Source organism: Castor canadensis, chromosome 11, assembly GCF_047511655.1.
Source record: "Castor canadensis chromosome 11, mCasCan1.hap1v2, whole genome shotgun sequence".
In the NCBI taxonomy this organism is placed as follows: Eukaryota; Metazoa; Chordata; class Mammalia; order Rodentia; family Castoridae; genus Castor; species Castor canadensis.
In genome coordinates this window covers 47,385,283-47,515,581 of record NC_133396.1, presented here as the reverse complement: position 1 = coordinate 47,515,581, position 130,299 = coordinate 47,385,283, and the positions used below count along the sequence as shown (strand labels likewise).

General features: G+C 42.9%; 3 protein-coding genes and 1 non-coding gene across 7 annotated transcripts; 3 read left to right on the top strand and 1 right to left on the bottom strand.

Annotated features, from left to right (window-relative positions):
- Nucleotides 1-1,306: 1,306 nt before the first annotated feature.
- Ccdc92b (coiled-coil domain containing 92B) lies at nucleotides 1,307-19,007 on the top strand. Of its 2 annotated transcripts, XM_074046618.1 has the most exons (4): nucleotides 1,307-1,514; nucleotides 11,397-11,549; nucleotides 15,778-15,825; nucleotides 18,283-19,007. In XM_074046618.1, the coding sequence occupies exons 2-4, from the start codon at nucleotides 11,420-11,422 to the stop codon at nucleotides 18,858-18,860; spliced, it is 756 nt and encodes a 251-aa protein (XP_073902719.1). In that variant the 5' UTR covers nucleotides 1,307-1,514; nucleotides 11,397-11,419; the 3' UTR covers nucleotides 18,861-19,007. The 2 variants fall into 2 exon arrangements, with proteins under 2 accessions (XP_073902719.1, XP_073902720.1); XM_074046619.1 differs by lacking the exons at nucleotides 1,307-1,514; nucleotides 11,397-11,549 and adding an exon at nucleotides 15,258-15,394.
- A 7,943-nt stretch (nucleotides 19,008-26,950) lies between these two features.
- Cluh (clustered mitochondria homolog) lies at nucleotides 26,951-47,697 on the top strand. Of its 2 annotated transcripts, none has more exons than XM_020186360.2 (26): nucleotides 26,951-27,167; nucleotides 33,882-34,081; nucleotides 34,896-35,067; nucleotides 36,290-36,433; nucleotides 36,619-36,743; nucleotides 36,838-36,992; nucleotides 37,094-37,219; nucleotides 37,516-37,663; nucleotides 37,810-37,902; nucleotides 38,785-39,479; nucleotides 40,505-40,725; nucleotides 40,905-41,006; nucleotides 41,199-41,299; nucleotides 41,962-42,114; nucleotides 42,207-42,269; nucleotides 42,376-42,620; nucleotides 42,925-43,009; nucleotides 43,197-43,350; nucleotides 43,431-43,570; nucleotides 44,297-44,377; nucleotides 44,455-44,580; nucleotides 44,663-44,784; nucleotides 45,026-45,119; nucleotides 45,205-45,339; nucleotides 45,421-45,494; nucleotides 46,250-47,697. In XM_020186360.2, exons 1-26 carry the CDS (start codon nucleotides 27,068-27,070, stop codon nucleotides 46,434-46,436), a joined length of 4,041 nt encoding a protein of 1,346 aa, XP_020041949.1. In that variant the 5' UTR covers nucleotides 26,951-27,067; the 3' UTR covers nucleotides 46,437-47,697. The 2 variants fall into 2 exon arrangements, with proteins under 2 accessions (XP_020041949.1, XP_020041945.1); XM_020186356.2 differs by having other exon boundaries at nucleotides 40,902-41,006.
- Nucleotides 47,698-51,494: 3,797 nt separating this feature from the next.
- Nucleotides 51,495-118,186, bottom strand: Pafah1b1 (platelet activating factor acetylhydrolase 1b regulatory subunit 1). Of its 2 annotated transcripts, none has more exons than XM_020186346.2 (11): nucleotides 117,802-118,186; nucleotides 84,169-84,389; nucleotides 71,927-72,011; nucleotides 71,638-71,712; nucleotides 70,565-70,771; nucleotides 62,924-63,092; nucleotides 61,033-61,135; nucleotides 59,755-59,983; nucleotides 58,069-58,170; nucleotides 56,791-56,947; nucleotides 51,495-55,365 (listed from the first exon to the last, which is right to left on the bottom strand). In XM_020186346.2, the coding sequence occupies exons 2-11, from the start codon at nucleotides 84,198-84,200 to the stop codon at nucleotides 55,292-55,294; spliced, it is 1,233 nt and encodes a 410-aa protein (XP_020041935.1). In that variant the 5' UTR covers nucleotides 84,201-84,389; nucleotides 117,802-118,186; the 3' UTR covers nucleotides 51,495-55,291. The 2 variants fall into 2 exon arrangements, with proteins under 2 accessions (XP_020041935.1, XP_020041926.1); XM_020186337.2 differs by having other exon boundaries at nucleotides 117,815-118,186.
- LOC141414437 (small nucleolar RNA SNORA3/SNORA45 family) lies at nucleotides 112,726-112,858 on the top strand. The gene has a single exon (XR_012439465.1). It is a non-coding gene; the product is annotated as a small nucleolar RNA SNORA3/SNORA45 family (small nucleolar RNA).
- Nucleotides 118,187-130,299: the final 12,113 nt, after the last annotated feature.

The window sequence follows — 130,299 nt, the reverse complement described above, 5'->3', positions numbered from 1 at the left end:
CAAGTCACCAAAGACAGTCATTCCTTCAACTGTGAGGCTTAGAATCTGCCAGGAGCAGCTAAAGCTTTTATTCATTGGCACCCAAGTCCAGTTAAGCCTTAAAGATTTGCCCAGAAGCTAGGCATAGTGGTGTGCACCTGTAATCCCAGAACTTAGGAGACTGAGACAGGAGGATAGAGAGTTTCTAGAAAGAAAGGAAAGAAGGAAGGAAGGAAGGAAGGGTAAAGTTTTCTCTGGAAATTTGGTTCAGGAGGAAAGATTAGGGAAGAAGTATTTGGCTGGCTTCAGGATGGAAAAAGCTAGGCCTGAATCTAGCTTTAGTCTGAATCTCTTTGGCCCCTTCCTCCCGTGTCTAAGGCAGGGATGGAAGAATTTCCCAGGGGAAGCTCTGAGCCACCTGCCACTGCCACTCATAATGCACCTGGTCCTTTGCCATCAGCCATCAAGAGCACAAATGTCTAATGAGCACTCAGCCCTGTCATAAGCACTTTATAGGTTCTCATTCATTTAATCCTCACAACGACCCAAAGATCTTATGAACTACGTAGACCACTAACATTCCCATTTTATAGGCAAGGAGACCAAGGCCTGGGGAGGAGGAAGATTATTGGCGCAGCCAGAATAACAAGCAAGCAGTAGAACTCCAGAAGCCTCCTTAAACGGATCAACATCAGTGCCTTGTACTTGTTACAGACTTTAGAGTTTTATAAAAGATCTTGCATTGGCTGTTCGGACCCTCATATAGGGGGAAATGGAGTATCTTATCAACTGGGGCCCAGAGAGGTGATGTGACTCACCCAAGGTCACACAGCTTGTGAGAGGTCTGGCGCGGCTTTGCTGCCGGCTAGACAAGGTGCAGATTTTCAGGTCCCCGGGCAGCTTGCCCCCACCCCAGCCCTTCCCTAGGAGGCTGCGGGCCCTGCTTCTGGCTGCGCGGGGTCGACCGAGGGGCGGAGCAGTTCGCGGCCTGTGGGCCTGGGCGCTGTCCGCGGTGCTGATCTGTCGCCGCGCCCTCACTTGCCAAGTCCGCCAGCGGGATTCCAGGGTTCCCTTTCCAGCTCCCAGCCAAAGGCAACTCCGAGAGTTCGGCTGCCCGCCGGGGTCCTTAAGTCTGGCTCCCGGGGCTCCCTGGGTTCCCCCCCTCCCCCCGCCCGCGCGCCGCCAGCCTCCCTTCCCCCCCGCCCCGCCCACGGCCCCTCCCCGCCGGTCCCAGGTCCCTCCCTTCCCCCCTTATCTCTCCCGCCCCCCGCCCCCCTCCCGTTCGTTCGCCAGTTCCGGTCACGTTGCTGGGTGTTTACGCCCGGAGCCCGCCCCAGACCCCCCGCTCGGCGCCCCGGAGCCCCCCGTAGCTCCGGCCCCACCGCCCCGCAGCCTCGCAGCCACTGATGGCGTCGCAGCCGGGGCGGGCGCTGCGGAACCCCGGGCGCAGCTAGCGCGGCGGGGGGAAGAGCGCCTCCCCAACACCCATTCCGGCCCCGGGCCCCGCCGGCCGGTCGCTCCCTGAGGTCCCGAAGGTGAGGAGGCCGGTCGGTGGGCTTGGAGGGTGGGCGCTGGCCGGCGGCCCCGGGTGGGGAGCTGCGCGGCCGAGCTCCAGCTCCCCCAGGAGGGCTGGCATGGAGCTGGGCACCGCAGCGCGCGGGAGGCGGACAGGACCGCGGGCTGCGAGCAGAAGTTGTCCTCCGTCGCTCGGACCCGGGTCCTTCCTGGTGCTGGCGGGGAATCCAGAGAGACCGAGGTCCAGCCCTGCCACCTCCCACCACATGCGCCTTTTTTTCTGCCTGTCTTTCCTTCCCTGTCCTCCTTAGTCGCCACATCCCCCCGCCCCTGCCTTCTCTGGGAGTCATATTCGAGGCACAAACAGAGCAGAACATCAAGATTGAAAGGCGGGGGCGGGGGGGCTTCAGTGGAAGGGTTGCCAGAGTTGAAGGGTATGGGGGAGGAGGGGCAGGGAGTGGAAAGGTCCACAAGGTCCCTAGGGACCTTGGCTTTACCGCTGGCTAAGTGGTCCACCTTGCAGACAGAGTCCCAGACATTTGTCAAAGGCCAAATTCTTGTTCCAGACTCAAGTCCCAGGAGAAACAAGGACTTGATGGGGATAGGCAAGGTAATTATTTTTTAATACATGTCCTGGTGATTCCCGTGAAGACTCAATTCTGTTTCACTGTAGTTCGTGTGCTTGTTCCTTGCAAGGGAGTCCCAGAAACAGAGCTCTACCCACAGGAAGCTTATGTGCACAAGGAAGCCAGGTGCACACAACACACACACCATGCAGATTCTAACAAATTTCCTGGGAAACACAGACGCAGGAGAGAGTCGTTCCAGCTTGGTGGGGAATCAGGAAAGGATTCCTGGGAAAGGAAGCAGTGGAGCAAGGCCTAGAAGGAGGAATCCGTTTCAGGAAGCAAAAATTCAGTAGGATAAAATGAGGGGATATCTATGGCTAGATAGAGTTTGTCATGAGAGCAGCAGTAAGTAAAATCCAAAAAACATCAGCATGCAAGTGTGGACTGTTCGCATTGTGAGGGACCTTAAATTCTGGAGTCAGCTTTAGTGTGTATGTTAAACAAGTTACTTTATTTCTCTGAAACTCTGTTTCTTCAACTATGGAGTGGATGTACTAACAGGACCTTAGGTGTAGCGTTCAGCGTTGTGGTCCAGATCAATGAGTTCATATGTTTAAAATGCTAAGAACAGCGCCAAGACTGTATTAGGATTAGGATTAGTGTTGGCATTATTGCTGTGCATTGATGCCATGTCCCAGAAAGACTTCTTGAGTTCCTGCTCTCCTCCCACCCCAGGCATCTGAGTCAGGCAGTGAAGAGGAATAATGACTAAGAAAAATAAAGAACATATTGATTCATTTATTTACTCATGAATTGCCATGCCTGACCTAGCCAGTATACCTGCCCTGGATATAAGAATGACAAAAAATAAGTTTAACATTCTCCTTGAAACATAAAATGTAGGTTTTGAGTATTCAGCATAGTACAGAGATATATGTTGACTCAATAAATATTTTCAGTTCCAGAGAGAAAAGAAACACTAAGAATGACATTGAAACTGGGACAAGAGAACCTGTCAGGGAGTTAAGGTGGCACACAATAAAAAGTCTGTGTAAGCAGAAGCAAGAATCACAGGTGCTGGTCCGCTGCCAGCCACCTGGCCTGCCTGAGGGAGAGATAGATGGGGCAGAAGAAGCCAGGGCAATATGGAGCAGACCAAAGGGTGGAGAAGATAAGATTTAAATATCTAAGGAAAATTGGACTCTAAAAGTGGTCTTTAGCAAAGCATGGTGGTACATTCCTGTACTCCCAGCACTCAGGAGGCTAAGGCAAGAAGATTGCCAGTTTGGGGCCAGCTTAAGCTACAGAGCAAGACCCTGTCTCAAAAGAAGGTTTTCAGAGGTTGGGAATGTAACTCAGTGGTAGAGCACTTGCCAAATATGTCTAACGTGTAAGATTCTGGGTTCAATCCCTAGCACTGCAATAATAATAATAATAATAAGTGACTTTTGGTTAGCAGAAGCCTTTTCTCCAATGAATTCACATATACAAGCTCATCACAGAAAAGAAGATTAAAAAGCAAATCCTCAAGCCCTGCCCTTTGGCCCCAATCCTTTTGGCAGCATCTGAGGTCCCCTGTGCAGAATTCTGGACCGCGTAGAGCAAAATATGAAAACCACTGACTGAGATGACTCTGGAAGCCCTCTGAGCCCAGGGTACCATGATTCTATGTTTACTTTTGTTCTTTCCACCCAGAGAGCTGCAAGAACTGAAGAGGAGAAAGAACTAAATTTCCCATACACAAAGTCAGTTGTAGGCAGAAAGCTGGGTAGGAAAAGGGGGACCCAGAAACTCCAGAGACAAGCAGGGTCTGGGTTATTGTCAGGAGTCTCAGAATGTCAGAAGGTTCCTGAGCCTGCCATGTTGCTGATGGTTATGGTCTTGAGCACTAAAGGCATCTTCCATCAGCTTTCTCCAATGGGAGAAATATTTGTAACTTTCAGACACATGAGAGATGTGTCAAAAGTACTTAGAATTAACTTTGTAAATTGTGAACCCTAAGCCTAGTGTAATAGCACACACTGAGGCAGGAAGATCGTGAGTTTGAGGTCAGCCTGGGCTACATAGTGAGACCCTGTCTCAACATAACAAAAACAAAACTGGGAACCCTGTGTCACAGGTCCTTTTTTATTCTTGGTGATTTTTCAAGCTAGAAAATAAACATGGAATACCAGGAGGGAAGCAGAAGCAAGGTGGGCCCTGAGGTGGTCAGGACAGTGCAGAGAGGTGAGAGAACCTCTTCACCTTGAACTTGTGAGACTGGACATCTAGAGCTGGGTTTGGGGAGAAGATGGAGCTGACAGCCCTAACCCTTCAGCTGCTGCCACTGGCCTGAACCACGTCCAGGGCACAAGTTTCTGAAACCCAGTGGTTCCAGGCATGCATTTCTATTGTGCAAACCTGACATTTTCTTGGCTCAGGCCTTATAACGAGCTTGTGACTCCTCATCTACCTAGAGAGATTTGTGCTGTCCTTAGTTCTTCCTTCCCCAATCCATCTCCCACCCTCAGACAAACTACACAATAATGTCTAAGAAAGACTATTTGCCAAGATCGTTTATGACCCAAATTTCTGCCCTGAGAAGAGGAGCCTGCCTCGTTCAAAGCAAATGCTCAAGTCCTTCTGGGAAAGGACAGAAACAGCTGGTTGGCTCAGCCTCCTCTGTGGCCAAGGTCCAGGCTTCAAGCTCCAGGGCTGTGTGGGAAGGGCTTTCACCCATCATAATCATTTGCATTCCAGCAGCTGAGAACAGATATTTTCTCTCTTCATCCTAACAGGCCCACACACCTTCATCCTCCAGGTATGCACACAGCACACACACAGATGAGAGACAAGTAAGAAACACAAATAAAGCTCGGCATGGTGGCACACAGTCGTAATCTCAGAACTTGGGAGGCTGAGGCAGAACGATTGTGAGTTTGAGGCCAGCCTGGTCTGCATAGCAAGACCCTGTCTCAAAAATATCAAGGGCTGGGGAGGTAGCTCAGTGGTAGAGCACTTGCCTAGCATTTGAGCATCTCTGGGTTACTAGCACCTCAGACATACTCACATACACATGTGCACTCCCTGAGGCACTCACAAAGGCACAGTCACACATATTCCGACACAGATGTATAACTGCACAGATGTACAGCTCACCTGTTCTCCTGAGTTACACCCCAGTATAGTGGATGGTCTGCCTGACATCTATTTTTCCTTGTTTAAGTTTTCTCAGGCATGTCAAACCTAATGTGTCCATCTTGATTTTACCTTCTCTGTAAATCTGCCTGTCATCAATCTAGCCATTCCCACAAATCCATTCACTCATGCATTCTGAAAATATTCACCAAGTACCTCCTATTAGCTAGATACTGTACTAGGGACTGAGGAACCAGAGGAAACAAAACCAAAGTCATCTTCTGTTGCTAACAGTCTGGCAGGAAAACAGACAGTAAACAAAACTCAGTGCACTTATGGTGAGAAGCTCATGGAGAAAAATAACGCAGAGCAAGGGAGTATATTGTGATCCAAGAAAGGCCCTAAGGAGGTAGCATTTGAACAGTCTGAATGAAGGAACAGAAAGGGCCATGAGGCCACCCTGGTGAAGGGCATTCCTGGCAGAGGGGAACACATACAGAGTCCCCCAGGTACATGTGCTTGGTACATTCAGGAACAGTTAGGAGGCCAGAGTGGCTGGGGTGGAGCTAGCAGTGGGAGAGCAAGAGATGAGGCAAAAAAGAACGAGGGGCGGACATGTAGAGTCTGATCAGAACATTGGGTTTGGGTCTACATGTGATGCAAGAGTCTTCAGTTGAAGACAGGGAGACGCGATCAGGTCTATTATTTGCTAAAGAACTCTGGCTCCTACATGGACAACAAGGCAGGAGAGTGGAAGTCCAAAGCCCAGCAGCAAGCTACTGCAGTGGTATACCAGAGGGAGGTTGTGACTTGGACTGGGAGGGATAGTGAAAAGTAATTGGATTTGGGACACTTTCTTGAAGGCAGAGCAAACAAGATTTGCAGATTGGCTATGGAAAATAAAGAGAGATGACCCCCAAGTGTTTGGTCCCAGCAACTTAGTGGGCAATAGCAAAGCTGTCCATCAAGATGGCTAACAGTGGGCAAGAGCAGGTTTGTAGAAGGGAGTGCAAAAGTTCAGTTTCAGGCTTGTAAGTTTGAGGAACCTAATGTACATCCAAATGGAGAGTTAGGTAATGAGTGTAGCAGTCAGGGAAGAGTTACTTTAGAGACCAGCAGCATATAAATAGTATTTATAGCCCTAGAATTGGACGAGGTCACCTAGAGAGTAATTATAAAGAGGTCCAATATGAAGATGAAGCAATAGGGAAGGCTCTAGCCAATGTATATTCATTCTTTAGCTGCTCCAAGCAGAAGACTGGGGAATATCCTGGACATTACCCCCCCCACCATCGTGACTCAATTCACTCCATCTCCAAGACCTGCCAATCCCACCTACAGAATACACCTGGAACATCATTCCATCTTCACTTCCACTGTCTGGTCCAGGCCACCATCATCTTACCCTGGCCACTTCTATACTTTCCCTATTGACTTCTTTGTATCCACTCTACTGACTCTAATTTGCGCCTCCCACAGCAGAAAGAGTGATCTTTTAAAAATGCAAATCATATCCTGTCATTCCCCTGCTTTAAAATCCTTTAATAACTTCCAAAATCATTGAGTAATTTTTTGAAGGTGCTGGGGATCAAATCCAGGATTTTGTGCATGCTAGGCCAGTGCTCTACCACTGATCTACAACCCCAACCCAAAGTCACTTAATATTGATCTAAAAGTCTTTTTTTTTTTTTTTTTTGCAGTATTGGGGTTTGAACTCAGGGTCTACACATTGAGCCACTCCACCAGTCCTTCAGTCCTTTTCTGTGAAGAGTTTTTTCCAAGATAGTATCTTGAGAACTATTTCCCCGGGCTGGCTTTGAACCTCGATTGTCTTGATCTCTGCCTCCTGAGTAGCCAGAATCATAGGCGTGAGCCACCTTTGCCTGGATGATCCAAAATTCTTTTTTTTTTTTCTCAAAATTCTTAACATGATTTACAAAACCCTGTGTGATCCTCCCTTTCTTCCCTTGCTAACCTCCCTTACTGTGACCCCTTACTGTGACCCTTCCCCAGTACTTTGTACTTCAGCCCTCACTAGCTGTGACCACATCCCAGTTCCTCACACAGACCATGTGAAGCACTTAGCACAAAGACTGACACGCAGCAGTATTTGATAAATGTACACTATTGTTATTATCACTTAATTCTTTCCTACCTCTGGGCCTTCACAGATTGTTGTTCCCTGTTGAAGATGCCCTTCTTTTTTTTTTTTTTGATGGTACTGAGGTCTGAACTCAGGACCTCGTGTTTGCTAGGCAGGCACTCGGCCACTTGAACCACCCCTCCATCCCTGAAAATGCTCTTCTTTAACTCCTACCCCTTAAGTCTGTGCTAGTTTCTGGGTTTTTGTTTGTTTGTTTGTTTTTGGAGACAGGGTCTTGCCATGTAGACCAGGCTGGTTGGTACTCACTATATGGCCCAGGCTGTCCTCAAACTATTGATTCTCCTGCCTCAGCCTCCAAGTACTGGAATTACTCACAACCACCACACCTGGATCTGTGCTAGTTTTTATGGCTGTATAACAAATGATCACAAAGTTTATTGATTTAAAAAAAAAAAACAAATTTAGGGCTGGAGTGTAGCTCAATGATACAGTGTCTATCTAGCATGTGCAAGGCCATGGGTTTGATCTCCAGCACTACAAAAAAAAAGAGGGAAGGGAGGTAGGAAAATTATCTCAAAGTTTCTAAAGGTCAAGAGTCTGGCACATTTTTGTTGGGACCTCCACTCAAGAGTTGGCTTGAAGAGCTCAGCTGATTATGCAAGGCCTACTCAGATAATCTTCCTTTTGATTAATTCAAAATCAACTGATTGGTGCCAGGTGCCAGTGGCTCACACTTGTAATCCTAGCTACTTAGGAGGCAGAGATAAGAATGATCGTGGTTCGAAGCCAGCTCAGGTAAATAGTAGCTTAGTGACAAAGTGTTTGCCTAGCACGCACAAGGCCCTAGATTCAATCACCAAGTGGAGGTTCTGGAAAAAAAAAAAAGGAAAATTTTAAGATGGCTGTAGGTGTGTATGTCTATAATCCCAGTACTTGAGAGGCTGAGAAAAGAAGATGGTAAGTTAAAGGCTGGCCTGGGCTACATAACAAGATCTTGTCTCAAAAACAAAACAAAACCCTTTACTTTTGTATATATAACCCAACTGAAGTGAAACCCATCATATACATTGTCCCACTCCCACTCAAGAGGAAAAGGTAAGATAGGAGGTTATGTATGCCTGAGGCTGGGAAACTTGGGGACCATCTTGGATTCTGCCTGCCATAAGATCTCAACCTGTCTGAACATGGTGATACATGCCTATAATTCCAGCACTTGGGAAGTAGAGGCCGGAGGATCTCCAGTATGAGGTCAGCCTGGGTTACATAACAAGACTCTGTCTCAGAAAAAAAAAAAAATCAACCTAAAAGTCACTTACTTAAAGAGACTTTCCATAACCCCAAGTCTAAAATAGGTCCCATGGGATGGGGATGTGGTAGAGCATTTGCCTAGTATGTACAAAGCCCTGAGTTCAGTCCCCAGCACCACAAAAAAAATAAACCAAGTAAAATAGGTCCCACTTCATATTCTTCCACGTTATCCTGAGGGTTTCTCATGGCACTTACTTGTTTTAATACATTATTTGTTTCTTTCCTCTTTACCCCATGAACTCCATGAGAGCAGGGACCCCAATATGTTCATCACTGTGTCCCCCATGCCCAGCCAAGTGCTTGGCCACAGTACATCAATGAATGGATGAATGAATGAAAAAAAACAGGCAAATAAAGACAAGAATTAACCTACTTAAACATTAATAAAGGAGGATGAAGGGATGTAGCATTGATTAAGCCACATTGAATACTATGTACTTCACATTACCTATCATTTAATCTTCATGCCATCCTAGGACTGTTACTGTTCTTAGCCCCATTTAACAAAGAGAGGGGATAAAAGTTGTGGAGAGGTTAACTTTCATGTTCAAAGTCACACAGCAGGAAACTAAAAGAGCTAGGAATCAAACCCAGGGCTACTCCCAGGGTAAATACTGGAAACCTTTGGATTTGAAAGATGTGGTTGCCTACTGGGCATGGTGGCACACATCTGTAATTCCAGCTACTCAGGAAGCTGAAGCTTCCTTCACTTGAGCTCTCAAGTTTTAGACCAGCCAGGGCAAGATAGTAAGACCCTGTCACAAAAACAAAAGACTTGGTTGGAGAACCACTACTTAACTGAGCATGTGAACTGGCCCACCAGCTGAGTCTCTGCCCTTTGTGAATGGGGGATGGTAATACCTACACAGAAGGAGGGTGTTATGTATAAAGTTCCTTGAACATAACAGATGGTCAGTAAATGTCTAGTGATCCCGGCAGGCCAAAGGGCCATCCCCTGCTGAAATAAAAGTCCTGGTTGGTTGGATTAGTTGGGTCAGGGGAGTACTAAGGAAAGGGTCCTAGAGAGGAGCCTATGAAGGCGAGGTTCTCAAGCAGACCTGCTTGCTGTAACCCAAAAAATAAAAATCTCATGTGGAAGCCAGTGTGGAGGGGTCTATTATCTGAGCAGAGCTGTCTGTCTTACTGGCCTCCCTCACTGTTCAAGGAGTCCTGGGGCAGGTAGAGGCAGGTCCTTCAAAAGCTTAAGGCATGATAGTTCACACCTGTAGTTCCAGCTAGTCCCATTCAGGAGGATCACTTGATCTCAGGAGTTCAAGACTAGACTGGGCAACAGGAAAAAAAGAAAAAGAAGAAAGAAAGAGAGAGAGAAGAAAGAGAGAGAGAGAGTCACTAGGAAGATGGCAGGGCCATAGGGAGTGCTGGAAAGCCCTACCATCATTAGGATTCTGTGGTGTATATCACTTGTCCATCGTGGTGGCTTATGGTTCCACTACAGATTCATTGCATGAATCTCCCTAACACCTTCTCCCATTCCTTTTTGTTTGTTTGTTTTTGTTTTGCTTGAGACAGGGTCTTGATATTTAGCTCAGGCTGGCCTGGAACTCACTGTGTAACCCAGGCTGGCCTTGAACTTGTGATCCTTCTGCTGGGATTACAGGTGTGCCCCACCACACTCATCTCACTTTCCTTTTTTAAAAGGGACCTTGCCAGGCACTGGTGAGTGCTCATGCTTGCAATCCTAGCTTCTCAGGAGGCCGAGATCAGGAGGATCATGGTTCAAAGCCATCCCCAGGCAAACAGTTTTAGAGACCCTATCTCAAAAACACACAACACAACAAAGGGCTGGCAAAGTGGCTCAAGTGGTAGAACGCCTGCTTACCAACCATGAGACCCTGAGTTCAAGCCCCAGTACCACCAAAAAAAATAAATAATAAAAGAGATCTCCAGTTCTTGCCTTCAGCAGAGAGTCAGTGTAATTAAAGCATTCATTGGCCCTTCTCCATGATTTGAAGAAGCTAAGAGCCTTAAAGTCAGGGGAGTGCAGTTGAACTGGCGAGGGCTATGCTCAAAACAACTCACCTGTTGATGGTCACCCTGGAGCTGGGATGGTTGAAGGACTGAGGAGCTGGAAGAGACTAAGGGTTCATCCTCCCTCCCAACACCTTCATTCTATCCATGGGAAAACTGAGAGCCCAGAGAGGGAGAGGGCTAGCCCCAAGTCACACAGCTAATGAAGAGGCAGGCAACGCCCCAAGTCATCTGTCTCTCTAGGCAGCACTCTAGTACTTGAGTCACACCCAGTCATCCCAGTTACCTGTCTCTCTTTGCTGACTTTGCTGCTCCATTTGTTTTCCTTTCTGAGATGAAGAGGCTGAAGTTACATGGGAGCATGAGTGTAAAGCCAGTTCTCCCTGGACCTCTGCTTCTCTGTCTATTAAATGGGAATAATTATTCTGCCTGCCTGCACACCCACTTGCTTATGAAGCTTGAGTAAGTGACTAGAGGGGAAATGAAGTGGTGGTAGAGTTGTCTACCTGGTGGCCAAGGACCCAGAGTGGAGGAGACATGCCAGATGTGGCGGGACATGTCTATAATCTCAACATTCCCAAGGCTGAGGCAGGAAGATGGTAAGTTCGAGGCTAGCCTGGGCTACACAGTGAGAACTTGTCTCAAAAACAAACAAATGGGCTGGGGATATAACTTATTGGTAGAGCACTTGCCTAGAATCACAAGACCCTGGGTTTGATCCCTGGCACAACAAACAAAACAATGATGAAGGATCTGAGAGTGGGGCAGGGCAGGTGGGCTCCAAAGATGTAGGTTCACATTGTGGTCCTCCCCAGGTGGGGCCCAGGCCTGGGTTGCCATGGACACCATGTCCCTGGAGCATCAGATTCAGAGTGTGCAACGCCACATCAGCTTCCTGAAAAAGGAGCAGATGGCCCTGCTTCGAGACCTGCACCTAGAAATTCTGAGGCTGCAGAAACGCTGCTCAGGTGAGGCCAGGAGAGATGGCTGGGTTGGGGGTCACTGTCTCTGATGGGGAGCTCACTGTGAGCCCCTTCAAGCCTTACATCAATCCTGTCATCTTTTTTTCTGAATGAGGAAACTGAAACTTGAGGTGGTGGGGTCAGAGTTTGGGGGCTGAGGGTTCTAGTGAGATAGTGGGTGAGGGAGTCCAGGAGTCCATTCTTGGGGATACCTGTCCCTTTTGAGTCACTGCCCATGGAGCATCTTCCAGCCCTCAAAAAGCCCTGAGTTCAGGTGGGGAGGTACACATATCAACAAATGATAAGATATAGCAGAATCTGGGCGTGGTGGTACACATCTGTAATCCCAGCACTTGGGAGGCTGAGGCAAGAGGATCATGAGTTCCAGGCCAGCTGGACTACATAGTGAAACCTTATCTTAAATTTTTTTTAAAGATTCAGCAAAGGGTTAGGGGTGTTGCTCAGTGGTAGGTCAATTGCTTGTCTAGAGGCTGGAGGCGTGGCTCAAGTGGTAGAGGGCCTGTTTTGCAAGTGCAAAGCCCTAAGTTCTAACCACAGCTCGTCCAAAAAAAAAAAAATTGCTTGCCTAGCATGTACAAGGCCCTGGGTTCCATTCTCAGCAGTGCAAAAAAAAAAAAAAATTAAAAAAGAAAGCTACAGCAGAAAATAAAGAAGACTGACAAAGTCATGTGCAGGGTCATGTTCAGCTTGAGAAGCAGGTGATTGGAGGACACAGAGGCTCCTTGGGAGGGAACTCTTCACCTCCCTGAAGGCTGAGTAATGTGGAATGTGCAGACACACTGAAATATAACAGGGGAAGGGGAAGGAAGAAAACATTCCAAATGAAGGGAACAGTATAGCAAAGGCCAGAAGGTGGGAAACCAAGCTCTCACAAAAAATTCTTTGACTGGGTAAAGTTGTGTATAGAGTGGTGAGAGATCCAGTTGAAGCCAGATTGTGAACGCCATGACAAATACCCAGATAGTTAAGGAGTTTGGCCTGTCTTCCTGGAGAGTAGGAGCCACTGGAAGGGGTTTTGAGCAGTAGAGTGTTGCTCAATCAGCATTATCAATCTGACAGTTGTAGGGAAGATGAATTGTGAGAGGTGAAGGTCAGGAGGCCTGTGACAGAGCTGATAAAATGGTCCAGGGGAGAAATGGAGGTGGGTGAAATGGGGAGGGAGGCAGGTCAAAGGCAAGAACCTGGCAACTGACTGGATTTGTGACCAGGACAGAGGGAAGCAAAGGATGAATGGAAATTCCAGGCCAGGCCCCATTTTTGAAACTGCGGCCTCATCTGCCTGAGCCTCTCAGAGGCTTGGGATGGCCCAGAGTGCTCATATGGCTGAATCTCCAAGTGCAGGCTTTAGAACCAGTAGTTCATAGAATACCTCAGCTGAGAGAACCCTATTTATTGTACAAGTGGGTAAACTGAGGCCCAGAGAGAGTCACACAATATGTTAGTGACAGAGTCAGGATTAGAATGCAGAGTTCCAGGCTCCCAGTCTTAAGTATCTTTGCAGGTTTCTAGACATTCTCTATCTCCATGATGCCTGGACGTCTGCCCCATTCCAGTCCTTGCTCATGGGAGGCTCTCCACTCTCCAGAGGGAAACAAGCCCACAAGGCCTGAGCAACCCACCTGGTTTCTCACAGTTGTGGCACAAGATGCCAGTAGTCCTGACTCTCAGCCACCATGGCCTCCTCTCCATCCATACATAGGTCCAGCTGCCAAATTCCAAGCCAGGCTCCCAGCAATTTTGCTCCAAAGACCAGATGGTACCAGAGGCCAGCCCAGGAGGCAGGGATGGCCCACAAGGACCCACCCCTCCCTGATGCCACTTTTTCATTACAGTAGCAACATTAGAGGAAAATAGGGAACCCTATAAACTTACATCAGTTCCTCCCTCCAATTTCTTCTTGTTTTGTCCTAATTATGAAGACCTGATTCCCTCCACTCTGGAGAAAGGCCAGATCGCAAGAAAGTGTAACAGGCAGGACCAGAGGGCCCTCTGCCCCACTACCCTTCTAGACCAGACTCTTGATTATTGATTAAGGAGATTAAAAATTAACTCTGTTCTAGTCTGGAACTGCCACTGTGGGGCTGAAATGATTAGATAAGGCCCTCCCTCTGGGGGGAGGTGCTGAGAAGAAGGAATAAGAACAAAGGAAAAAATTGGAGAAAGAGCTGGGTGCTGGTGGCTCATGCCTGTAACTGTACCTACTCAGGAGGGTAGCAGTTTGAAGGCAGCCCGAAGAAATAGTTTGTGAGGCCTATCTCGGGGTTAAAAAAAAAAAAAGGTCACAAAAAAGGGTTGGTGGAGTGGCTCAAGGTGTAGGCTCAAGCCCCAGTATCGTTAAAAAAAGGAGAAAGGACCCATAGAGGCCAGGAGGGTATGGGAGAGAAAAGGGGCTTGTGGCAGAGCCAGCAGGAAAAGCTGCCTGGAAAGCCAGCTGAGAACGGCTAAGGACTCAGAACAAGTTGCTTGAGAGATGGGGAATGTGTTCTGAGCTGGTGGGGCAGCCTGGACAATAACAAGCCCTGCTTTTATGTCCTCAGCACTAACCCAGCACTAGGTCAAACCCTCTATTTTTTTCTCATTTCATTCCAGCAACAGCCCCTTGTAAGGGAGGGGCTGTTTTGTTCCCATTTTCCACATGAAAAAATTGAGGCTCAGAGAGGTGCTTTTACTGGTCTAAGGTTACACAGTGCCATCCGACTTCACAGCATGCTTATCTAACTCATAGGGACTCTGGCCAGAAGACAGGCAGGCACATTCACTAGATGGAGGAGTGGAGCCTAACTGGGATTCTGTCTTCCCATCTCCAAGACGCATGGTTAAGGACTGAAGAGCAACCAGCCCTCAGGGACTTAGTGGCAGAGCCAAGGTCTCTTGGGCTAAGCTCCTGAAACTAGTCCACGATCCCTTGAGCTATATCGCAAGGTCTTGGAGGAGGGCCTACATTGGTTTCAGAAAGACCCAGGGGTGGAGGCATCAGAGTCCTCACAGAACTCCTGGGAAGAGGTTCAGGCTCCGGTCACAGCAAAGGCCCGGGCACCCTGAGCTCTCCATCTCCTAGCAACAAGCGGCCTCCCCAGAGAAGGACAAAGCAAAGCCCCCAGTCTCTAGAAGAGCCCTGTGAGGGCAGAGGAAGAGCAAGCCAAGGGACCAGAAGCCTGTCTCTGAAGGTGCTATAGGGCAGTGGTCCCAGAGATGTGCTACCTTCCCAGCCCCCAGTTCACGCCCTCTTCTGCATCTCTACAGGTACGCTGAGGTGCTCCTGAGTATGCCACTATGGCTTCTGGCTCTCTTCTGCCCTTTTCCCAGTTCTCTCCAACCTCTGGCAAGGATTTAAACTCAGGGCTTCTGGCATGTAGTCTACCACTGAGCAACAGCATACTTCTAGCCCCCTTTTTCCAGTTCTTGAGCTCTGGTGGAGTTGGGAGATGGGAGGTGGGGCTGGAAAATGAGCATTTGGGGCACCAGAGAATTGGGACTGGGACAGGCAGGGAAAACTGGTGGCTGGGCTGCCAGCACCCAGGAGGAACCTGCTTCTACATCAGTGCCCTTCTGCAGCTCTTCCTAGGCTTTGGTGGCAGTCCAGCTTCCTCAACACCAAGCCAAAATAGGATGCAGCTCCCATCACTAGGAGGTGCTGTCTTTCTTAAGTCTCTCTCTCTGCCTTTGGAATGTAGTGGAAGTGGTTGGGGAAGCAGTGCCCATCTTCAGACAATATCATAGGCACAGCAGTACTGGCCATGAAAATAGTGAAAGGCATATATTTACTACCTATCTCCAGTGACCCCAGGAAGCTCCAGATACTCCAGCATCCATCAACTAAACACTAATGAGTGAGTCAAAGCCCTGTGTAGAACCACTCTGCTTGCTTGGCACATCACCCATAGGGAGGGGCAGATAGTCCCCCAGCCCCCAAACAAGACTCTGCCCAACAAGGAGTGATTAATCCCCAAACTGAGGCACAAAGTGTGTGCTGGAAAGATCTCTGACCTCAGGATCAAGCCTGACAGGCTCCCATGGTGCCCTGGGCAAGTCTCTTCCCTTTGCTGGGCCATAGTAACATAGGTGTAGCGGATGGGTTCGAGGGGTGGGCTTAGATGGTTTTAAGGATCTTTATTGCCACTTACTGAGCTGTCATTCCCTGATATCTAGCTTGCTTTCTGTTCATACGTATGCACACACATTTATAATTGCTTTTTCTTTTCTTTCCCTCTAGAACTGACCCATGATCTAGAGATGAGAGAGGCCCAATCTCACCAGCAAGGTAAAAGAAGGACTACCAGTGGAGAAATGCCATGGGGCCCAACAAGTTGAGTTATGGGTCCATAAGACCCATGCCTTTTCCCTCCCCAGCCTACACTTGGGGACAGCCACTCCTGTGCTTGAGGAGCAGAGTGCAGGATATCAGTCCCACTGGCCAATTCAGCTGGGTGACAATGCACAATTGAACAACCTACACCACTACACATAGTACCTGTATCCATGTTTGTCCAAAGTAACAGAGGAAAGGAAAGCCGAAAGGAGATGGCACTGTGGCTTAACTTCCACCTGGTCTGCCTCCCCAGTCCTTCCCATCGATGGCACAAGTGATCCCATGGTCACAGTCCACAAGATGGGACTTCACAAGACGCTGAATGTCAAGATGCCACACCATGGCATCAGGGCATGTCCTTGGCTTCAGGGCATTTAGCCTAGATAAAGAGAAGAGAGACATACACATAGCAAATCTTTCATTTTATAAAAGCACAACTTAGTGCCATCGCCACAATTCTACTAAAACATTTCTTCATACCATATGACTTCATATATTGGGGTGAGGTGGGGAGATGGTACACAATAGGTATAAAGTTTCAGTTTTGCAAGATGACATGTTCTAGAGGGCTAGAGGTGTGGCTCAAGCAGGAGAACACCTGCTTTGCAACAGCAAAGCCCTGAGTTCAAACCCCAGTCCTGCACACACACACCCCCAAAAAAGTGCTGGAGATCTGTGAAAAGGTGTACTCCTGAGTAGTCTCAGCTCTTTGAGAAGCTAAGGCAGGAGAATCACCTGAGTCCAGGAGTTTGAGGCTAGTATGGGCAACATAGGAAGATCCCATCTTAGAAAAAAAAAGTTCTGGAAATGAATTACACCAAACCGTCCACCTGAAAATGGTTAAAATGGTAAATTATATCTTGCTTTCTTTTAAAAAAATTTTTTTAATTAATGCAGCAGGGGAAAGATTGCCTTGTTGAGATCTTAATCATCAGACTGTAGGACCTCTGAGAACTGGGACTCGGTGTTACCCATTGTCTGTGAAGTGTAAGGCACAGGTTATCTAAAAATAGATCACAAAAATAGTTTCCAGTGGTCAGGAGAATTTTTAAGAACAGGCTCCCTGTCATATTGATGTGTGCCTTATAGATCAAGAGCTACATGGTGAAGAGTTGGCAACTGGGACTACTGGAAATGTAAGCTAAAATGTTAAGAGCCCTACAAATTGCTTCATGTATATAAATATCAGCTAGGGATCATCTAAACAGGTCTTGAACTTATTCTGCCCACTTCCTTAGATGGCAACCATGAACAGCCTCTTGGTGCAGAGAGGAAGGGGGCAAATAATGCCAGACACTAGATGAGCATAGGTCTGTGACCATAGTATCCTTCCTCTGAAGAGATTTTGGGGTTACCAGGTCTCAAACCACTGCCCCAAAGAAAAGGAAAAACCTCTCTCACTGGACCTGAGAACTCTTTCTTCATCCTTCTATCACTTGGTGCTTTTCATATCCCTGGAAGAGACATGTCCTAAAAAGGACATGTCTTTTGCCTCTTTCAGCTACCTGGATCTCCTCACTCACTCACATGTACCCAATCCCAGAGTACAGATGGATCTTCATGGTCTGGGAGGCAGGGGTCCTCAACTCTGAGCATGAGGACCACCTAGGAAGATCTAAGAGTACCCATTCCTAGAGGCGCCCATCCAAATAATCTTTGGTACAGCCCAGGAAACAGTATTTTTTTAAAAACTCTCTGGTTCCAATGTACATCCAGGATTGAAACCTACAAAGGCAAAGGCAAACAGTGAACCAGTAAACAAAAAAATTGACAAAATGTGCTAAATGCTCTGTGAAGGAAACAAAGACATTGACTCCCCCTTCCTGGCACACCCAAAACTCTTCCAGTCCCTTGCTCTTGCCATGTCTTCCTGCCACGGGGCTTTTGCACAAGCTGCTCTCCCATCTGAAGCACCTGTCTCTAGGGGAGGGGAGAAGCTGTTCATCTTCCAGATCCTAGAACAAGCTGCTGCTGCCTGGAAGCCTTCCCTGATCTGTTGACATCCTTCTATGGCAGTGAGAACACTGATTTGCTCCTTCCTGGCAAGTCACAGTGGCAACCTCACATTTAATTTGTGATTATTTACTACACTTCTGAGTGCTTTTTGGGGACCGTTTCATTATGCACAATATACACAAAACCTAACAATGAATATAGACGGGTCAATAAATGACTTGTAGATGAATAAACGGTCAAGGAGGGTTTTGAACTTAAGCTGAAACAGCAAGAACTAGGGGTAGGGTAGGTGCCAGGCCCCTGAAGAAGACAAGGCAAGGCCGCTGGCTAATGCGTGCGCGGCGTCGGGGAAGTTGGGGGGAGCAGGGCTGTGCTGTATTGACCGTTGAGCGGTTCAGGTTCTGCTCCAGGCCAGGCGAGCATCGTCACCTCTTCTCTATTCTCCCTTCCCAGAGGAGGCTTCCCGGGAGCTGGAGAGCAAGTGCCGCGCGTTGGAGTCGCAGCTGGAGGCGCGGGCAGCGGCCAACGCCGAGCTGCGGCGGGAGGTGGCGCAGCGCGAGGCGCTGGTGTCGGCGCTGCGCTGCAGCCTGCGCGCCGAGGAGCGCCGCTTCCTGGAGGAGCTGCGACGCCGCAGCCACCGCGCCACCGTGCTGGGCACCGAGCTGCAGAAGCACACCGAGGCGGCCGCCTACCTCTCCAGCCAGCTGCACGCCGCGCGCCAGAGACTGCAGGCCCCGCGCGCAGGCCCTGGCGCCACCGCCGAACCCCGACCCCGCCGGCGCGCACAGCGGGCCCGCCGGCCGCCCGAGGCCACCGCCAAGGGCCCCAGCCGGGACTGGGCCGCCTGGGACCGCGCGGCCTGCGCCCTGGACGACGTTGATCCCATGCCCGACCCCGCGCTCTTCCTCTACGCTCGGAGGCCCCCGCGGCCCAACGCCCGCGGCCCGCACCAGCCGCCACCCCAGGAGCCCCCGGACCAAGGCGGCCCGCAGCCCGGGCCCTGCCGGAGCCCGCCCGGGAACGCCAAGTAGGCACTGGGCTGGCGGGGAGCAGTGGGGAAGCCCGGCCGGGCCGGGCCTGGCTTGGCCTGGGATGCCCCCTCGAGTCGCCCCCAGCCTTTTGTATTTCCAGACGTTTCCGAAGCTTCGAGCTCTCCAGTCCCTCGAGGGAGCTCGGCTGCTGGGCTGAGCGACCGACCGCACCTTTTTCGTGGAGAAGGACTCTAGCAGGAGTAATCCAATTTGGTCCCCACCCTGCCTCGGGGAGGGAAGGGAGGATGTCACACCCTGCCCCTAGAAAGTTGACAATCCTTTTTTTTTTTTTTTAGGAGGGGGTGGGCTGGCCTACTGGAAAGGAGGAGTGGCACTTGGGCATCCCTAGGCCTTCCAGCTCCCCTTCCCTGCCTTCCCCAGTCCTGCCTAGCTTCTTCCTCCCAGGAGAGGCTAGAGGCTGGTCCTTTTACTTAGAAGGCGCTGTCCTCTTCTCCTCATTCGTTGATAGGTCCTTGCAGGTGAGCACCGAACACTTGAGTAGCAGTCCAGTTCTCTCAGAGCCCCTGATGGGAATGCGGCCTGATAGTTGAACTTCTGACGGGCAGAATGCATACATCCTCAGAGAGCGTTATGGAGTTGGTTTGGTGGCAGGTGCTGGCCTAGAACGTCTCCAGTACAGTTCTGCCCGGGTCAGCCAGGCAGGGATGCAGGGGTAGGAGCTGTGCTAGGGGAGAGGATGGGGTGGGAGAAGCAGGCTGCCTCTCAGGCGTGTGTGAGGTCAGAGGCGCCTTTCCCCATCAGAGGCTGCCCTGGACTTTTCCTCTTTCCTGTTACTGGTGCTGATGTTGCCCAGCTTTCTAAGCAGCTGGCTGCACGGTAGGAAAGAGGGTGTGACTCCTTGGAAGTGACAACTGTTGGTAGGTGTTTGGGTTTGTTGGGGTGGAGGGAGAGGAGGTGGGAGACCAGTTAGTCCCCAGCCTAGCTCTCCTCCAGGGATGCCCCTAAGCCTGTGGGAAGCTGACAGTGGTGGGGTGCTCTGTCTTGGTAAGGGGTGGCAAAATAGGAAATGGAATGCCCTCTCCTGACTCCTTTTCTGCCCATCTCCCCTCACTACCAGAGGCAGGAAATAAGTTCCAACTTACTTGCCCTCTACCCCCAACCCAGCCTAGAAACATGACCCCCAGACTCCCAATGCTGTCCGTCCTGGGTTTTGGCCCTGCAATGAGTACTAAGTGCCTGTGAGGGCTCCCAGGAGCTGCAGAGGAAGGACGCCATTCCCACATCCTGACACTAGGTTTCTGCACATTCTGTGTTGTCACCCTGGGGTCTGGGAGGTGAGCAGAATCAATCTCTATAGAGATACTGCACCCAGGAAGAAAAGGGGAACTCACTTACTGTGTTAGAGGGAGTGGGAATTTAACAAGAAACATGCCAGTGAGCAGGCTCCCACTGGATTAGACAATCCAGCCCACCCCTGCAGGATTGCTGAGGCCACTGAGCCTGGTCTGGGCTGTGCAGCTTCTGGGAGTCAGATGGCAGAGGTGCAGGCCTGGAGTCCTTGCTCTACCTGCCCTCACTTCTACCCCATCAGTCCAGTGGCTGTCCCTGTACCACCATCTCCCCTAGAGTGTGCATGGCTCACTCTGCTCTATTCTGCCACCCTTCCTATCAGAACCTGTGTGATGGCCTCATTCCCCTCTCTCAGAGGTGTCCAGAGGATGTGGGAAAGAGGGGAAAGGTCTTTTCCCACACAGCCTTCATCTCCCACAACCATACTTTTGGGGCAAACAGGGTGACTTTGTTATGTTGATTCTTCTATAGAGATGGTGAAGTTTTTTATCTGCCTGTCCCCACAACCACCCGTCCACTAAAAGCCATAGCTATGCCCACCTAGCCTCCCTCCAAGCTCTATAGCAATAGCCCTCTTCCCCTTCCCTTCTGGGTACACAAGGTATCCAGCGTGGGCCCCACAACACCCCAACCCCAGGGATCCTCATAACCTGCTTGCCTCTCCCTAGCTGACCCCATCAGTACCTCCCAAATTCTGTCCCTCTTCCAGCAACCAGAGATAATGATACTTAATTGTTTGTGGGGTGCTTAGAGATCCCTCAGATGAAAGGTTCTGAGTGCCAGGGTGGCTGACTTGCAGCTGAGGTGTTGGGGTGGCTGAAGTGTTAGGAAAGGAAGTAAGGCAGTGTGTGTGGGGGGTTATTGGACAGGCTGAGGCAGACACAGGTTTCCAGTTTCAACAGAAATGAACTTTCCCCTATCCTGTCCTGGATATAATGGAAGAGACTACCTTCTCCCACCTCCCCTTCCTGGGCCTGGCTCAAGGGACCCACTAGGCTAAAGAAAAACCTCCCAGCCCCAGCCCTGTAATGTCTGGGTGACTGAGAAGGGATGGTTTTTCCCTTTTCTCTGCTGCATGCATTCCCACTAGAGGGAGGGAGAATGTTGACATGGACATTCAGGGACCCTAGGTGAGGTTGCCACCACAGCACAAATGTGGATTGACCCAGAAGGGAGAGGTACAGGTGGGGGCCCCTCCTGTGTTCTGGAAGCCAGGCTGCCAGGACCAAGTAAACAGTGAGGTGCAAGGCTCTGTACCTTTGTTCCTGATTCCTTCCAGGGTAACTTGCACTGTGGGGGACTAGTTCAGAGTCAAAATGGGGCAGCCCTTTCCCCATACAAGCAGCAGGATAGAGGCCTTCCTTGTGGAAGGGAAGAAGGCCAGAGGGTATGGAGCAGCATCTTTTCACTTTGGGAGCCCAGGGGCCCCTAAAGCCCTCTCTCACTGATGTGCCAGCCTTGAATGGGGAACATGCAGGGCTCCAAATTCTCTGTTGGCTGCGCTTTTTAATCCAATGCTTTTCAGAGTGTGTTCATTCACCCACAGAAATAGAGCCCTGTGCTTTAGGGGTGACTGTCATATGCCTTATTCTTAATAAAATGTTTTAAAACCATGTAAGTCAGCTCCCTTCCTGCTGGCACAGTGCCGCACTCTGCCTCTGTTCCCAAAGGTGTGGGGAGAAGATAGGGGGAAGACAAAGTGGTTGGGGAATCAGTGGGTAAACTGAGCCTGGATCCCCTCTGTTGTTATTCCTCAGATAGGACATAAGGTGCTCTTGGCTGAGGTGCCCTGGCTGTCAACCTAACCCTACTCCCCCATGGGCCCCCAGTCCAAATGAATGAACAAGATCTTAAATCAGTGGCTCTTCCACAGGCTGGGGAGGCCCATGCATGGGATTATTCATTGTTCTGGCTTAGAAGGAATCCTGAAGTTCTGGCATCTTTGGCAGTGCTGGATAAACATCTGCCCAAGATTCTTGACTCCTATGTACAATTTGAGGAAAAGGGAAAACAAGGGGAAGAGAAAAGGAATTGGTCTTAGGGGTCCACTCCACGGCCACCTGGGGATGCATGACTGAGTCTAGCTCAGAGTCACAGTGTAGCAGGGTGGAGATGGGAAATGTCAGCACCAGATAAGTCTCAAAGATCATCTATGTAACCTCCTCATTTCAGATGGGGAAACTGAGGGCTATGGCCTCTTCCTTGCTATCATCCTGTCTTCTGTTACCTCTGCCCACACAGAGGTGGAGCATCTTCTCTCTCCTGGGTTCCCAGAGTCAGACCTCAGAGGTGGGGTACTTTGTCCTTCAGTACAGGGGCTGTGGGTTCCTGCCCCACCTCTTCAACCCCCCGGGGACTTCAAAAGGAGGGGGAAGTGAGCATGGCCAGTTAAGTAGGTGTATCCATCATAACAATAATTAGAGATGTGGGAGGCTTTAAGCAGACTTAATTATGCAGGCTACGTCTCAGCCTAGATAAACCTCCATCAGCACTTACGTAGAATCTTTGTGGGACTCCAGCCCCACCCCCTCCCAAATGGGGAAACTGAGGTGCCCAGGCAGCCCTGAGAATGGGGTTATACAACTCAAACCTGCAAGGGACAGAGGAAGGAGTCAATAAAGACAAGTGGGGATTCCAAGGCTGCTGGGACTGGTTAGTCATCAGGCCCATGGACAAACGGGTTGCTAGTACCTCTGCTGACCAATAGGCACTGGAGGACAAACCATGAGGAGGACAGGGAGAGGCAACTCTACTGGGCACTCACATGGTTTCAGGCTGGTGGAACTGAGCCAGGTATTATGAAAATGATCTGAAGCTCCGGATACAAAGGTCAAGGCTGCGATACACAAAGGGAATATCTGCAAGTAAAGCCCACATTTTATAAATAAGTCTGGAGATCAAAGGTGGCACTCTGAGCCACCAGCAAAGTTCCCCCTCGAAAGGATTGCTTGGCACTCCCTACACCTGTATCATCCACTCAGCCAACAAGTAGGCCTTAGCACTTACCCTGCATCAGGCTCTGGGAAGATGCTGGAGATACCTAGATCAGTCAGGTATGGTCCTTGTCTTCAAGAAGTACTCTGGAAGCCTGGTTTGGTGGCACATGGCTAGGATCCCAGCACAAAGCAGAGACAGGAGGATCTAGAGTTCAAAGCCAGCCTGGATTACATAGCAGGATCCTATCTTTAAAAAAAAAAAAAATTTCCCTTGGTCTAGTGGCTAGACTTCTCACCCAAGAACCAGACATCCCATTTTGGCCAAGACAATCTCAATTTATGCCTGTTATCCCAGTATCGTTGTTAATAGTATCCACATTCACTCTTAAAAGTGTCCTGTTATGAGGGCTTGAGGTGTGGTTCAAGTGGTAGAGTGCCTGCCTGGAAAGCTCACGGCCCAGAATTTAAAACCCCATCATCACTGCCCCCCCCAAAAAAGTGTCCTGGTTTGAATGATAATTTATATTCCTGTACATAGCACATGTTATAGGCAATAACGGAAATAGTTGAGGGGAAATAGTTGTGGGTAAAATAACAGTAGTAGCTACTGTAAAAAACTGCAAAGAGGATCTAGAGGCATGGCTCAAGTGGTAGAGCACCTGCCTAGCAAGCTCAAAAGCCCTGACTTCAAGCCCTAGTACAGCAAAAAACAAAAACTGCAATGGAGACTGGAAGTGTAGCTCAGCTGTAGAGCACTTGCCTAGCATGCACAAGATCCTGGGCTCAATCCCAACACTGCACAAAGAAAAAAAACACACCAGGTGTGGGAAAAAAAAAAAAAAGCCAGGTGTGGTGGTACATTCCTATAGAATGCCAGTACTCGGGAGATGGAGGCAGGAGGATCTTGAGTTTGAGGCCAGCTTGAGGTACATAAGCAAGACCTTGTCTCAAAAAAAAACGGGATGAAATAAAGACATTTATGGAAGGGTGAACACAAGAATTAGTGTATTTGGATATAGCCGGGCACTGGTGGCTCATGCCTGAAATCTTAGCTACTCCGGAGGTAGAGATCAAGAGGATTGAAGTTTAAGGCCAACCCAGGGAAATAGTTTGTGAGACCAATCTTGAAAATATCCAACACATAAAAGGGCTGGCCTAGTAATAGAGCACCTGCCTGGCAAGTATGAAGTCCTGAGTTCAAACCCCAGTACCACCAAAAAAAAAAAGAATTAGTTTCTTTGGACTGGTGGTGTGGCTTAAGTGGTAGAGTAGCCGCTTAGCAAATGGAAGCCCATGAGTTCAAGCCCCACTACTGCCAAAAAAATTAGTGTGCTTAATATGTAATCAGAAGTCAGACCACCAGACGCTAGGGAAGGTGGTCAGAGAATGATGCTTTTTGTATGTCTGTTTCCTCATCCCCAGACTTGCTGTTCCACACCCCAATAGTGTCTTAAAACTGAGCTGTTATGAGCAGTATTACCACGAAAGGTGGTGGTGGGGGGGGAGTCCTCAACTTCAACTATACTGTACTAGGTACAATTCTCCAAAATCCTGGAGTTTCATGAAAACAAACTAAGTGCCCATAATCAGGATTATGGTAAAACCATACAAAAGCATATTATTACCCAGCACAAAATGGAATGAGAAAGCTCTTTGTGTACTGATATGGAGCAATCTCCAAAATATACTGCTAGTTTCAAAAAAATCAGGGTAGAGAATAAGGGTAAGTATGCAATACATTTACCTAATAAAATGGAAAAGAGTATAGAAAAGAAAGAACATGTTTATATACATATACATATGCATATTCTTAGCATATTTTTATATGCTAAAAATATCTTTAAAAGGGTATAGAACTGGTAACCTTGGTTGGTTGGCTGGGAGCCAGTGAGAGACTTCACTGTATATCCTTTTTACTTTTGGATTTTAAGCCATGTGAATTTATTTAAAATTCTAAATAAAATAAAAATATTTAAGTAAATGAGTCAATTTCCAGAGTCTTCTGTATCTGTATGAGTCTTTAAAATCCTTCTCAAATTTCACTAAAATGCTTCTCAATCTTCACAACTCAATTTTGAGTAGCCTCTTCAGAAGCTCTTCCTGACTGCCTCAGAACAGCTTTGTTGAAGACCCTTTATTCTGCAGCCTTGGACATGGCACTGCCAGGTACATATCACTTTATTTACCAGACTGAAGCTGCTTCTTGCAGGACCAGAGTCTGGCTCTCCTTTGGTCTTCCTTCTCTGGTCTTTCTGCAGCGCCGAGCACTTGTAATCTGTTTTTGAAAGACTGAATGGATCACAAGTGTGAGTGTTTTACACTTTCCAAAGTGCTTTGATGGCCTCCCAACAGCTAGGTGAGGCTAGATAGATGGGCATTTTTACCTGATAAAGGAAGCACCTTTGGGCTAGGAGTATAACTCACTGGTAGAGTGCTTGCCTAGCATGCATGGGGAGGCCCTGGGTTCAATCCCAAAAGCAAAACAAAACACCTGAAATTCAACAGAGTGATGATCCACTGGTTTGCTCAAGTTCATTCACAAAAAGAGACAAGGTAGAGTTTGCTATGTACAGAGTTCCAGTCCAGTTCAGTGTTGGACTCATGCCTCACCTTGCAAGTCTGCCTTCTACGTTCATCCAGTAGTGAGGTCTTGCTCTTATTTCCAATCCTTCTTGTGCAATAGGCCTTACCCTTCTCTCCCTCAGCTCCCCCAACACAACAGCCAGAGGGATCATTGATTCAGATGAATCTCAATCAATTCTTACCATCCTTCCTCCTGCTTAAAGCCTTCCTCCTTTCACTGGCACCTCTTCTCCGGCCTGCACTCCAGGGCAAAGTCTTCTTTCCTCTGAAATTTGTACAAGGGCCTAGGTAGCTCCCCCTCCCCCTCTCTGCAGTTTTGGACTCTCAATTTCCATTAGATCCTTAAATCTTTCACAAGGGCTTCCTGAACCTGTGCAGGGAAGGCTCAGCTCCACTCTGAGCCTAGACAACTTTAACTCTCTAGCAAGACCTGCTCCAAATGTCACCTCTGAGACTAGGGCTTAGCGTGCCTCAGGTCCTGAATTCAATCCTCAGCACCACACACACCTGAATCACTCTGACGTCACTCCTCAGTCCCCCACCAAGTCTACCTCAACTGAAAAGAACTACTGTAAAGTGTTGAGGCTGTGGAATCATACTGACCCGGCTCTTATCTTGCTCTCTATGTGATCTTGGCCTCAGCTTCCTCTACTATAAAATAATATTTGCCTGAAAGTGAGAACCAATCTAGTGGGGGTGTGCGAGGACTCTTAATAGGGGAGGAACCCGTGGTGGCTCAGGACAAAATTTTGTGTACGTTTTTAACACTTCATCCTCTCCCACCTCTGGTGACCATGCTCTAGGCTGCCCTGAGTCCTCTCCTCAATAACCCAGGTGTACTCCACTCCCATCTCTGGTGGGAAAGGGGGAGAGGAGAGCGGTGAGGGTCACGCTAACACCGCAGGTTAGAGACCGTGCAGTGGTTTCGCAGACCTGCGATAGGAAGCAGAGGGTCATTGGGGGAGGGGAGAGTTAGCAATGGCAGTCCTAGACAAGTCTCCACCCAAGGTCACGGCGCCCGTCCAACAGGCAGCAAACTGCCTGGACTTCTCCCTGAAGCCCCGCCCCTTGGGGGGGGTGGGATCCGAAGCTCCTCTCTCTAGCGTCAAGGTCCTTTGCCTTTAAGGCGTTTAGGAAAGTCACTGCATTAGTGGATGGGCGCCGAAGAGCGGCGTATTTTGTCCCTTGCGGGCCTCCGTGGGCCAGCCCAGGCGCTAGGGCGGGGCAGAGGAGCGGCGGCGGGGTCAAAGGGTACAGCGCACACCACGTGGGCCGGTGACTCCGTCCTTCCCGCAGCGGCCGCGGCGCGCAGGGCACTTGGGTTAGTGGCGCGGCGGGCGGCGCGGACAGTGGAGCCGGACGCCCGCTCCCGCCACCATGGTCATCAAGACGGACGAGTTGCCGGCGGCCGCCCCGGCCGACAGCGCCCGGGAGCACGGCTCGCAGGCCGGTAGCAAGGGGCGACCAGGCGCGGCCGGTGAGCGGGCCGGGGCCAGGGGCAGCCGGGCGGAGTAGCTGGACTGGGCCGAGCGGGCGGGTTCGGATCTCTGCAGGGACCGCCGCCTTCCCACCGCGCCGGGATCTGTTGCACCACATTAGGCCCTCCGCTGGACCGCCCCGCTCTGAAGGTCACCTTCACTGTCGCCCCCGGCTGCGGCCCGGGCTTCGCACATGGGGTCCAAGAAGGGCAGCGGCGGCGGACACACGCGCGTCAGATCGTGGGGACACGTGCGCGCACACGCGGTTTCAGGGTGCGCCGCTGCCGCCGCAGATGGATGAATCGGCGGCCCCACCCCCTCGGTCCCCCTCCCCCCCGCCCGGGGTATGGGAAGCCCTCTCGGTTTGGGGTCACAGACACATTCGGCCCAACCTCCATAAAGTTCCCCTCCTCGTCAGGATTCCAGCCATTCCCTATGCATCAGGGCTGCAGTCCTGCGAGTGAGGCTCAGTTTGACGCTTCCCAGGCTTGGTCTGTGGGAAGAGCACGAGTTGGGGAGGAGGATGTGTTGCGAAGGAGGCTTCTCTGGTTCATTCTCAGAGATGAAACAATCTCAGGCCTTCAGGCCGTGATCTTTGCCCTTGTTTAAGTGTGGACCTGGGGGTCTGCCTGTGTAGGGGAGCAAAGCCAAGCTCCTTGGCAGCAGGGAGGTGTTTGTGCCAGAACTTGATCATTAACCTGCCTTATTGCGAAAAGTGGGTCAGACTAGAGTGTTGCTGTTTTTAAGGCAAAGGTCATTAGCGTGGAGTGGAACTCCTAGGTTCTCCCTCATGGGGGCTGTGTATCGCGGCTTTGGGAGTGTCCGAGGCTTGTCTAGGGGCGGGGCCTGGTTCTCTTCCATTTCACTCTGGCCCCTTCTGTTATTTTCATCATGTCTCAGATTCGAGCCTTGAGTCTGGAAGCTCTTTCCCCAGTTGTCAATTCCCCACATCTTCCTCAGAGCCAGAGTGCTCCTGGTGGCAGTGGGAATGGAGATCTACCGGTATCTCCTGCTCACCTCACCTGTCCTCAGTAGGTACTTGTGGTCATCATCACCTCCTTTCTCAGCTTCAGTGAGCAAGCTGGGGCTGGCTGGAGTTGGGATGGAGAAAACACTGGCAAGGCTCTCTGTTTCCTGTCATAGTGGATTTACCTGAGGTGGGGGACAGGTACTCTGGCAGGTTTGTTGATTGCCCAGACAAGGCCAGGGTTTGTTCAGAACAAGAAATGCTATAAACTCCAGCCTACCAGGTTCCCTGATGTGGTTCTGAATCAGTGGGCAGGCTAGATAAGAGGAAGTCGAGGCTAGCAGGTTTCCCTTCCAGCAAAGAGACCTGGAGAGATGAAGTGACTTGGCCAAGGTCACAGCAGTTTAGTTCTTGAGAAAAACATTTGGATTTTTAGTTCATGGTCAGCATGCCAAGGCTACCCTAGCCTGACCCAGAGGGAGCTGGGACAGGCATGTTGGTCTGCATCATGTACTGAAAACCAAAGGGCTAAGGAGGGGAGAGTGTTGGAGGATTTCTGTGAAAGCCTGTGTGAAGCTTAGGCATAGCTGTGTGTTGAGGGGTCTTTGGGGAGGGTGGAGGGGGAGCTGGGTGAGTGGAAGGGCAGAGCTGTTCATTTTGGGTAAAGTGGGGGTAGTCTAATGGGTAGGACCTTGGCTCCCGTGTCTCCAGAAGCTAGTATAGCTAACTGGAACTAGCTGGGCAGCCTGGGTCTGTTAAAACGAGGAGGGAGCCTTAATGGAGACCCCCAGCAGGCTCTTACTTGATCTTCAGTACCTTGAGGAAGAGGTGATCTTGGCCTTTGGAGCAAGCAAGGGTCGTTTACCTTCTTAGGAATAAAGCAGCTTTTAGGGATTAAGAGAACAGGCAGGTTTTTCAAGTTCACAGTGATATTTCGTGTTTCTTCTGCTTAGGGGAGGACTCCTGGAGTTGAGGCCCAGAGAGGGAGGAGAAGGGGACTGGCAGATTGGGGAGGAGTTTCAGGGGCTTACCTTCTACCTAACAGGATCCTGAAGCTCTTCTCTTCAATACTGGGTAGACTACATGAGGATCTCTGAAGTAGCTTCAGACCTTGAATACCTGCTGGGTGGGACAGGAACAAGGCAAACAAAGGTGCTGGCTTTTCCAGGATCTACCATAGGCTACCTTCTTGCCTCTACCCCTTGCTTTGAAGCCTTGTACTTCTGAGATGGAGCATGTGTCTTTTGAGGCCCTACTTCCTGCTGCAGTTTAACCTGCTGAGGCTTTTGCTGGGTGTGGCCTGGCCCTGGCACCTTCTCCTGAGTGAGACCAGATCCGGCTGGAGAGAGACACAGAGGCTACTTGGAATAGCCTAAGACTCTTTCCTAACTCTCATCTGCAGCCAGTGGCTTCCTTGTCTTTTCACTCTGATTTGTCCCATTAAAACTTAGTTGTGGGGGGGTGTTGGGGGTGATCTGGCATGTGCCCTAATCACCCATCCCATTCAGCAGTGAACCACTTTCTCTTTTCCTTTTTATAAATCCCAAGTTCTTAGCAATGCCCTCCTGGGATATGGGAGGAGGGGAGCTGGCTCAGGAATATAGAGGCCTGGGGAATTCCATATCTAGAGATAGATTGCCTGCTGGACTGAATCTTGAGGTATCCAGGAGGAAGGGTGTGCTGCAGTCTGATCCCCTAGGAAGTGTGGCTTGTGCTCAGTGAGAGTAGCACTCAGAGCATGGCTTGGATGTCTGACATCCCTGATTTTTTTTTTTTTTTCCTTAGCTTGTCTTTGCTGACTCTTGCCTCTGTGACCTTGGACAGCTTGGTAACTAGTCTTGTGGAGCCTCATTTTCCTTGAGTGAGATGGCCTGATCAATCTGATTTAGGGCACTGCTGTGGGCTGGGTCTGGAGTTAGTGCTGGCTCTATGGGAACTAGAACAGAGAGAGTGTCAACATTCTTGGGTTATTGCCAGGCTGCTCTGCCTCCTTCAGAGGGTTAGGGTGTGTTTGGAGAGGGGTAGGAGGAGAGGCTCTCTGTTTGAGTCCTTCTTGCTATCTGGTCATTGGAAGGCCCAGAACCCTTCATAGGGCTTGAGAGTCTGTTCAGTGGTCTCTGGACTTAGAGGGAAGGGGACCTGGAGTGAGAGCCTAGCTCCCTGCCCCCACACTGGTTAGTATGGATGCCAGAGTAGTCCTGACTGGGCCCTGGCAACAAGTCAGAGGCTCTGGGAAGGCGTCCTGGCGAGGCTGGGCATGCTTCTTCTCCACAGCCCAACAGCCTTCGGCCTCTTGCTGCCATCTCTGTTTTCCCCAAGGGAGTCATTTGGTTTTCTCCTAGCAGCGCATGGGCTGTTGGGAGAGGAAGATGGAGCCTGCCAGCTTCTTGGTGGAGCTCTGAGGCCTGGAGCATGGGTGTAGTTGTCCTCTGGGAGGCTGGGGGCCCATCTTCCTCTCACTGGAACCAGTGACTCTCAGAAAGGGGCTAGCTGCCAGGTCACCTGCAGGGGGCAGCAGGAGCCAGAGGCCCCAGCCATCCCCTTGACCCAGGAGACAGGCTGGGTTCTCAGTGTCTGACTGGTGGACAGCAGGCAGCCACTTCATGGCCTGGGCCTGGGTCTGTGCCAGCTGTTGCCAGCAGCTAGCTGAAGTGGTCCTGCCCACCCCCGCCTCCAGGATTGGAGATGAGGAGAGAACCCCCTTGCTGGGTCCTATCTCTGCTTGCCAGACCCCCAGGCCTTCAATCTTGAATGGTCCAGGTACACCACATACTGGGTTCTGCTCCCCAAATAGCCTCACCATCAGTGACTCCTTTCCTGAGGGGCTTAAAGAGGCAGGCCTGAGTGCTGATTGCAGCTCCCCCCAGGGTTTTGGAGCCGCTGGGGCCTTCTGGTCCATGGCTGTCCTTCTGGCCGACCTTGAGCAGGATGAGAGGCAGAGGCAGGGGGAGTGTGCTCTTCCCAGAGCTGCCCTAGCAGGCCTGGCCCCACTGAAACCCGAAGCCAGCTGGAGCTCCAGCCCTGGGCCGACCAGCTGCATTAAGGCAAAGGTAGCAGAAGAGGCTGGAACAAGGGACACAGACAGTGCTAGCCCTGGGCTGGAGAGCTGGTTGCCTCACTGCCATGGAAGTCCTAAGACGTCAGAACCAACAAGAGCACAGCCACTGAGTGCTCCAGGTGGGCTGTGGGGCTATGTGAATCTGCTGGCCTGCAGGGAGATCACTTGGCCCTAACCCAGTGGTGGGAAGACCTTCAGTGGAAAGAGGGTGGGGAGGTCTGGCATTCCTGGGGGAGAGGAAGCCCCTAGGAACCAACCATGGGTCCCTTGAAATGTAACCAGGGAATAGGTACCATTCCCTCTGCCCCCAGGTGCAGATATCTGTGCTGGGTGGGGAAGTCGGGGGAGCTGTGACCAGCTTGCTTTGTCTTCTCTCCTGCTTTGTGGCCTTCCTATTCCAGACACCCTAAGGAGTACCAGCTGCCTCTCTGGTTCCAGGTCTGACTCTTATGTTCTGGCACCTCAGAATCAAAATTCCTGACCTGTGTTGGGTGGGGGTCTTTCTTGTTTCTTCCTTCTTTCTGGGAGGAGGGACTTACCAGCCAGCAAGCCTTTCTCAGGGACCCAGTTGGGGGGAAGCTCCTCCTGCCTGCTGTCCTTCATGCTCCCTCTTGGAAAGCTGACTAACTACTGTCCTCTTATCTCTGCCCAGTCATTAGAGCAAGGCAAGTTTTTACTTTAGGGGTGGAGCTGCTCCTTTCTAGGGACTGCCCTGCCTAGTGCTCCTGGATTACTGAAAGGGACAGACTTCATACATCCTGTGGTTCTTGGAAGTTGTACTCTAGGTTTGGAAAGGATATGGTGGGGACAGAAGGGCCAGGACAGACACTATTTTTGGAGGCCCATAGTAGCCAAGATTGAGAATAGTGTAGTGGTGTGGGTATGTGGGTTGTAGGAATCTGGAATTCACTCTGACTTGGTAACCATGGGCCAGTCTCTAAACCTTACTGGGCCTCAGACACCCTTGTTTGGAATAAGAGAATGGGGACTATCTCTGAACTCCTGGAGGTCCTATTTATTACTAAGTTAAGGGGTACAGGGAAGGGAGAGTGGCTTCTCCTCAAGTCCCCTAGTGTGCCTTGGAAAGGAGGGCCAGCTTCCTTTTCTAAGGCCTTTGCTCCACATTCTGGTGTATCTGAACAGACACTACACAGCTTTGGGACAGTGTTTCCCATCCCTACGCCTGATGTCTGGGTAGGGAAGGAAACTGGGGGTCTGGACTAGATGGGCTGGCATCTGGTACAGAGCAAAGTGAGCCGTCCTGTCTGAAAGGGGATTCAGCCCTGTTCAGAGCTGAGACTGTAGAGTTCAAGCCAAGGGGGTCAGTAGGGGCCAAGGTCACCATTTGCCAGATGGGTACCCAGTTAGGCCTATGTATATCTGGAGGGTTTCTAAGAGGAGATTCTTGGCTCTTTAGAGCCAGGAAGGCTTCTCCTTTGTTCTCCTCAGTGCCTAGAGAGAAATGGGAAGTTTTGTAACTTGCTCCCTTCTCTCACAGCATTTGAATTGGGTGCTAGTCACGAATACTAGACTTGGCTATGGGTTTGCAGAAATTAATTCATTAATTCAGTGTCTTTTCTTTGAGACAGGGCAAGACAAGAGTTGGAAGATAGAGCTTCTGGTGTGAATAGCCACTCAGAATGCAGCAGAATGACTGCTCTTCTGTCTTCTAGGAATGATGGGGTAGTAATTTAGGCAGTTTTTGAGAAGAGGGTTTATTCACTTAGACCTTCAAGGATGAGTTGGAGTTGCCCATTGGAATGGTATATCAGGGGCAATGGAATGCTCTTCTGGAGGCTATGGGATGATAATCCATCAGCGGTAATGGAATGGTTCAGCCAGGGTGATGGAATGGACTGGTAGAGGCAGTAGAAGGGTGGCATAGAGGGGAGGGAGCCTGTAGAACTGAGGCTTACTTTAGGTAGGTGTCCAAGAGTGCTGACCTAAACTTATCCAGAGGAATGATTAGGAAGGGTTCCAAGTGTTGTTCTTGAAGTTGGGGAAATAGCTGTACCAGAATTATGATTGTAGGGACTGGAGCCCAGGGGTCAGGTTGGAGATTTAGATTAGGTGACTGGATAGGTGGTAGGGGGACTTTGCAGAACCTGGGCTGGTTTATGGGGGACAATGAATTCCATCCTGGGAAGATGAACTTTTCGTTATGTCTAAGAGTGCCTGGGTGGCAGTTGTCTGCTTTGAAAAGCTTGAGCAAGGCCAGGATTGACCATGTAAACTTCCAGGAAAAGGGTATTTGAAGCTGTAGGAGAAGGTGAGGTGAGGAAGGGGATAGACTGAAGCATAACCCACAGCCCGAGGACCAGAGGAAGAGAATGGAACTGGGGTGGGGAGACAACAAGAGTGACGTTAGTCAGGAAAGAGGGTGAAGAAATGAGTAGTGATGTGATTGCTGCTAGAACCTAGATGGTCAGGTCTGGAGACCTGTGGCTCAGCCCTAAGTGTGGCATTGTCATTCTGGAGAGAGTGGTTTTAACAGTATGCTTAGGAGAAATCCAGTCTGGTGGGCCAAGGAGCAACAATAGCAAGGGTGAAGGTAGGTGTACAGGGGTGAGGTGGTATGTTGTCTAGGATTAGGGCCAAGCCTAGTATTGGGAAGGCATGCAGACCCCATTTTATAAGACACACACCCTGCTAGACCCCTCTAATTTAGCTTCTTTCTTGTCTTCCCAGAGCCTCCCTCTGTCATGCTGTTGAATGGGGACTACCCAGAGAACATGAAGAAGGAGGAGGTGATTGAGCCACCCAGGGAAAATGGGCTGGATGAGGGTGAGCCAGGAGATGAGACCACGGGACAGGAAGTCATTGTCATTCAAGACACGGGCTTCTCTGTGAAGATCCTGGCCCCTGGCATTGAGCCCTTCTCCCTTCAGGTAAGGTGGAGGAAGAGGTGCTGGGAGTGGGCCTGAGTCTACTAAGGGGGACCAGGCTGGAAAGCTAAGCCAAGTCCTTGCTCATCTTGGCCCTGCATTATAGCAGGAAGCTGAGGATGCTGGGCCTAGCCACCATGGTGGGCGAGGAAATCAATTCCAGGTTCAGGTCATTGCCCATTTGCTAGAGGACAGCCACAAGCAGGGACTGCCAACCCTGTGTGAGGAGATGAGTGGTGGTGGCTGGGTGGTGTTGGTCCCAACACTTGCCAATGTCTTGTTCTGTGCCCTCAGGTGAGCCCCCCCCTCTCTCTGGACCATGGTTTTACCTTCTGCCTTAGGAGTGGGTGGTATTGGGTACTGGTCTCTAAGAGCAGAGTTAATACAGTGGTCTTGCAGAGTAACTCTGAGGAACCAGGCCAGGCCCACTTAACATTCTCTGTAACAACAGGCTCAGACCCTAGAGCACCTTCTGGAAGGTGAAAGTCATTTGCCCTGGGGACCTTAGCATTGCTTTCCCTGTTTTTCCATCTTCACAGCACTGGTTAGGGTTTGCTCTTAGTCTATAGGAATAGTTTAGGCTTGGGGCAGGGGCACATGTGCCTGCACGCGCACACACACGCACACACACACACACACACACACACACACACAGTTGCAGATAGACATGGCATGTATGGACAGGGCCTGGAATTTAAAAGCCAGAAAGTAGGAAACTAGGTATTGTGGGCATTTATTCTAGGGATCCAGGTACTTTGGCCAGGACATACCTTGGGCCAAGCTCTTACCAGGATGGTTGGGACCTTCTCTGTGGCAGGTGTCCCCCCAAGAGATGGTGCAGGAGATCCACCAGGTGCTCATGGACCGTGAAGACACGTGTCACCGTACCTGCTTCTCACTACACCTGGATGGGAACATGCTAGACCACTTTTCAGAGCTCCGCAGTGTTGAGGGGCTCCAGGAGGGCTCAGTGCTCCGTGTGGTGGAAGGTTGGTCTGGAAATTGACAGCCTGCCAGGGGAGGGCCCTGGAGGCAGGTCAGTTAGCACTCCACCCCAATGCTTGTATCCCTGTGTCACAGCTAAACATGTGGAGATGGGATTGGAGCATGGGTCTGCTGCTCAGGCTGTCACATCCTCTCCCTCCACTGCATGACCCACCAGAATCTACATTCTAAAAATCCAGTCATTCCCAAGCCAGGCTTGGAATCAGCTTTATCTAATTTAATTACATGTTGAATCTCTTAAGGAAACTTAAAAGTTACAGCTCTTGTGTAGGGAAGTCAGGCCAGTGCAGAGCCATTCACTCTGGTGTGGTGAGACTAGTTTGGTTATAAAAGAAGTTCCCATGAATGCTCAGAGGTTCCCAGGGCCTGTTAGGTTGTTAACAGCAAAGGTGGGAAAAGTCTAACTCATCTGTGCCCATAGTTAATTGATCACAGAACCTCTCCCTGACCTCACAAAACATTATGAAGTTGGGGGTATGTGGAAGTCACGTCCTTAGCCCTCAATGAGGGCTGCTCCAGGAGAATAAGACTGACACTGTGGAGGGTCCAGAGGACCTGACACCAGTTCTGGGCTCCCCTGGGACTGTGTGAACTTTGAGAGGTATTTGCAGAAAGTTCTTTGCAAACCAGGATCCCAACCCATTAGCAAACAGGTAGGGCTGTGTGTGTGTGTGTGTGTGTGTGTGTGTGTGTGCGTGCTGTGTATGTTTTGGTGGTGCTGGGGGTTTGAACTCAGGGCTTCACACTTGCAAAGCAGGTGGTCTACCGCTTGAGCCACACCTCCAGTCTATTTTGCTCTGATTGTTTTAGAGACAGGGTCTCACTTTTTGCCCCTGTTAACATTGAACTGAGATCCTCCTGATCTCAGCCTCCCAAGTAGCTTGGATTACAGACATGAGCCACTGGTTTCCAGCTTGCGTGTTTTGAAACCAGAACTCCAGTTTATTTGTTTCAAATTCTACATATAGAATTTGAAAATGGGAGCCTAAAGTTGAAAACTTAAACTACCCCAGGGACTAGAGATAAAAGCTCAGTGGTAGAGCACTTGCCTATTACGCAGGAGCCCTGGGTTTTATCCCCAGCAATGCAAAAAGAAAAAAAAAAAGCAAAAACCTCGCCCATGATAGCACCCTGCAAACTATCCTCTGAGCTGGGTGGGTTGTCGTTAGTTGGGCCCTGGTAATGCTCTGCTCCTCTCCCTGACAGAGCCATACACAGTACGTGAGGCCCGCATCCATGTGCGCCATGTTAGAGACCTGCTCAAGAGCCTGGACCCATCTGATGCCTTCAATGGGGTTGACTGCAATTCCTTGTCCTTCCTGAGTGTCTTCACCGATGGCGACCTGGGAGGTGCGGGAGGCATTGTGGTTAGGGGTGGACAGAGGGGCAGGGAATAAAGAGGCCAGGGACTGGTGAAGAGGCTGGAAGCCAGGTCTTCCCTTCTGAGGGATTGGCCTTGAGGTGCCCAGACCAGGGTTACATTAAGTTAGGGAGGCAGCTGGCCCCGGGCCGATCACCAGCCTTGGGTCCCTCAGACAGTGGGAAGCGGAAGAAGGGCTTGGAGATGGACCCCATCGACTGCACACCACCTGAGTACATCCTGCCAGGGAGCCGGGAGCGGCCACTATGTCCTCTGCAGCCCCAGAACCGGGACTGGAAGGTGGGACTCACAAGGGGGAGTGAGGAAGAGGGTCCTTGGTGGGCGGGAGGGGTCCCAAGAGATCTGGCCCCCTCATGCTTGGCGGTTCCTGCAGCCCCTGCAGTGTCTAAAAGTACTCACCATGAGCGGCTGGAACCCACCCCCTGGGAATCGCAAGATGCACGGGGACCTCATGTATCTGTTTGTGATCACAGCCGAGGACCGGCAAGTCAGCATCACTGCTTCCACGAGGGGCTTCTACCTGAACCAGTGAGTCCCTGCTGGATCCACATGTGCCCCTGTTGTGTCCCCCATTCCAGGTTTGAGAGCTAATGCTCGGGTACTTCCTCAGTGATAATCTCTCCCTGCAGGTCCACAGCCTACCACTTCAACCCCAAGCCTGCCAGCCCCCGCTTCCTCAGCCATTCCCTAGTAGAACTGCTCAACCAGATCAGCCCAACCTTCAAAAAAAACTTTGCTGTGCTGCAGAAGAAAAGGTAACACCTTTGTGCCATTCTTGCCCTACCCTGCCTCCCATCCCACTGTCTGTACATGAATCCAGGAGTGAACACCAGCACCTCTGCCTGCAGAAGTGGTACCCCCAGGTCCTGAGAGTCCCCATGTGAAGGGGTGGCACCTGGGAGAGGTGTCCATCCACTTCTGTCTGACTCCAGGGCAGCATTTCAGGGCTGAGAGATTGTAAAGCAGTGGGGGCCTCGGAAAAGGAACCCACAGCTGTGCTTTGAGCTTGGTGGGCTGCCCCATCTCCCTTTCCCTCAACTGCCTGCCACAGGGTCCAGCGCCACCCGTTCGAGAGGATCGCCACCCCATTCCAGGTGTACAGCTGGACAGCTCCCCAGGCAGAGCATGCCATGGACTGTGTGCGTGCAGAGGATGCCTACACGTCGAGGCTGGGCTACGAGGAGCACATTCCTGGACAGGTGCTGCCTCCCTGCCCTTTTGGCTCCCCTACTCCAGGCTGCTTCTATGCACCTCCCACAGAGCTCCCATCTGCTGGTCTGTCTATGGGGAGGGGGGTGAAGAGACTGCCCAGGCAGGCTGAGCCTGCACCTGCCTTCCTCTGCAGACCCGGGACTGGAATGAGGAGCTTCAAACGACAAGGGAGCTGCCCCGCAAGAACCTGCCTGAGCGGCTGCTTCGAGAAAGAGCCATATTTAAGGTACCCACAGCCCCTGTGACTGACAGCCTCAGGCCTACCCACCACCTGCTGGTTGGTCTTATGATCCGGAGGAATGTGATAGAAGCTGAGATGATCCAGCCCTGTCAGCTGCTCTAGAGACTAACCAGGGTACCTGTGGAACATCCTAGCTTCCAGCCTCTCAGCAGCCCCTTTTTCTGGTCTCTTTGAGACTTTAAAAACATAGGAAGGAGAAGGACCCACCTCACATTGGGCTGAGTGGCAAGGGTCATCTAGGGCCCCAACCTTCACTGACTGCATGGGGCCCTCTCCTGGGCACATGCTGTGCCATCATGACCCTGTTCAGGTGGTTAGCACATTTGCGTAGCACTTTGAACTTGCTTGGATTTAATAGGTACTATTACTAAGCTAGAAATGAGGAAAAATAGTTACCAGAGCAAAAGCTATGATTTCTAGGGTTCTAATTTGGCCAGGGGCTGTGCCAAGTGCTGTGTAGGTATTACCTCCTGAGTAAAGAATCCCTTGTAAAGGTCCACACAATACATTACATTTTTTGTCAGTGGTTTGTGGATGTGGATACTGGGTCAGTGGTTACCTGCCTCAGTTCACCTGGCACGTAACTGGTGGATCCCAAACCTGTTCCAGTTCTCACGTTCCTTGTTAATCACTAAGCTCTGCCTTCTAAACAGAAGAGTTAAGTGTAGTTTTTTTTGTTTGTTTTTTATGGTGTCCTCATTTTTTGTAAATATGAGGCAACTGAGGCTATGGTCCTTTGGCTTCCAGGATAGGCCGTGCTGCCTCAACCATCTAGGTGAGCAGGGCCAGACTAGGGTGTACCTTGAGGCTCTTTTGAGGCCTCTCTCATCTTGCCAACCTCACCCTTCTCCCCCACCCCCCCACCAGGTGCATAGCGACTTCACAGCCGCAGCCACACGGGGTGCCATGGCAGTCATTGATGGAAACGTGATGGCCATCAACCCCAGTGAGGAGACCAAGATGCAGATGTTCATCTGGAACAACATCTTCTTTAGCCTGGGCTTTGATGTCCGTGACCACTACAAGGACTTTGGTGGGGATGTAGCAGCCTATGTTGCACCCACTAATGACCTGAATGGTGTTCGCACCTACAATGCAGTGGACGTGGAGGGGCTGTACACACTGGGCACAGTGGTGGTAGACTACCGTGGCTACCGGGTCACAGCTCAGTCCATCATCCCTGGCATCCTGGAGCGGGACCAGGAACAGAGTGTCATCTATGGCTCCATTGACTTTGGTAAGACAGTAGTATCACACCCTCGGTACTTGGAGCTGCTGGAGCGCACCAGCCGTCCCCTCAAGATCCTGCGGCACCGGGTGCTCAATGACCGAGATGAGGAGGTGGAGCTCTGCTCCTCGGTGGAGTGCAAGGGCATCATCGGCAACGATGGGCGCCATTATATCCTTGACCTGCTGCGCACCTTCCCACCTGATCTCAACTTCCTGCCTGTGGCTGGTGAGGAGCTGCCAGAGGAGTGCAGCCGTGCTGGCTTCCCCCGTGCCCACCGTCACAAGCTGTGTTGCCTGCGCCAGGAGCTGGTAGATGCCTTTGTGGAGCACAGGTGAGGAACTGCCTGGAAGCCTAGGGCTGTCAGGACCCTGTATGTTCTGAGACTGATCTTAGAAGGGAGAAGCTTTGGAGAGCTAAAGCCTGGCTGTGGTTATGCTCCCTAGAACCTATAGCCCACCCGGCCCATTCCCACCTCAGGTGCCCTAATGTGGAATCCAGGGGCTTAGTGTTGGTTGCATAGTAACAGGGAACTCAGAAGCAGTTCTGTCCTCTTCAGGAGCACATAGAAATGTCACTACCAGGGTTAGGAGGTGGTGCTTAGGAGTCAGCCATACATTCCACCCCAGAACAAACTCTTTTCTCAAGATGCCAGTGGTATCGCTGTGTCCTTCAGAGCCTTGGCCTGGAGCCCATGGCCCACCCACACAGACCCCAGCCTGTCTGGGGAGAGCTTTGTTTGTTTTGTTTTTTTGAGATAGGGTTTTGGTGTGTAGCCAAAGACTCAGGATCCTCCTTCCTAGATCTCCCAAGTGCTAAGATTATAGGTGTGCAGATCTCCCAAGTGCTAAGATTACAGGTGTGCTTGAGCTTGCTTTTTGGGGTTTTTGTTTGTTTTTGCAGTACTGGGGTTTGAACTCGGGGCCTTAAAGCTTGCTGGTTCTACCACATGAGCCACTCCACCAGCCCTTTTTTGTGTTGGGTTATTTCAAGATAGGGTCTTGAGAACTCTTTGCCTGGGGTGGCTTCAAGCATCAGTCCTCCTGATCTCTGCCTTTCAAATAGCTAGATTACAGGTGTGAGCCACCAGTGTCCAGCTTGAGCTTGACTTTTGTATGACTACTGCCATCTGGTATTGCTGCTGGTCTGCCACAGACATGCATGCAGTTGTATGTGCACACTGGGCAGGACGTGTTCCTGTGCCTTCAGGATGTCCAACTTCAACATTGCCTAACTCTAACAGGCCAGGAACCTGGGCCCTGGCTCTGGTTCTTGTAGCCAGCAAGAGGCTACCAGGCCAGCAGAGTTTCCAAATGCCTCTTTCCTACCTCTTGCTCTTTCCCTTCTGCTGTGCTGTAGGTACCTGCTTTTCATGAAGCTGGCTGCCCTGCAGCTGATGCAGCAGAAGGCCAGCAAGGTGGAGAACCCCACCTCCTTGGAAAATGGTGACCTTCCCTCCTCGGAATCTAAGCATGAAGACCCTCTGGGATCTGAGGCAGGAAATGAGGAGGGCAGTAGTACAAGTGGCCTGGCCAAGGTGAAGGAGCTGGCAGAGACCATCGCTTCAGACGACAGTACAGGTGGGGCTGCTGTGCATGTCGGGGGAGAGCCTGAACCTGCCTTGGAATCTGGTCTTTTGCCAGGTGTGGGTCATGACTGAGCCCCTGAGAGAGGCAGGCAGACATCCCGGCAGAGAGTGAGGGGGCCAGAGGCTCAGGACAGTACAGCCCCACTTCCCATTATGCTATCTCCACAGCAGACCCCCGGAGCCGGGAGGTGATCCATAATGCGTGCAAGGCTGTGGGCTCCATCAGCAGCACGGCCTTTGACATTCGCTTCAACCCTGACATATTCTCACCAGGCAAGCAGTTAGGGTGGGGAGTGTGAGAGCCCTGAAAGCAGGGGCAGAGCATCATGGGGTAGGGTTGGGGCCCTGGGTGCTGGTAGATCCACCTGCCCATCTGAGCCCTGTCCTCTTCCTTCCCTGCCCCCTAGCATCTGTCTTGCCTCTCCTGTGCCCTACCTAGCTGAAATCTCCCCACTCTTCTTCTAGGGGTTCGCTTCCCTGAGTCCTGCCAGGACGAAGTTCAGGATCAGAAGCAGCTGCTAAAAGACGCAGCTGCCTTCTTGCTCTCTTGCCAGATTCCTGGCTTGGTGAGGGAGGGGCTGAATGGGTGGGTGGGGGCCATCAGAAGGGGCTGTTGGAGGCCCTGGTGCCTATGAGTCTGGACATATGTGGAACTTTTGTGAGGCAACTGCTTTAGTGCCTCCTGTCCTACCCATAGGCAGGGCCAAGTGATTGTCCCCATTTTACAGAGGGGGACCTGCCCACAAAGGTTCAAGGGAGGCGTTGGGCACAAGCTCTGCCCCACTGAGCCTGGGGGTCTGGTCCTCTGAGTTCCATACAGCGGGAAACCTGGAGGTTCCCATCCTCCTCATCCCACAGGCTTTGGACTTGGGCCCTTCTGATGACATGCTGGCTTCCTCTTAGGTGGCACACTTGTCTCAGATTGTTGAGCCTCCAAGCCTAGGGTCATGGGTATAGGTAAAGCTGTGGCCCCTACATGGTCACCTGTGTTCCTTCCTATGTGATCAGAGAACAACCTGTGCCACCTGCAGGCTCTTAGTTCTTTACCCATGGGCTAGGCTGTGCTTGTGTGGAAAGCAAGGAAGGTTCATGGCCTTGCTACCACCTTATGTCCTCCTTTCTTCCTGTCTGGGAGCTGAGGCCCCAGGACAGTGAGAGTTACCTGGGGAGACCTAGGGGGGTAGAGGCAGAAGGTCCAGGCTGGGCCTTGACCTACTGCAGCCCACAGGTGAAGGACTGTACAGACCATGCAGTGCTGCCCATGGACGGGGCCACACTGGCCGAGGTGATGCGCCAGCGTGGCATCAACATGCGCTACCTAGGCAAGGTGCTGGACCTGGTTCTGCGGAGCCCAGCCCGTGACCAGCTGGACCACATCTATGTGAGTGGGATTTGGGTGTACCATGATGAGATGAATGACTGGGGTGGAGACTTGGGGCCTGACTGAGACTTCCCCCTTTGAATCCTTCTCAGAAAATCGGCATTGGAGAGCTCATCACACGCTCTGCCAAGCATATCTTCAAGACGTACTTACAGGTGCCCCCTGCCCTGGCTTGACTGGGCCTCCCTGGGTGGTATGGGGTTTTGGGGAAAGAGTCCTGGGGTCCACCCTTCGTGACTTCAGTCAAAATGTCCCTTGCAGGGAGTTGAGCTCTCAGGCCTCTCAGCTGCCATCAGCCACTTTCTAAATTGCTTCCTGAGCTCCTACCCCAACCCTGTGGCCCACCTGCCTGCTGATGAGCTGGTCTCCAAGAAGAGGAACAAGAGGAGGAAAAACCGGCCCCCAGGGGCTGCAGATAACACCGCCTGGGCTGTCATGACCCCCCAGGAGCTCTGGAAGAACATTTGCCAGGAGGCCAAGAATTACTTCGACTTTAACCTTGAGTGGTGCGGGCACAGAGTCCTAGGGGAACAGGGCACCATGGGTGTGGAGCCCCAGGGGTGGCGGGTTGGGTAGGTGAGGCAGCACTGCTGGCTTTCAGGTGGCATCTAGGGCCTGTGGTCACAGGCAGTGAGGAGAGAAGGGAAGGAGGATTGACTATGAAGGTCTGCTGGCAGGGGACTCAGGACTGGGAGCTGTTTGGTCTGAGCACTGGGAGGACTGGGGGCTCCTAGAGTCAGATGGAGAAGCTGCTGTTCAGAGGGGCAGGCATGGGTGTGGGGTTGCTCAGGGTTCCTGCTCCTCCTCCAGTGATGCCGTGGACCAGGCTGTGGAGACCTATGGCCTGCAGAAGATAACGCTGCTGCGGGAGATCTCCCTCAAAACTGGAATCCAGGTGGGTGTGGGTTGCGGTGTCTTTGTTGTGCCCTTGCTCAGTGGGCCTCTCTTAGCCAGGGTCAGAGCCATAAAAGAGGTGGCTTTCTTAGGGTGGCAGTCTCTGGACACAGGTAGGGTGGGAGGTGCTGGCCCTCTGAGCCTGAGCCTGAGGCTGAGGCTGCTTACCATATTGGCCCTGTTCATAGATCCTGCTGAAGGAGTACAGCTTCGACAGCCGCCACAAGCCAGCCTTCACCGAGGAGGATGTGCTCAACATCTTCCCCGTAGTCAAACACGTCAACCCCAAGGCTTCGGATGCCTTCCACTTCTTCCAGAGTGGGCAGGCCAAAGTACAGCAGGGTGCGTGACCAGGCAGGCTAGGGGAGATGGTGGGCATCCTTCGCCTAGCTCTGACCTTGCTGTCTGGGACTGCCCTATAGGTTTCCTGAAGGAGGGCTGTGAACTTATTAACGAGGCCCTGAACCTGTTCAACAATGTGTATGGAGCCATGCATGTGGAGATCTGCGCCTGCCTGCGCCTCCTGGCCCGACTCCACTATATCATGGGCGACTACGCTGAGGTGGGTGAGCAGGAGCGCCCCACTGTGTCACAGAGGCCTTTGGGCCTAATGTGGGCAAGTGAGGGGCTTGGAACTGCATTGTCTCCCCTGCATTGACAGATGGAGTCCAGGCCTGTGGGACTCTGTCAGAGGGGAGAAGGTGGAGTCCAGGAAGCCCGGGGTCACAGTTCCACTCCGCACTCACTGTCCTTGGGAGAGGTTGTGCTCTGATAAGGTGGACAAGTGGAAATGACGCAGGGCCTCCCCTTTCAGGGACAGTGGCAAGGGTAATTCTGAGACCCTGTCAGCAAGAAGTGTTGTACAGTACTTAGCTTCTTCCAGTGCCAAGCAGTGTTTCTGTTGTCCTTGAACATTCTGTGGCCCTGTGTTCAGGCTGCCTTGCTGGTACCTGGGCTTTAAGAGGCTATTTCTGGGGTTATTATGCTTTCTTATCCTTATACCCCTTAGAGGCTTTTATCCTTTTGTGTAGGCATGAGCTTTTTAAGTGCAATTTAGATTGTATGTGTATATTTGCATAGATTTTGTTAGGAAGTTTGTAGAAGAGTTTAGTGGGGTATAGGAAACCCCTCCCACCCCCGCTTGGTCACAGGAGCTGGTCGTGACCACCTGTCTACTGCTTTTGTGAAGAAAAGAATAGGGCAGCCAGAGTTGACAAGGCTAAATGGGGTCAGCTTGGGTTCTGGGTTGAGGGGCAGTGATCATTTGGGATTGATACCCTTTTCCCAGGCACTGAGTAACCAACAGAAGGCAGTGCTGATGAGCGAGCGAGTGATGGGTATTGAGCACCCAAACACAATCCAGGAATATGTGAGTAGCCACCCTGGGACTGGTGCACATGGGGGCAGCCCTGCAGCTACCCTGACCTACCATGGGTCCATCCACAGATGCACCTGGCCCTTTACTGCTTCGCCAGCAGCCAGCTGTCCACGGCCCTGAGTCTGCTGTACCGTGCTCGCTACCTCATGCTGCTTGTGTTTGGGGAGGACCATCCTGAGATGGCACTACTGGACGTGAGTGCCAGGGAGGGGGGCAGCTGGTACCAGCTTCAGTCCAGGGGAGCCCAAGTTGACCAGGTTCCCGCCTACCCCCCAGAACAACATTGGGCTGGTGCTGCACGGCGTGATGGAGTACGACCTGTCTCTGCGCTTCCTGGAGAATGCACTGGCTGTCAGCACCAAGTACCATGGGCCCAAGGCCCTCAAGGTGGCCCTCAGGTGAGGCTGTGCTGGCACAAACTTCCAGGTTCCTGGTGACCTCTTGGTGGGATACGGGAGGGATCCATGTTTTCTTCTCAAGCTCCACCTCTTCTCTGCACCCTGGCCTTGTGTGATTTCCTCAGAAGGACTCGGGTTGGGGAGGTTGGTAATACAGAGCAGACTCCCAGCCCCAAGAAGGCCCCATTGCTCTTGCCCACTCACATACCTCTTTTGCCCTGTGCTCCCTGCCTCCTCACAGCCACCACCTTGTCGCCCGGGTCTACGAGAGCAAAGCTGAGTTCCGGTCAGCCCTGCAGCATGAGAAGGAAGGCTACACCATCTACAAGACCCAGGTGGGTGGAGTGGAGGAAGTAGGAGCTGGGCAGGTGGACCGTGGGCAGCCCTGATCATCTCCTGCCTTGGCCCCCTGTCCTGTAGCTGGGTGAGGACCATGAGAAGACCAAGGAAAGTTCTGAGTACCTCAAGTGCCTGACTCAGCAGGCCGTGGCCCTGCAGCGCACCATGAATGAGATCTACCGCAATGGCTCCAGCGCCAACATCCCAGCCCTCAAGGTATGGTTCTGGCAGTGTTGGATGGGCCCATCCCCCGCCTCACAGCCTTGCCCACCTGCTTGTCTTCCTCCTGTCCCTCAGTTCACAGCTCCCAGCATGGCCAGTGTCCTGGAGCAGCTCAACGTCATCAATGGCATCCTCTTCATTCCTCTCAGGTGAGGCTTCCACTGCCCTCTCCCCCACTTGGCAGTTAGTTTTTAGGTTTTAAGTCATGTCATACGTTGACATGGCTAAGAATTGAAAAGCATTACCAGTGATAGTTCCATATGATTCTTGCTAGAATTTACATTATTAATAATCTTTTTTTTTGGTAGTACTGGAGTTTGAGCTTGCTAGGCTAGGCAAGTGTTCTACTTCTTGAGCCATGCCTCCAGCCCTCAGAAATTGCATAATTGAGAAGTACATAGCTATATTTTTTCTTTTTTTTAAATACAAAATTGGAGCATATGACTATGTATATGGATTTCATTTTTTACAACATTTAATGTGTTGCTGATCTTTCATATCCAGTACATAAAAAAGTAGTTCCTTAAATTCCAAGGACTCCTGCATGGGTGCTTACAAACTGTGGGAGATGGATTTGGTCAGCCAGCACCCCCCACCCATTTTCTGCATATAGTCTGCCGTAGGAAAGGCCAGAGGTTGCAGCTGATTTAAACATTTGAATGGTGTGTAAGGGTGAGTGGGAATAAGGTGCTTAGTTAAAGGCTCTGTCAAGTATATCCAGCTTAGACTTTTTTTTAGCACTTAGGAACCTTTCTGCTTTTGGGAGGGAAGCGCTTGTTCTATACCTCACTTAATAAAGCACAGAGCTTGATTGTATCCCACATATAAGTGTTACCAAAGCCAGCAAGGTGGCAGAAGGCCCAGGCTTCTCAGACCGTACCTTTACCTCCATCCTTCCACTTAGCCAAAAAGACTTGGAAAATCTGAAGGCTGAGGTGGCACGGCGGCACCAGCTCCAGGAGGCCAGCAAAAACAGGGATAAGACCGAGGAGCCCATGGCCACTGAGTCTGAGCCAGCGAGGGCCCCAGAGGATGTGGGCTCCCAGCCCCAGGCTGCCAAGGACCCTTCCTCCCAGAGTTTGCAGGGATAAAAAAGGGAGAGACAGATGGACATTCAGCGGCCCCGTTACCCAGTGATCCAGACAGACTGCAGGAGAAGGGGGCATGTCCTGCAGATTGGGAGAGGAAGCCAGTCCCTCTTCTTCCATGTTCCACCCCAACCCCACCCCAGCATCCTCCTAGGATCCCAACCTGGCCTGCCTGCCCCCTAAAAGATGTGTTTTTGCACTGGTTCAATGAATACACAATGCAGAGGCCTAATTGAAGACATGTGAATGGAGTGTGTGGGCATTGGTTCCAACTGGGGGGCAGGTGCCCTTCAGGCCCCCCGTCCTCAAGCAGGTGTGTGCAAGTGTGTCCATGCCCGTGAGTCTTGATTCTTCCCTCCTAACTTGTACATACCCCCCCAGTCAGTCCTAAGTGGATGACGTGCAGATGCGATTTCTCAGGTCATTTGTATGTTTGACATTATGGCTGCTGCTTTTGCTGCCACTACCCCTGGGCCAAGCCTGGCTTAAAGTCCAGGTTTAAGCCAAAAAAGATGGTGGGAGGTGGGGGTGGAAGAGCTCTGTGGCAGGGCTGGAGAGTTGGGGTGTACTATAGTTTTGTGGCAAGGTGAGAGCTACAATGGCTTTGTTAATCCTGATTAGGACCTGGCCTGGCTTCAGAGTAAAGTGAAGGGGCTGGTGGTGGTGGACTCCAGACAGCCACGGGTCCATCAGGAGGCACTGCCTTAAGCTCTCACTTGCCTCACCAAACCCTAGGTGGGTCTAACCCTCGGGGCCACAGTCTGAATGTATCCTTCACCCCATTTTAACCTAAGCTGCCTAACGCACAGTGTGGGGTAGGTGGGTGAGGGGCTGGGGACCCAGGGCTGAATCATGGATCCTGGGGATCCAGATAGTAGTGATTGTCACCCCTTTGTGGAGCCCAGCTCCTTACCTGACCCTTGCCACACAAGCACCTTCTACAAGAAAGTAGCTCTGGAGGTGGTGGACACCCGACCACCCCAGCTCCTCCCTCTCCCCGCCTGCCTGTGTCGCTTTTCTGTGCCTGCTGTCCCAGGAGATGGCCATCCTGCAAGCCCAAGGGAGCTGTTCTGGGCAGAACCTCTGCCCAGGGCTTTCTGGAGCTGCTAATGGGTAATAGGGTCTGTCCAGGCACTTTGTTTCAAAAGGAGTGGGTGTGAGCTAGCAAGCAAGGCATCCCCACAGCTGATCAAGAACTTTTTCTTGTTTTTAAACCATCACGTCTTCATTTCACATTGGAATAAAGTGAGTTTTTGAAACCTGCTGCCCTAGCCTCACCTGTGTGCTATGTAACCCAGTCTCTTGTCTGACTGTGAGGCCCTCAAGATGTCTTTCTATACCTTAGGTCAAATTCAAGATTATGCCTAGGTCACTTAAGTGGGAGGAAAGGGAGTAGAGTTCTAGGTACTCAGCTTGTCACACAGGTGACAAGAGGAAAAGGCTGAAGGCTGGGTGGGGGAGAGAACACTGGACAGCTAACAGGCTGGGCAACCCTCTACAGTGGGAGTGTCAAGTTAATCAGAGTGCACTTTAGAGCCAGTTCATGGAGGGCTAATGAGTGGGGGAAATATGAACCCAATTAGGTGGATTTGAAGAGAGCCTGTGAAAAGGGTTTAAAGAGAGGGGTGATTACATCTCAGTGGCTGCTACTCAGCCACCCCTTTCTAGAGCAGGCAGGCCCTGGGACCTCATTACTCTTGAAGTCCTTCTGGTTTTATTTGTGTGCTGTGGAATCCCAAGCCCTTGAAAGCCTTTTTGAATACTTGGAGAGTCTTGTGTCTGAAAAGAAAAAAAAAAAAAATTCAAGCCTAATGTGTTAGTTCTCCTGAGCCAACTGGGGAAAAGACTGGAGGACTGCCTGATCTTGAGAGTTTAAGTGACCTCTAAGCATAGCCGTCAGTACCTTGACCATGTAAAGCTAGTGTATGTTCCCCACCAACAGTTTTAATCTCGTGCTTGTGTTCTAAACATGCTTTCCTCTGGCTCTCATCCAGTGAGCATGAGTCACAAGTCGTTTCTGCAGACGGGACATCCATGTAAAGCTGACACTGGCTTGGGTGATTATTGTGCCAACTAGTGAACCATTTTTCTTTTTTTTTTGGTGGTATGGGTATTTGAACTCAGGTTTTGCATTGATTGGCAAGTGTTCTACCACTTGAACCACACCTCCAGCTTCTGGTTGATCCCTTAAGCATATTAGCATACTAGTGCTGTGAGACACTGAGATCTCAACCAAACTAGGGGCAGTTTTATAAAAGAAATGGGGAGCAGAAATGTGAAGTCCACCCTTTCTTTTTAGCTTTAGTTGGCCTTTTTTTTTTTTTTTTAAAAAAAAGGCTAAACAGTGGTAATGCCAAAGTCTGACGTGGCTGTGGTGTGGATAGAAGTTATTCAAGATGGAAACGTCTCCCCAAATTCCCTGAGCCATATTCACTCTACCATGGTCTTCTGACTTTTCTCCCATGTTTTGATTCTTTAACATGCACATCACTTTAACGATTGACATTGTACGCTAGGGATGTAGCTCAGTGGTAGAGTGCTACCACTAGCATACAGAGTCCTGGGTTTGACCCCCCAGCACAACAAAGAAAATAACATAGCCAAATTAAACTTTGAAGGTTGTGTCTTGTGTGTTCACTCCCTGTCCTGAAAACTCATTGTTAATGTAACGAGTATTCCTGCTACTAAGGAATCTCTAAATCTTGCAGCTAATAAGTTTTGGGGGCTTTTTTGGTGTGGGGGGGGTTGGAACAGGGGTTTGAACTCAGGGCTTCATGTTTGCAAAGCAGGCTATCTTCCACTTGAGCCATGCCTCCAGTCCATTTTGCCCTGGTTATTTTGGAGATGGGGATCTTTGAAAACTATTTGCCTGGGCTGGCCTCCTGCAATCCTCCCAATCTCAGCCTTCCAAGTAACTAGGATTACAGATGTGAGCCATGCTAAGAATAAAATATTCTGATGTGGTCCAGACTATTTTTCACTCCTGCCCTGAGCTACCAAATCAAATCAGGTGGCCAGCCTCTTGTGGAGCACGCCACTAATGGGTGATCAATACACTTAAAGATGGAATCAGACTCTTCAGGGTACAATTACCCTGAGCCACTTGATGTTGACTGAGGGGTCTTTCCAAGATGGGCAAGTTCTTGCTTATCCATTGCCAGCACCCCCCCCCCCAAATCCCTAATGGCCATCCTACAAGGTGTGAGCAGTGTGGTGTGCTGAGCATGAGCTACAGGGATGAGGCCATCTCTCAGTGGTTGAAAAGGGCTGGTGGAGTGACTCAAGTGGTAGAGCACCTGCCTAGCAACCGCGAGGCCGAGTTCAAACCCCAGTACTGCCAAAAAAAAAAGTATATATATATTATATATATATATATATATATACACACAAGAATTATTTTTGCAGTACTGGGGGTTGAACTCATGGCCTACACCTTGAGCTTGGGTTTTTTCAAGATAGGGTCATGAACCATTTTTCTGGATTGATTGGCTTCAAACTGTGATTCTCCTGATCTCTGCCTCCTCAGTAGCTCGGATTACAGGTGTGAGACTCTGGTGCCCAGCCCACTAAAAAAATAACTTAAAAGACACCACAATGTCCTTACCCTCAACATCTAATACGGTTTTAGGCAGGTGAGGGAAAAAGCAAATGCATTTTAAGTCCCAGCTCACTCCTTAATTAGCTATAATACCCTCGGCATGTGATCGCACATTATTGTGAGCCTGTTTTTCTGTCCATAAAATCCACTAAACCAATTTCACATTCATGGTGTGAGAATAGGCTGTATGCCTCATTAACATTCACAATGCCTACCACCTTCCCTCTCCTAGTCCCTTCATGTTCATGGAGAGGGCTAGGTAACTTCCTGGAAATGGCGACCATCTGAATACTCACAAAGGAACAAACTCCCCTGTGTCAAAGGGTGAAAGAGAGAGGAGATCGGAGTTCAAACCACAGCCCTAGGACCCAGGGACCATCAACTTTTGCCCAAATTTCTTTGGTGATAAATTGAATCCTTCATATCAGGGCAGGTTAAAAATAGTTGAAAAGTTTCATTCAGTAGGACTGAGGGGGGGGGGCCCAAAGCTCGCATTTCTAATGAACCCCCAGGTAATGCTGATGCCAGTGCCCTGGTTCAGGGAACTTTGTGAATTGCTGCACTAGAGGGTTCTGATATGTGTCAGTTGCTGAGAACTGCCACACACAAGTCAGTTTCCACCAAACTATGCAGGGAGTGCTGCAACACCTTTCTCTGCCTTTTCTCTTCCATTTTCCCTCCCCCTCCATCAAGGGACAGACACAGCCATGAATCCTGTTATGTGCCACAGGCTTTGAGCACTTACTAAAGCTAGAACTCTACATCCTGGGTGAGTGGTCAGGCCCATCTAGGGGAAGCAAAGAGGTACCCTACAAGGAAGCGAAAAACTAAAAATGCAGGATATTCTGGATCCAGCTTTCCTTTTGGGGGGAAGCTATTCCCAACAGGAAGCAGAACAGCTGGGTTGTAAAAGAAGAGCCAGCACATGACTTAACACCTGTCCTTTTGTACATGAGAGAAGGGAGCTAACACTAAAGACACAAGGTGAGCAGTAGCCTGGGGATAAGGTAGGACACAGAAACCACCTGCCTGTAAAGTAGAGAGCTGTGGGGAGGATGAACAGATGAAGACACTTAGGTACACTTCAATAAAACTTAAAGACAGTATTAGGGATCTACAGGAGGCTCACTCATAACAAGGGAGTAGGCCCCTTACCTCTGGGATCACATCTATATTGGGAGCTCTCACAGGCCATTCCTGGCTCCAGCTGAAGTGACCCTCAGAGTGCTTAGCTGGAGAGGGGGGTGGGGCTGTAGCTGCCCAACCACTCAGCAGTTCTGTGCAAGCCCACCCAGCAACAGCCCTACCATCGTGCTTCCTCCAAGCACAGAAAAGCCAGTGGTGGCACTGCCCTCAAGAAAAGCCTACCATCAAGGCACTCCTGCCCTGTGACCCACTAGTGTCTTACTCTTTCTGTGAAGCCTCAGTCTGTGCACAACCCCCCCACCAAAAAAAATCACATCTAGTTTTATAGGCATTTAATAGTTTACCAATTGGTACAATAAGATTTTTAATATGCAGAAAACATGAATAAATTTTGTTTTACACAGTCTGAGAGCAACAAATCTTACTGTAAAACACAAGAGCAATATTATATACATTCCTTTACTGATTTTTTTTTAAATTGTATCAATATCTTCAGTGAACTCTTACAATCTGGGGAACTGTTTTCTCCAATTACACCTCTGCAACGTTCATATGAAATCAATGTTTGCCTTCATGTCAGTGTCAGGATCGACTTTTAACTCCAAGATTTTATTTTTAACATCTTCAGAGTGAGCTTTAGGGATGCCTGAAGGATAGGCAGGACAAGAAAGCAGCTACTTACATGATATAGTGGAAAGATAAAAAGGCCAGTCCAGTCCAGTTGTGACTTGTAAATCCAGCTTGCCCTCCCCCCACCCCACTGAAAAAAAAACAAAACATTTTCCACCAATTTTGTACATGTCACTTCTCTACCAGAAGATTATTCTTTGCATCATCTAGATTAATTAACACATTGGACTTATATACAGCTGGACAGAAAGAGTAACGATATTAAGTGCCTTTTTCTTCAATTTTCAACTTCAGTGGCTTAAGTATATTAAGCCACCACTGTCAACAAACAAAATGTCCTTTATTCTTAAATAGTTTTTTCTTTTTAAATTAAAAAAAAAACTATTTAATGAATGATATTACCTGGAAGTTCACATAGAAACAGAAAGAGGCAAACAGGAGAGTAGGGTACTGACAATAAGGAGACTGGGCTTGGTGAACCTAGAGCCAAAGTTTCCAAAGTAGTACAGCGCTCCACAGCCCAGGACGTCTTGCAAACTAGTGGTTTTTGGGTAGTGCTCTGGGGCACTCCATTGGTCACACCACACACAGACAAAATAGGACGGTCTTAATCTCCTAAAGTGCAAGATACCATGTCGAAAAGCAACTATTCTCCAGCAATGTCTAGACCAGTTTACGTGGCTTGCACTCTCAAGAACACAGCTAGGACTTCTTGGGCACGTTCTATTAGGGTGGCACTGGAATGTTTGTTTCCACACACACAAAGTCAGTAATCATCTGAGGATGCAATTCTACCAGTTTTTTATTTCTTAAATAAGTGGCCAATCTGCAAAAGTGACAAAGCAGCAGTGAACCTCTAAACCAATTAATAAAGTCCTCTACTTACAATCCAAACCAGTAACCTCATCATATTGTCCTTATCCCAGGCAAGGCACAGGGTTAGACAGCAGACAGAGAAAACAAGAGAACACAGTAAGAAAGGGCATCAACAGGGCAGTGTCAAACAACAGTGCAGGAAACCTTTGCAGATCTGATTCCAGATTGTGGATAGATTGCTCTCTCCCACCCCCCTTCATTATTCAAACAGGGCTCTTTACATTTGGGTCCAGTTGTGGACCATCCCTGAGATTCAATGTTCGCTGCTTCTTAAATGGAGGATGTCTGGTAACTCAACTAGGCAGCAGGCTGTGGCAATCTCCCAAGGAAGGGTAACTTTTGCTTACAGAGTAACTGTTTCTCCTCCTTTGTCAATGACAGTCATTGTATGCTGCAGGGGAAGAAACCCAGCGAACAGCAGCTTTGTTCCTCCAAATCGGTACCATTTTTCCTTTATTGTTTATGTCTGTGAGTGATTTCTAGATGTTGTGGCTTACCCTTAAACAATTCATGTTGCTACATGCTAAAACTGAATTAAAATACAAGACATTTATACATGTACAAACAAATGTTAAGATGCACCATTTCTATGTAAATATATTTCTTGAAATAGGACAGGAAATAGCAGCAAACGAGAACAAAGATATTTTCCATAGCTTTTGGAGAAAAGTCCAGTCAGAACACAGCCTGTTTGTGTGAGGGAGGAAGACTCCTCAATGTAAGCAGGGTTGTGAGGCAATATTGTCCTGAAAGTTAACCTACTATTTAAGGAATTAGCTTAAGATGTAATTTTTGTCCTCAAAAATAGCCATTACTTCTCAAAACACTTTCCCTTCCAGAGACATCTCTCAGGAATTACTAAAAACAAACAAGCAAACAAACAAGATACAAGCTAGACATTAAGCTGCTTCTAGTTAATACATGGCCTATTCTCTGTGTATGTATCTACAGGACATTAACCCTCACCCTTTGTCTTTTTCAGGAATTAAATCTCCATTAAATACTAAAAGGGACATTTTTAAAAAATCATGTATTACACAAATGAGTAAAATGGAATTCAGAAAAAATTATCTTTGTTAAACTGTCATTGTTATTTCATTGTTTTCTATTAACTTTTCAAATAACTTTCTTTAAAAAAATTATTAGCTAGGCATTGGAATTCTTTATTAATAAATGACAATGAAATAGTGTTCCAAAAGTCATGGACAAAAATTCTCTTAAACCTACTTGTAGCAACTTTGGATCAAAATATACAATATATCAGGGATGTGTAAAATGCTGAATGGCCAACATAGGGAAGGGGGAGATGAAGGAAATGACTCTGCTTCAGCTGGGAACCCTCCCCCCACCCCAGTCAGATCTAGTTTTTAGAAGTATTAAAACAAAAAAAGGGTTTGTTCTAAAGCATGGTTGTGGTATTCCACAGCAAGATTTATTCTACTTGTATGTTTAAGACATGGAGGTTGTATGTATGTGATATACAGATATAGACTTATCCACCTACAGATAGGCCCATATACTTATAAACATTTATATATAAACAAAAGGTGAAAAACAGTACATTTTTATGCACACTCCATTAAACCCTGTCACTTTTAAACTTGTAAGTGAAGCATAGTTCAAATTATCAGATTTACCTTGAAAAGCAAACTTCTGTATTTCTCCCACTCCTTTAAAATGGGCAAACAACCTTTCAGTATTTCTGTCATTATGTAATGCACATTGCACATCCCTAAAAAACATCATAAAGAAATAAGTGATTTGTACCATGACAATGAGAAGGTTAAATTCTACTTGGTAGTCACATCACGATACAGTCTAATAGTATGAAGAATATAACTAGAAGCATGTCTAGTGTGGAAAATAGAAGCTTAGACTATGACAGTGTTTATTAACCTGTTTACAAAGCATTAAGATCCAAATGAAAGAAGTGATTTGCTATTAGCTGCTGAGATTTTTCTTGAGATTTACAATCATTTTCTTACATAAATATACCACTAGCCTTTGCTTGATAGGCCGCCAAAACAAACGTATCCTATTGATTTGGCAAATGGGTCATGACAAAAATTCCAATGTGTAATCCCCATTAATTACATAGATGGTTCATAAGATTTAGAATTGTCTTATTATCTAACATCCTTAAAGATTTATTAAGCACACTTAAGTGATGTTACATAGATACACATTTCAGAAAAAGCCCTAATAACCACCACTTTTCCCCAAATGAGGCCAACAAGTCAGGCACCAACAGATAGCAGAAAGAAAAACAGGAATTATAATCCAACATAAAATGACACTGTCAACTATTCAGTTTAGTGCCCTAGATCAATTTATTCAATTTCTGTCCTTGTAGGCCTGGTGTGACCAACGCCAGCCCAGGTTTTTAAACCCTATGGTACTTCTAGACAACGTATGTAAATTTACAGTATACAATTTGGATTCACCATGCATGAATACTTTGTGTGTAACATTTAATAAGCTCAATCTACATCCAGAATAATTTACATGAAAGGACAATATTTATTTAAACAGAGCTCAATGGGGTAACCATGGTATCATCAGAGTGCATCCAGAGGAAAAGAGGGAGAAGGGGCCAAATGAGACTCAATCAACGGCACTCCCACACCTTTACTGTTTGATCTACACTGCCAGTGACCACATAGGGTGCCGTCTTGTGGAAATCTGAAAGAAAAAGAAAAGGCTTGTTTTCAAATGAGAGTAAACCAGGTATTAATTTTTACTGAATCATAAAACAAAGAAGTCCACATGCCAAGAATCTCTTTTTTTTTTTTTTTTGTAGTTTTTTATTTTGAGACAGGATCTATTATGTAGCCTAGACTGGCCTCAAACTTGTGATCCTCCTTCATCAGCTTCCTTAGTGCTGGGATTACAGGCATGCACCACCACATGGGCTACAATGTTTTTGTACATATACGTACCCACTCCACAGAGGGTATCAAGCTTACCAACTGGGTTAAAGAAGGTTAGACTCAATGATTACATCCTGTATTAACACCTCAATAAAAACACAGTCTCATTACCCCCATTCCAAATGAGGCTCAATTCTAACAATGAGAGCTAAGGCATATCGACTTACTGAATACTAACTGTGTTCTAGGCTTAGTACTAATGTTTTCTGTTCACATTTAATCCTTGAAATAGTTCTGTTAGGTAGCCATTAAGTTCATTTTACTAAAGCTTTATCTTCAACATTAAGTCCATCAAACCCTGGCAGACAACTTAACTAAATTTATTGTCTTAAATTTCATATTCAAGTCCAGACGATACTGAGGATGTCTATTAAACTTAAATATAATTTTTAAAGCTCCTACTACAAGGTAGTACCTTTCCAGAAGGAAAAAAAAATCAAGCAAGATTTTTTGTGGTTTGTTGGCAGTACTGGAGTTTGAACTTAGGGCTTGCTAATCAGGTTCTCTAATCCGAGTCACACCCCCAGCCCTTTCTGCTTTAGTTATTTTTCAGATAGGGTCTTGCACTTCCTTCCTCCCTACTCCTCGTCCCAGGCCAGCTTTAGGCCTCAATTCTTATGTATACCACTTGTATAGCCTAGATTACAGCTGTGTACCACCACACCTGGCATATTTGTTGAGATGGGGTCTTAACTGTTAATTGTTTTCAGCCTGGACTGGCCTTGGACACTGATCCTCCTGATCCTTCACCTCCTGAGTAGCTGGGATTATAAGCATGTACTACACAGCCAGCAGATTTTTTGTGTGTCTTTTTGAGATAGGATCTTGCTTTATATAGCTCAGGCTGTTCAGTAAGATTTCTTTTGAGAAATTTACACACTAGTAGGGAAGAAAAATTAGCTATCAGAGTGGTCAGTTAGTATCCTTTCACAATTCTAGTTTCCAAAACCAATGCTGTACAATGAAGAGGGTAATTTTTTATTATAAAGCTAATGATGGAAAGAGAAATTTAAAGCAACTGGTAGGAGTTCACAAAGTTTTAATCTGCCTTCTCTATTCTATTCTTCCCTGAAAAAACATGGTCATTTCTTACCTGGAAAAATCCACAAGGTTACACAAAACTTTATTACATCTGGCACTCCAAATGTAATTGTTCAGAAATATAATGTGTACATACCCAAGGAGGTAACAAAGTGTTCATGCGCATTGAGGGTCTTCATGCATCGCTTATTCTTGTAATCCCATACACGTAGGGTCTTGTCATCAGCACAACTCAAAATAAACTTCCCCCCAGAATGGAACAGAACTCCACGTACCCAGTTATCATGACCCACCTTAAAGACAAAAGGTTATTTGGTAACCTTTTGTTAGTAAGTAAAAGGCTAAATAATTCAAATAGCATCTATACAATAATATGCTATTACAATAAAACTATATGCACCAGTATTCTTGAAAAACAAAGAGAAAAGAGAAAGACCCTAAAGCGTTATCACCACAAAAATGCTACCTATCTCTAAAAGGGGAAGTCAATAATCTTCACACTAGAAATACTGGACCAAATTACAAATCTTTTGAAAATGTACCAGTTATAAAAATTGCTATGGGAAGGCTACTGGAGGGCTGGTGAAGTGGGAGACCACTTGTGTGTAAGCAAGCATGAAGCCCAGAGTTCAAACCCAGTATGGCAAAAAGAATTGCTATCAGATTAATAATACCCATGGGTCCCCTTGGAACTACCTAAGGCAAACTAGAATGTCCACAATCCCTTATTAGCATTATAAAATTGCACAGAATTAAAATAAACCAAATAAACTACATCATATGAATTAAGAGGTGATAGTTAAAAGAATTCATATAAATACAGTAAAATAAAGATGCAATCATTATAAAATATGAATGAGTGTGTATGAACATTCTTTCTCCTCCAGAAAGTATTACACAATTTTTAAAGAAACAGTTGCCCAGGATCTTCTTCCCCAGCACTGACTGGCTTTGTAGATTCTTTTGTTTTTTTTAAGTGTGTATTAGCTGAATGAAGGGGTGTCGCCATTATATTTCATAACACATATATTGTACTCTGAAATTAACTCCCTTATTGCGCTCTTTTTTTCCCTGCCTTCCCTTGTCAAAAGCTTTCAGTGGGTTTCATTTTACTCACCTCCCATCATTTCTCTTCCCCTCTCTCCCCTCCCCGTTTCATTCACCCCAAACAGTCCCACAATTACACTCGTATCACAAACACTTTAGGTTTAGATTCTCGTATTGTAGATTTTTTATATAAACATGACATTCTATATGAGTTTCATATCACTGTAACAATGGAATTTAAAGAAAAGCATTTTTTAATATCCCAGAATAACTAAGATTATTAAATAAGATATCATAAAGCAGCTAATCCAAAAGGTAAAAAACACAGTGAAGATGCCAAAGAAGCAATGACATCATGCAAACTTACAAGGGTCATAAGGCACATGCCAGTACTGACATCCCACATCTTAATAGTTTTGTCTCTGGATCCAGATAGCAAGAACGGCCCAGGCTTGCCACTTTTTTTAGTCTACAGAAAACATAAAAATTAATTTTCTGATGCAAGAAGTTAGATAAAGACTTTAAACGGCTTCTATTATTAACTACATTTCTAATTTTGCAAAATTGCAATTTTTTTTTATTTATTGTAATACACAAGTCTTTTGATACTATACCTAGGCTACACAGGAAGGGCCTAGGTAACAACAGGTAAGGAATTTATTGCTCAAGATTTCCTGGGCTGGATGCGTGGCTAAAGTGGTAGAACACATGCTGAGCAAGCACAAACTCCTGAGTTCAAACCCCAGTAGGGCCAAAGAATAAAGAAGGGAAAAAAACAGCAAAGAATTCTGTAATCAGGGTGATGATATAGCTCAATGATAGGCTATTTGTCTGGCATGCACAAGGCTCTGAATTTGAGCCCCAATTCGACCACTTCTGTATCTAAGAATTTTTAAGCCTGGGCACAGTGGCTGAGGCCTGTAATCCTAGCTACTTGGGGAGGCAGAAATTGAGAGACTCAAGGTGCCAGGCCAGCTTGGGGAAAAAGTTAACAAGACCCCACCTCAATCATAATCCAGGTGTAGTGGTATGCACTTATGATACCAGCTATGTAGGAGGCCACAGGTAGGAGGATCCAGGGCCAGGGCCAGCTCTGGGCAAAATATGAGACCCTACCTTAAAAACAACTAAAGCAAAAACTGCCTGGTGGGTGCATGGCTCAAGTGGGAAAATGCCTGCCTAGCAAGCATGAGGCCCTGAGTTCAAACCCCAGCACTAACAAAAATTAAATAATAAATGAAAATTTTAAAAAAGAGAGGGGTTTAAGGGGTGACTCAAGTAGCAGAGCACCTGCCTAGCAAGTGTGAGGCCCAGTTCAAACTCCAGTACCACCAAAAGAAGTAATAAATTTTAAAACTATTCAGTTTTTATGTAAAGTTCAGTCAGCACTTCATGATATATGGCAAGTAAAAGGAATCTGAAATTCCGTCTGGGATGTAGCTCAGTGGTAGAGCACTTGGCCAGCATGTGCGAGGCACAGGGTTTGATCCTTAGCACTGTTAAGAATAAATAAATAACAGACAAACAAATAAATTTGAAAATGTGATGGGTCTAGCAAAATAAAGAGAGACCACAATACAAGTTTAATTTAGACAAATAACTGGGAAATTATTTAGAAAAATAGTTTCTTCCCGTTTATTAAGGTCTCGCTCTTTTTTTGGCGGCATGCTTGCCTCAAGCTACCTTGAGCCACTCACCAGCCCTGTTCAGGTCTTGCTACACAGCCCAAGCTGGCCTTGCACTAAGATCCTTCTGCCTCCACCTCACAGGTGTATGTCACCACACCTGACTTCAAATGATCACTTTCATTCTTCAGGAGACTCCCCAGACCAACACAGATCAAATCAAGGGTCAGTTTACAGCAATAATAATCACTGGTTAAAAACCATAAGCACAGCTGCATGTTGGAGAGAGTAAAGAGTTTCAAGATTCAAAATTCTAGGATGCATATTCTTAAATGCATTATCAGACCTGAAATTGAGAATCAGAAAAGTTATCTAAGGCTCTAAGATCAGCAACTAAATCATGAAATGACATATAAATCATACAGTACCTCAGATCCTGTTGCTTCAGAGATGGAAGAATATGAACTTTCTGGAGCCCAGGAAATGCACTCTACCACATGCTCATGTTCTCGGAGCTCAGCCTTGCATTCTTTTGTGGCTACGACCCATACACGCACAGTCTGGTCATTGGAACAGCTGGCTATCAGAGTGCCATCCTGATTTGGCCGCACCATACGTACCCATTCTCTGTGTCCTGTAAATGTCTTCACACAGTAGCTGTCAACATAAGTAATAATTTATATTGTGAATGACAATCATCAGTATACATATTCTCCACAAGTCATACAAAAATAGCATTAGGATAAAGAGAATAGCACCAAGTTAGAGAAATCATATGCAAATCAACAAAATAAATGTAAAATCCTGCTTAATAAAAGATAAGCACAGACCAAAAAAGTCAAATACCAGCTAAGTTGGCAGGAATATCATTAAAGAACTACAAATCAACAATTATAGAAGGCAAAATATATAAAAGAATAAAATCTTTTAAAACTAAATCCCTAATAAACCAAAAAAATTATTTCTAGCCATGCTGGGAAAAGTTTTGTTTTGATTTTTGATACTCGTATTTGAATTCAGGGCCTCACACTTGGCAGGCAGGCACTCTAGCACTCGAGGGCCACTTTAGTAGCCCTGTTTTGTGGGGGGGTTTTTTGTTTTTTTTTTTTTTCCCCCAGTACTGGGGCTTAAACTCAGGGCCTACATCTTGAGCCACTCCACCAGCCCTTTTTCGTGATGGGATTTCTTAAACTAGTTGCCTGGGCTGGCTTTGAACTACGATCCTCCTAATCTCTGCCTCCTGAGTAGCTAGGATTCCAGGTGTGAACACCAAGCTTGGAAAAACAGTTTAATTTGAGCAAAAATAGTTAAGGCTTGGCTACAACAATCGAGTGTAAGTCTAAGCACAACCAAAATCAGCCTAACAGGGGCATATCAGCAGACATAACATAAATGTTATTTACATTTAATTTCAATCCACAAAAACATCACCTAAAAGGAGACCATAGAGAAAATAAGCCACGTAACAGAAACCGTCTCTTATGATGTCTCTGTTTCTTTTTGGAAAGAAGTGAGTTTTTGGTTTTGTGTTTGTCTGTTTTCTTGCAGTGCTAGGGAATAAAGCCAACCCTCAAACTTACTTTCAAAGTACATACTATAACTGTCATGATCATTCTAGATTAAAGCCAAAATTACTAAACATTCAGAATACAGTTTTGTTTATTCATTTCTCTTTAGCTGATACCTTTTCAACTAAACCTACTTACCCAGTTTGTACTTCCCACATTTTTATGGTTTTATCCCTTGAGGCAGACACTATATGATCTCCATTGGGCATGATGGCTACTGAAGAGACATTGTGGTCGTGGCCTAAAACACACAATTAACACATAATGTAAAACACACAATTAACACATAATGTATCACACAACATACCACCAAGGACAATTAAACCTCAGTTTGCCATGGTATTAAAACAACAACAAAAAAATCACAGCAAGTTCTCAATACACTGAGTTTTACATGAATTTGGTAAGATTTACACAAAAAGGAATTAATAAATGTTCAACCTGTACAACTGTTAATACAGCCATCACCATCTGAATATACCAATTAATTTATATGAATTTAAATGTTTATATGTGAACTCTATACGTGAAATACAAATTCCCTATGGATGATATTCTAAGACATAAAAAATAAAATTTATAAAGATAAACAGAATAGATAAAATATACAGTGTGGTCATGAAGACCTGTAATCCCAGTCCTTGCAGAGACAGAAGGATTTCAAATTCAAGGTAAGTCTAGGTTACAAAGCAAAACCCTATGTCAGAGAAAAGGATAGAGAGTGGGAGAGAAAGGGGAGGGAGGGAGAGGGAAGGAAGATGAAAGAGACAGAGAGAGATGGGGAACTGGTTCTTTGCTTACAACAGTGGTTGAGAATTAACTTTGCTGATGTTCATGGGGGTAAAAAAAATGTATTGTTTCATAAACTTTGTTCACATGCCTAACTACAGCTATGCTTTGTGGAAAAGGTCCCAGACAATACTCATAAATATCACATTTTAGTGGGTAAATCTAACACAGATATATTGTAAACATATCATGTAAATGTCACAATGTACCTCCCTGTACAACTATTACATGCCAATAAAATAATTCAAAAAAAAATCACATTTTTCAAGGAATGGATAATGTCAGTTGTTTTTGATTTGAACTCAGAGCCTCCCACTTGCTAGGCAGGCACTTTACCATTTTAGCCATGCGCCCAGCCCTGTTATTTTTGAGAAAGGAATAAACTATCACTCAAGCTGGCCTCGAACTTGCAATCCTCCTGCTTCCTCCTCCCAAAAGCTGGAATTATAGGCACATGCTGCCACAACAGGCAAGAACTCACTAAGTGACAACAACAACATACCAACAACTTACAGAAACATAACTAAGACACTTTACAAAAGGATATACCAGAATTCCTTAAAGGGAGTAAACTTCTCTAGTGCTTTTAATTTGGGGGAGAAACCATACTCTTCAATTATAAAATCCTTATTTAATAAACACCTCCTACATAACAAGATGATTTAAGTATATGACCTCATTTTATTATTAAAACAATTTTATGACTTAGGTATTACCTTTAGTTAAAATTTCCTAATGCCCTAAATAAACAAGAATTCGAACTCCATTAACTGACTCCAAAGCCCCACGCTATTCCCACATTGCCTCAGGAAACAACCTTCACAGCAAGACTTGGAAAACAAGCTTACAACGGGTGTATATACGGAACATTTTCTAGCTTTCAATATACCTACTCTTTCTACACTTGCTTCCTAATTGAAAAGATGGAAAAAGAAAATCGCAGTAACAATTTCCCTTTCTCTCAGACAAATCAGTGACCCGGTAGTTTTTGTTATCCAAGACTAGTGAAAGCAAATTAAATATTTTATGTAAGCTACTGAGAGATAAACCATCATAACAAACAACCCTCAACCGCAGTGGCTTATCCACTGACTATGTACATATATCATATGCCCTTTCAGCAATGCAGACAATTAAGATTTCAATACAGGACACCTGCAAATTGTTAGAAACGGTATTTTCTTCTCTCAAGTGCCAAGCTAGAAATTACTGCTGAAGTACTACCCTCTCTATCTCTTACCATGCATGGTTCTGATGCATTCAAAGCCCTGAAAATCCCATAGCTTAATGGTCATATCTGCAGAACAGGAAGCCAGAAGCTTGCCACTGTGGTCAAAGGAAATGTCCTGTACAGAATCTGTATGCCCCTTAAGAGTTCGTTCAAAATCTCCAGTCTCATAATCCCACACCTGTAAAGTGAACAGAAAGCTTGTTAACACCAACCCTGCATTTCTTCAAATTTTACATTTACACTCAGCAGGCCAGTCTGACATTATTGACTAATTAACTAAACAAGTAATAAAGAATAATCTGTCTTAGAAATATCACATCTTCAAATACAAGTTGGTCTTTTCTCTATAGAGAAAACTGATGTTGTTTGAGAGCAGGCAATAGACATAAATAAGGAAATTTAAGTATAAAAAATTGTTTTCTTATTTGTAGAATAGAGCACTCAATCCTATTAGAGCTCAGACATCTAAGGGGCCAAGAAAAAATTTTTGTTAAGATATAAACTGTTCATGAGTAACAGATTAACAGAGGCATATATCATTTTAAATTTAAAAAATGAAATAACAGTAACACTTTAAGAAGACAATTTTTCTATTTTAGAAATAAGTTAGCTAGATGCTGGTGGCTCACACCTATAATCCTAGCTACTCTGAAGGCAGAGATCAGGAAGATGGAGTTTGAAGCCAGCCCCAGGCAAATAGTTCACGAGATCCTATCTCAAAAAAAATCCATCACAAAAAAGGGCTGGCAGTAAGAGCATTGCCTTGCAAGTATAAATAAGGCCCTGAGTTCAAATCCCAGTGACGTCCCCCCTTCACTCCCAAAAAAGAAAGAAGTTATCAAAAATAAACATTAGAAACTGATCTTGAGCTGGAGGCATGGATCAAGTAGTAGAGCACCTGCCTTGCTGCCTTGCAAACACAAAGCCCTGAGTTCAAACCCTGTACCACTTAAAAAAAAAAAAAAAAGAAGAAATAGATCTAAGCTTTCGTTCTATTGGTCAAATGCTGGTCTGACTTCAACCTTTAACCAGTATCAACTCTAAACTCTAAATATCAAACAACTGATCCCATTCACCCTGAAAGTACAGATTTGACTGTGACAGGGTACATCAATTTGGGGAAACAGTGTATTCTGAAAACATGGAAGCGAAAAAAATACTTTAACATCAGGGGAAAGACCAAATAGAAATAAAATTTGTATCTATAAAAAATTTATTACAAATATAAAATGTAAAAAATTAAACACAATAATCACAACTACAAAAAAGTTGCTTAAGAAAAATTACTGATAACAAACATTTCTTTTATATAATACTTAAATGTTTCCTAATATAAATAATTTTTTTTTTTTTTTTAAAGACAGGGTCTCACTATGTAGCCCAAATTGGCCTGGAACTCCAGATCCTCCTGTCTCAGCCTCCCTAGTGCTAGGATTATAGACATATACCACCATGCCCAGCTCTAAACAAATAAAACCTTTACCACTTAAATTTTCAAGCATTTCTACATGAAAGAGATTAGTATGTGTTTAATTTTTTGTATGTCTTGATAAACTTATGCCTAAGTACATCAGGTTTTTTTTTTAATGTTAACATAAGTGGTATTCCTTGAGTTTCTATTATTCATTGCTAGTCTATATAAATATAATCTTTTTATATTGACCTGGTGTCCTGTGATTCTGTTATATTCAGTCATAGTTCTAGTAGCTTTTTGTGGTAGGTTCTTTGGGATTTTCTATGTAGAAGATCATGTCGTCTGCAAACAAAGACAGTTTAATTTCTTCCTTTCAAAACTGTATACCTTTTCTTTCTTTTTCTTCATTACTGCATTGGCTAGGAACTGCAGTGCAATGGTGAACATAAAAATGATTGAGACTATACAACCAACCTTGGTTCCTGATCTTCGGGGAACTATATTCAATTTTCTACCATTAAGTATTATAGCTGCTTTCTACTTCTAGCCAGTTGAGTTTTTATCAGGAAATACTGGAATTTTGTCAAGTATTTCTCTAAATCTGTATTTTTTTTTATTGTTGATAAGGTACATCATCACACTGACTCCATTTTCAAATGTGAAACCAATCTTGCATCCTGGGATAGATAAATTTTAGCTACAACATATTAATTTATCTATTATAACTGGTTACATTTAATTTACTCACAATTTCTTAAAAATATTGCACATATTCATGATTGATAATGATCTGTAGTTTTCTTGTAATATCCTTGCCTCAATTTGGTATCTAAACATTTAATTTTTTCACCAAGAGTTCACAGAACTCTATTTTGCATACTGAAAATAAACAAGATGTAATCTTGCATGGGAAATTATATTAAGTTTCTTCTACATTCAATAAAGAACACTAAAGCAGTTTATTCTTCAAATAAACTCAAAAAATGAACTGCTTGCTGTCTTTGTAAACTATAAGCAAATAGAACATTTCACTGTTAGTTCTTAATGAGTCATTAAGGATTTCATTTTTTGACATTTACAGTTCATCTAAGAGTAGTAAGTACTCATGACAAAAAAAAAAACCTTTATAAAAAAAACGTACACAATCCTACCAATGGTACAGCTTTTCCATTTTGTTTTTATGTCTTTTTTTTTTTTGCAGTACTGGGGTTTGAACTCAGGGCCTCACACTTGCCATTTGCTAGGCAGGTGCTCTACCACTTGAGCCACTGAGCCAGCCCCCATTTTGTTTTTAAAGCATAATGACTGCATATACTCCAGTCTCTATCCGTGGGGGCTACATTCCCAAGAGACCCAATGGATGCCTAAAACTGTGTTACTTTGTTTTCCCCCCATATATACACTACCTATGATAAAGTTTAATTTATTATTTAGGCAGAGTAGGAGACTAACAATAACTAGTAGTAAAACAGAATAAATGTAATAAACTAATAAAAATTATGTGACTGTGGTCTCTCTTTCAAAACATCTTACTGTACTATAGTTTTTGACTGCAGTTGACCTTAGGTAACTGAAACCATGAAAATCAAAACACTGGATAATTGGGAGAACTGTACTTCATTATCCCACTTTCCCTCTGCTTCCTATGAAAGTTTTTTTTTTTTTTTTGGGTGGGTCTGGGGTTTGAACTCATAGCTTTGCACTTGAAAAACAAGCACTCTACCACTTGAGCCACGTCTCCAATCTTTTTTGCTCTGGTTATTTTGGAGAAGGGGTCTCTCCAACTATTTTCCCAGGCTGGCCTTGAAACTTGATCCTCCCAATCTTGACCTCCCAAGTAGCTAGGATTACAGGAATAAGTCATTGCTCCTGGCTCTGCAAGTATTTTTTGATGCCATTAAATATTTAAGCCAGGGGACGGTGGACGGGGACACACATAGAATAATAAAACCCACCACAAACTGTTTGAAAAGTGGGGGAGAGAATACAATGAGAGAAAGGGAATATAACAGAGGGAGTGAACTTGTTCAAAGTATACTGTATGAATCTATGGGATTACCACAATGAAACTTCCTAGAACTGTTAATGCATTCTTTATTTTTTTCCATGACATCAGGCTTGAACTTGAACTTAAGGCCTACAACTTAAGCCACTCCACCAGCCCTTTATTGTGATCGGTTTTTTCAAGATAGTGTTTTGCAAACTATTTGCCCAGGGTTGGCTTCGAACTGTGATCCTCCTGGCCTCCACCTGATGAGAGGAAGATAGAATTACAGGTGTGAGCCTCTGGCGCCCAGCTATTAATGCATTGTAATAAAAAATTTTTTAGAAACTTAAAATTAAGCCAAGTGCAGTGGTGAACATCTGTAATTCAGCACTCATGACACAGAGACAGGAAGATCTTAAGTTCAAGGCCAGCCTTGGCTACACAGTGAGACTAGTCTCAAAAAACAAAAAGAAACAGTAAGAAAAATTTTAGCAAACAGAGATGCAAACGTTAACTTCATGGCAAAATACTTGTATAACTCACACAAGATCCTGAGTTTGATCACCAGACTCAAGGAAATGGGTGGGAGATGGGGGTGGGGGAAGTAAATTTTTAAAGGAATTTCTATTGTTGGCTGAACATTTCATTCCTATAGAAAATTTGTCAAACATCTCTAAATAGTGAAAAAAAAATGTCTTCATTTTGCCAATACTTAGATCAGACTGCAATGGTGAGAAAGAATTAGTGGATGTGGGATGGGGGCATGGCTCACGTGGTAAAGCCCCAGTCTAACAAGTCTGAGGTCCTTAGTTCAAACCCCAGCACAAAAACAAAGAGAAAAGGGCAAAAATACAAACTTCTGTTGGGCATGGTGGTGTGTGCCTATAACCTAAGAGGCAGGAGGATCATGAGTTTGAGGCCAGCCTGAGTCCCATAGTTAGACCTGTCTCTAAAAATAAATTACTAGAAGTGTAAATGTTTTATGCCTTTCATATACTCTACTAAATTGCTCTCCTATAATTTTTCTTGAAATGTAATGAGAATGCCTGCTCATCAAACTCTCATCATTGGGAATACTTGTTTAGTATCTTAGCAATTTGATATATATACTATTTCTTTGACTGTAAGGTCAAAACTTCTATAAATCTTGGTGAGCTATTATCTGTTCCTGTCCTATGTTCATTATCTAATGAGATGTTATGCTTTTCGTATTTGTTTGAATGTTTTATACAGACAGTCCTTGTCATACGATTTCTCAACATGATGATAGCATGAAAGTATAAACCACACTTCTATCCTGTTTTTCACATTCAGTATGGTATTCAATAAATTACATGAGATATTCAACACTTTATCATAAAACAGGCTTTGTGTAAGGTATTTTTGCCCAATGTAAGCCAATGTGTTCTGAATATGTTTAAGGTGGGGTCAGCCCAGAAGGTTAGGTATTTTAAATGCATTTTTGACCTACAACTTTCTCATCTTACAATGGGTTTATTAAGACATTACCCCACCATAAGTCAAGGAACACCTGTTTGCTTAGTAGCTGAAATACATTTTTAAATTTTTATTTATTTTTTTTACTATTGATTTTTTTTTTTTTTTAATATTATGAGTCTGGTGACCTACCCCAGGGCCAGCTGGTTAGGAGGAAAAACTGTCCAATATTCTATAGCACATTAGCTAAGGATAATTATGATTCAGCAAACTGAATATTTTAATAGGTAACAGAAAGGATTTTGAATTTGTGTTGTGTTCTCAACACATACACAAAAAAGATGTCTTAGGTAACAGATATGCCAATAATCCTGATTTGATTACTCACTGTATACACAAAATGAAATGTCACACTTTATTTCACAAATTTATACAATTACTATGTGACTATCAGAAATAAAAATACGTATTTTTAGAAACAACCAAAATGACATTAATTTAAAATACTGTCATGTGACTGGGTATGGCTCACTGACAGAGCACAAGCTTAGCTGTGGGTTTTTTGTCTTGTTTTGTTTTGTGGTGGTTAACTAGACTTTAAACTCAGGGTTTCACGCCGGCTAGGCAGGTACTCCACCAATGAAGAAGGTACTCCACCAATGAGCCACGCCTCCAACCCTAGCTTTTTCCCAGGCCAGCTTGAGCAGGGATCCTCCTATTTTATACTTCTTGATATAGCTGGGATGACAGGCACATGCCACCATGCCAGTTTTTTTCCACTGAGATAGGGTCTGACAAACATTTTTTTTGTCCATGCTGGCCTGGCTGCCATCCTCTTGATCTCAGACCCTCAAGGATTAAATGTGAGCTACCAGCACCCACCTAGCAGTCGCTTCTTAAATTTTTTTTTTTTTTTCTTTTTTGGGATAGGTTCTTGCTGGCTTAGAACTCACTCTTTAATTCAAGCCAGACTCCAACTTGAGAACTACTGCCTCCTACTCCACCTCCCAAGTGCAGGGAATATAGATGTATGTGCCATCATACCCAGCTTCCTGAAGTTGGTTTTTAGCAAGCAGTAAGAAAAAACTATTATGAAATCAATAATTTAAACACGTCTACCTATGTTTGAATATATATATATATATATGTATACAATACACATCTAACGTAAAAAATAATACAGGGATGGGGACACAGCTCAATGGTAGAGTGCTTGCTTGGCCCTAGGGTTTGATATTTAGCACTGCAAAAAAGGAGGGGGAAAAAGAAAAAGAAAGAAAAAACTAACATATTAGTTATTAGGTATATAATTATTTCAGCCTACAGATACAATGCACATATGAATTCATGGCTCCCTTACAAGCTGGGCATGGTGGCACATGCCTATTATCTAGCATTCAGAAGGCAGGAGGATTTTGAGTTCAAGACCAGCCTGGTCTACCCAGTGAAAGAATATCCAACCCCTGCTCCAAAAAAAGTCAATGACTTAGAAACTAAAGAAACCACATAAGCCAGACACTGGTGGTTGACACCTATAATCCTAGCTACTTCAGAGGCTGAGATTGAGAGGATTATGGTTCAAGGCCAGCCCAGGCAAATAGTTTATAAGACTTCCATCTCCAAAATAACCAGAGCAAAAAAAATGGACTGGAGATGTGGCCCAAGCAGAGCACCTGCTTGGCAAGCATAAAGCCCAGAGGTTGAAAAAACCCCAGTATCATAAAAACAAAACAAAACACATATAAGAAAATGCAGAATATTTTTACATAATTCACATTTTCTTAAAATTTTACAAATAAAAATTAATCTGTAACTTAAGATGAAGTAAGCCTTAAAACAGAGAAGCCTACCTAAACTTACCTACATTTTAACTATTTTATCTTTCTATATATAACTGTCACTTCATTCTGTCTAGATTAAAGACAACTGTAAAAAATAACTTTGTTCTAAATTTTTTTTGGTGATACTGGGATTTGAACTCAGGGCCTCACGCTTGCCAGGCAGACGCTCTACCACTTGAGCCATTCTGCTAGCCCATGTTCTAAAATTCTTTTGCAAAACAGAATTACTTTGAAAACCATTATTTTCATGCATTACATCTGCTTTAAAATAAGGAATACAATTTTCATTATTCAAAAACAAAAATTATTCAAGCACAATGTTAATAACATTTGAATTTTTTCAAATTCATCAGTGAACATAATGGTATAGCATGCCTCTCAGGAGCTACAATGAAATTTAATTCTAATTCTTTTGTTTTTATTTTGGCACAGTACTAGGCAGCACTAGAGTTTGAACACAGGGTCTAGCTTACTAGGCAGGCACTCTACCACTTGAGCTACTTCACCAGCCCTGTTTTGTGTTGAGTATTTTTGAGATAGGGTCTCACAAACTATTTGCCTGAGCTGGCCTCAAACCTCAATCCTCCTGATCTCTGCCTTCTCAGTAGCTAGGACTACAGGTGTGAGCCAGTGGTGCCCGGCTTGTATAGGACTAGGGATTGAAATCAGGGCATCTCAAACTGCTCTACCACTTCAGGCATTCCCCAAGTCCTTTTGTTTTTCAGATAGGGTCTTGCTAATTTTGCCCTAGCTGGCCTTGAACCTCGATCCTTCTACCTCCTCTTCCCAAGTAGCAGGGATTACAGTTGTGTACTACCATACCCAGCTAATTCTGCCTTTAAGGTTCAGAATCAAATCACTTAACACAGATTCAAAGAGCCTCACCCTGTCCTTTTATGTAGGTCCTCATTTTCAGGATCTTTCAGATTCTTACCTAACTCATATCAAGTCTGCTTTGAACAAAAACTTGCCTTAATTGTAGCATCCTCTGAAGCAGAGACCATAACACTGAATACAGGATGGAAAATGACACGAGTGACTGGACTCCTATGACCACTCAATGCGTATTTTTCTGGTGGACGGGGAATCCATTCTTTTGGGTCTCGTTTCTGACCAAGAGGACCACCTGACGTAAATTCTTCTTTTGCTTCATTTAGCTTTGATTCTAATTCCATAACCTTGAAGAAGAACATAGTTAGGTATAGAGTCTGATAAAAATAACATTTGATATTAAAAAAACAAAACAAAACAAAACAACCTGCCTTTCTTTTATATCAATATATGTAAAATACTTGAAAACTTTTTTGTATTTTGCAAAGCATGTCACTGAGTTAAATGGAAACTGTCTTAACAGACCACCAAAATCTAAGTAATGTGATCAAACTAAAACCTGGAAAAATAAAGTTTTAAGACAGGGTCTTGATATGTAGCCACAACAGCTCAACTGACCTGATTTAATTCAAAGAAAAATTTCCGACTTATATTTAGTGATAGAGTTTTCTATTAGTAATTACAGGAAGAGCAATGAACCTCCTTGCTTCCTCTAAGGTTATTATTCTTACTAAATTCTTTCTAAACCAGTTTATATTATATATGTTAGTAATAATAATATTAAAATAAAAGCTAATATTTACTAAACATCTATTAGGAGATAGGGACTTTTCTAAGAGCTTTATATACGAGAACTTATATTAGAACAATATTAACTTTGCCTATGAAATGTATTAGTGCTTGTTTTCCAGTACCCACTGGTTCCATATATCTTTCTGTTCTATGGACACAAATGAACTCCTTCAGCATCAATTTCTCAAAGTCAGGACTATGCAGATTCAACCCAGTCAGTGTTCCAGACTGCAGGAGTTAGTATGCATAATATGTATCAGCAATTATCTAAGTCAACGTTTTCATAAAGCATAGGAAATGTATTTTTATTTGCCTTTTCATGATTAGATATGATTATTAATGAACAATTCATGCCAATATTTCAGAAAGTTTATGCAAGACCAAAATACAGCTTATTTTAAAGAAAAAAAGTCTTGGTTACCTTCTTTTGTAATCTAATAACAGATGTCCATTTTTTTTCCAAAAGCCCAGCATACTTTTTATCTAATTCTTCATTCTACAAGAAAAAAAATCAAGAATATTTTTAAAATGACAGAACTAGAAAATTTTAAGCCATTGAAACCATCTCTAACCCTAAACAAGTTCAATGCCAAGTAAAATACAATCACAAACAAATTTTGTGAATAGTGGAGTTGGCTTTTAACTACTAAACCCTGAGTAAAATCCACTCATGAACTATACTACAAATAATTCTATGAAGTCAAACATACCATATCTAATTCAGCTTCCTTTTTAAAAACCGAATATGCCTCTTCATAGCCATTTGAACGAAGATAATCTGCTATAGCTCGATTTCTGAAAGAAAACAATTTAAATTAATCCTAAACATATTATTTTGAAGAAATTTTATTTAAAACCTCATAAGCCTAAATCATATACTTCACAAAAAATAGACACCAACCCAAATATATAGCACTTGAACAACTTTTTTCTTTTCTCTCTGTGTGTGTGTGTGTGTGTGTGTGTGTGTGTGTGTGTGTGTATCTCAGATAGGGATTCCACGCAAGGCCTGTGCAAGCTAGACAAGTGCTCCACAACTGAGCTATTGCCCTAGCCCCTTAAGTCTTCACACATTTCTAAGTTACTGCTTACCTCACAAGTTGTGAGCACTCTTCAGATCAAGATATGGCTTATATAACTAGGTATCAATCTGTGACAGTAACCATCAATTTTGATAATGTTTACATTTACCCTTTTCTTACTACTTGGTATACATGCTCAAGGGCTGGGAACTAGAATTTAGTGTTTGCAGTAAACTGTTTTAATAAAACTGAAGTACTTTTATATTAGAAAAAAACTTAGCCAATTAGAATGGGCTAAAAAAAGAAAAAACACAAACTAGGGCTAGAAATAAAGCTTAGTGATAGAGCAGTACTGAAGTTTGAACTTAGGGCCTCATGGATGCTAGGCAGGTAACAGTTCTTTTTTTTTTTTGGCTTAGTTATTTTACAGGTAGGGATGTATTTCTGCCTGGGCTGGCCTCAAACCTCAATCCTCCTCCAGAGCACACAGGATTACAGATGTCAGCCATTGTGTCCCAATTTCCTTTGCAATATTTTTAATTCATTTAAATAACCTACAAGTTAGTATCACACAAGGCTAAGTAGATTTTTAAAGATGTAAATTTATAATCAATGTCCTTTACAACACTGATCCATAATATTCCATCCCTGAGTCAACTACTTACTAGTGTTTTATGTGTTTTTCCAGAAATAATTTACCTAAAAACACACAACCTTGGACTGGAGGTGTGGCTCAAGCAGTAGAGTACCTGCTTTGCAAGTGCAAAAACCTGAGTTCAAACTCCAGACCCACCAAAAACAACAACAAACTCTAGTTTTCTAGACAATCATTTTTGCCTTTAAACCAAACTGCAGGTCAAATATGCCACATAAAACCACTGAATTTTATCTATAATTCCTTATCAGCAGACATAAATCTGTTTTAATGAAATTATATTAAATTCCATTATATAGACACTTTTATTACTATAAACTATGCCACTGTCCACTTAATGCTTAGGAAATAAAAGCTCTCCAGTAGTATAGTACAATTACTCAGGTTAAGTTTTAATTCAAGGGTACGTTAAAAACAAACAAACAAACAAACAAAAAAACTAAAGGAATGGAGAAAGATTAATAGGGAATTACAGCAAACACTTTATGTTCCAGGTTAATTACTGGCATGTCAAATATCAAAGTATAATTGTAAGGTTAGCACATGGCATTCAGACATAGGGGATGAGGTGCTAAGTTTTTATTATTATGAGGAAGGAAGACTTATTATTATAGTGAGTCTATGTTTGTGTGGGGCTCATATCACACCCTGTATCTTCTGGTTCTAATGGCTAAGGTAATCTTTTAAGAACTTTTTCTTTGTCTGCTTTTCAGTTTTTGAGTTAGGGTCTGCCTAACATTGCCTAGGCTGCTCTCTAACTCCCAATCCTCCTATCTGAGCCTCCTCACTAGCATGTGCCTAGTAGTACACTTCTGTAATCCAAGCAATGGGAAGATGGATGCAGGAGGATTTTGAGTTCAAGACCAGTTGAAGCTTCATAGTAAGTCTGAAGTCAGCCTGAGATACTTGGGAAGACCCTGTCTGAAACAAACAAACAAAAATTCTTTATACAGAGGGAAATCTATTTTTTAACTTCCATTAAGTAGTAGCTCTACTTGGCCTTCCAAGTCAATACAAAATTAGAAGGCAGAAGCTCCCTCATGATCTTCCATCAAATATTTTGCATTGTAACAGCTTGTATTCCATGTGTTGAGCTGTTTGGTTTTTTTGGCCATATGGGGTTTAAACTGAGGCTTGCTAGTCAGGCATCCTACTGCTAGAGCCACTCCTCTAGCCTTGAGAAAGCTTAAATTCCAAACTTTCAACAAAAATAAATTTCTTTTGGTTAGAATATTCCAAAATAATGATGTGAGTAAAGAACTTAATAAAAACCACTTATTCCTTAGCTTAACTTTCTTCTTTCAATCTAAAAAAACAATCACCAAGCAAAAAGAGGGGAATGTCAAGGGCAAACAGATCATATATAGTACTTGTAAACACTTAATGTTCCTACTTGTTCCACTTTTGGATTTCCTTTTTTTCTCCTTTTTTTTTTCTTGCTGGCACTGGAGTTTGAACTCAGGGCCTTGCACTTGCTAGGCAGGCACTCTTACTGCTTGAACCACTGCCCTAGCCTTTGTTCCACTTTTATCTCAGGGTTAAGTCCCAACACCTGAAACTTTGCTGGAACACAGCACAAAGACTCCAACACTAAAAGCTCAGCTAACAGACAATATGGATGTCCAACACATGCGGAGTTTAGGATAACTATGACATTGGCTTTTTCTGGCAAGGAAACGATAAGTGGTGATACTTTCCCATATAAGAATATTTAAAGGAAGCTGGAAATGACCCAAACATTGTATGCACATATGAATAAAACAAAAATTAAAATAAATAAATAAATAATAAAAGAAAGGAAGCTGGGGGCATAGCTCAAGTGGTAGAGTACTTGCCTAGCAAGTGCAAGCCACTGAGTTCAATTACCAGTACTGCCAAAACCAAACCAAACCAAACCAAACCAACAAACAAAATCCTGAAGAGTATTAGAAGGAGAAAAATGGAAAATGACAACTCCTTTTGCCTTATTAAAACAAATCAGCAATTACTAGGCATGGTGGCACATGCTTATAGTCCAAGTAGCCTGGTCTACATAGTAAGACCCTTCTATTAAAAAAAAAAAAAAAAAGCTGAGCACCAGTGGTTTACACCTGTAATCCTAGCTACTCAGGAGGACCTTGGTTCTAAGTCAGCCTGGGCAAATAGTTCGGGAGACCCTATCTTGAAAAAACCCAACACACATACATATAACAAAGGGCTGGTGGAGTGGCTCAAGTGGTAGAGCACCTGCCTAGCAAGTGTGAGGCCAGAGGCCCTGTGTTCAAACCCCATCACCACCCAAAAAAAAAAAAAAAAGCTGGGTACACCAGATCACCCCCCTTTTATCTTCAGCTACTTAGGAGGCAGAGACAGAACAACTGTGGTTCAGGGACTGTAGATATGGCTCAAGTGGTATAGTACTTGAGACCCTAAGTTTAAAGCCCCTGCATAAATAAATAAATAAGCAGGTAAGTAAATAAATAAATACCAACATTTTGAGATATTGAGATTGCCCCTACAGGGTAAGCAACTTAAATCTGAAAATCTAAAATGTTCCAGAATCTAAAACTTTTCTTTGAGAGTGCTGGGATCAAACTCAGGGCCTCCAATTTACCACTGAGCTATACAACTAGGGCTCATTTTTTAAAAATAAATTTTAGGCATGGCACTGGTGGCTCATGCCTTTAATCCTAGCTACTGGGTTGGCAAGATGAGGAGGATGGCGGTTCTAGGCCAGTCAGGGCAAATAGTTCACAGGACCCTATCTCAAAAACACCCAACACATTGCTGGGCACAGTGGCTTACACCTGTAAACTAGCTACTCAAGAGGCAGAGATCAGGAGGATCACAATTTTAAGCCAGCCAGGGAGAATAGTTCATGAGGCCCTATCTGTGGTTCAAGGTGTAGGCCCTGAGTTCAAACCTTACCACTGTCATAAAAAATAATAAAAAAATTTTTTTAAAGGGCTGGTGGAGAGGCTCAAGCGGTAGAGCATCTGCCTAGCAAGTGTGAGGTCCTGTTCCACCAAACCCCAGTACCACCAAAATAAGAAGTAAATTTTAATACATTGTAAATAACTTTCTTTACCAATATTCATTTACATCATACAAGTTCATGCTCAAACAATATTACATTATATAAATGTACCAAATTTCATTTAAGCAATTATCTATTGCTACTCTCAGGATGTTTCTTATTCATCATTTTAAAGTGTTTCAGACAGGGCACAGTGGTTCATGCCCGTAATTTCAGCTCCCTGGGAGGTACAGATTGGGAAGATCAAGGTTTAAGGCCAACCCAGGCAAAAATTTAGCAAGACCCCCCATCTCAACGATTAAGCAGGATGCAGTGTGCAGAAGGCATACACAGGAGCATCACAGTTCAGGCCAACCTGGGCAAAACCACAAGATCCTATCTGAAAAATAAGCAAAAATGGTTGGGGGAGCCAGGCACTGGTGGCTCATGCCTGTAATCCTAGCTACTCATGAGGGACAGATCAGGAGGATGAGAGTTCAAAGCCAGCCCCAGGCAAATAGTTTGTAAGACCCTATCTTGAAAAAAACCACCCCCCCAAGAAAGGCTGGCAGTGTCTCAAGCAGGTAATAGCATCTGCCTCACAAGCATAAGGCCAAGTTCAAACTCCAGTGCACAAGGAAAAAAAAAAGGTTGGCGGGCATGGCTCAGTTGGTAGAGCACCTGCCTAGTGAGCATAGTAAGCATAAGGCCCTGAGCTCAAAATACCAGTACATACACATATACTCACATATACACAAAAGAAAAGATATTCTGAAATGTGCAACAGCTCAAAAAAGAAAAAAAAAAAACCTGTTTATCCTCTTGTATTTTTTTTCTTAGAGGGCTTTTGTTAAAGTGTCTATCCAATAAAGGACAGAAGATTCTAGAAATGAGGTCTCCTGGTAGAAAGAATGGGATGGACAGGATATCTAATAGGTGCAAGCTTCTGGGAGTAAAACAAAGTAAATTTAAACTCCAGTACTGCCAAAAACATACTGCAAATAAATAGGCACATAGACAAGTCTAGTATCTTTACATCTGAATCAAAAGATACACAGATTTTTCAAGCTACTTTTAGTATGAAAACTAAAAGTATGAAACTGCTTCCCCCAGTTGCACCAATTATGCTTCTACCAGCAGTTATCAATGTCTCTACACCTGGTAAAGATGGGCAGCAAACAAGATGAATTAAGAATATGTAGGTAAATCCAAATAGTACATAAAGCAGCAACTCAAACAGTTGTGCTTTACACCTGTGTTTTTCATAGGTGTAAATAAACTGAACTTTAAAAAAAATCTGTTAAATTAGATAGGAAAGTGTATTACACAATGTCTTACTGGCCGAATGGTTTTTCTGAGACCTAAAACTAGCTAGCAAGCAGTAAAATAAATTAGGATAATAATTTCAATGAACATTCATTGAATAGGTAGAGAAGAAACTAGCTAAGCAAGTGTAGCAACAGAGCTCTTAACCCTTCCTAGAATGTATTTCCATATATATACAATTCTTCATAAACATTTAAAAATGGATTTATACTGTTCTTTAAAAAAAAGTCACACACACAAATCTTTGAAACCAGGTCTACACCAGAAATTTCACACTTAACTACCAGGCTTTACTATCTTGGTGACTGACTAGAAACAAGAGATGAGGGAAAAGAGCTGATTTGTTAAGTATTTAGTGAATGAAGTCCTTTTTATTTGGCCAGGAAACACAGGAGAAGAAAAAGAGAAAAGGAAAGCACTAATATTAAGTTTGGCTTACTTATTTATTTAACAGTACTAGAGATTCAGTTGAATCCAAGGCCTTAAGCATGTTAGGCAAGCAGGTAACTCTACTACTGGGCTACATTTAAGACCTTTTTATTTTGAGACAGGGTCTTGCCTAGGCTGGCCTCAAACTTGTGATCCTCCTGTCTTAGCCTCTTGAACAGCTGGGTCTGTCTTAAGTATTTTTTGACTTGAAGTACCTATATGATATTTAACTAAAAATAACTAATATATGAAATAATTGAAGACAGGTGAGAAACTAAAAGAGATTTTGGTAAAATGAGCAAAGTAGACGACACTTAGGAAGATAAATAATAAAGTAATGAATGAATAAGAAAGATCACAATGTAAATGATAGAACCCTTACAGGTATCAATATTTAAGAAGTTGTAAGGTCCTAAGGTAAAGGCAAAAAATTATGTCAGGGCCAGGCATGGTAGTATACTCTTGTAATCCCAACTACCCGGGAGGTATAGGCAGGAGAATAAAGGTCAGAGCTAGCCCCAGGCAAAAACATGAGGTTTAGCTACATCCCAGCCCTAATTTTTTGTTTTAAAAAAATCTTAATTCAGACATGATGGTACAGTTGTCTTCTCAGCACTTGAGAGGCTGAGGCAAGAAGATTAGGAATTGAAGGCCAGCCTGTTACAGAAAGAGACCGTATTTAAAAAAACAAAAACAGAAATCCTTTCTAGCTCTTTACCAAAAAGTCTTAAATGACTTAAACAGCAATTCTGATTTGAGATTGGGTCAAAGTAATTTGAATAATCCTACATCCCCTGCCCTTATTCCAACCCTTGCCCCACATTTCCCTATTATGCATTATTTTGCATTATTGTACATTTTATATGCCAATATGGATGCATTATCATTCATAAGCCAATATTAATAATTGCCAACTAAAATCCACAGTTTAAAGTTTATTGTGTCCAGAGTTTTGACAAATGCTATGTATTTGTCATTGCAGCATTATAGCAAATAGTTTTACTGCCCTAAAATTCCTGAGTTCTACCTATTCATCCCTTCATTCTTCTTCCCAAATCCTGAACAATCACCATTATTTTTACTATCTTCATAGAGCATGTAACCTTTCCTGATTAGTTCTTTCATTTACCAATATTCAGTTAAGTTTCTTCCATATTGTTTCACGGTTATAATAAATTTCTAAGGTTTTTTGTTGTTTTTGTTTTTGGTCTTGCTATGTAGGCCAGATTGGCCTTATCATCCTCCTGCCTCAGCTTCCTGAGTGCTAGGACTACATTCACGCACACCACATCCAGTCCTGTCTTCTTTAAAAAACTGGCATCAGTTAACTACTTGCTTTTCTCCTATAGGTATGTTTGAACACACACACACACACACACACACACACACACACACACACACACACAAGAAAGTGAAGATCCACACCTGCCTACACACTTAAAATTGTACAAATCACACGTAAGAATATAGTATAGTAGCATACATTCATGGAGTTGAGCTGGATGCCAAATAGTTTTAGGGCTTAGTTTAAGATTTAAGCAAACATGAACTTTTTTTTTCTTTTGAGAAGGTGGAACTGGGATTTGAACTCACAGCTTCACACTTGCAAAGCAGATGTTCTACCACTTGAGCCACACCTCCAGTACCTATCATTCTGGTTATTTTGGAGTCTCACGAATTGACAGGGATGGTCATAAACTTTGATTCTCCCAATCTCAGACTCAGACATAGCTAGGCTAGGATTACAGAAGTGAGCAACCAGTGCCCAATTTACATAAACTTTTTAATGCATTGCTTTTATCCAATATATGTGCTTAAATTCTGTTACTTTTTAAACTTACAAAGTTTGGTAATTATATTGTCCATACTTAGGTAAAGATTATAAAGGGTCTTCTAAGCCCCCAAAACAAAATAAAATATTCTCAGTTTATGTTAATCTTTTTATTATTTAGGACTTTTTTTTTTTTCTTTTTGTGGGACTGTGGTTTGAACTATGGGCTTCAATCTTTGCAAAGCAGGCACTCTATCACTTGAGCCACACCTCCAGTCCAGGAAAATTTTAATAGAAATATTTCATTCAGTAGAAGGCATCATATCCTGATTATTCCAGACAATAAATAATGACATCCTGTACTGTAGGATTACTGTTATTTTTCCCTATTGTTAAATGTTAAGACTTGTCGTAAATAGTGAGCCACCAAACAACATAAAACTTCATTTGTGAATGTGAATCTAAATGATGAAATTTCTGATTTTTCAAAAGAATGAAATATGGCATCTCTAAAGGTAACTGAGATAGGATCAAGGTCAAAATTGTTTACATTCTATAGAATTCACACAAGGCCTTCTTATTGTGCTATATCACATTTCATTTCAATGACCAACTTGATGGTAGATGGTATTCTAGATGGTTGTATTACAAGAAAAGACACATTATAGAAGAGGAATGTCATGACACAAATACCAATAAGGAAGTTGAGAAAGTTACATGCTGACTAGCTCCTCTTTTCTATTTGGGGTTGGAGGTAAACTGAAGGCTGGGATTTAGTTAGATATTTGAGTATGGAAAGGGGACCAAGAACATGTAAGCAACTTATCAGGGAGCACTACAATGACAACCATATATTATAAGTTGACCAACACTAATTCACATTACTGATTTTCTTCATCCAGAAATATGATGGCATATACCTGTCGTCTCACCACAGCTACTCAGAAAGTTGAGAAAGAAGATCACTTGAGCCCAGATGTTTAGACCACTATGGGCAACACAGTGAGACCCAATTTCAATAGGAACATGGGCCAAGAAATGTTTTCTAATATGTTATCCAACAACAAAAACAATTTATTTTTTTCCCCTCCTTGGCAATACTGGTGATTGAACTCAGGTCTTCTCAGGAATGCTAAGCAAGCAATCTACTACTGGGCCACCCACAGCAAACAGGTTACCTTTGAATGCTATCTTATTTCAGGTCCCATACTGAATCCATTAATTTTAACTGTTTATTGTGTCTTGGGTTGTCTATGTAGATGTTATCACCTAAAAATAGTTAAGTTCAGTCTAATACTTTTAGTTCTTTTTATTGCCCTGCTGTGTTGGCTAGAATCTCAAATATGCATTTAGACAGTTGCAGAAACATAAGAATAATTATTCTTAACTTGAATTGTAATATACCTAATGTTTCTAATGTCTAGTGCAAACTTCTGATGGACAGTCAATGAAGTTAAGAAATTATTCCATTCCTTATTTTCTAAGAGGTTTATAAGAAATAAGAATGGATATTAAAAAATACTATTTTCAAGGGCTGGAGACATGGATCAAGTGGTAGAGGACTTTGTTATATGCCTGAGGCCCTGAGTTCAAATCCCAGTATCACCAAAAAATAAAGCAAAAAAACTAGACCAAGGGTGTGGCTCAAGTGGCAGAGCACCTGCATAGCAAGTGTGAGGCCCTGAATTCAAACCCTAGTTTCATCAAAATAAATAAAGAAGGCAAAAATAAAAAGACAATTTTCAGCACTGTGGATGTAGCATAGTGTTAGAACACATGCTTAGTAATGCACAGGCCCTGGGTTTGACCCCTAGCACCACATACACAAAAATAACGTTTTCAGTGATTGATCATGTAGTTTTTCTCCCATTAATGTAGCAATTATATTAATATGTTTCTTGCTGTTGAATCACCTTTGCATTCTTGGGATAAATCTTTCTTGTCTTTGATTAACTTTTTTATATTCTAATGGATTCCACTATTTTATTAATTAGCATCATAACATCTGAATTCATATTAAAAATTATCCTGGGGCTGGATGTCGGTGGCTTATGCCTGTAATCCTGTGGTGGTACACTCCATAATTCCAGCTACTTGAGAGGCAGAGGGAGGACAATCTAGAGTTCGAGGCCAGCCCAGGCAAAATTAGTGAGACTCAATCTCAAAAATCAAAGTAAACCCACTTTATTTGTGGATTTATTGCAATACTGTCTGTAATGTCCTGAACATAGAAGACTGGCTGAAAAACCTATGGTATACCCACAGAGAACTACTATGTCCTATGTGTATGCAGCTGTTTTAAAAGAAAAGAAAATCTCAATGAATATGGAACAGTTCTAAGAAGTATTAAGAAAAAAACAAATACAAAAGAGCACATATGTGCTTTTATGTAACAAAGTTGGATAAATGAGAAAATATATGTAAGTCTCTCATTTTCATAAAACAATGGGAATGGTTCCCACAAGGGGTATGGGTAACATGGTAGAAGGATTCAGAAAGTAACAGCACATTTAAGAGTACACTTTTGTATACTGTTCTGCATATTGAAAAAAATTAACAAAGATTAGTGGAAGATCTCAAAAAAGCATAAAACTAAAATTGATGAACCTAATGATATTTCAAGTGACTAATAAAACCACACAAAGGCGGCAAAAAATAGTAAAGTGAATCAAAGTAACTGATCAATACAATATTTCATCCACGGGTGAACAAGGGGAGATTTACATACAAATTCTGGACTCTTTCCAGGTTAGTTTTTGTAATAGATATAAAGGAAACAATCTTCAAACAATATTAAGTATTTCAGGATTGATCGAATGAGTCAGTGTTGATATTGTTGGGAATAAGGGTTCTCACTATGGAAGCAAGAAAGATCCTTGGGATGGAACAGAATTACAAGTATCACTATAGCCTGACTTCTAAAACAAGTATGTGAGCATGTGTATGTGTATGTGCCTAACAGTGGTTTTCAATCAGGGATACTGGCAATAACCACAGACATTTTTTGTTGTGGTATATAGAGGGCAGAGGCTAGATATACTGCCACACACCAACATTGTACAGGACTGCCTCTACAAAGAATTATCAGGTCTAAACTGTTAATGGTGCAAAACTACTTAGTGTATGTCTATATAAGGTGCCTGTATACATTTATACATACATTTCCTAGTTCTGTTACTTAAAGGGCCCAGATGCAAACACATCCCAGTAATGAAGTACAAACCTTGTACCCATATCTTGGTCTCTAATACTATTTCCCATTAAGAGGATCCACGGCCTGTTGGAGAAATGGCTGACTCCAGAGTTAAGGCAAGATAGGTAAATGACAAGCTGACTCCCCCAAAATGACAGAAACATGCACAAAACCAACTGAAGGGGCTCCTATGGGCCAAATCTAGAACTTCTCAAGTAGTAAAACAGAAAAAATAGCAATGAAGGATGAATTACTGAAAAATATGAGAATTCAGGAGTTCAAACCAATAATGTAAAGACAAGTAAATAAAAAGGAGTAAAAGAAGGCCTCTTGCTTCACAGTAAAATGATGACTGCTAACTAGTAAATGTGAAATGGTGTGTTAGAAAATCATTACCTTGCAACCATTGTAATAAAGAATGGTTTGAGAAAAGCTGGGCCAGTTGTGCATGTCTATAATCCCCACTACTCAGAAGGTGGAGATCAGTAGGACCACAGTATGGGACCAACCCAGACACACAGTTCTCAAGACTCCTATTCTGAATGAATAAAGAATTATCAATGGACATTAAACCAAGAATATTTGCATGATATGGGCTGGAGGTGTGGTTCCAGTAGAGCACTTGCAAAGCCCTGAGTTCAAACCCCAGTCCCACCAAAAAAAAAAAAATTCTCAAAGAATGTTTGCGGGGAGGGGGGCAGAGGGGAGAAATGACCCAAACAATGTACGCACATGTGACTAAATGAAAAAAAAAAAATGTTTGCATGGGCATGGTCTTAAATATCTCCTCAGATATGCACAACTGAACCTAATCATGAGGAAATAATAAATAAATCCAAAATGAGGAAACTATATTTTTTAAAAAAGACTATTCTTCTAAAATATCAGTGTCACGAAAAATAAGAGACATAACAACTAAATGCAACACTTGATTCTAGATTGCATGGTATATTACAGAAGAAATGCCTTAATATAAAGTACATCCTGGGGTCAACTGGTAAAACTGGAATATGGAAGGCACACTAAATAAAAGCATGCACCAATGTCAAATTTATTAAAATTGTGAACTGTACTGTGGTTTTATAGAAGAAATATCTTTATTCTTAGGAAATGAACACTGATGTGGGGGGGGGGGTTCTTTGATATATGCAACTTTGAGTCAAACAATTTAGGGAAAAAAATCTGTGTACATATTATGCACACACATATTCCTATGGAGTGCACATGATAAGACAAATAGTAATTTTTTTTTCTTTGCAGTATCAGTGATTGAACCCAGGGCAAGCACTCTACCACTGAATTACATCCCCAGTCCCCAATCTGTACTGTTATTCAATACTTGGGGATTAAACTCAGATCTTGCAACTTGCTAGGCAAGCCCTCTACCACTTGAACCATACCACAGCACTTTTAGCTTTAGTTTTAAGATAGGGTCTAGTACTTTTGTCCAGGCCAACCTCAGACCACAATCCTCCTACCTCCACTCCCAAAACTGGGATTACAGGCATGTTATCACCATACATTAAGCCTCCCCCATTAAGCACAAAATAGAGAAACTTACAGTTCATCTCGTTGTCTCTGGGACAGCACCATTTTGGCTGTAATGGCAAGCTTATTTAATATAGTGGTATGTCCCTCCTTCAGGAAATCAAAAAGCCTTGCAATCCCTGGATTTATAATTAAATATGCCACCAAGTGGCTTCCACACAGGGGAAAATGATTCTTTTGCAAGTGAATCCAACCAGTAACGAGGAGATATTCAACAAGTAAGGTTCATTCCACCTGAGGAGAAAGAGATAGTAAAGATTATTTCTTTCACTTAAAATTTAAGTTATTTCTAAATTATTAACTGCAGTACACATTTTCAAAGAACACATTTACTATGATGTGAATATAAGTATTAGATTACATTTTCAATCTAGTATAAAAATCAATTAATTCAAAATATTTATCATTTTATGGGTTTACTTGAGACACAGTTCGAAGCCAGCCCAGGTAAATAGTTCTTGAGATAGTATCTTGAAAAAACACTTCACAAAAAAAAAAGAGCTGGTGGAGTGGTTCAAGGTGTATGCAGAGTTTAAACTCCAGTACCACAAAAAAAAAAAAACCATCTGCCTCAGCCTCTTGAGTGATAAAATTACAGGTATGTATCACTACACCTGGCTGCTAGAGCTTCACGCTTGCTAGATAGGCACTCTACCACTTGAGCCACTCTGCCAGCCCTTTTCTGGTGATGGGATTTTGAGATAGGGTCTCATGAACTATTTGCACGGGTCTGACTTCAAACCACAATCCTCCTCAGTAGCCAGGATTATAGGCGTGAGCCATGGGCACCAGGCTTGAATTTAATATACATTTACATATTCCTGGTCATATTACCTGCCAAATACAGTGAATTTCAAAAATTAACATGCAATTATTACAGAAGACTAATTCTCCTTTAAAGACAAAAATTGAGTTGGGCATGACAGCTCACATCTGTAATCCCAATACTTGGGAGGATCAAGGCTCAATGCTGATGTGGGCAAAAAAAAGTTCATGACCCCATTTCAACCAATGGCTGGGCAAGGTGGTACACCCCTGTCACACCAGCTAGTTGAGAAGTATAAATACGAGGACCATGGGCCAGGGCATAAAAATAAAAGCAAGACCCTATCTGAAAAATAATGAAAGCAAAAAGGGATGGGGCATGGCTCAAGTGGAAGAGTCCTCCCTGCCTGGCAAGCACAAGGCCCTGAGTTCAAATCCCAGTACAGCCAAAAAGAAAGACAATTTATAATTTACAAAAAAAAGCAGAACATGAGGATGTCATAAACTATACCCATGTCAAGAACTACCAAGCATAACTGGAACTGACCTTCACAGTTAACTGTTAGCCAGCAATAACCATAGAATGGCTGGTATTTATGATTTAAATAAACTGCTTAGCAGTCTCATAGTCTCAGCCAGTGCACTTAATCAAAAGTGATTTAATAGGGTTTCAATGTATTTTATGTCCTCTGGAAGGACATGCTTTTAAGAAAAACCTAAATGGACTATTCTGGATTCTACATGTAATCCACTTCCCTAAGCAAATTTTTAGGCAGTATTACTTAACATTTCCGAGACCATACTTGTTATATTTGTAACACCATGAAAGAAATTTCTATACAGTATTTTTTAAATGATGTAATCAACTGAGAGTAAATGGAGGCGAAGTTTTGTGACACAATCAAGAACTCTCATAAATACTAATTTTTTCTGGACATGGTAACTCATGTCTACAATCCCTGCACTGGTGAGCCTTAGACAGGAGGACTGAGTTTGAGTCCAGCCTAGTGAGTCCCTGACATAAAATTTAAAAAGAAAAAAAACCAACCCTTCAGACAAGGCATGGTGGGGAATGCCTGTAGTCCCAGCTACTCAGGATGCTGAGGCAGGAGTATTGCTTGAGCCCAGTAGTTCAAAAACAACTTGGACAACATAGAGAGCCCCTCCCCATTTAAAGGGAGGGCATTCTTCAAATCTTGTGTTTTACAAAAAAAAAAATTTCTTTTAGCTTGTCTTATACAGAAATAGCTAGACAGAATTTCCACTGAATTTGGGAAGTACACCTGAGATGCTCTTAAAATATAGGCTACTAGCCAGGCGCCAGCAGCTCACACCATCACAGTTCAAAGCCAGTTTGGGCAAATAGTTCTCAAGACCCTATCTTGAAAAAAAAACATCACAAAAAGGGGCTAGTGAAGTGGCTCAAGGTGGTTCAAGCTCCAGTACCACAAAAAAACAAAACAAAAAAACCCCACAAAACCAGTAGGCTACTGATATATATAAAATTCAATTGGAAGGGATACTTCAAAGTAATACAAAATAATCATTTAGATGAAATGAAATTAATGCATAATGAAAGGCCTGTGGGAACATAATCAAGAAACGTTATCATGGGCAGAGGAAATAAGGATCATTTTCTTGAGTGTCTTTTTCATGCTATGCCCATGCCAGGCACTGTTCCAGACAATGGGAATACAATGGTAAATAAACTAGTTGAGAAAGAAAAATGAGACTATTAACCTTAGTCAAATATGAACCCTGAGTCAAAAAGTGAGAGCTCAAATGCTCCCAATAGCAGCTGGTGACTTGAAAGAAGAGAGCTCTTTCTGCACTGAACAGCTCTGGTAAATATAAGCTGAATTCATTTTATGATTTTTATTGATTCTTCAGACAGAGAAGTGCTAAAAATTACAATGAAAAACTACCACTACCACTCCAAGTCCAGAGAAATAAAACAGCAGTAATAAATAGTGAAATTAGAACCAAACATAATGGATAACCCAGAAACACAATGGATAACTTTGGTATCTAACAGTTCCCAATTAAATCTCACATTTCTAAGTCTTAAGTGTTGCCAAGCCAAAGCACCTAAGGACTCATATACCCTGAAAAGGACATGATAGGGTTCAGGATTATCTGCAGGGTAGCTATCAGAAATGCCTACAGGTTTCTATTGTGTGGAACCACAAGACAGGGAATTAACCAATTAAAGTGGGGGGCATGAAGAAGCATGGGAAAAAATCCCAACTTGATCACTTGATCAGGAAAATACAATCAGGACTACTTATATTGTCCAATTTAATTATGGAGAGGCTTCCTCTAACCAAATAAGCAAATCCATATAAAAAATAAGGACAGTACTGAAATAGTAGGATTATCTAATAATGATAAAACTGAAACATAAATCATTAAATTGTATATCTGTGTACTGAACAAACTTATTTATTCATTCAACAAACATATATAGAAAACTTACTATGTGCCAGCCATTCTTTTCTTTTTTCCTTTTTTATATTTGGTGGTGGTACTGGGGTTTGAAATCAGGGTTTCACACTTGTAAGGCAGGCCCTCTACCATTTGAGCCACACTGCCAGCCCCAGGCATTGTTTTAAACACCAAGTTTAATGAGGGAAAAGACTTGGTCTTTATAGACAAGAAGTTACAATCTACTGGAAGGATCAGTTAATAAAAAGGCAATTTAAACAGAATAGTGTGAACTGCATGAAAATGAGCAGGAAATGAGCATGATGAAAATGAGCAGGAAAACAGGGGATGGAACACAAAAGAAGCTCATGTCTTTACAATTTATCCTAGAGCCAATGAGGAGTCACAGAGTTTTTCTGGAAAATTACTCCCACGGCTGGATGTGGTAGCTCAAATTTATAATCCTAGGCACTCCAGGGCAGAGAGGAAGAGGATTAAGTTAGAGGCCAGCCCAGGCAAAAAGTCTGCAAAATCTCACCTCAACTAATGAAAAGCTGGGCACCATGGTGCATGCCTGTCATCTCAGTTATGCGGGCAGTATAAACAGAAGTACTGCAATCCAGGCCAACCTGGGCATAAAACTGAGACACTATTAGAAAAATAACAAAAACAAAACCAACACTGGGGGCATGGCTCAAGTGGCAGAGCAAGGCCCTGAACCCCAGTACTAGGGGGAGGAGAGAGAAGGGAAGAAAGGAAGGAAGGACAAAATCATTTTCACATAGTAAGTGGACCAGAAAGGAGACCCGAAGTAATGAAGGTGATAGATGAAGGTCTACACTGGAACAGAGGCAGTAAAAGAGAACTGGATGGATTTAAGTTATGTATTATAGCCAGGCACCAGTGGCTCACGCCTATAATCCTATCTACTCAAGAGGCAGAGATCAGGAGGATCTCAGTTTGAAGACAACTCAGGCAAATAGTTTGTTCTATCTTGAAAAAGCCCTTGACAAAAAAGGGCTGGTGGAGTGGCTCAAGGTGTAGCCCTGAGTTCAAACCCAGTACCATTAAAAAAAAAAAAAAAAAAAGTTATATGCCAGTTATTCAGTTTCTGAAATGGAGTCTCACTATATTGTCCAGAGTGGCCTGGATGTTATGACCCTTCCTCCTCAGCCTCCCAAGTTGCTGTGAATACTACCTTGTGCCACCTCACCTGGCTTTACAAAAAAAGCTAGTTCTGAAGAGAACTGACCTGCCAAAAACAAGAGGGGGAATGGTATTTACTTACAGATGATAAATGAAAACACAGCATTGAATAAGATGAGCCACAGAGAATGTGCAAGGCAAGCTAAGCACAGAGCCTAGGCTAGAGACAGAGAGAGCAACACCAACACTTAAGAGTCATTAGGGCTGGAGGTATAGCTCAGTAGTAAAGTATGTTTGCCTAGCATGCATAAGACCCTGGGATCAATCCCCAACACTACAAAAAAAAAAAAAAAAAAAAAAGAAAGAAAAGTCTGATTGAGGTAGATAGGATGCAGTTTAAAAGCAAAAATAGAGCATGTCACAAAAGCCAAGGGAGTATTTCAAGGAGAGGCAATAATAGTATCCAAAGTTGTCCAACTACTGAGCAAAATAAGGTTGAGGTAGGACTGCTAAATTCAGCAAGCTAGCTCACTTGAAGAGAATGGTTTCAGTAACACATTATGGAAATGACTGAGCATGTCAGAAACAATAATTAAACGGGCAAGGAAATAAGAGATGGTATCATATTCTAAACTTATAGAAGTTGCTGGAAATACTAAAAAGTGGACATTGTTCTCAGCCACATGAGATGCTGATGGTGAAGAAAAAGACAGAGGAGAAAGGAAGAAAGGAAGGATTTTATAATCACTATTTTCACTCTTTAAACAAATACTGCCAGAGAAAATGAGGCATGATGTATAGTTATACAACTATATTTTCTACTGGTATAGTGGGAAAATAACACTAAACCATCTTTGAAATACTGTTGCCACAAAAATCAAATCTCAATCTGATTGTCTTTGTTGACTTCAAATATCAACTTGCAAGAAGTATAGAAGGGAGAAAAATATATTAAAGACACCATGAGAATACAAGCAGAAAAATCTAGACTGTGTACAGTTCTATAAACAAATGACCTTTGCTGGGTATGGCAGTACTCATGTATAATCCCTGCCCTCGGAGGCTGACAGAACCGCAAATTCAAGGTCAACTTGGGACATATGAGTTCTAGGCCAGCCTGGGATATACGTATGTACACACATGTACGTACGTGTGTGTGTGTGTGTGTGTGTGTATACAATAAAGTCCATATCCCAAAACAAAAGATAAAAACAAATGACCCAACTTCTTCAAATTTCAAGGAAAGAGAAAGAGATAGAAAGAGAAACCTATGGATTAAAAAAGACAAATAACATATCACCAACTGCAATTTATAGGCCATATTTAGATCTAGATCTAAAATTTGAAACATTTTTTATTGTATCTGATAATATTAAAGGATAATTGTTCTGGATATGGTAACTCACACCTATAACTCTAGGTACTCAAGAGGACTGCAGTTTGAGGCTATCTCAGGCAAACAGTTGGCAATACCCCCACCCCAATTAATAAAAAGCTGGGAGTGACATGCACCTATCATTCCAGCAATGATAGTGCAAATAGAAGGACCACAGTCCTGGTAGGTCCTGGCATAAAAGTGACATCCTGCTGGAAAGATAACAAAATCAAAATGGGCAAAGACTGTGACTCAAATGATAGAGCACTTGGTTAGCAAGCATGAAGCCCTAAGTTCAAGCCCCAGTACCACCAACTACTACTACTACTACTACTTCTACTGACTACTACTACTACTAATATATCCTACGAATTATCAAGATTTTTAGACTTTAGCTCCAAAACATAGTAGCTATCTTATTAGTCTATATGGCTATTCATCTCACAAGAATACTCCTATTTTTGCCATTTTATCCAATTATCTTTACACAGTCCACTAAAGAAAAACAAACTAATCTTTTATTTTTTAAGTTAGTAAAAGAGAATTTAAAAACATTTTGTTTATAATTTAATGAAATAAAACCTCAATCTGAGTAAGGAAAGTAAAACCTATTCTCTTGGTTATGCTGGCTGTACATGATGCTAAAATCACGCCAAACTTTAAAAAGTACAGATAACCAACACCCAATAGAAAAGTCATTATTTTACATTCAGAATCCTACCTAATAGCCTACCATCCTACATAAACAACAAAAGAATCGTATGGTAAAATAATCTTGAAATAGACTACAATAAGGTAAAAATTTTAAAGTAAATTAGAAATCTGATATGCGTGAATAGCATGTAAATTTCCTTTCTAAGGTGGATGTTACAGTTCCAATAATTTTTTTTGACAGTACTGAGGTTTGAGGTCAGGGTCTTGTACTTGCTAGGAAGGTGTTCTACCACTTGAGCCACACATACAGCCCTGATGTGTGGCTGAATATAAAGCAAGGTACAACTTTAGGCTAGTCAATCAACTCAACAAAAGTTTAGTGAATCTAACCTAAACTTTCAAGCTAAAGCAACAAAATTTAATCAAAATGGGAGATTAATCATGTTCTCTCTAACACACTAAAAATCAGGTAGAATTTATCAAGTAGTATTTATGAAAGTATGGCCTTCAGATGTGAGCTATAGCATCACTTCTGCCCTGAGTCTCCAGCTTGTCAGTCTACCCCGCAGATTTTGAACTTGGCTTTCACAATCAAGTGAGTCAATTCCTTAAAATCAACAAGGTTAAATCAATCTCTCTTCACACACAACACACAAATACACGTTGATTCTAAGTTACAGTAATATAGAACCCTTTATTCATATAGGTTTAGCCTATCAATAAATTGTACTGTAGTTACTCTCATACTGCTTAAACTCTACTACTTAGGTACCACCCTCCAAGGAAATTAAGTCCTTTGAGGGATAACAAAAATAAAAAACTGCTTTCCACCCTGCAACAATAAGACAGCCATCTTCACTTACTGGAAGATGCTCGAAGACTACTTCTTTATTACTCCCAAAAGAGAAAAAAAGTCCCCTTCTTTGACTTCAACATGAAGCTACTTTGATCAGTTTCCAAAGAAACTGAAAAAATTGTTTATTAGATATTGTTGGACACAGCTTTAGTGTTTTAAAATCTCGAATCAGTTGTTCTGTACGACACATGCCTGTAAACAGAGGAAAGGAATGTGAAAAAATGTAAACATACACTGTTTTAATATTTTAGTCATGGTGGTCACTTTTTTCTTTTAAATTTATTTTAGTGTTAATATACACTTAAGTGAAAACATGAGAAAAATATCTATAATTTCCATGGTTCGTGCATAGGCAAAGGGCCTGGTAGGCAAATTGGCAAAACAAATGGTTCTAGAATGTCCAGTATTCCTTAACTACAAAAAAAAAAAAAAAAGTAGATCTCCTGTAAAACTATTTTCCTGACTTGCTGGAATTCTATGATAACAGATAATTACCTCATAAAATAAAAACTACTGCACGAAATCATATGACTTGCACTGTAATGTAACTTCCAACTTGGATTCTATTATTCTTTTAGTTGAGTGCTATCAAAAAAAGAGAGCTAATTCAACAAATTGATGCTGTTTACATAAATTTAAGCAATGATTCTTTAAGCTAGTAAACAGCACAGGGAAACAGAACAATAATTGCCACAAATGGTTTTGTGGGGTTTTTTGTTTTCAAATTAATTTTGCTGAAGGGATCTTAACCAGTATGCGCCGAAGGCCTCACCTTCAAGAGTCTGCTGAGGAGACATAAGAATTTTAAAAATTTCTCCAGGTGATTTTGATGTACATTCTCAAAAGAAAGCCATTATAGTCAGTAGTACAAACTACAGCTACTACTAATAGGTCGAAAGCAAAATTACAAGAGATGAAGGTGTGGCTTCAAGGGATAGCGTGCCTGCCTAGCAAGCATCAAGGCCCTGAGTTCAAACCCTAGTATCATGGAAAAAATTGTAATAACCATTACAAAGAAAGGGAAATTGAGAAATCTTCAACATCAAAAAATGTTATCTGGGACTGGGGTATGACTTACTGGTAGAATGCTTACCTAGTACATGCAAGGCCCTGGTTTGATTGCCAGCACCAAAAAAAAAAGAAAGAAAGAAAGAAAAAGTTATCTGGGCTCCAAGAACAAAATCAAATTAGGAAGCAAAGATACTCAAATTTCAACAGTAATTACAACAGTGACCTCTCAAATTCACAAAAGTATTACAAAATCCTTCCAATATATCTTGAAGAGATAGTAATATGAAATAGGTCTTCCTCCAAGTTTATGAAATAAGTCTAAGCATTTCTCATTATAGTTGTGCTTTTATAAAATAGACTTTTAAAAATCCTTAAAGAAAATATAGCTACTTTGTTCATTACATAACTATCTAGTCTTCCTGGTATATCCTCATAAAGACACATTCTTCTCAATTTATACTTTTTTATTATTGTGCTCAGTTAGGGATACATTGTGGCATTTACAAAAATTCTTACAACTTATCAAATTCCTTTTCATCTATATTAGTTTTGTTGCTTTTTAGCTTATGTTCCTTCTCCTTTGTTTTTAGAACAGGGATGAGCAAACTTTTTTCAAAGACCTAAGTGGTTATGTGGTTTTGTGGGCTATTCAGTACTCAACTCTGCCACTGAAGTGAGAAAGCAACAATAAATTATATATAAAGGAAAATATGTGGCTTTGTTCCCATAAAACTTATCCACTCTGAAATTTGAGTTTCATGTAAATTTTTATAAATTGATTTATAAAATAAATTTTACAAATATATTTTTCATTTATGTTTTTCAATCATTAAGAAACAAGCTAAGAAGCTAAGTCTTCTTAGCTTGCAGGCCATTATAAATAAATAAATAAATACCCAGGTGGTAAACAAGATCTGGCTTGCTAGGCATCTTGTGCAAATTTCTGTATCTATGTTATTTGATACAGCTGCATCAAATAATGACAGCATCTAGTTCATAGGGTTGTCAAGCAGATTAAATGAGTTAATATGAAATGCTTACAACAATACCTAGTAAGATTTTTCATATATGTAAGTCTGTTACTCTTAATTTCTCTATCTCCTCCATTTTAATTAATATCTGTTCATTTTGTTAGCCTATACACTAAAAGGTTTTGCCTAAAATCTGATTATTACAAACAAGGAACAATCTTTCACTGTTGAAGCAGAAAAAGTATCCAACTATGATTTCTCAACATTTATTTATTTATTGTATTGGGGTCTGAACTCAGGGTCTTCTGCCTGTTAGGCACAAACCCAGTCCTTTTTGCTTTCATTATCTTTCGAATAGGGTCTTGCTTTTACGCCCGGACCGAAATTCTATTTGTGCTTCCTTCAGTAGCTCAGATGACAGCAGTAGCTGGGATGATAGGCAGTTTTATTGATCGAAATGGATTCTTGGCAAATTTTTTACCCAGGTTGGCCTTGAACCTGAGTAGCTAGGATTACAGGCATGTATCACTGCACCCTGGCTCCACTTTTCCTTTCTATCTCTCTCAAAACTCCAAAGTAATATATATTTATCCATAGCAGTAGTACCATTAAACTGAATCTTAGGCTTATCTAAGACTTCAGAGGAGGACATAAAGAATCCTAATTTTTGCCTATCCAACTTCAGCCTGGCAGAATGGCTTCTGCAAAGAACAGTAGTTAAGAAGGACCTTTCTGCCATCAACGAAGTGTTGGCCCGAGAACACACCATCAACATTCACAAGTGGATCCATAGAGTGGGCTTTAAGAAGCGTGCCCCTCAGGCACTCAAAGAGATACAGAAATTTGCCATGAAGGAGATGGGGACTCCAGAGGTGCACATGGATATACCAGGCTCAACAAAGCTGTCTGGGCCAAAGGAATAAGCAATGTCCCATAACATATCCCTGTGCAGATAACAGAAAACATAATGAGGATGAAGATTCACCAAACAACCTCTATACTTTGGTGACCTATATCCCTGTTATTACATTCAAAAATCTGTAGTCAATGTGGATGAGAACAGCTAAGTGAAAGTAAAGTTATAAAACTGCCAAAAAAAAAAAAAAAGATGATTTCTAATTTTCAACACACTGGGATCCAGTTTCATTTAGGAAGAAATTGTCTACAAATGGCACTACTAGAAACAACCTTCAAACTCAGGTTTAGAGTAATTTTTCCTTTAGTTTAGTAGCTAACAATTAGCCAAAGAAAGTGTCTATCTCTTCGCCTAATACTAAAGTGTGATTCAACAAATGTACACAGATCTAGAAGTGATAGAACACATCTGTAATCCCAACCACTCAGGAGGCAGAAACAGGAGAGTCAAAGGCTGAGACCATGCTTGGCAGAGTGGCTCAAGTAGTAGAGTACCTGCCTAGCAAGCATGAAGACTTAAGTTCAAACCTCAGAACAACAACAAAAAAAAAAGTCTGAGGCCAGCCTGGGCAAAAGCAAGACACCCTAGCTAAAAAACAAACTAAAAGAAAAAAAAAAGACAGGAGAATGACTCAAGTGGTAGAGTACTGACTCAAGTGGTAAAGTATTTGCTCAAGCACAGACCCGGACTTCAACTACAAGTACTACAAAACAAAACAAAAAAGCTACCTATAACTCAAATGATGCCTTTCATCTCCAAAATGTGTAACAAGCCTGCATTCCACATGCCCAAATCTTTATTACTAAAATGTATTAACCTATATATCTGAATTTTCCCATTCACCTTCAAGATAGGGCCTAAAAGGAAGCCAGCCTATCACCATCTAAAGTCTCTCCTGACCAGCCCATTCCCTAGACAGAAGCATCTTCTTTAGACTCACTCATTCATTGCATGAATATGTAATCTTCATAGTTACCATTTACTGAATTCCTTTTGACTCCTGTAAGTCTCAGTAAGAAAAGCTAGTTGAAGATTTCTCTTAAGGTTAAGTCACATATCCAAGGTCAAACAGCTAGAAAGTAGCAGGACCAGTATTCAAATCAGTGTGTTTGTTTTTCAGTGCCAGGGATGGAAACCAGGGCCTTACCCATGCTAGGCAAGGCTCTACCACTGAGCTATAACCCTAGCCCCCAAGTTTGCTTGTGATTCCCACAATGATGGTTTCAAACAGTAGGCATGAGGACAGAGAGGAGGCCAAGTAGGTAAGATTCTGTTTTTATCTGCTATGTATAGAGCTTCTGTGTAAGAATTTTTTGGGGAAACATTTCCACTGATTTTACATAATGCTCCCTCCCACATTGAATGTAACTGTATACCCGTTATCTCTGGTATAAGACTGATCTTCTTAGGGGGAAACACTAAATTTGATTCAACCTTGCACCTCTAGTTTAAGGCACTGTGTATGGCATTCAACAAATGCTTGTAGGGAATCAAACTGTGAAAGCAAACTCTCCAAACTAGTAACTATACTTCTAGTTACAAGCATTTGTTAAATAATTTATAATCAATGGTATTTTATAGCTAATTATGTGTGTATATAATTTTTTTCTTCTTTAAAAAAAAATAAAAGAAATCAAGCTGAACTTCAAAAAATGTTTCTGTAGGTGCCAGAGGTTCACACTTATAATCCTAGCTACTCAGGAGGATCTTGATTCAAGGCCCACCCCAGGAAATAGTTTGGGAGACCTAATCTCAAGAATACCCAGCACAAAAAAGGGCTGGTGGAGTGGCTCAAGTGGGAGAGAGCATGCCTAGCAAACGTGAATCTCTGAGTTCAAACTACAGCACCACCATAAATAAATTAATAAAACAAAACTAAAGTTTTTTCTGACTGGGCATGGTGGCCAGCTACTGAGATGCTGAAGGAGAAGACCACCCTAGGCAACAAAGTGAAACACCCACCTTTAAAAAAAAACATTCCTGCTGGGTCCCAGTGGCTCAAACCTGTAATTCTAGCTACTCAGGGGACACAGATGAGGAGTTTGAGACTCTATTCTCAAAAATACCCAAAATAAAAAAGGACTGGTAGAGTGGCTCAAGGTGTAGTTGCCCTAAGTTCAAACCCCAGTACCCAAAAGAAAAAAAATCCCAAAATAAATTTCAGTTATTAAATATTCAAAGCTTCATTTTAATAAAATATTAATTATCCAACAATTCTCAAACAGTGTTAGCAAAAATGACTGTTTTATTTCCTTCTTTAAATTGTCACACAAGGGCTGAGGGTGTGGCTCAAGTGGCAAAACGCCTGCCTAGCAAGCCTGAGGCCTGGAGTTCAAACCCCAGTACCATCAGAAAACAAACAAACAAACCCAAAGCCATTACAAAAAAACAAGCATAGAACTATTAAATTGTCACACAAAATACTATTATTACATCTATATCCTGTAAAACTGCCAATAATTGGCAATTACACAGGTTCAACCTAATACTTATCAATGATATTTAAATAGCATAAGCAATGCCCTTAGCAGCTAGCACAAACAGCAGAACCTGAGGTCTTATTTACCATTTTAACAGTTTTGACAGAAAAAAAATTAAGCCAACAGAGTCAACTCCCTCTTCTGTGATTTCATAGCACTTTGTACATACACATATTTAACACTTCTTACACTACACTGTAATTATCTGCTGTGATGTCTCCTCAACAACAGTCCTCCAAAGCTGCAACTTTGACATACTCTTCTTTGTGTCTTTAAAATAAATTTATGGTAATTAGCACACAGTAGGCATGTAGTGTTCCTGAATGATTACTGCAGACATCACAGTAAAATTGATACCAAAATTTACTGTGTTCTCAGAAAGACACACTAGATCACTTTATTCTCACCCCTGTTTTTAGAAAATCCAAACACCCAAATTCTAAAATCTGGGCAATAAAATTTATCAAAGTCCAGCTGCTTGGGGTTGGTTTTAGTATCATCTTTCTTTTTAAAGACTGGACATTAATTAACATATATCAGAGAATATATACTGATTTTTAAATTCTGTAGAAAAATCAATAAGCTGTCTCATCTTTAGACTAAAACTGCAAAAAGTAAAGACCTATTTATTTATTTATTTATTTATTTGGTTGGCTGGTTGGTTGTACTAGAGTTTGAACTCAGGGCCTCACACTTGGCTAGGCAGGCACTCTACCACTTCAGCCACTCCACCAGCCCTGTTTGATGTTGGGTACTTTGAAGATAAGGTGTCAAGAACTATTTGTCTAGGCTGGCTGTGAACTGTGATCCTCTTGATCTTTGCCCTCTTCATATAGGCACATCCTGAGCCACCAGCACCCAGCAAGAACTTTTTATGTGTATTTTATATACTTTTTTATGTATATTACTCTTCTAGTTTCTACTTACAAATGTTACATTTTCAAGGGACAATAACACAAACATGGTTAGAATGGCACTGTAATTCTGATTAAAAAAAAGTCAAAATTAAGAAATAACAACAAAATCCACTGCTTTAAAACAGGAGGAAAAAAGCTTACTAATATTTCCAACCATCCTTCAAACAGTAAGAGACATAACCATTTGGTGTTTTCTTAACTATATGACAATGGTGAATACTGAAACACATAACCTAAAAGAATTATGCCAATGCAGACATCACTGCAATCTTCAAGCAAGGGAGGAATTTTCTGAAATTGGTGTTTCATGGTGAGTGTTCTAGAGATAATGTACAGGATATATGAAAGCTAAGAGACGGCTGGTAGTTGATGACCAAAGCCTTAGACTAGGATGGAAGCAAGGAGAATGACTTAAGAGCTTCACAGTAAAACTGCAATTACAGGAATATGGACTTTTTCCTTTTAAACATAGTCCACTATTTGTTCTCAGTCTCAAAGATGTTCTTCCCTAGGGAATGAATCTTAATCCTAAAGGCAACTTGTTAAGGCAATTTTTAGGGCAACTGCTCAAAAGTTATGATAACCAAAATAGAAAACAGACAGTGTCACTCTCCTGATTTCTAGTTTATTATTATTAACGCCAATGTTTGTCTCCACTAATGCAAGTAACTTTAGAAAGAACTCAGTGTCAATTATTCAACTTATTTACTGCAGATTTGCAAGGTACCCAGCATTCAAACCAAGCAACAAATACTGTGTGGCATTTAGCCCAGCACATGGTTAACTTTAACCTATGTGTTTTTATCTATGAAAATTGGCATGGAACATAAAAGTAATGTTAAGGACTAGAGGCATGGTTCAATCAGTAGAGTGCCTGCTAGCAAGCACTAAGTCCTGACTCAAACTCCAATACTGAAAATAATGTTAAGAGGCAATCCCTGTGGGACTGGTGGAATGGCTCAACCATCAGTACCACCTCCCCACCAAAAAAAGAGATAATCCCTGTCCATAGAAACTTACACTATAGTTAAAGATTTGACCTAAGCATATTCATTGATTATCTACCCTGCTAGGCTCTATGCTATGAGGTTTTAACATAAAAGATTCATAAAATGCAATCCACTAAAGTAACACACCATCTAGTTAAGAGTGAGTTGGGAGGGTAGGGATGGAAAAGGAGACAATAAAGAGAAGCCCAGTATTGTAGTACAAGTCTGTAATTCCAGCACTCTGGAGGCTGAGGCAGGAAGATCAAGAGTTCAAGGCCAATATGGGTTATATAGCAAGACACTGGCTCAAAAAACATGGGAGAGCCAGGCATCAATGGCTCACACTTATAATCCTTGCTATTCAGGAGGCAGAGATCAGAAGGATCAAAGTTTGAACGAAGCCAGTCCGGGCAAACAGTTCACAACACTCTATCTTGAAAATACCCAAAACAATAAAGGGCTGGCACAGTGGCTCAAGCAATACAGCAACTGCCTAGCAAGCATGAAGCCTTGAGTACAACTACCAGTACCACCAAAAAAGGAAAAAAAAAAGGGGGGTGGGGTGGGTAGAATATGTGTATGAATATGAATGTAATGTAAGCTAAGGACTGACCATTAATTATAAACTGCATGCCTAAAACTGATGGAAATGATTGGCAATTCTTTGAGCAGATTTCAGAAGAAGAAAAAAGTGTTAAGCAACATGATAAAAAATACCTAAACACAAAAATTTTAAACAATTGGCAAATACAGTATTACTAAGAAGTTGAAGCTAAAATGACAAACTGAGTAAAAAATCAGAGTGAGGGCCATACCACAAGGGAGGAAGGGAGGAAAGGAAGGAGGGAAGAAGAAAGGAAATAATTATTTTGGCTTTGAATTCAAAAGGTTCAGCAGTACAGTTTTAGAAGTGTCAAAGAAAAAAATCTTGTTTTTAAATAAAGGTTGAATCTTGGGCATACCTGAAGAAAGAGGCAGAACCCTATCTATTACAGATGAGTAAAAACCACACCACCTTACATTTAATCTATGGTGAAAACTAGCATGAGTCCTGATCCATAGGAAGTATCTTCTGTTGAAGCAATTAACTTCCAGCAGCATAAAACAGGGTTGTGTCCTGACCCCTCTTTTTCTTTAAATCTCTGTTAATGGATTTATTATTTTGGATACTCTGGAAGAATATGCTCTGCATACCTTCAAGCTAAAGAGAAGGAGGAGAAAGACAAGGATGTAACATTCAAAATTTTTTTTGGGCTGGCGAAATAGCTCAAGTGGTAGACACCTGCCTAGCAAGCATAAAGCCCCAAGTTCAAACCCCAGTACCTCCACAAAAAAAAAAAAAGTAAATACAAATTTTAGCCGGGCTCCAGAGTCTCATGTCTGTAATCCTAGCTACTCAGGAGGTAGAAATCAGTCAAATTGTGGTTCCAAGCCAGCCCTGGGCAAAACAGTTCTCGAAACTGTATCTCAAAAAATACCCAACCAAAAGGGCGGGCAAGGTGGCTCAAGCAGTAGAGTGCCTGCCTAGCAAGTATGAGACCCCAAATTCAAATCCCAGAACCATTCAAAAAAAAAAGATCCATTTTCTAAGAATTTTAACATGCAGGCATTCCCACAAATTCTATTTGAAGTAATACTAGGTTTTCACAAAAGAATTTAAATCCTACATATGAATAGCCTGTATAAAATGTATAAAACATCCCTTCTTAGTTTAGGTACTTATCAAGAAGCTCAATCTCAGTACATACTAAAAACTGGGCCAGCAGCTAAGTATCAAGTATTCAGGAGATCTAGACAAGAGAACTGCTTGAGTCCAGGAGTTTGAGGCTAGTCTGCTCAACACAGAGACCCCATCTCTTTCAAAAAACAAGCAAACAAAAAACTGTGCTGAGGAAAGGTGCTAAATAATAGCGATCTATCTAAATTAAAGATGTTAAGGAAGAAGTAGTTACAACATAACCCTCTTTATATGGAACCCTATGGGGAATTCTAATTTGATAGCACCAAATGTTAGTTATCTTTCTGAACTAACAGGTTTATTTATCAATTTATTTATTTTTTATTTACTTGGTGGTATTGGAGTTTGAAGTCAGGGCTTCATGCTTACTGGGCAGGTGCTCTACTGCTTGAGCCTCGCCTCCAGCCCTGAACTAACCGGTTTCTTTCTATCTTAAGGACACTGTGAACCTACTAAGTTCTGGATTATTTTTCCCTTCTGGTGACAACTCCTAGAAAGCTCAGAGTCAAATGTGTGCTCTGCCTGTAGCAAGGAAATTGTGAAATATCTTTTTGCCTAGATCTTTTTGTTTTTTTTGTTGCTGGTTGCGTTTTAAGACAGGGTTTGTATGTTAGCCCAGGCTAGCCTTGAATGAGCAATCCTCTTGCCTAAGTGCTGGGATTATTGGTATTTACTACCAACTGCCAGCTGTTTTTTTTTTTTTTTTTTTGAGGGGGTGGGGAGAGGAAGAGAGGTGGGTGCTAGACACTGAACCCAGGGCCTTGCCCATGCTAGGTAAGTGTTCAACCAGTGGGCCACACCAGCAGCCCTTACCCTTTGTTTTTGTTTTTTTTTTCTTCACTTTTTATCTGTAGTATATAGTTCCTTATAAAATGCCTAAAGGTGTTACAATCAAATAGAGAGTAACGACACAGGTGAAAAATGTAAATAAGCGAGAAATAAAACAGCCCCGTTTTTCAAAATAAGTTCAATTACTGGGGCCGTGGATGTAGTTCACTTTGAGAGCATATGTTTATTAGCATTCATGAAGCCCTGGGTTCAATCCTCAGCATCTCCCCCAAAAAGACCCCAATACTACTAAGCAGTCAGACAGACAAAAATGTATTCGAACTAAATCCTAAACCATCCATTTGCAGCCTCTGGAAAAGATCCTTGATAACACCAGTTTTCAATTCTCCTTAAATCTTTCTGGAAGGCTAGAGGTATGGCTCAAATGGTAGAACACCTGCCTAGCAAAACAAAACCCCTGAGTTTAAGCCCCAAAAAATAAAAAATAAAAAACTTTCTGGAACAAGATTATATATAAAAAGAACTGGTAAATATCTTGCATTTGTACAGAACTTCAATGTTTACTGTTTTTGAATGTTTTAAAACCTACACTTGTGCTGGTGGCGTGGCTGAAGCAACAGAGTGCCTGCTTAGCAAGCATAAGTCCCTGAGTTTAAGCCCCAGTGCCACTAAAAAAATAAATAACATACACTGCACTATGGGCAGTCTTAATAGTTAGTTGCACAAAAATGCAAGGATCACAAACACCTACAGAGAACAATACAAATGATATAAATAAGTAAAGCAGGCAAGGCTGTACTCTTACATGACTCATTTTATGTATGTATTAATCACACTAAAATTTTTTCACCTCTAAAGAAAAATGTTTTCTTCTTTTCTTCAATATTAAAACTGTCTACTAGGTAAGCATGAGTCCTTAAGTTCAAACCCCAGTACCACCGAAAAAAAAAAAAAAGTGCCTACTTATACTTTTCTTTTTTGGCAGTACTGGGGGCTTGAACTCAGGGTATTGTGCTTAATAGGCAGGTGCTCTGCCACTTGAGCCACTCCATCAGCCCTTTTTGCACTGGTTACTTTTTAGCTAGGGTCTCGCTTTATGCCTGGGCAGGCCTGGACCATGATCATCCTATAGTGCTTCCCCATGTAGCTAGGATGGCAGATATGCATCACCACATCCAGCCAGTGGTTGAGATGGGATCTTGAATATTTTCAGGAGCAGGCTTCGAACTATGATCCTCCTCATCTCTGCCTCCCAAGCAGTTATGGTTACAGGCTTGAGTCGCTATGCCTGGCTACTTTTTTTCTTTTCTTTTTTTGTGGTACTGGGGTTTGAACTCTGGGCTTCGCACTTGGTAGACAGGCACTCTTCCGTTTGAGCCACTCTGCCAGCCTTTCATGTTGAGTATTTTCAAGATAGGGTCTCTAGAACCGTACGCTCGAGATGGCTTCAAACTTCCATCCTCCTGATCTCTGCCTCCTTATTAGGTAGGATTACAGGCATGAGCCACCATCATCCGACTACTTTTTCATTTTTGATAGACACATTACCAATTGAGAAGTGTTTCTTATGGTAAACAACAATATAAGTACAATAATAAACAGCATCAAGGAGTGGTAGGAGAAGTTATACTCAGTTAAAGAAAGGCAGCTGTTACTTGGTTTGGGATAACTGTTGGAAAATATGGTACCCACTGTTATCTGAGTTTCTAATTTTTCAGGATATTCCAAAAAAAGATTTCCATGTAAAACAGCTGATTTTTTAAAATGTTGGCTCAAAAAAATGTTTTAACTATGCAAGGCCAAGAGAAATATATTTACAAACCGTCTGGCCTGCAGGCTGCCAATACGCAGCCCCTGGTGAGGTACTAAATACAGGTTGTTTGAATGGTTGAGGAAATTTTTAAAAAGGGAACAAAACTTAGGACTCTATAAAACTGATGCCAACAATATTATTCACTCTTTTTCCAATCCAAAGCATAAAAATTACTAAAGAAATATTGTATTTTACCTGAGGATCAATTCTGCAATACAGAAACAAACTATCCCCAGCACAATAACAAAAAGCGTCAAAAAATAAATAAATTAGATCATTTCATTTGTAAATACCTTCCCCATGTTCACTGCAGCACTGTCTGTAACAATGCAATGTTGGGAGCAATCTAAATACTTATTTCTGAGCTCTAGATATAAAGAAACTATATTTATATAAAATAAAAAAACATAATAAACTAGATCTATCTGAATCAACAATGTAACATGTAAATTCTAACAATCTACAAAGCATTACTATACAGAGCTTATAGAATCATACATGTATAGTAAAGGTACAAGAACATGAAACGAAGGATATATACAGTGGAAGAAGTTTACCATTGGGAATAAAGGAAAGAATGGAACTGGAAAAAGTGTACAAAAGTGACATGTACACTTTGGGCAACCATGGGTGCCCGTGGTTCACACCTATAATTTTAGCTACTCAGGAGGCAGAGATCAAGAGGACCGAGGTTTGAAACCAGCCCGGAAAAATAGTTCAAGAGACACTATCTCAAAAAAAAACTCTTTTCAAAAAGGGTTGGTGGAGTGGCTCAAGGTGTAGGCCCCAAGTTCGAGTCCCAGTACTGCAAAAAAAAAAAAATGACAACTGTAATTGTAATAACACTTTATTTCTTTTTTTTTAAAAAAAGCTCTAAAGCAAATATGACAAAATGTTAACATACAGTCAAATTGTGGTAGTAGTTACATGGATTATTTTATTGTATTACTATTACTATTTCCCATACATTATGTGACATATTCTATAATAAAAATAAACTATAAATAACTACCATAAAGAAAAATAAGACGTACTTTTCTGATTGAACACAGATCTCATGACAGGCCCTCTGACAGGTAACAAGTTGGATATGGATAAAAAAGCATTGGAAGAATTAAATCCTATACCTTTTTGTTTTTGTTTGTGAGACATGTCTTGATAGGTTGCCCAGGCTTGCCTTTGAACATGGGATCTTCCTGTCTCAGCCCCCCAAGTAGCTGGGATTATAGGTATGTGACCACAGCTTGCCAGTCCTATACTTTTGATGCTCCACTGTGCAGGATTTTGGATTCGATAGTTGAGGCTGAAATATCTTGGGGCTGGGGTGTAGAGCTCAGCAGTAGAACCACTGCATCAATGTGTGAGGCCCTGAGTTTGGTCCCCAGTACCAAACGGGGGGACAAAAATCACCTTGGCCATTCACTTGCCCTGTGATTCTAGCCAAACTGTCTAACTTCCTACTTTTCCATTTACAAAAAAAAAAACTTTCTATTTTCCCATTTACAAAATTTAAGGGGCTATCCACCCTTGCATTTCCCTCACTACAGCTCAGAAATTGAAGTGGCACAAAGACAGTAATTTCACTTTTGTACTTTTACAAACATACACAAAGTAAATACAGCTGGCTCATCCCTGTAATCCTAGCCACTTGGAAAGCTGAGATAGAGAGGACTGCAGTCAGCCCAGGCATATAGTTCAATATACCCTCACCTCCAAAATAACCAGAGCAAAATGGACTGGGGTTTGGCTCAAGCAGTAGAGAACCAGCATTATGAGCATGAAGCCCTAAGTTCAAACTCCAGTCTCATCAAAAGAGAAAAAAAAGAAATATTGTTTTCCTAGTATCCAAGGACAGAGAACAAATCAGTTTTGCCATCCCAAGAAGGTACAGGTATAGGCAACTTTCCTATTACTATTATCATCATCCATCTTAATCATCTTCACTATTACTACAATAATAATAATATTACAACAATAACAATAATATTATTTACTATGTATTAAGTTCTGTCCCTAGGCTCTTTAAATTCATTTGCTTGCTTTATATATCAGATAAAACTTTTTATATAAACAATAACAAGGGGAAAAGTAGTAAGTACCATAGCATGAATACAGAAAAAAGTTTCTTCTGGGTAGAAAAAAATTAGGAAAGGCTGTCTGGAAATGATGAATCTGATACGTAGATTCGAAGGACAGATTAAAGGAAGAGGATACATTAAAGAACACAAAGTTCTTCCTAAGGGTAAATCACAGAAACACACAGCAGGTACCAGGCACCAGTGGCTCACACCTGTAATCCTAGCTACTCAGGAGACAGAGACCAGGAGGATCAAGGTTGGAAGTCAGCCACAGCAAATAGTTCTGGAGACCCTATCTCTAAAAAACCCATCACAAAAAAAGGATGGTGGAGTGGCTCAAGGTGGTGTAGGACCTGAGTTTAAACCCCAGTACTGCAAAAAAGAAAGAAAATATGGCAGGCAATGAAAAAAAGGATGAAGCCCATATGACCCTTGGCTCACACATGTGATCCTAGCTAGATGGGAGGATCCAGAGTCAAGGCCAACCCAAACAAATAGCTAACAAGACCCCATCCCCAAGTAAACAAAGCAAAAAAAAGAAAAAAAAATCTATGGAAAGATTTGGCTAAGATTTATCCAAGCTAAGATCTGTCTAAAGTGCAAATAAATGATAAGGATATTAAAATTTAATGAAAATTTTGGATATAGTAAAATGAATTTTTAATTTGTCTCTAATAATTCAGCAGTGACTTCAAAATTTTACAGTATTACCATGGTGCTATTATCTTTGTAATCACATTTCAAAATAAAATTGTAACAAAGCAATATAACTAAACCATTATTTAAAGCATTCTCGTTCTTTGAAACTTGGCTAAATGAGTTTTCTGCATAATGGTCGAGAAAACACAAGGGCCCATAAATCTAGAGAGACTGAAAACCATCTTAAGCATTAGTTCTTATTCTAAAGGAAATATCACAACATACCCCCAAAACATCAACTATTACTAGCATAGATTATACAGAAGAACTAAAGTTCTTTAAAGAATGTTTCTTTTCAAAATGTCATAAATAGGGCTGGCAGAGTGTTCAAGTGGTAGGGTGCCTGTCCAGCAAGCATGAGGTCATGAGTTCAAACCCCAGTACCACTCCCCAATCCCCCAAAAAATGCTATAAATAATGAGGCTGGGGGAGATGTAACTCAATGGGGTTGAACACTTACCTAAAGTGAAAGGCCCTGAAATTGAACCACAACATAAGAAAAAATGTTCAAAATACTTTGTCGACCTTGATCCCTCCTTTCTTTTATATCCAACCAATTTCTTTGTCCTGCAAAGTTTACCCCCTCAACATTTATTCATTCTCTCATGTCCATCTAGACCAGTACCATTACCTTACACATCATCTCTTACCTGTACTAATTTCAACACATCTCCCTAATCCAGTCTTAACCTGCTAACATCTATCCACTACACAACCCCTGGGGTCATCTGTTTAAAATACAACCTGATCCTATCACTTTATTTATAAACAACCCTTCATTGGCTCACTTTTTAAAATGTATTTAACAAATATTTTTATAGTACTTACAGTAAGTAAGGCACTATTTTAAGTGTTTTACAAATATCAATTTGCTCTTCCTCACAACAATCTAGGAGAATTTACCTGGTCCAATAAAACACATTATGTAAGCAACAGAGCTGGAAGTTAAATCCAGGTATCTAGGCTCCAAAGTCTGAGCTCTTAGCCACCATACTTTGCTGCCACTGTATTTCCTAAAGTATACATTTTTTTAATAGTGTTTGATTAGAGCTGGCTCCTGCCCATATGTCAAGTTCCATTTCTAATCAAGCCTCACCTTATACTTCAGTAACACCGAGTCCCATACCCTCCTCACTTTGTAACCTTTTTGACTGTATTCTTGCTGTCTCTTCTGCCTAAAGAACCTTGAAGTACCTCAGCATAGTTCCTACAGTAGAGTACATTGAATACATTTTGATGAAAGAATGAATTTTTTTGTGTGTGGTGCTGGGATTTGAACCTAGGGCCTATACCTTGAGCCACTCCACCAATCTCAGGACCTATACCTTGAGCCACTCCACTAGTCCTTTTCTGTGAAGTTTTTTTTGAGACAGGTCTCACAACTATTTGTCCGGGCTGGCTTTCAACAGCGATCTTCCTTATCTCTGCCTCCTGAGTAGCTAGGATTACAGCCATGAGCACCTGCACCCAGCACGAATGAATTTTTTAATATCTTTTCTTATCACTTTATATAATACCCACATCTATTCAATAGTCCAAACCCAAAGAAAGAAAAATCAATTCCTTATTTTCCTCATCCCTCACCTCCTGCATTTCCCATATCAAACAAATTTTATATATACTAAATAAATCCCCTTTCAAATTCGTACTTTCAACCTACATTTTCACTTAGTCTCCTCTTGGGCCTATCAGCCTCTACAGCTGCATCTTCCACAATGCTGACAAGTGCTTCTCTAAAAGGCAAATCTAAAGATGTCATTTAGCTGGGCTGGGGGGTTAAATCAAATGGTAAAGCACCTAGCTCGCAAGAACAAACCCCAAAGCCCTTAATTCAAACCCCAGTACCACCAAAAAAAAAGGCCAGTGTAGTGGTTCACAACTGTAACTATGGTTTAAGGCCAGCCAGAAAAAAAGCTTGAGAGACCCCATCTCAACCAAAAAAAGGTGAGCATGGCAGTTCACACCTGTCATACCAACTAGCAGGATGCAAAAAATGGGAGGACAGCAGTCCAGGCTGGGCGTAAAAGTGAAACCTATTCAGAAAGTAACTAAGTTCAAACTTCAATACCACCAAAAAATACTACTACTAATAATAATAATGTCATTTACTAAAATCCTCCACTGGTACCACAAGGGCAAAAGCCGTGATTCTCTAAAACAATCAACTAGGGGGTTACTGAAAATGTAAATATCCCTGGTGCTACCACATGAAATTCTGATTGCCTAAGTCTAAAACGGAGATAGAAATATTCATTTGTAATGGGTAATTCCAATACACATGGTTCATGCAGCAGCCGGCCTGCTCAACAGGCTAGATGAAGTATTTGCTCCAATCTCACATGCTATGTCTCCCAAACTGAACCATATGAAGTATCCTTAAACTTACCAACTATTCTTTCTGTACAAATGACTTCCTCTGTACAAATTAACATTCTCCCCACTAATCCCAAAGAACATAACAGGCTTTCTTCAAAAATCTTCAGCCAACATCTTTAAGACTTCCTTGAAAATTCTAAGCTCTCACTCATACCACCAAGTATATATTTTGATTATATCACCTTTACATGTCAAGTATTTATAAACTTTTAAGATTTTTGAAGGCAAAAGCTGACAATCATGTTTGTTGCCCTAATCCTTAGTGTATTGTTTAGTTTAAAAAATATTTACTAGTATGAAAAATTAAAAGAAAAACAAAAATATTTAATGGCACTGGATGTTTTAAAAAATAGAAACCCGGGGGCTGGTGGAATGGCTCAGGGGATAGAGGGCCTGCCTAGCAAGCATAGGGTCCTGAGTTCAAACCCCAGTACCACAAAAAAAAAAAAAAAAAAAAAAAAACAAAGGAAAGAAACCCAGGCAGGACATGTCTTTAACCCTAGCTACTTAGGAGACACAGATCAGGAGGTATACAGTTCAAAGCCAGCCCTGGGCAAATACTTCAAGAGACCTAATCTCAAAAACACCCATCACAAAAAAGGATTGGTGGAGTGGATCAAGCAGTAAGAGCACCTGTCCAGGAAGCATAAGTCCCTGAATTCAAATCCCAGTGCAGCTAAATATAAACTAATTAATTAATTAAGCTTTACATAAAATAAATCTCTTTCAGGACATGAACCTACAAGCTCTATTTTAAAATAAGGCTCTAATCAGTCAAAACAGTTTGTTTTCTGCTGCAGTATGTTATTTTGGGGCAAGAGAATAAGATTCATCCAACTACTAGCACAGAACTTACTTTACTACAGTAAGAAACCCCATTTGCCTTGCTCCTCAGATCACAACAGTTTCCCTCTAAACAAGACCGTAAATTAGCTCTTCTCTAAAATTCCAAGTCCTTATTTACATCAGTCTTAATAACAAATTTTACTGACCTTACGCTCAGTATTCTAGAGTAATATATACTTATATATAGCTTCTTCAAAAACTCTCTGTTTGATCTTTATTATCCTACCTATTATGTATGTTAAAACATCTTAAGACATAGTAAAACCTAAACTCATTAAAAAAAAAAAAACTAGGAAAAACTGGCTGTTATTTAAACTAATAATACTCAAAATGCTAAACAAAATGTCCTGACAGTTAAAACAAAGATGTAACTTGTTTTAACAAGTGGGGAAGGGCTGGTGGTGTGGCATAAGTGGTGGAGTGCTTGCATAGCAAACACATGGTCCTGAATTCAAAACCCAATACTGAGACAGGCAGACCATTTACCCATACAACCTATAAATTGCTCTTTAAACAAAGATGGGACTTCTGTACCCTCTGGCCAAAGCCCGTCACCCTTTCTCTTGTGGTGCCTATACTTTCCTTTTCATTTCAACAAAGCTTTACTACTGCTTTGCAATCTGTGCCTCCATCCAGTTCTTTGTTCAAAAGACACAAGGACTTGAGATTTTCTAAACCAGGTCTCCTGAGACCACATGGGTAATAGTACTACCAAAAATATAAAATAAGTGGTGAGAGAAGACAAATCTGCCTTACAGACACATTCCAAATAATGTTATATGGACGCTTTCCCATTAGAACCTGGCTTGTTTCCTAAAGATAAAGTAGGGAAGAGAAAAATAATAAATTCACAGGTGATAAAACTGGCAAACACCACATTAACAAAGGGATGAAGATTCACATCACCAATGATGTTGGTGCCTGATAGGATGTGATGAAGTGCATTTCACAACTGGGACATTTTTTTTTCCCCCCGATAAAAACCCACGGGTCTAGTCTCAACTATAAAAATAAACATCGCACAGGGCAGGCAAAGTGGCTCAAGTGGTAGAGGGCCTGCCAAGCAACTGTGAGGTCCTGAGTTCAACCCTCAGTACCACAAGAAAAAAAAAAAAAATCAGACAAACATAGGTGGAGTACATTCAACCAGTACCATTCAAGACTGTCAAGGTAGGAGGAAGGAGAGATAAGAGAAACAGAGAGGGTAAATTTGATCAAAGTACATTAATGTATGGAAGTAGCACAATGAAACCTTTTTGTATAGTTAACATACTAATTTAGAAAAAATAACTGTCATGGCCATGAAAAACAAAAGGTGACTGACAAACTGTCAAAGACCAAGAGACCAGACAGATAATACAACCAAATGCAATGTGGTAACTCATATCCGACCTAGAGCAGAAAAAAGAAGACAGCAAGAAAAAAACTGTAGTCTCAAGTTTAGCTAATATTACCAAGATTAGTTTCTTAATTTTGATAGTTGTACCACACAGAAATTTAAGATCTTAACAATAAGGAAAATTGGCTGTGAGGTACATTCAGGAACTCTCTATACTATCTTTATAACTTTTTGATATATCTAAAATTACTCCAAAATAAAAGTTGTTTTTAAAATGGGAGGGGAGGGCTGTGGATGTAGCTCAGCAGTAGAGCACTTGCCTAGCATGGGCAAAGCCCAGCACTGCAAAAATGAGTAAGTGGGTAAGTAAGTAAGTAAGGGATGTAAAGATTTTTAAATTAATGATTAAAATTTCAAACAAAAAGTGTTCTCATTACTGCCAGGCATGGTGACAGATGCCTATAGTCCCAGCTATGCAGGAAGCAAGAAGATATTTTGAACTCATAAGTTCAAGACCAGCCTGGGCAACATAGTGAGACTCCCCCCACCCCAAATCTCAAAACAGAAAGTTCTGATTGTTAAAATAAATGTAGTTGCTTATTTGCAACATAATTTTATGTTTAAGGCATCAAATTTAGCTGGGTGCCAGTGGCTCACCCTGTAATCCTAGCTACTCAGGAGGCAGAGATCAGGAGGATCACAGTTTGAAGCCAGCCCTGGTGAACAGTTCATAAGATCCTATCTCAGAAAAAACCCTAAATAAAAAAGGCTTGATGGAGTGGCTCAAGGTATAAGCCCTGAGTTCAAACCCTATACCACAAATGAAAGTGGAGGGGGTTGGGAAGGAAGATAGGGTCATGGCTCAGGTTATAGAATGTGCATGTCCACCTAGCAAGCATCAGACCCTGAGGTTAAAAAAAGAAAAAAAAAGTTGTAAGGCCTATATTAATGAATTTATGTTGGTTACCAGTAGCTTATGCCTATAATCCTAGTTACTTGGGAAGCTGAGATCAGGAGGATCCAGGCCAGACCAGGGAAATAGCTCCCGAGATCCCATCGCCAAAATAACAAAAATACAATAGGTTGGAGGTGTGGCTCAAGTGGTAGACTGCCTGCTTTACAAGCATGAAGTTCTAACTGAGTTCAACTCCACTCCCACCAAAAAACAAACGAAAAGAGAGAGAGAAAGAGACAGAGAGAGAGAGAGAGAGAGAGAGAGAGAGAGAGAAGAGAGAAATGCATGTTTGCTTATATGGTTAAACTGTACCTTAAGATAGTCCTTGGGAAAAAAAAAAAAAAAAGCCAGGCACTGGTGGATCACGCCTTTAATCCTAGCTAGTTAGAAGCAGAGATCAGGAAGACTGAGGCTCAAAGCCAGCTTAGGCAAACAATTCGCACCTATCTTGGAAAAAAAAAAATCACAAAAAAGGGCTGGTGGACTGGCTTAAGGTGTATACCCTAAGTTCAAACCCCAGTCCTGCCAAAAGAAAACAAACATACCCTTCTATCTTTGCCATAAATTAAAACTGGATTAATCCACAATGTGCAAAACATAAAACTTTTTATAATGCTTTCAAAAATTAGAATTCTTGGGTCTGTTGGTATAACTCAATGGAAGAGCACATGCTTAGTATACACAAGGCCTTGGGTTCACCCTCCAGCACCTAAAAAAATAAAAATAAAATTCCTGACATTTTCCCCAGGTTCTTAATTTTACTATTATCAAAAGACAGTTTTCTCTGAAAATTTCTTAGCCTCAGTTGACTGCCGATTCTTGTCAACACAAGAGCCCCTACAGCAGATAACCAAAATGTGTATATCATTTATCTGGTTAATTCACTTCTCAAAGCTGAAAATTTTATGGAAGTATAATTTTGTTCCCTGGGACAAAATAAAATCTCCATGGAGGAGTATCACCCTAACTCTGAAGAGATAATCAGCAGATTTGCAAAGAACTTTAGGATAGCCAATCAACGTCCCCCCTCCCCCGTGGATCCCAGGGTCTAGTGCACACTAGACAGTTGCTTATACCCCTACCCTAGCATACTTTTTTTCACATAATCCTGCATTCCATCAAAGACAACAAGTATTTACTTATTAATACTATCCTTAAAGCAGTATTAGGCACTTTCTGGTAGTTCCTACTCAAATGTTCAAGGCCTTATGCATGCAAAATAACAAATACAAGATGGTAGTTGACCCATGCCTATTTAAATGATGCGGGCAATAAATGCCAGATTGTCACCATTCTAAAAAATGAAATTTAAGCTGGTGAAGTGGCTCAAGCAGTAGAATGCCTGCGTAGCAAGCATGAGACCAAGTTCAAACCCCAAGTGCTGCCCCCCAAAAAAAAGTTTATCAAAAAATAAAATTTAAAAGTTAAGTTTAGCCAAGACTAGAGTCACATCCTGACAGAGCACTTGTCCTGGTGTGCTAGAATTCTTGGACAGAATCTGCTGGTCTTGATTCACTGGTGAGGGGTGCTCAGTGCCCATGTTAAGTGTCCAGATCAGAAACATGGTAGTCTGGATCCCAGAAAGTTTGGGTTGGCAGGTCCTTTTCTTTATGGCCTTTAGGGAGTTGGTATCTGCTATGACATACTGTAAATCTCTCTCCTTCTAGGGCTACTACAAAATTCCAGGAAAGGGAAAGCTTCCAAAGCAGCCCATCATCCTGAGGCCAAATTCTTCAGCAGAAGAGCTAAGGAAAAGATTAAGGGTGTTTGGGGGGGGGGGGGGACCTGTGTCCTGGCGGCTTGAAGTCATGAAGGGAAGTTCATTAAATGCTAACAAATTCTTTAAAAAAAAAAAAAAAAAAAAGTAAGTTTAATCACTATAAAAAGAAAAGAGAGTATTTTATCATGTAAGCCAATACCCAAGTGGTTCAGTGACTAAGATTTACCTCAAACTAGTCACTGACCTTAACCTCTGAAAAAAAATTTTCAGAATTTTAGTTCTTTTATCCATAAATATACCAATCTACCTCAAAAAGTCACTGAAATAACAAACAAAAATAGATACCAAGTTCGATATTAATAAAGTTTTACAGGAAAGCTTATGACAATGTTCAATGATACTTTAGAGAATACCATTCCAGAAGCATCCTTGACAAATGCAGATTAATACTAACTACACAGTTTTGATCAAAAGCCACTATCTTTTAAAGAGAAAACAAGTCAAAATGAGCACTTATGTATGATGCTTACATCCAGTGGGTATAAAGCCACGAGTATCAATTAAAATCTGTAACTGCTATGCCAAGGATAAAAATTATATACCTAGCAGAAGGTAAAGTCCCACTTAAATGACTGGGGCAAAGTGTCATACAAAACCAGCAACAATGCTAGAACAATGCAAAAAGACTTCACTGCAGTCAACTATTAGGCTTATAAAATATAACATCTTTCTTCATAAAATACAAGTAGATATGCTTTTCTTTTCAGTATTCATATTGTATACCATTAGTATTATTTTAAATACAGCAACTTATCAAGTAAAAACCATTTAACAGTTTTACAAGACACAAAAACAGTGGCAGCCAGTGGCTCATACCTATAATCCTGGCTACTCAAGAGGCAGAGATCAGTAGGCTCTCAGTTTGAGGCCAGCTCAGGCAAATAGTTCTTGAGACCCTATCTCAAAAAAAAAACATCAAAAAAAGGGCTGGTAGAGTGGCTCAAGGTTTAGGCCCTGAGTTCAAACCCCAGTGCCACAGAAAATAAAAAAGAGGAAAAGTGCCTGCTTTGCAAGCATGAAGCCCTGACTTCAAACCCCAGTCAGAACAGTGGCAAACAATTTCCACTTCAAACTTAATTCTCTTACCAAAGTACATAAAAACAGGTAACCTGTCATTATTAAATATTTTCACAACAGAGACTTAGAGGCAAGTAAAAAATATCTGTGTGTGGGGGTGGAGGTAGCTTAGTGGGACAGTACATTCAGGTGGCAAGCCCTGGGTTCTATCTCCAGCGCTGCAAAAAAAAAAAAAAAAAGAAAGAAAAAAAAAGAAAAACCTAAAGGGACCACTGCAGACATGGCCAGTTCAGTTTAAAACCAAATGAGCCTCAAGTCCCTCTGGCAAAAATGTGCGTGACTCACTGTTTCAGAACTCAATGGGAAGAACTGGAAAATTCACTTTGCCTAACGTTTTGCTTTGGGCTTGTTTTTTAACACAACTGTCTTAATACTGACAAAAATTACAATTTCTATAGCTTATTTATTAAGATGATAAATTGTGAGTAATATGAACCACATGTAAACAAAAAAGGTCTTATTCTTCTCCTGGATACTTAAAATATAAGCCATAAAGTCAAGTCATTTACATATACATAAAACCTAATATATAACCAAAAGGGAAACATTTACATTCCTTTTAAAAAATATAATACAGACAATACAACATGGATGTTCTAAAGTAGAAAAACAAATATTATGAGATACTGACTTTTCCTTCCCAGGAAAAAATCCAAATCTCTTTATATTAGAGATATTATCTGGAAAATATTTAAATCCTATATAATAGGATTTAAAAAGATACCACTATTACTAAAAAATGAAATTCATCCTACTCTCATTAGAAGTTTTATACATACAGGACTGTGAAGAATTTAAAAACTAGATCTCCAAATTAAGCAAAAGATCCTGCCACATGTACCAGAAATGTGCACACACATACATTCCTTTTGTACTCAAGTCAAATTATCTTAAGCTCCTGATTGCTGAAAAATCACCACTCAGTGTACTTTTATAACTACAAACAGTAGGAATGGAAATATGTCAGACATACAATATAGGGAATTAACATTCTCAACCTATTCATTCCTCACCATATTAACCCTTCCACTTTCTAATCACATTAAGAACAAAACAATAAAAATATAACATAAATTGACAAACACTTGTAAGACTCGTCAAAATCTCATTACCACATGAACTCGAAATTCTTTAAAAAAAAAAAAATGCCTACTACCCATATTAATTAAAGTTGACCTACCCCTATGTAAGATAGTATCTCACAAAAAGGTCCCTTTTAAGGAACAACACAAGAGAAAAGGTCTGTATAAGAAGCTTTTAACAGAAATTATCTCATTTTTCATCTTCAATGTTCACTACTTAAAAATCAAAAATAGTCAATGTTTTAGTTCAAACTGAAGTAAAAGAAAACATTTGCAGTACTTACTAGATTTTTTTGTGGCATACCTACTATTTCTTGCTAAATATTTCTAGCATTTATTTACATTTGATTAGAATAATTAAAAACATTAACAAGAGTATTTAGTTTGTACTTGTATTTTACATATTTACCTATTCACACAAATATATAGACAATAAGTGTCTGCTTTGGGAGGGACACTGCTTTTATCCCAATTATTCAGTCCCCATCTTGCAAAAAAAAAAAAAGTGGAAAATGTGAACTATTAAGATTTACTACAGAGAAATGCCTTTGTTTAGCTATAATTAGTATCAAATAACCTTACAAAGCATAAGGAAGAAAATATGCTTTCAAAGGGCAATCTAGCATTTCACAGCTTCTGCTCCCTTACTCCACCCAGTCTTCTCGGCTCAATGGCTGTTCACAGCATCCACAAATATTAGCCCATTTTTTAAAAAGGAGGTGGGAGTACCAAAATAGGGCTGGCTCCATTGAAGTCAACATATGCAGAAATATTTATGTGAAAAACTGGGTTCCTTTCTCTGAATATATTATATATATATAAAATATATATATTAAACATATATATGTGTATATATATGTGTATATATATATATATATATATATCTCGCTGGTACATGGAGGGAGTTTTAGGAAATCCTCTCTGAACAATCCAATGATTTAAAATAGAAGGTGAAGGAATAAATCACCCTAAATACAGATTACTCTTCTGTTTTAATAAGAACTGGAATTTACAACTGCCAATTATTTGGTAAAAGTATCCTGAAAGACATTCATTGGAGATTAAAGGCTAGCTCATGCCTTAAAACCAAACCATAATTTTTAAAGTAAAAGATTTATATATATTCAACATTATATTGCTACTGGCATATTCGAAGTAGGAAATATTCCTGATTAAGGGATTGAACCGTGCAGCAATTACGCTCTGCAGACGGGTAAAATTTAAGGAAACACTGTGGCAAAAGGGGAGGGAAGACAACGTTGCTGGTATGAAAGGCCCAAGGGTCTCCTCCGCCCTAGCCTCAAAAAGAAATTCACAAAACAACCCACCCCCAACAAAAATAGAATTACCAAAAATGGCCAGTTTTGTTAAACCTTTAAAATGTTACTAATCTCAAGGATTGTGTACTTAAAGGGGAGGCGAAATAACAGTGATACCTTTATTTTATTCCGTTGCCTCTTAAGGAAAGGGGGTGGGGGGACCTTGGCATGACATCGCCCATTGAGAAGATACCACAAATCTGTTCCTTCTCTTCAAAAGCACAATTTCTTAACCGAAGGCCTGATATGAATTACACTCATCTCCGAAGAAAAATTTTCTATCCTCATCCCAAGGAGTTTCTTGCTAAGTCACTGAAGAAAGGCAGAATAATAAATAAAGCCAGAGACCTTGCTCTCTCCTATCTCAGATACCGAAAACCACCTCCTGTTCGCTGTGATGTTTCGAGGGCGACAGTCACAATCTGCCCACCATCTCAAAGGCATTTTCTCACCTGCGAGGCTAGACAAGATAAATGGGCAGGGGCACTGCGTTTCCTAAAGGAGTGGGGAGACGAGGTTACATGAAGGGGGAAGCCTCGATGCTCAGTGTTAGCAACGTCAAAAGGCAACTCCCGTCGGAGGAGACGAAGGCAGAAAGAAAAACCCTGCTCGATTCGGTGGGTGGCTGCTGAAGATCGCTCAGGGGGTCCGGCCGCTCATCATTACAGGGTGCCGCACTGGGAGGCCGGGGAGGCAGTGGGCCATTCTCCCCAGGTCAACCCCATCCTAAGGACAGGGCGGGACGGAGCGCCTGGAAGGCTTTGGGGGTGCCTGAGCCGGGTCCTAGAGCCCACAGAGGCGGAGGGGTGGAGACTGCGGTGCTCGCCTTCACCGCCGGGGAGAGGAGGGCCGAGCCCTTTCCCCAAGATCAGAGAGTGACCTGCTCCCCACGCCCTTCCCACCCAAGAATACTTTTCTTGCTAAGTCACGACGGGAGGAGGGCGATCCCCAGTCGGGGAGTGCCGCGGATGGAGCGGCGGCGGCGGCGGCCCCCGGCACCCCGGAGCCCAGCCGGAGGACGCGAGCGAGGGCAGCGCCCTCACCGGCCAGGCCCCCCTCCTCCGTGCCACTCACTCAACGGCCGTCGCGGCCGCCATTTTGAGAGCGAGGAGAGAAGAAGAAGGAGGAGGCGGCGGCAGGGGGAGGGGAGAATGGGAGGGAGGGGAACGGCGCAGCCACATCCTCAGGCCGCCGGGCCCGGCCCGCGGCCGCCCGAGCGCGGTGGAGGAAACAAGAGGGAAAGGCACGGACCTCGCCGCCTTACCGGAGCGCTGCACCGCCGCCTCCGCAGGGTCTCTTCCGTCCTTCACTCCCATCCACCGGCGGGGGAGGGGGGAGGGAGAGGGAAGGGAAGAAGGAGGGAGGGAGGGAAGGAGGGAGGGGGAGGATGGCGCGCTGGGCCCGGTCCCGGGGAGGGGGAGGGGAGGGAAGCGGGCGGGCTCCTCAGCCGTTCCGGGGCTCGAGCCCAAGCCCGGCGCTCGCGGTTTCTCTCCCTCGCGCCCGAGCGCTCCCCTCCTGCTCTTTCTCGCTCCCTAGAGCCTGGGGCGCTGCTCGTTCGCTCGCTCACTCGCTATCTCGGCCGCCGGACTCCGCCGCCGCCCGGCCGCTCCAGCTCCGTCTGTCACAGGAGCTGCCCCAACGCCCTGACGTCACCGCGCCGCCGCCGCCGCCGCCCCAGACCCGCCAGGAAGAGGGAGGGGAGCGGAGGAGGGGCTGCTGCGCATGCGCCGAGCTGGGCCGGGCCCGGAGCCGCACTGCCTTCCGCCTAGCGGGCTGGCGGCTGCGGTTGTGCGGTTTGGTGGTACCGAGGGGCCCGCGGGCGAGTTTGCGCACGCGGTGCCGCTTTTGACACTGCTCATGCCGCTGTCACCTTGAAAAGAGCCTCTTTTTTTCCCCTAGGCCCTGGTCTGACTTGTAGCGCCTCGTGGAGTCTGGCTCTCCTTACCTCAACGCCCTGCCTCAGTCCTCTTACTACGCTGTCCCCGCCGGACATCAGGGACCCGGTGGCACGGCGTATCTCCGGCCCTGATGGGCTCCAGAGTAACAGGAGCCCGGGTCAGGCTGTCGTCCCTCCTGCCTGGGGTTTAGGGATTATCCCTCCCCCATAAAAGGAAAGGAGTAGGTTGGTTGACTTGGAAGGAAGAAATGTTGAGGTTAAAAGGCTGATGGAATGCCTTAATTGTCTTCCTTTGTATTATAGATTTTTAATTGGGACGATTCTCTTTCAGATGTGATTCAGCTATTCTTTTCCTTAGTCACACAAGCATACGTCGGAGACTCCCAGAAAGACCTGGAACTTGATTTCTACAAGGGGTGTGTGTGTGTGTGTGTGTGTGTGTGTGTGTGTGTGTGTGTTAAATTATGGGTTGAAATATTGATGACCAAGAAGTCTAGAGGATTTGTAGTCAATTTACTCCACACAGAGACACTTGATTTTTAAAAAGGCAAAGTTTGGGGCTCTGAATAATTCAATGTAGGCTAGTCTTTTAATAAGAGGTATTGACAGATTATTTTATCATTAATTTGTATTGTCCAAGGATAATTCCTGAAACAGGCTCGGGCTTATGTTTGCCGATTTTACTACCCTTTGTACACCGCGCTTGGGAAACCCAGAGTTAACGTCTCTGATATGAATCCTGGCGTGGCCACTTGCCAGAACTGTGACCTTGAGTAAATTACTGTACTTCTCTTTGGCCTCAGTTTCTGTATAAAATAGATCGAATAGCCTCATTTTGTGGATGAAATGATAGCCAGGCATTATGGCACATAGCCCCTGCTATCTGGGCTCAGGAAGTAGAATCAGGAGTTCCTAGTCGGCAAGATTCTATTTCCATAATATTAATAATAATAACAATAATAATAACTAACTTGTAAGCATTCTCTGAGTGCTAGACAGAAGATGCCGCATGTGTAATGTACCTAACCTTAGTGAGGACTTGTAGGTAACTCACAACCCATTACTGCTGCCTGGTCCCAAAATGAGTTTCCTTTTATCAAGAAAGATGGTCTCTCGAAGTGTTCAAAAGGAACATGAGCCAATAGTCTGCAGCGATTGGGGCTTTATCTTCACGAGACAGAGAACTAAATCAAGTGTTCTTTGGAAGCTCTTGCCCAGGTTTTACAGTCTAGGATTCTCTAGTCAGAAATAAGGACAAGAGGAAGCACAGAGGTTTGGTCTGTGCTATTACTTACAACCAATAAGTGTCAATAAACATGCAGGAAATTAGAACATCTCTTGTTCTAAGAATCCACCACCTTTCATTTTTACCTTTTAAAATATTTAGTAATGCCTGATATACTGCTTAATATTTAATCAGCTGAGTAAATCACTTCTTTTTTAATGAATGCTCCAAAAGTCAACAAAACTGGAAAGAAATCAGAAGCACATTGTTAAATTGATAAATGCCAGTTTAACACAAATAGGTAACCCCTAACTTCTGTAAATCTTGAGCTCACGTGCTTATGTATTTTAGAAAAATTTTAAATCTGTATGATTTAATTGTGTACTAAATTGAGATCAGATTTTATTCCTATAGTAATTCTCCAAAAGAATAAATTCCCTTTAGAGAGCTGGGCGCCTATGGCTCATGCCTATAATCCTAGCTAATTGGGAGGCTGAGATTTTTGAGCATGTAGGTTTAAGACCAGCCAGGGCAAGTAGTTCAGGTACCTCGTCTCCAAACTAACCAGAACAAAATGAACTAGCGGTGTGGCTCAAGCAATAGAATGCCTGCTTTGCAAGCATGAAGCCCTAAATTCAAACCCCAGCCCTACCAAAAAAAAAAAAAAGTCCCTTTGGAGGAAGATATAAGAACTTTCCCCATGGAATATGATTTTTCTGAACAGAAAAGTGTTATGGTTCTGTGTACTTTCTGTTAGTTGCTACTACTATAAATCCATGTTAATAAATGCTTGTCTACTGAAAATGGAAAATTAGGACAACTATGCTATCAATCACAATTCATAAGGACTCATATAGAACCTACTATATCCATCCAGGAAACATTTAATAATGGATATTTAGAATGATGTTTCTTGAAAAGAAAGGAATAAACATCCGTTTTCCTTAGAACAATTTTAACAATCTCCCCATTCATTTGAATTGCAAATCTTTATTTTTCCAGTAGCCATTTTCAAACTGGAAACATTTGTTTAAATTGCTGCAGTAAAATTAGTGTTACTTTAAACATTTCTGCAAATAAGCTGAAAGAAAAGCACTCCAAAAATACTGCTATTGGGGAGAGAACAAAATGTCTTCCAAAAGTATCTCCAGAGCAAAAAATCTGTTTATAATGAGTACAATTGTAAAAACATTATTTTGATAATTCAACTGTCCTCTGTAGTTTATAGGCAAATATACATTGTTGTGCATGCAAATTTGATAGCAAAGTAATCAGCAAATGGTGAGAAGGAAGCTTTTGCCCATACAAGTTATATGAATCAAAGTCCCACTTAAAAGATAGCTATGACCCAACTGGCAAGGAACTCACCAGAGGAGATTTTAGCTAATTAATTTGTGTTCCTGCCTTTCTACAAAACATGGATATGTCAACGAGGGCAGATCCAACTAGACCAGTCATTCTTCATCTCAGCATCATGACATCTTCATGTGTCATGAAGATTGGGAGGCCATGGTAACAAATTAAAGGCTATTAACAGTGTGAAATTCTCAGCCTGGACATACAAGAAGTATTCAAAGGCAGCACATTATAACCTAAAACCATATATATATATATGTTAATATAAAGAAACATAACATAAAAGGATGTCACCACATAGACTAGGCAAAAAATAAAACAAACTTTTTTTCCCTTTCTGCCTGTTTTTGTGTGTGTAGTAGGGTAAAAGCAGTCTCTAGTGGAGAACTTACAGAAGTGTTTATGAAGGAGATTATTTTAAACAGATTTTTTTTTTTTAAAGCCTAGGACTGGAAATGTAGTTTGGTGCTAGATCTCTTGCCTAGCATGCATGAGGCCCTGGATTCAATCCCTGATGATGCCAAAAATAAATAATATTAAATGGCTAGAATTTTCACTCCTTTATTCAACGAATATTTGAGTGCCTTGTACATGCCAGCCCTTGTGTTGGCAATGAGTATGCATAGTAAACAAGACAAAAAGAATCCTTGAGCTCATAGAATTTATATTCTGGTAGAAGACATAGAAAAAAGAAAAATGGTGACAAACGTAGGAAGGCCATCAACATACTGAGTGTGAGGAAAATAGGAAAGATCATCTTAGTCAGGATGGTAAGAAAAGATGTTCTGAGGCGTTATCACTCCTCAGTTTAAGCTAAGACTTGAGTAGTGGCAAAAATCTAGATTATGAAGAGGCAAGTAAAAGGCCCCAATGCACGAAAACACCTGCCATGAAAGCACTCGCTGTGTCCAAAGAAATGAAAGACTGTCCAGTGGTAAGGAGTGAAGTGAGGAGGGAGGGCTACTAACCACACTGCTCTGGAACACACTAGTCCTATTTTACTTCTACTTCATCAAGGGCCCAGCAGAGGAAGGTAACAGAAGAAAAGATTGGAAAGATGGGTCAGAATCAGATGGAGCAAGGCCTTGAGAAAATAGTAGAGAGTTTGGATTTTCATTGTTGTAGCAAAAGAGGTAAAAACTAAAACAAAAAAAAAAAAAACCCACACATTTTGACTCCAACTTTTCGATTTTTTTTTTTTCAGTACTGAGGATGAACTCAGGGCATCAGGCACTCTACTACTACACCTTTTGATCTTAAGGATTTTTTTTTTTTAAATCATGCTATTAGTGTACTTTTTATTGCAGCAAAATTCAGATTCATGCAAAAGTAGACAGAATGAAATAATAAAACCTCATGTACCCATTATCAGGTTTGACAATCATAAACTAATCTATGTTTTTATCCATTTCTTCCTTCAAAGAAGGAAGTATGAAACACATACTAAATACCACATTACTTCAACTATTAATAGTTTAATATGGGCCAGGCATACATATTACAGGTACATGCCTGTACATGCCTGTAATCCCAGCACTCAAGAAACTAAGGTAGGAGGATTGAGAGTTCAAGGCAAGCCTGGGCTACATAAGTAGTTCCAGGCCAGCAGGCTGCTGAGACCCTGTCTTAAAAATAAATAAATAAATAAATAAAAATTTCATATGTGTGATGGTTCATTTGAGTTGTTAACTTTATTGGATTGAGAAATGCATAACAGACTGTCATAGTGGTACACACCTATAATCCCAGCACTTGTGAAGCTAAGGCCAAAGGATGGCAATTTGAGGACAGCCTGGGTGTCAGAGTGAGTTCAAGGCCAGTCTGAACCAAAATGGAGATCCAGTCTCAGTGCTCCCCCCCAAATAAATAAATAAATAAATACACCTAGGAGATTAGTAAAGCATACACCTGTGGGCGTCTTTATGGGATTTCCAGAGACAACTAGGAGATGAGGGCTCTCCCCTAATGAATGGATTAAAACCCTTGATAGAGTCATAGCACAATGGCAGTACTGGGAGGTGGCTAAAGGTAAAATACTTGGATTCCTTGGCCTCTTCCTGTGTCCCTTCTCTCTGCTTCTTGTGCACAATAACATAAAGAACCTCCTCCACCACACACTCCTGCCACCATGATGCTCTGCCCAAGTGCACGGGACCAAGAAACCAAGACCTGAACTTTCTGAAATCCTGAGCCAAAATAAATAAAATGAAGTAAATACAAATAAAATAAATCCTTCCTCCCTTAAATTGTTTTTTTCTAGTATTTTGGTTACATCTACAAAAGATGTAACCAACATCTACAGTAGGTTGTTCTAAAATAAAAGTAGCTATTGTATTTATTTTAAGACAGGAATCTAGCTATGTAGTCCAGGATGGAATTACAGGCATTGACCACCAAACCTGGTTCCCAAAAGTAGCTGTTTTACAAACATAACCAGGAGCTGGGAATGTAGCTTAGTGGAAAAGAGCTTGTCTAGCAGACACAAGGTCCTGGGTTTGATCCCTAACGTTTCAAAAAATTGCTACACCATTATAATACCAAAAACAGTAACAATAATTCCTAAAGGAGAAGATTCTGGCCTGTCCTTGCTTCATTGAAGAGCAATGCTCTTCTTCATTGAAAAGAACTACTCACAATTTTCTCATGGAAATACTTGAAAATGAATGTCTCTTGGCATGGTGTTACCTGTCATAGTCCCAGCTTCTTGGAAGCTGAGGCAAGAGAATTGCTTGAGCTCAGAAGTTTGAAGCCAGCCTGGTCAACATAGCAAGGCCCCATCTCTTAAAAACAAAGTACATATAAATAAACTACTGGCCTGTTATCCAATTTAAAATGAATATTGCTGCCAAGCACGGTTTCTCACTCCAGTAATCCTCGCTATTTGGGAGGCTGAGTCAGGAGGATCATAGTCTGAGGCCAGCCCAGGCAAGTACTTTGTGAGACACTATTTCCAAAATAACCAGAGCAAAACTGACTAGAGGTGTGGCTCAAGAGGTAGAGTGCCTGCTTTGTGAATGCAAAGCTCTTAGTACAAACCCCAATCCCACCAAAAAATAAAAAATAAAATGAATATTGCTGGTAGAACTGATTTACCCAGCTTGAGTGGCAATGGTGAAAAACACACCCAGTAAATCTCTAATCTGCAAAATTTTACCCAGAAAATTGCATGTGGCCAAAATCAGGACCACAAAAGAATATTCACAGTAACACGAAACAATAATGAAACAACAACAACAAAAAATCTGGTAAATTTTATTTTAAGATTATTAGAAAAAAGAACTGATCCCAGTGAAAGTAATTCCACTAATAGTGACACAAAAACAGAAATTGTTTAATGTTACTAAATAGAGAATAGACTCACAAGTGTGATGCCCTTAGTCCAAACCCTTGTAATACCCTTCCCCACCAAAAAATATGCATGAGTAGGCATTTTAGGACTGGAGGTGTGGCACAAGCTATAGAGCACCTGCCTACCAAGTGCAAGTCCCTGTACTGCCCCCCCTCCAGTTGGTTAAATAGAGCACATATCAAAAGTTAATTAAATTAAATAGAGTTTGTTCCGGTAGATACATGTTCCCTAAAAACTCACTGAAGTGAGTATAATTCTGATTAAAATATTTGGATTTAAAAATACTGAGCCATTGTGCCCTTGTCAAGCTTCCTAAATCAAGCCTGGTGCCAGTGGTTCACACCTGTAATCCTAGCTACCCAGGAGGCAGAGATCAGGAGGATCTCTTGAGACCCTATCTCAAAAAAACCTAGCAAAAAAGGGCTGATGGAGTGGGGCAAAGGTGTAGGCTCTGAGTTCAAGTCCCAGTATGGCAAAAAAAAAAAACCTCCTTAAATCCAGGGCAACACTGTCCAATAGAAATATAGTGTAAACATGAATGTAATTTTGTATTTTGTAGTAGCCACATTTTTAAAAAAGTCAAGACAGGCACTGCAGGTAGCACATGTCTATAATCCCAGCTACTCAGGAGGAGGAGATTATGAGGATCAAGGGGTGAAGCCAGCAGGCAGAAAGTTTGAGAGACTTCATTTCAACCAATTAAAAAGCTCGGCAGCTACTCGGGAGACATAAATAGGAGGATCATTGTTCAGGCTGCCCAGGCAAAAGTGCAAGATCCTATTCAAAAAGTAACTAAAGTATAAAAAGGGCTGGGGGAGTGGCTAAAATGGGAGAGCACCTACCTAGCAAGTGCAAGGACCTGAGTTCAAACTCCAGTACCACAAAAAAAAAAAAAAAAGGTCAAAGATAGATGCGATAGTGTGGGCCTGCTATCCAAGCACTCAGTAGGCTTGACGCTCCCTGGTGGTCTAGTGGTTAGGATTCGGCGCTCTCAGTAGGCTGAAGCAGGAGGAGTATGAGTTTGAGGCCAGCCGGTTACACTGAGAGAACATCTACGTCAATGGGCAAGGGGGTATGGCTCAAAGTGGTACAAGGCCCTGACGTCAAACCCCAGTACCAACAACAACAAAAAAAATAAAAAAGTCAAAGGAGGTGAAATTAAATTTTATCTTTCTTTCTTTGGTACTAAGACTTTGAAATTTGGTGTGTATTTTACTCTGACAGGAGTCTTAAGTCTGCACTAGGCTCATTTCAAGTGCTTGATGTGTAGCCAGTTGCTACCATAGTAAACAGTATAGATCTAGAAGACAGGCAATTTATCTAGATGGAGAGAATGGTTTGAGCAATGGAGTTACAAATGTGGAAGCAAGTCGTTTGTTTGTTTTGGTGGGATTGGGGTTTGAACTCAGGGCTTTGCACTTGCAAAGCAGGCACTCTACCACTTAAGCCACACCTCCAGTCCATTTTGCTCTGGTTATAGATGGAGCCTCACAAACTATTTGCTCAGGCTGGCCTTGAACCTAGATCATATTGATCTCAGCCTCCCAAGTAGCTAGACTTACCAGTGTGAGCCACAGTGCCCATCTAGGAAGCCAATTTGGGGAACGAGAAATGTTGCTAGTGCAATTGAGAAGGAATATTTGTTTATGTAAGAGAAAGGAGAAGGTGGTTAAAGTGTTGCAGAGGGTAAAAGGGAAAAATATATGAAAAGATTGTGCTGGAAGGTTTTGAATAACTTGATTAGTGAGTCAGTCCCATTTGCTATGAAGCTGCTCTTGTCTTTGTTAAAGTCAGAAGCCAGTGACCTTCATCTTTCATAGAGAACTTTCCTGGTTTCCTTCAATAGTTTGTTGGCTCTTTTCCCCTCTCAGTTCCTATTTCTATTGTCCTCCTTCCTCCAGTACTGTACAGAAAAAGGAAAGAGTGGATTCCAGCTTTCTAAAATGATGGCCCAGAAAACCACTAAGTTATATGAAGACACAGCCTAATCATAGTTTTCATACTTTCTTTTCCTCCAAGTTTTTTTTTTTTTTTCTTTTTTTAAATGCCTATATACACGAAACAGAAAAAAGTAGGGCTTCCCTATTTGAAGTAGTGGTTTGGAGTCCAAACTGCCACCCCCTCCACCACACCACTAGCAGAAAGAAACTTGTTATGTGCTTTTTTTTTTTTTTTTTTGGCAGCACTGGGGTTTGAACTTAGGACTTCATGATTGCTAGGCAGGCTCTCTACCACTTGAACCACTCCACCAGCCCTTTTTTGTGTTAGGTATTTTTGAGACAGGGTCTTTTAAACAATTTGTCTTGACTGGCTTCGAACAGTGATGCTCCTAATCTCTGCCTCCCAAGAAGAGAGAATTACAGGCATGAGCCACTGGCACTGAGATAGAGTCTCACTTTTTGCTCAGGCCAACCTGAACAATCATCCTCTTATTTTGGGCTTCCCACTGTAGCTTGGATGACAGACCCATGCCACCACACTCACCTTAGTTGAGATGGGATCTTGTGAACTCTTTGCCTTGACAGGCCTCAAACTTTGATCCTCCCCATCTCAGCCTCCCAAGTAGCTATGACAACAGGCAAAAGGTTATTATTTTTTCTAAACTGTTTCCTTATTTTGTTTTGTTTTGTTTTGCAGTACTGGAATTAGAACTCAGGTCTCATGCTTGAGAGGCCAGCACGCTACCATTTGAGTCATGCCACCAGCCCTATGTTACTTTAAAAAAAAACAGGGCAGATATAGTTCAATGATAGTCTGTGTGCTTACCTCCACCAGGCTCTGAATTCAGTCCTTAACACCCGAAATAAAAAGGTGGTGAGCGGGTTGGGGATTTAGCTCAGTGGAAGAGTGCTTGCCTGGCAAATGCAAGGCCCTGAGTTTGGTCCCCAGCACCGGAAAAAAAAAAAAAAAGGTGGTGAGTGACCCACATATTCAGCACTAAGGAAGTTATAAATAGGTTCATTTATATTCAGACAATGGACTATTAGTCAGCCATTTAAAACTGAGCCAGGTGCCTTTGCACTTATAATCCCAGCTACTCAGGTGGCAGAGATCAGGAGCATTGAGGTTCAAAGCCAGCCCAGGGCAAATAGTTTATGGTCCGCAAGACCCTATCTTGAAAAAAAATCACGAAACAGGGAAAACAACAACAAAAAAGGCCAGAACTTTTCATTTAGGTCATATATAAGCAGATAAACTAAAATAGTTTATCAAAATGAAAAAGAAGTAAAAAAGTCCTATGTAGACAGTCACCCCAGCCCAAATTATGTTTTGGTCACGCTACATATACATAAAACATATGGTTGTTGTTGTTTTGGCTTTTTTTTTAAATGGTACTCGGGTTTGAACTCAGGGCCTCACACTTGCTTAGCAGATACTCTACCACTTGAGCCACTCCCCAAGCCCTGAAGTCTATGTTCTGAGTCCAGAAAGAGTCTTGGAAGAATGAAGTAGATCAATGTATGTATTGATATGGAGAAAATTTCAAGACATATAGTTAAATGAAAAAAAAAATCAAGGTTCAGAACAATGTAGTATAATCCCATTTACAGCAAAACAAAAACAAAAAATATATACATAAATGTAGTTTTGTGTGTCTAGGTTCTTTGGTGGTAAGGAATATATTCTAATTTTTTAAAAGACACCAAGAGAATGAGTTTAATGAGTGATCAGGAAAATGTGTGTAATCAGGTCTCAGAAATGACAGGAGTCATGGTCATGGAGACCTGGAGAAAACAGCCAATGGTCAGTAGGCTCTTCATGATGCTGCTGTTAGAAGGAATACACTCCAACAAGTTTTTAACTTTCAGCTAAATAGCCAACTTACATGGAGAGAGTTTTGATTGGCCTAACTTGAGTCATGCATTGCCCACCTTTTTACTGACAACCCCAGACAGAGAAGAGAGAGACTATTTCTAATTTGCATGATAAAATTTGGGAGTTACTAGGGTAGGCAAACCAAGAGATGACCTCCTTGATACATAAATTCAGTTTCCTCTGGGGAGAGCATGGTCTCTTACAAAGATTACTACTATGGTTTAGAATTGTCCCCCAAAAGCTTGGTTGCCAGCTTGTGGCGCTATTGGAAACCTTTAAGAAGTGGGGTTTAAGGGAAGGAAGTTAGGTCACTGGGGATGTGCCCTTGAAGGGGATATTGGAAACATGGCCCCTTTCTGATTTTCTCTTCTCATTTTGTGGCTATCGTGAGGTAAGCAGCCCCTCCTACCATATGCTCCTACCATAATCCCAAAGCAGTGGAACCAAGTGACCATGACTTAAATCATAAGCCAAACTAAACTTTTCCACTTTTTTTAACCTTTACACTTTTTGAGTTGATTATTTCAGGTATTTTGTCACAGTGATGGAAAGCTAATATGACTGTGATAAAATGGCATTCCTGGATTTGTACAGCACTGATACTGTGGGAGGGGGATTTACACCATTTGCTTTACATTAATCTGATCTGAGTTTTTGTTTGCTGTTGAGACAGGGTTTTGCTAGGTAGCCCAGGCTGGACTGTATCTCACTAGGCTGGTCTCAAATTCACGATCCTCCTGTCTCTGGTTCCCAAGTGCTATGTAATCTAAATTTTACAACTAGGAGAAAAGATCCTTGAGCTCTCTGCCTCAATTGAGGCCAGAGCTACTTGTGACTGCCAATATTAGAAAAAGGGCCCAAACGGGAAAAAATGGCAGAAAGAAACAAAAAGAAGAAATAATCTCATGGTCTACACCCTGGATCTAGTCATGCGAGAAGTTATTGCTACACTTTTCTCTACTAAGGCTTAGAAGTATGAGATATTAAACTGGACACAGTGGCTCATAGCTATAATCCCAGCTACTTGGGAGGCAGAGATTGGGAGGATTGTGCTTCGAGGCCATCGTGGGCAAAAATATTGCCCATTTCAATAAAACAATCCAGGCATGATGTTTCACGCCTGTAGTCCCAGCTATGCCTGAGATGTAGATTGGAGGATCGTGGTCTGAGGCTGCCTGAGCAAAAACTCAAGACTCAATCCAAAAACTAAAGCATAAAGGGTTGGAGGCATGGCTCAAGTGGTAGAGCATCTGCCTAGTGAGCATAAGGGCCTGAGTCCAAAAACCTAGTACTTCCAAAAAAAAAAGAAAAAAGACAAAAGAAAGAAAAGAAGTAAACGACATTAATCTAATCCCACCATCACCAATTTTTCTTAAATATGATTGAATTTCATTTGGAATCAGAAGACTCTTGACCCATATTTGAAGGTAGAAGTAGAGAAAGATATCGATGATGTTAGTATAATCACAAGAACAAATAAGTTTGTCTAAAATAGCATTTAAAAATACAGCCTAAGGCCATGTAGAAATGTAATTTGAAAATGGTAAATAAACAGTGAAAAAAGCAACCTCCAGAATGGGAAGACATTTACAAGTCATATATCTGTTTCATGGGTTGGTTGGTTGATTGACTGACTGTTTCGAGACAGTGTCTCACTATGCAGCCCAGGCTGGCCTTGAGCTCATGATTCTTCTGCTGAAAATTCCTGACTATGGGGATTAGAGGTGTGTGCTACCTTGTCTAGCTCACAAGTCATAGACCTGATAAAAGATTGATATATAGAATATATAAAGAACTCCTATCAGTTAGCAACAAAAATTGAGTAAATCCATTTAAAAATAGGCACAGGACTTTCATAGATACTTTGCCAAAGATAATATATGAATAGCCAAAAAGCATATGAAAAGATAGCCAACATCACTAGTCAGCAGAGAAATACAAATCAAATCCACAATGAGATTCTACTTTCCTGTTAGGATGGCTATTGTGGGGAAAACAAGAAAGAAAATAATAAATGCTGGTGAGACCATAGAGAAATTGTAACCCTTGTGCACTATTGGTGGGATTGTATTTTTGGCAGTCCTGGGATTTGAGCTCACAAACTTG

What these genes read in the sequence shown, in the direction of transcription:
- Ccdc92b (XM_074046618.1), top strand. Translation starts at nt 11,420, where the DNA reads ATGGACACCATGTCCCTGGAGCATCAGATTCAGAGTGTGCAACGCCAC. An exon ending in GCTGCAGAAACGCTGCTCAG is followed by an intron (nt 11,550 to 15,777) that starts GTGAGGCCAGGA and finishes CTTTCCCTCTAG; the next exon opens with AACTGACCCATGATCTAGAG. An exon ending in GGCCCAATCTCACCAGCAAG is followed by an intron (nt 15,826 to 18,282) that starts GTAAAAGAAGGA and finishes CTCCCTTCCCAG; the next exon opens with AGGAGGCTTCCCGGGAGCTG.
- Pafah1b1 (XM_020186346.2), bottom strand. Translation starts at nt 84,200, where the DNA reads ATGGTGCTGTCCCAGAGACAACGAGATGAACT. An exon ending in CAGAGGATGCTACAATTAAG is followed by an intron (nt 63,093 to 70,564) that starts GCAAGTTTTTGT and finishes TTCACTTTACAG; the next exon opens with GTGTGGGATTATGAGACTGG. An exon ending in ATGCATCAGAACCATGCATG is followed by an intron (nt 61,136 to 62,923) that starts GTAAGAGATAGA and finishes TGTGTGTTTTAG; the next exon opens with GCCACGACCACAATGTCTCT.
- Cluh (XM_020186356.2), top strand. Translation starts at nt 27,068, where the DNA reads ATGGTCATCAAGACGGACGAGTTGCCGGCGGCCGCCCCGGCCGACAGC. An exon ending in CCCTCAAAACTGGAATCCAG is followed by an intron (nt 43,010 to 43,196) that starts GTGGGTGTGGGT and finishes CCCTGTTCATAG; the next exon opens with ATCCTGCTGAAGGAGTACAG. An exon ending in ACACCATCTACAAGACCCAG is followed by an intron (nt 45,120 to 45,204) that starts GTGGGTGGAGTG and finishes CCTGTCCTGTAG; the next exon opens with CTGGGTGAGGACCATGAGAA.